This window comes from Mastigoproctus giganteus, chromosome 5, assembly GCF_048544385.1.
Source record: "Mastigoproctus giganteus isolate SK-2022 chromosome 5, ASM4854438v1, whole genome shotgun sequence".
Taxonomy (NCBI): Eukaryota; Metazoa; Arthropoda; class Arachnida; order Uropygi; family Thelyphonidae; genus Mastigoproctus; species Mastigoproctus giganteus.
Genome location: NC_143579.1, coordinates 200207878 through 200339593, shown reverse-complemented (window position 1 = coordinate 200339593; position 131716 = coordinate 200207878). Strand labels below are relative to the sequence as shown.

General features: G+C 36.8%; 1 protein-coding gene across 1 annotated transcript; it reads right to left on the bottom strand.

Annotated features, from left to right (window-relative positions):
- Window positions 1-33140: 33140 nt before the first annotated feature.
- On the bottom strand, window positions 33141-130492 carry LOC150086001 (somatomedin-B and thrombospondin type-1 domain-containing protein-like). The gene is made up of 4 exons (XM_090373645.1): window positions 130090-130492; window positions 64814-65008; window positions 47184-47304; window positions 33141-33599 (listed from the first exon to the last, which is right to left on the bottom strand). Exons 1-4 carry the CDS (start codon window positions 130343-130345, stop codon window positions 33314-33316), a joined length of 858 nt encoding a protein of 285 aa, XP_090229771.1. The 5' UTR covers window positions 130346-130492; the 3' UTR covers window positions 33141-33313.
- Window positions 130493-131716: the final 1224 nt, after the last annotated feature.

Sequence of the window (131716 nt, the reverse complement as noted above, 5' to 3'; positions counted from 1 at the left end):
ACACACACACACACACACACACACACCTGTAAGTATATTGTTCCCACACACCATTTTAACATTCTTATAACATGGCTTTTAAGTTTCTCAGCACATTAAAATATCATGACAGTTGTGTCTTAATATTCAATTTTACAACTTAAATGGTTTTTATACTGATTTCCCATAACACTCTTCAAAAGCTTATAACACTGCTACTATTGAATATTTTCTGAAAGGAATATAAGTTTTCTTTTTTCCAGGTTTACTAATATTATAATTATTTTTAAAGTAATTGTGTTCATAGTTGTAAAGTTTTAAAAAAATTTTAAAAAGTAGGTTTTTGGTATCTAATCGGTATAATTTTTTTTGCACTCTTCTGTTAATTTCCTAAAATAGCAAATTTCAAATAAAATAGCCAACCCATAGATTACCTCTAACAAAATCAAAAGTAAAAGAAACTTTGCTGGCAAGTTTATGAGTGCTTCACTGCCATAAGCAGTTATGAAACCCCTATGATTTTATTGGAATTTCATCACTGCAGACAGTCCATGTTGGTACCACAAGCAGCATGCCTCACTGTAGATTTAATGGAGGAAGCAGAGCTAAGCCTCTTTATATAAAAAAAGTTAAATGATTTAAAGCTGTAGAGAACTACCATGAGACCATTCTGGCTATGGTTCTGGCCACAGTCACTGGACTTAATGGAGTTTATTGCCACTTACCCATTCTTCAGAATATCCTTGAAAGGTACCTGAAGAGTGTAATAGGATCACATTCCCCTCTGAAATATTATTTTGTGTGTATGTATTCTGGGAATTTATTTCATTCCCACACCATTTCTGTTGGATTAAGTATATTCTTGTAAATGTCAAGCAATTTTTTTTAAAATACAAGACATTTAATGTTTATTTAGGTATAAATGTTAAATGTCAAGTATTGTAAAATGCATATTAGCACAAGTATGTGCATAAATGTAAACGAAGAGCTTTCATTCAGTACACTTAACTATCCAGCTATCATTAGAAATTTGCTTACACATGTATAAAAATATACATGCAAATAAAAAACAAGGAGTTTATTTTATAATCGTATAGCATAAATTTATATGATTACACAGGACTCTCACATAACCAGCATAAACACATCCTTGGGATAGGTCAGTTAATCAGAAAGCTGTTTAATCTAGAATTATATTTTTGGCTAGGAGAAACAATCAGTACATAATGTATAGAGCAAAAAGTCATAATTATATGTTAATCAGGCATAAAAAAAACAATGATTTATTAGATATATATACTAGATATACTAGACATTTCTCTCAAGTCCCATTATTAGGAAAGGCAGCCTGTACTGAATAAGAATGATCACAAAAGTCCAGAGTAGTAAAATTTCATAACATCTAACTCTTAACACTTATTGGAAACAAAATTATCTATAGACAGAAATTATAAGTAATCAGGCAGAGACTTTTTTATTGTACAGGGATCAAAAAAGCCCTAGGAATGTACAGAAGACTAATAAAATTACTATTAAGTAGTTACATTTAACTACTATTATTAAATTAAGAATAAAACTATTTTTAATAACCACTTAATATTAAGCATAAGGTGTTACATGGATATTCTGATAGAGAGTATTTTTGAAATTGCTGAGCCCATATAGTTGGACAGATCTCTATTTACACTTGCAGAGGGGAAACACACAATTTGATTGACATGTAGACCTGTTATATAAAGTATTTTTGATATATAAATATCAAGTTGATGTGTATACCTGTTATGTAAAGTGTATTAAGAGATGTTTGAAGTGTCCCCACAATTCTGTGCTAATCATGCTCAACCTGGTGACATGTTTTGGCAGTGAAGTGAAGCAAGTACTGAGGAATATCGATAGTTAACTCAGTGGTGTCCTTTAGTTGTTCATTTTAGTACAGATTGTTCGCAAGTGCCTATTCTAAGATTTACATTACCTGGTAGTGTGTTTCTGAAATTACAGCAGGCCCGATGTAGTTGAGAGACAGAACTCCTGAATTAAAGTTTCGTCCATACAGGATTTTCATTATTTGCAAACTGAAAGAACCAGACAAAGAAAAGCATAGTGCATGCTGGTCTTTTGATAATATTTTAAATGATTTGTTCAGACTCTGTTGTATTTCTGCTGCTATTCTTGGATATCTGCAATCATGGCATTTGACATTTTAGGCCTGCTGCTATGCAGAATATCAGTTAAGTCTCATAAAATTTTTCAATCAACTCCTATATGGTGGACTTATTTCGTAATTTGTGTGCCTTGAAGTATTGTGTATATATATCTGTCGAACCTCTGCAAAGGAATTGATTTTGAAATACTCCATAATAAAACATATCTGTTGTAGATTTAATGCCATGGCTTACTCAATAAGTGAGTTGCATTGCTATGTGAGTGACTTTGCACACCCATTTGTCACTAAGCTTTTGATGTACTTATGAACAAAGCTATACATTGTTGCTGCAAATATAACTGAAGGTATGTGCAATTTTATGGGTTTGGCAAATTTAAAAACACTCTGTATAGTACTAATTAAAATTAAGACATTTCACTGCATATGTATGCAAATTTATGGAGTTTAACAATTTTGGTGCCAATTAGGGATGCCATTTAAAGTAATGGAAGAGGCAGCTGATCTGATTGACAGATAAACTAAAACCTTTTTTTAGTTTATGTTGTTTACTACTTTTTAATTTATGTTTCAATATGTTAAACAATGTTTCGTTTTCCTCTGATAAACATGCAATGTGTATTCTATAGGTTTTGTAACATTCTCTAGTTCACATAACAAATCTGTTGAATAGATGTGATATGTTTTGCTTCTTTTGCGCATAGCAGTGTTTAATTCAAAAGGGAAAAGGGATTGCTTCCTATTTTTATAATTCTTCTTTAATTATTTGTGCATTTAAACTAGTTTGAAAATTTTCTTCTTGTTTTCATGGTTGTTTATGATACTTTCAAAATTTGTTTAGTTTCTCTTGAAATATAATTTCTCATGCATTCATATTATTTCTATTAAAATAATATGAAGGCAAGAAGCTGGCACTCTGAAATATACTGAATATTCCAAAATCAGAAACCAAAGGCACATGTTTGATGTTTGAGCCTTCCTGCAAATATTACAAAGGCATTACCTCTTAACAGTATTAGATTGATTATGTTCTTTGCTCTCCTTTAGTTTGAATGGTGGAAACACAAAACAAATAAGGAAGGTATTGCAAATTATGTACAATCAAGTATATGTGAAAATTTATGATTTATATATCTTCAGTCAATTCATCAGTTAATAAATATTTTAAATAAATATATAAATAAAAATCAGAAATTTACTATACATACATATAGATATATGTTCTCCATAATTGCAACTAGCAGTGGTACTTTTTGCAGCAACTGGAATTTCTGCCTTTAATTCCATAACTATGTATAGGTTATTGCCGAACACTATCTCAAAAAAGTCCCAGAGATTAAGAAGAAGGATGTAATATAAACTCCTTAGTAATGGATATTCTGTAATACCAATTAAATGATGTTATATAATATATATATTACTTTTGGTTTTACAAAATACCTTTCAAAAAAACTAGTAAAACTAGTTCCATTTTTTATTTGTTTCTTCAATCTTATGTATATATTTTACATTTTACAGGCAGTTATATGTAGTATGTTTTCCATTCTCTTGAATAACATTTCTGGTAGCTTGCAGGCTGCATTTTATATATATATGTGTATTATTAAAATTATGAGGGAATATTGCATTTACATTCCTTTTTTTTTTTTTTTTTTTTTTGGGTAAAAATATAGCTTGCATTCAGTTAGAATTCATGTGTTTGTTTTTTTATTTAATTATGTTATAATTCACCTAATTCATATGTCCAAAATATCTTAAACTCATCTTTAGTGTTTTCATGAGTTAAAATGACTTTTCTAAGTTAGATTTTATGATCATTTTTGGTCTATAAGCTTATCACCTAATTAAGTTCCACTTACTTGCTAATACCATTTTATTTTTTGTTTGACCTCTTTTTATTGTAAATGCTATTTCAGCACTGGTTTTGTTGAAATTTTTGCTTTTATAATGTTTTATGTGCCAAATATACTTTACAAACAATTTACTATTTATTATAATTCATTATGTTAAGCTGACAGAACACACACACACACACGCGCGCGCACACACACACACATAGTATAAATATCCAAAACTAAAAATTTGAGTATATATATGAATTTAAGAGTTGTTGCATATTACCTGATAACCAACAAGAAGTGGTCCATATATGGCCGTTATTATTACTTGAATAAGATCTCAGCATTGCTTACTTAATTTTGTTGATTTGATCGAACTAGTAATGATAAGTTACAGCTAATGCTCAAGAAGTAATTATTGTATGAACCAAAAAAGAGTGGATTCAGATTTTCACATATATATATATATTATTTATTTATGTTATTTATATTTATATTATTTATTTGTTATTTATATTTATATTATTTATTTGTTATTTATATTTATCCTAATTTGTTATTTATATTTATCCTAATTTATATTTATTTATGTTATTTATATTATTATTTATATTATTTATATTTATCCTAACATTACAAAGAATAAATTCTGCATTTGTTATTTATATTTATCCTAACATTACAAAGAATAAATTCTGCATTTACATTCCTTTTTTTGAGTAAAAACATAAATTTCATTCAGTTAAAGTAAAGTAATATTATTCTTTGCATTGAGTGATTGCTATCTTTCTGTTTTGTTTATTTTCATACAAAATACATCCAATGCTCAGTTAACGTATGCACTGCATTCTTGGAAAACCATATGTTAAACAAATGTATGCTAACCGAACATTAGCTTTCCACATAAACCCATGTAATTTGCCAAGATGCATTACCAAGATTTGTAAATGATTTGATTTTTTTGTTAAATGAAATATGAATAAATACAATTAGTGTACATACCTAATAAACTAGTTCTGTTTGAAAAATTCATTCAAAGAAAACTAATGAGTTGCCTTCTTTTCATCATAAAGAATCTTATAGCAAACAGTAACATCACAAGGGCTTCTGACACCCAGATGTACAGCTCTTTCAGTATTAGGATTGGAATCCTCTGTGACCCCTATTATCTTTTCCACCTTTATTATATTTCTCTTAAACATTTAAGGCTCTTTGAAGGGATACTGAAGATTTCATCATCATTCTCATCCCTTTCTTCAATTTGCATTCGTGTCTGCAACTCGGTCAAATCGTCAGTCACGGGGTCTTCTCTGTGAGACTTCGGCAAATCATTTGTCTTTTGTATCCACTTCCAGATTAAGACATGACAAAACACTTCTCTGTTTTTTCATGTCTAAAATTTCTTTTGTGACATTTTATTGAATTTTTTTGGAAATCTTCATAGTCATGGACAAACTGTTGACAAAGTTTTCTCCAGCAACCATTCATAAGGGATTGTGTGATATATCTTTCCAGCTTGCAACAACATTTCTCACTGCCACAGGAATATACCCCCTTCCAATGCACAACAGTTGTTGCTTCCTTCTCTTTGGTAACAGCAATAGTCTGAATAGTAACGATTTTTTCTCAGCAATAGTCTGAGCCATGGTTCTTCTCAAAAATACTACTTAAAGGTGAAAATGACCCCTTTATTCATAGACTTTTCTTTTTCACCCCAGTTCCATGGATTCTCACTTTGTTTTATCCTTTCACTCATCTGATCCACACGATATGGTTCCACTCAAACTAAGAATGCTTAAGTGTGAATGCTTGAAACTGCTGAAACAATACCCAAAGTGAAACTAAAACCTTGGTTTCAGTTTTACTTTCACATTTATAAAGTACATTAGCTTCTAATTTCATAAATAAATAAATAAATTTTCTACTCATACTCCAGATGCTCATAAGAATTGGGAGTGTACAATTATTGTACACCAAAGGCATAAAACTACATGTATATCACACAGATGGTATCTGTATGGAATGCACATATCATGAGATGTACAGTAGCCGGATGTACGGTAACTGAGCATTAGGTGTACACAAGATAATGGTTTGCATAATAATGTGTTGAATTTTAATATACAAATAATGATACCTCCTACGTACAAAGTGGATTTGTGTGTGTGTGTATTTCTTAGAAATTAATCATTTTCATTCACAAAATATTCATGTTTAGAATAATTAATATTGTAGCTGACTTTGCTTTGATGCATCAGAGTTACTACTGTAAACTTAATTTATTGTTATGAATCATAAAAGTATTTAATGTGTGGTATCTTTATTTGTTTAAAAATTATAATACAATTTTGATGTATTAAAATGAATAATTGTATTCATTTTAAAATTGCCATACAATTTTTAAATGAATAAAGATACTACACATTAAAAACGTTTAAATGCTTTCTCAACCTTGTTGCACAGCCACCTACTACGAAAGTTACAAAAACCAAATTTTATCATAGTAATTGTCACAAAATTAAAACTATGCTGCAAATTAAGTTTCTTAACTTTGATGGTAGTGGGAGGAAGATTGCAAGAGCAGATATGCAACCTACACTTTTGAACCACTGATATGTATGTATGTATGTGCTTAAGTTGATATTGTATGAACTGGCTGTGCTTTCAAGCCCTATTATGCTTCTTATAATTTATTATCACATTTTCCAAAGGAAATCAGGCCAAACCTGAAATTTGCATGTATTTTATTATTTGACTAGTTGAAAAATATAAGGATGTTGCAAAAATATAATTCTATTCCCTAACAAATTTTATTTGAGCGCTTTCCATTATCTTTCTCATATGGGCATGTTGCATTGAAGAAAATAATAGTAACAATTTTTTCATCATTGCAGTTGGCGATTTAGCTGTAACTACAATCTCCCATACTGCAGACAAGCAAAATGCTGAGTATTTAATACCTAAATATTAGAGAATATATAATAAAATTTAAACATTAAAAAATAAAGGTTAGCACTTCTCTTTTTATTATTAAATTGTATTAGTAAATTAATAAGAGGAGTTTACCTCAATATAGTACGTGGAACACTTCCGTATGATACCCTCCAGAAATTAAAACGGAAAAAACGAAAAAAATCGACAACTTACCGGTCCATTAAAGTAAAATATAAATAATTAAAGTAAAATATAAATAATTAAATAATCAATTTAACACAATTCAAAATCAATTCAAAACAATTAAAATTAAAATTAACGCAATTAAAAGAATAACGAAAATATTCAAAACGATCTTTTGAAGATCGTTTTGAATATTTTCGTTATTCTTTTAATTGCGTTAATTTTAATTTTAATTGTTTTGAATTGATTTTGAATTGTGTTAAATTGATTATTTAATTATTTATATTTTACTTTAATTATTTATATTTTACTTTAATGGACCGGTAAGTTGTCGATTTTTTTTCATTTTTTCCGTTTTAATTTCTGGAGGGTATCATACGGAAGTGTTCCACGTACTATATTGAGGTAAACTCCTCTTATTAATTTACTAATATTATTATCAACGTAGAACATATTGAGTATTACAGCTCTGATTCATACTATCTAATATTATTAAATTGTGAATATAGATGGCCTATATCTGTCTAGAAATTACTGAAGAGAGAGAAATATTATAATGAAAAGATAGATTATTGAAATAATATTGAAATAATATAGATTATTGAAATAATCATACAATACAGTGGATCCCTGCTTTATGATTGGTTCACTGTGCTATCAAATCACTTTACGATGGACTTTATTATAAAATACCGTTCACTATATGAAATGTGGTAAGTGCAGCCTTTGTGATCACATTTACGAATTGAATTTTAATTCTATTAAATGGCGATTCTAATAAGTGAAAATAGGAGGAATATTATCCACAGGCTATAAAAGTAAAGATATAAAGCACAAATGTACACTTAATTTTGTTAATAATTAAATAATTATTAATAATTATTTAATTGAAAATCAGAAGAATATATATTTTCCACAGGTTAGCAAAATAAAAATAAATTTACGCTTATGTACATAACTTAATTAATACTGTAATATGTACATACTAACTAATTGATATTTCTGTTCACTGACTTTTTTTTTGGATTGTAAAATTTAAAACAGTAAAAAAGATAATCATTTAATAGTGAAGAACATGGTGTGCACAAATTGCAACTAACACGATACGCACAAGTGAAATACAGAGTAACAAGTTTACGAAACACATTTCACCATAATAATGTAAAAACCCACAGAATTCCAGCTATCACTATTATTGCAAATGTTTATAAAATACTACCTGTTTATAATAGATTGCACTAACAGAAAAGCTCAGTAAACTGGAACTGGAAATTGATTGTTTTTATGGTAGTGACCTCCAGAAATGTGCTTTAGAAAAATATCACAAAGGCATTCAAAATTGATTCTTATAACAGAACATATGATAACAATGAAGGTGTAGTGCATTTTAATGATTTGAATTGGTTTCTTGAAATTTGATTCTATAAACCTGCTGATTCTATTAACCAGTGATCATGTTAACTGCTGCCTACTTATTTCAGCTTACAATTGTCTCTGACCAGGCCATGTGGTCCTTCCTCTCAGCCAATAGCAATGTTTGTAAAAGCGTTGGTTGCATGTTTTGTTTTTGCATCCTTTAGTTGAAGTGATTTTTTTGTGTTGTGCTTTAATTAATATATTAGTTTTAATCAGTTTTTTAATTAATATGTACAATTTCCATTATCACCTTTTAGAGATAAATAGCTTAGTATATAGCGAAATTTTCAACATTCGATGTCTTGGAACAAGTTATCAAAAAACTGTTATTAGGTTCCCATTACAATATTTTCACAATACAGTGGTGTCTCTGGAATAGATTAATATCGTAAAGCAGGGGTCCATTGTATATTAATACAAAAAAAGTATTAGGCTCAATAAAAAAAATAAACAAAAGAATCTCATTCTTGTGCTCGTGTACATAAAATCATAAAAAAATATTTTTGGTCCTTATATATACTGTATGTAAAAGAAAAAATGAATTTGTTTGCAACATTAAGATTATGAGTTGATATATGGCATTGAAAGTTTGAGTATATTTTAATTGTTATCCATTAGCTTACTGATCAGTATGATCTTACTGGATTGATTGAACTCCGAATTTGGACTTTTTTTTTTATAAATGTATTTTATTTTGAAGAACGTAGACAAACGAGCAGTCTTAAACTGAATGGCTGTGACCATTATCACTCTTTGTCTTAGTTATTGTGATGGTAATCTGGTTCATTAAAGCAAACCGAACTACAATGTTATGGTAGATAATACTGCATCTTAGAAATTTTTAAAATACTGTTTAAATCTTTTGATAAGCTTACTCTATTTTCCAAAGTTCATTCATCTCCAACTGCTCAATTGTCAACTATTGTCTATTTATTCCTTGTCATGTTAGCCTAAAGATCTAGTATCAATTATAGAATTAAAATTTACGGAATGGACTCTCCTTTTATGAGCAGCTGCATTTTATTGAACAACGTACACTTATTGTGGATTTTTTTTTTTTTTTTTTTTTTTTTTTTACAAACTTATCTGAGATTGAATGGTATACAGTATTTTGGTAATTTATAAATAGTTTTATTTTTATGTTTCTTTTGTAATATATATATATAAAATGTTTACCTACAATATAATTCAATTTTGTTCACTGTTTAGCATATAGCAGCCAAATTTTATACTAAGTGGATGTATAATATTTGATCTGTCTGTATATAGTCAGATTTATATATATATATACACGCAGATTTACACACACACCACACACACACACACACACACCACACACACACACACACACACACACTCCATACATATTGTCATAGAATAATCATAGAATTGAATAGTTTTATATTTTTATTTATAGCGTAATTTTATATATATATAGGTATATACATTTTGTCCTGCATTGTTCATTTATAAAGTTCTTAGTTGTGCTAATCCACTGTTTTGTTATTTTCCCAACTCTTTAAATTGAGTAATCTGTTGGACGTGTTTTCGTAATAGTAAAGATAGTGTTTTACTTTTTACCTCTGGTAAAACTTTTTATCAGAAAAGATTAAGATGGTTTTTCACGCTATTCCACTCTAGTGTAAGCCAAAAATCTCATAAGCTCAGCCGAATAAAGTTAAGCCATAGATTGTTCTCTGGAGATTTTCTTCAGTTTCAAAGTAATTTACAGGTGAGAAACTGAATAAAACATTATTCCTATAAAGTTTAAGAACATACACACATATATATATATTTAAAAAATTGTTAAATTAGATCTTTATATATAATTACATATAGTGATTCATAATTCCTGTTGCATCGACTTTTATCCTAACTATGCATTGTCACTGGTGTGAGAGGACACCAGTGACACCATCTACTGCATCAGAGTAAAGGTTGTATGGTTATACTTAAATGCAGTGTATCCAACACAGCTCTATATTAGGGGTTAAATATACATATAATTTTCATTACATGTTTATTGTAAAATTTTTCTTCTATATAACACTTGGCTTCAGACTTGATACATTACACACTGATCAGCATAAGCTTGCTAATAGAAGCCACCCATCATTTAACGAGAGACCAGCAAGTCACAAAAGAGCTATCATAGTACTGCCTTGAATATTAAATGAAGAGCAGAGTTCCTTGTTTTGGTGAGGCTGTTCAATTTAAAATGATATTACTACAGTAATTTTAGATCATCTTGTGAATAGTGGTGTCACCTCTAGAGTGAGCATCAGCCCAAGCCTTGTAGCTGCGCCTGAATGAGTCGGATTGCCCCCAAGACAGAAAAATAGAATATAGAGATGCATACTATTATATTTCAATGTTCATATTGAAATGTAATCCTACAACCTTTATTACTTTGCAGGCAAGGGTAATTATTTTCAAATAATTTTACAATCCCAGCTCTCTATGTGCTGATCAAAACCATTAGCATTAGTAGAGGCACATGATGCAAGAAAGCAAGCTTATACAGCATCAGCCCAAAAAAAAAAAACACCCTTCCCATTTCACTGATCCATTTGTTCCAAATGTTTGTCTAGTTCTGCCTTAAATTTATTTAAACTATCAGCTTCCACAACAACAGATGGAAGTTTGTTCTAGCAATCAGCCACCCGCTGGCTAAAGGCAAACTTTCACACATCTATTCTACAACTGTCTTTCCTCAGGTTTGTAATCTGAGCAAGAGGAAGAATTCCATCAGCATTGAGTCTGCTCAATCCATTCAAGGCCATATCAAATTACCTCTAACGATGTAATAAATTCTTCATTGCAACTATGACAACACTTTCAAATGTGCATCATTTGATTATCAGAGTCAAGATCTGATGATCAGAACCCACATTTACTAACCTTGTTACACAATGCTAATATAATTATTATTCATGCCAGTTCTTTAGCTGGTTATTGGCTTTACCATCTAACCTTTCAAGAACAGTAAGATTTTTGCTGTTGTTGAATTCCTGATTTTCTACAAATAATCTTCGTTATTTTCTACTGACAAGACGTAATAACAAAACAACTGTTTTGAAGCTACAGTGTGCTACCAGTTTTAATTGAATATACTCAATATTATTAAAATCTTTGAGATAGAAGAATGGATATCACAAATGGCACAGTACATTCATTAAATTTTAAAGTGAAAAGGAATACGCATAAGTCTTTTTCTTGTTTGAATATATTCTTTTTGATAGTTGGTTCTTAGGAATGAATAACTTGAATATAAGATATGAAGTGTTGAGGCTGGTGACAGGCTTCCATAGCTTACTGCTTGATGTGAATTGTCAGCCATGAAATTTGAATTGCTAACTTTACTAATTAATTGAACCTGTCTAACTCAGTTATGAAGCTAGAAGGTTAATTAACTGTTATAATGAAACAGATAAATATACATAATGTGATCACATTTGTAAATTGAATTTTGATTCTAATAAAAACAGCAATTATAATAGGCAAAAATTGGAGGAATAGTGACAGCTGGATTGTCACTATTGCAACAACAACAGGGTACCTGCCCACTCACCGATGAGTAAGCCAACAAGCTTCGAAATGGTGCCGTCTGGGTAGTGGTATCCACTGAGAATAAGTAACATTAGTCTTCTCCACTGGCGAAGCATTACTTATTCAAAGCAGTGCAATACCTCGACCACTTGTGAAGGTATCCAAATATGAGATACAATTAAAACGATATCAATTATCAACTTGGACAGTTCACTACGAACAAAACATGGTGCAAAGGCACTAACCCGTTCAATGGTGAATCTTGAGCATAGTCCCATGCTTCGTGCAAAATAATTGCCATAGCTTAATTAATATACGTACTAACTAAACATGATTATAATTTAAAATAATCACTTATTTTTGATTACTTTGAATTATCACTATAAAGTCTATAAGTCTATTTATAGTTTTTTCAATATTGTTTAACAGTCTACGTTCACAGTCACTTGCACCAGTTTCTTCCAATGCTCTCCTCAGGATGGCTATATCTTCGCAAGTTTGCCAGATGAATTTTTCCGGGTTCATCTTCATTTTCCTTGGCAAAATTATCAGTAACAGACTGGGCAATTCCTTCATCTGTTAAAGCTGTAGTAACTTGTAGATCACCATCGATGTCCACCCAATCATTAATAATTTGATGTTTTGAAAGCCAACTTTGGATGAGATGGGCAGTTTTCCAAAACCAGTGCAATTTTTGTTTTTCCTACCCAAATGCAAATTCCATTTATGAAAATAATCTTCAAATAAAGAAGCTGTCATCTAAGCATTAGCATTATTGGCATATTCAAAAGTTAGCCATTTTACTCCTTTAAAACATTTACTCTTGCCTTCCTTTTGATTGTTCCTGTCATGCTGCATGTTAAAAGAACTGTAATCCTGTCTTTGATCTTTGCTGCAGATGCAGAGGCATTTTTAAAAATTGTGCAGCAGTTTGGAGTAGCCCTGTATTATTCTCTGTGAAATTTTTTGTAAACAATACCATGCCTCTCTGTCAGCCATTCATCCATTTCCTTAAACTCTATGTAGTTTTTCAGCAAAATCCGTAGCTTTTTTTGTAGAAGATTGCTACGATTGATTGGCATATTAAATGAGCTGGCCTTTTTAAACCAAACAACAGAGCATCATCTCCTGTTTGGCATTTCCTTTTTCTGATCTTAGTAATCACATTAGTGTTTAATATGTGATATGATATTGATAATTTTGATAAAGATGACTGAGGCCCTCTTCATTTTACTGCTGCTTCCCTTTGACACATATTGCTTAAGTTTAATTGGTCATATGTTTCTATAAGTTGCAACTTATCTTTTACACTCATTCACTCTCTTTCTGTTCACTGACTTTTTTTTTTTTTTTTTATTGTATCAGTATCAATAACAAAGAAAAGAAACAGCATGCACAAATTCCAACTAACATGACATGTGCAAGTGTGGGATATTGAACAGTAAAAAGTTTAGATATAGGAATGAAGAGAAGATTCTGAAAATTTCTTTATAGTTGAGGTGCATGATTAAACATTTCATGGACGGTAAGCACATTTCACCATAATAACATAAAAACCCACAGAATTACGGGTACTGGCATTATTGTAAATGCAATAAGATCGAGTTTACTACCTGTTTACGAACAAAAAAAGCCCAAGAAATTAGAAACTGCAAATTGTTTTATCATCATTGTTTAAATTTATGACCTACAAAAATGTACTTTAGAAAAAATATTAAAAATATCAAAATTCAGCTCAAACATGTGTCAGTACTACACACATTTAAATTGACCATGGTTCAGGCTCATATGACTGCTAAATATGATGATGTTCTTGTATTCTCTTTATTTTTTGAACTCCTTTACCATTTTATGGTTATCTCAGAGGATTAATAGGAAATATATTTGCTAATGAATGCTATGCTCCATTCCAGTGAAATTTATTTAGCGCTATTAATTAAATTCAATACATTCAGTAAAATAATTACTGAAAACCATTTTCAGATTTCATGCTGAACTCAGTTTTAACATTTCATGCAGGCATAAAAAGAAAACAGTTTTTCCTGTTATACCTTTCACTAAACTTGCATTAATTGTGATAACAACATAATCACCTATGTTATTATATTGTTATCAACATATAAATGATTGGATGACTGTCCCTTTCTGTATAAATTATCACTAAATACATTGTATTACCTTCCGAATCACTTTTTTGCTCTCATAATCTTTCTTATCACAAAGGATTTCTTGTTATAACTGACTAAATACAGGTATGAAATAAAAGTTCAGTAAATAATGTATAGGTATAAAAGCCTTAAAATACAAATCAGTAGATTCAAATACAAAAAAAAAAAAAAAAAAACCATCAAGTAGCTTTTGAGGCAGAGAGCTCCTTTTCAACTTAGAAAAGTGACTGGCTTTCAGAAACTAAAACTGTAAAATATGACACACAAAGATCATAAAACAAGTATGGCTGGGTACAATAGTGTTAAAAAAAACTGATCAGACTCATTGATGTGAGACATTGCATGTGAGGAAGATGTTGGCATTCATGAATCAAAATGCACTGGTTAAAGTCATGAGAATGGTCAGTTACTTTAACTTTAACCCCCCCACACCCTCCCTTCATGCTCCAAAATACAGTCCTTCAGTCTGCCTGGTCTCATCAATATAACATAACCCACAATCCAAACAATTAATGCAATATTACATGTCTAAATTATAGTTATTTTACACTGGTGACCCAGCCAGAAGATTGGAAGACCACATCTTTGAATATGAGGAGGATCTGTCCTCACCACTAATTTTGATCACTGCTCTTGCTGAGCATTTTTGTAGTGAGCAGCACAACTCTGACTACCATGATGTTATGATGTATGATCAATCATACTCATGCTTTAAGCTAGTGCCCACAGCTTGAAGCACTTCACATTTCTATGGTGGATCCCATTATGAATCATAATAAAGGGACTTTCATTCATCCAATTATGAAGCCTGCAATTTTACAATGTGATGAGTGCTGGCATGTCCCTTACACACCTCACCTCATGTCACCTGAACCTGACTTTTTTGAACACTATTGCCCTCTAGCTATACCTATGGCATATGGGTAGAAGTAACCCCAGAGAAACGTACCAACTGTGTGGTACTACACTTAATGTGGTAGAAAATGAAAAAGACCTGGGAGTAATTGTGCAGGCAGATATGAAGTTTACTGAGCAATGCAGACAGGCTGCCAGGGCAAGTCATGGGGTTTTGTCAATGATATATAGGAATTTTGCTAGCAGGGAAAAGGAGGTGATTATCCCTCTGTATAAGGCAATGGTCAGGCCACGCCTTGAGTACTGCGTACAGGTCTGGAGGCCTCATTTTAGGAAGGATGTAGATTTACTTGAGCATGTACAGAAAAGGGCAACAAGATTGGTGAGGGGAATGAAGGGATCCTCTTATCAAGAGAGGCTTAAGTTCTGCAAATTGCAGTGGCTGGAGACTAGGCACCTGCGCGGTGATCTGATTGAGGTGTATAAGGCCTTGAATGGGTTCAGCACGCTGAATTCTGATGGGATCCTTCCACTTGTTCAGATTACGAACCTAAGGGGGCATAAATTCAAATTAAGAAAAGACAGATGTAGATTGGATGTGCGGAAATTTGCCTTTAGCCAGCGGGTGGTTAATTGCTGGAACAAACTTCCATCTGTCGTTGTGGAAGTTGATAGGTTGAATGAATTTAAAGAGGAACTGGACAGGCATTTGGAGGGAATGGTGTGATTTTTTTTTTTTTTTTTTTTTTTTTTTTTTGGCTGATGCTGCATAAGCTCATACATTTGCTTTCTTGCATCACATGCCACTACTACTACTACTACTATCTTAAAACAGCCATATGTTACCGAACATTCTGCCATTTAAGTTTTTGTATGCCATTTCCTTTTCTAAGTTGAAAAGGGGCTGTCTGCCTTGTAAATTAGTTGTAGTATTTTTTATTTTAGCACTTTTATCTACTGATTTTATCAAGGTTTATTTTATTCCTGTATTTACTGTTGTCCCAAGAAATCTATGCCATTATTTTTCTGATGCTCAAGGCCTTTTTCTCTAATGCTTTTTTTTTATATTTTATTTTTTTTAAGTCATCAGAGCCGTGACTCCAATACAGTTAGAAAAAAAAAATTGAAAAGGAACAAAATATGTACACCCAGGTAACTATATAAAAAACAAGGTGTGCTAAGATACAAGGTATCTAATATTTTAAAAAAATAATTGAAGCAACGAGCCATCTTGGTTCACACCAGTTATAAAATAAGAGATCTAGAAAGAAAGATATCTGTACCCATTTAATCCAAATGGGAGGATAAAATATTCAAAATACACAAAAAAGTTTTTGAACATAAAAAGCTAGATTTGCCATTTAATTACAGTAAATGATATATATCAGTTGCACATTCAGAAGTACAGTGGGGAAAAAAAAAAAAAGAAAAGGCCATTCCTCCTCTTTTACATTATAAGTTATGGATGCCTTGGTTTTCTGTTTTACATGATGTCAAATGTTTAGCTTGCTCAAAATTCTCAGTACCAAATATTCTGTTAGTTATGCACTGCATTGACATTTTTAGTGAAACAAGAATAATAAAATGGATCACAAAGATACTTGTCTGCTTAAAAAAAAAAAAAAAAAAAAAAAAGGGGAAAAAACTATCGTAGACAAGTGAAGCTACAAATTCTGCCCCCCAGCTAGATTCTCAAACAAATCCCTTACCCATACTCTTTAACTACACTACCAAACTGACCGTTGGGCCTCTTCATCGTAGTAGGTGGTGTGGTAGTTTTGCCATTACATAGAACATCCCATTTTAGCATTGAAATATCATGTTTGGCATATGATTACATTTGAGTATTGGTTAAGGTACCTTCCTTTACCTACTTAACTTGTACTTCTGAATATAATATATGTTTAGTATTTTGAGTCACAAAGAAAATTTTTATAAGTAGAACAATCATATTTCACTGCCACATTAAGATAATTTCATATCAGATATATTTTTAACTGGTCATTCACCTTGCTGTCAAATGTTTAGCTTGCTGTTAAGTAATGTGAGGGTTGCTTTTAACCCATGCAACTACTTAATATTGTTATTTATTTTTCTCTTACAATATTCAACATGTTCTGGCATTAGATAAGGTTGTTTAACCAAATCTTATGAACTTACTTATAAAATCAGTTTAAAATGAATTCAAGCAGAGAATCTTTCACCCAAAAAAATCTTTCTCTTCTGCATATTCATGTAAATACCATGTAACAGCATTTTATAAAATTTTAATAATTATCTAGTATGTTGTATAATTAATTACAAAGTCTTTGCTGGGATTATACATTAATATAATAATGGCAGTTAATAGCATTTAATACCCCAGTGTCCCTATATATCTATAATATAACAGGCATTATGAATCACTCTAATTTTTTTAATATTCTTATCTAACTCATCAATCTCATTCTTCAGAGAGAGAAAAAAAATAATAAAATAACTCTCCTTACAAGTAATGTGAACAGCTTGTTTGTTCAGTCCTTATATCATTAACAAAAAAAATTCCTTAACTATTATTTCTACTAATTTTACATGAAAATAACTCAAGGTCTGGGTTAATATTTGACTCATAACTAGCAGAAATTTTGAAAAACGGCTACTTTACTGCAAATGTTTATTCAGTGAGGTTACAGCTTGTAGATCATTCAGTTAGGTTAAAACTAGTAAATAATTTAATAAATTTTAATTTACCTATTTACTTATAAAATGTTTTTATATTACATCAGAGACCATAAAAGCAAGTTTTCTTCTGGATTTTGATTTGTTCTGTATTTTACCTGTACACACAGGACGTTACACTTAATGTACACTTATCTTTTAATTCACTTAGTTTTGATTTTAGGATATTTTATGCAGAGACTCTTCATGCTATATTTTTCCTCTACTTTGAAGATATCTAGTTAGCATTAATATAAAGTTTTTTGTTATTAATCATTGTTATTGTCACTCAATGTTTATTTTCCCGCATTTGTTTAGTCTAAAAACATATTATACTTTCAAATTTTCCCTTAAACCTGATTTATCCAGCAAAAATAAGTGCATTTCCTTAGCTCGACATCGTGTGTGTGGGTGTGCGTGCGCGAAAAGATGCCCTTAAGGAGTAATCATAATAATAAGAATCTAGAAGTTGCTGGTAGATCTTAAAAAATTAAAAATATGTTTTTTTATTATTCTATTATATTAAAGTTAGAGGTAGTAATAATTATAGAAAACAGTTGATCAAATATGCACATAAGCAACCTAATAATAAAATAGCATGTAAATAATGAAATGCTATACACATGTATTTTCACCCTAATTCAATGATAAAACAAGTACAAAATATGTATATGTTATTGCATTTTGGGAAAATGCATTTTTAATATTAACCAATGTTTAAAAGATACAAAATAACAGTTATTATTAACATACTGCATAACTAATGAATGTTTTTTGACTAAATCTTCAAGGTAAGACAATGAAATTGCTGTGAAAGCAATTAACACTGAAGTATAGTAAAAGTATTTCAATATTGAAAACCAACAAATCTAATATAATGTTGCGAGTGTTGCCTGTCACAGGCAACACTCAGAACTTTCAAAAATGTAGTTAATATCATAATTAATTCAAATTATGATACTGATTTTGTTATACTACTTTGTTTTGAACTAGGTTTTGATTCTTTCTATTTTTAAATGTGATGACTTTAATTTTAAAATAACAAAAAGCTTAATTTACAGTACTCACCTCATATGATCCTCCATTTTGGTGTGATGAAAATTAAAGAAGAAACATGGTTGTGCAAATTAGAAACTTAAATAATATGAATGGAACATGGCTGTTGCATGGTTGTGATTATGATTATAGTTTAAAAGAATCAAGATACTTGCTCAAAAAAGGGGGAAAGTGCACATCCCGTTTCTTGATTGTCATATATAAGACCTGTGTGTTAACACTGATAAGGTAAGTAGTTGATGAAAAAAGCTAATAGTCATAAACAGGCGACTTTCGAACTTTTCGTCTTCAGTTAGCACTGGGTGGTAGAGAACACAAAATATTTAAAGGAAGTTTATTTCCCATGATGCAGTTCAGTACGTGCCGAAATTTCATGTGTGTTAAGTTCCAAATAGGGGACAAGTTTATGGGGAGTTTAGTGTTTAACACATTTAATGAAGTGTATTGCCAAAACCAATTGATAACGAGAGCTTCGTGTTGAAGGATTTTGTAATTGGAATTCAATTTAATAACTGTAATTGCCGAATCAATTAACGGATCGTGGTTACAGGAATGGACATGTGTAAGATCTATATGTGTTTGGTTGGTTTTGAAACTGGAAATGATAATACACACATGTACTTGGAAGTGCCGAATTTTGCTGTAGTACTTCCTATGTAACACGCTGTACAGTTGGATTGGCATCTTATCAAATATATGATGTTATTAAAGTCTCACATCGAATACTTGTGTCTCTTTATATGAGTTGAACTTAGAACCCAGTTTGTTGTATGATGAAAACATCAGCATTATATCTGTGTTCATCAAAAAATGGAGTCGGTTAGCATATTGATTATGAAAGGGAAGGACAACGTGAATTTCTAGTTTCTTATCACGGTTTAAATTATTTGGGTTTTATTTTTTGTTTCAATTTATTGTTTTAAATTGTTAATTCTATATTCAGCTTTGGAGATGGTTTCTCTAATTAATTGTGGTGGATATTTCCTGGCTCTGCGAGATATTGTAACTCAATGGATAAATCTCCATGTGTGGAACTGTATTTAATGGCATTATAAATTTGATTGTAGAGAACTGCTCTTTTGATGTTCAATGGATGGTGTGAATAAAAATGTAAATATTTACCCATATGTGTACTTTTCCTATAGATTTTAGTGGCTAACCTTGTTCTTGTTTTGTATATGGTAAGGTTAAGAAAGTTGATTTTATTCTCTGTTTCCACTTCGAAGGTGTATTTAAGCCTCTCATTTATGGTATTGAATGTATTAAGAAGTGTATCAATGGTTGACTTGTTGCCTATCAGTAACATGTCATCAGCATATCTCATGTATAACTTGATGTTTGAGGGGAAACAGTTGGAGTACTTTTTGCTCAATTGAGGCTAGATAGATCTCAGACAAAGGGGCCAAGATAACCAGGCCCATGGGGAGGCCGTATATATCTGTTCATTTTCAAAACAAAATTTATGAACAGATATACGGCCTCCCCATGGGCCTTGGGGAGGCCACCTTGGCCCCTTTGTCTGAGATCTATCTAGCATCAATTGAGCAAAAAGTACTCCAACTGTTGTTGGAGTACTTTTGATTCTTTTTTTCTTGATTCTGTTAAATTGTAATCATAATTACAACCACACACCAGCCATGTTCCATTCATATTATTTAAATTTCTAATTCACACAACCATGAATCTTTAATTTTCATCATACCAAAATGGATCATATGAGGTGAGTACTGTAAATTAAGCTTTTTGCTATTTTAAAATTAAGTCTTCAAATTATGGTACATAAGGATTTCCTAAATTCACCATAATCTGATGACTTTTTCATGAATTATATACAAATATCTTCAAAAATATTCAAAATCTCTACTATACTAGCATCACCATGATAAGCTCCTAAAATACATTCTGTGCATTCTGTGATGAGTATGGCTGTTTGAAAATATTCACAAACCTGGAAGTGCTTATTAATAAAAACCACTTGCTTCTGATTGGAGACCAGTGATCAACAGCCATGGCAGATTTACCTGTTGGTGAAATGCCATTTGTATAAAATGATAGCATTGTAGGTCAGTATAAAATGTTGATAATATTATGATAATGGCATGCAATGTGAGCATAAGCTGAGTCAGCCACTGTCACTAAAGGGGAACCAAAGCCAGAAATTGAATATAGAGATGCATACATTTTTCAAATTAATACTTGTTAGTGACAGATGCACAGCAAAGATCTAAAATTTTTAAATCAAAATTTACCCACAGATGAGAGATTTAGGTATAAATGTTGTGCATTAAGTAAATTAGATTAAGTTAGTTCTGTTATTTTAAAAAGTGAAACTCTTAGTGAAGCATGTTGCTGTAACCTCAAGTAAATAAATATTTGGACGTAAACAGTTGTTTTTTCAAAATTCAACTGTTTGTGTCAGACTCATATTACAATATATATTATAACTCATTCTTTTCTAAAATACTTCTATTCAAAATCCTTTATTTTAAAACTAAGGAATTCATACTGAATTCATGGTTTATGCTAGTTATGATTGTTGCTTTTACACATTAATATCCATAAAGGTAATTTTATTATAAAATTAGCCCTATCATGAAGTCTATTTATATGCTCATTTAAAAATGTAATGCTGTACTTTTACTGAGTATTTTATAATACAAAGCTGTATTATTTAACCACTTAGTTCTTCTAATTGATATAACTTAAAATTGTTTATATTATTTAATTCAATGTTATTTAATTTTCTGAACTAGCATTGAAATAACAAACCATAAAATATCTTATTCTGTATGTTTTAGTTTTAATTCATAATACTACTTTACTTTAAAAGTGAAGATCAACATTATTTATGCCTTCAATGAAATAAGAATTGAGAATATCGGTTTATTTGCTTTCTGAAGAAGTATTTAAATAAGTTTAAAATAAAATATAAAATATCTTATCCTGTATGGTTTTAATTAACAACACTACTTTTAAAACAAAAGTTCAGTATTAATTAGTCTTCGGAAAAATAACAACAGATTTAAATTTTGTTTGCTCCATTTTGCAAAGCTAAATGAATTTTTTTTCTCTATGGTACTGATTTTTAGTTTTATGTGAAAAGCAAAAAATTATGTCCACTCAGATGACTGTATGTATTTTTCAGTGATCCAGTGTAATAGATGTGCTCATGGCTTTTATCTAGTCACTTTGTATCGATTGTATTACATTATGTTGTCTATGTATCGTAAGGAAAAAATTATTTATCAAAATTAGTCATTTTGTAATGCAACTTTTTGTAATCGCACAAAATAAATATGTTTTTTAAAACTTTAGTCTTTTTTTTTAATACAAAATACAATTTTTAACCATATGAAAATTGTTTAATCCCTCAAATCAAGATTTGTACACATTACCTACATTCAATCAAATGCAAGTAAACATATACAAATTTTGATTGTATTTCAACTACTGCTTTGAAATACCACTGCAATGTTATAATATTGTTTGATCTCCCTCTTTTTCTTTTTAAATATCTCTCATGTTTTAAAATTTACTTCATTTGCCTCATCTTAGCTGAAATTTACAGTACCTTTTAATAAAATATTTTGGCCCAGCTTTCTTCAGAATTCAAGAAATTTCTGTTGAATTTTGTTTACATTGTAAAAATGCTTATGGACCTATGCAAGTGCCAATAGGTTAAATACCTTCTTATACCTGCTTATGCCAATAGGTTTAAATACCTTATACCTGCTTATGCAAGTGCCAATAGGTTAAATATCTTCCAAGAATTTGCTAGTTTCTCAGTACCTATTAATAATACAGATCTTATATTATTTTTCTTTTTCTATCCTTTTCCATGAAATTTGCCTTTGAATTCAAAAAGTTACAGCCATTTGAAAGCTGTTGAGTTGTAGATACAGACAATGTTGTACTTTCAATATGGCTGTAAGGGTGGAAACACACTATTATCACTTCATGAGACTTCACTTGTATACATGTCTAGCGTCAAATGTGGGGGGAGCTATATTTAACAATTAGTGTATTGCTAATCACAATGGAGAGCACCGTTGTGATTGGCTGTATTTACAAGATAACACGTTGGCCTTCAAGGCCGAATGACATTGTCAGGGAGTCAGATTTTTCTGTTCAAACAGAAATTTCGTTAGGCGTGACAAGAGGAAAATGGAGGAAATGCTAATAGAAAATTAAATTAGAAGTAAATAATCTTTTGAGCACACAAGTAAGAATATCTGAAATCAAATAACAACAACATCAAGGACGTTACACCTGTGCCTATTCCGAACACCCTCAACTTCGACCAGCTACTCGGCATACTTACTGCAAATGTCCAGTCACAGGGACGCTCAAAAATGGCCAAAGGAGGAAAAGAGATCAACAGAATTCCAATTGTCAAATTGAGAGGACGAATAAGTTGATCATTTCAATTTGAACAACTCATACATAACAATTTCTTACAAGTTCAATTTTTAGGGTTGAGAAGAAGTTTTTCGTTGTAATTAAATTTCATTAAAAATTTTTTTGTATTTTGACAGAATAAATCCTTATTCAAAATTAAACTTGCAGTATTTCAACTTTCCTTAAACATACAACTAATTTTTCCTTAGTGCTGATTGAATTTCGAAATTGCGTATTTTGCCCTTGAATATCATCCTTAATTAGATTATATAGGAAATTAAATTCTTCTTTATTCATCCATAAGTACATCTTGAAACGATTTTCATCTTCTTCTAAGTCCTGCAGTAAATGATGGAAATCGCCCTTTTCTGTTTTCTTCCAGTTTATGTTGTGTATCCATTGCATACTCTTTTGTTTTCTCAGATATAGGAAAAGCGCATACATTTTCAAAATCTGAAGAGGAGGATGAACTGTAGCAATTAATTTCGCTTCAGCTTTCCTCAAAGAGAATGACACATATACAACATTACAGGTTGCCAGATGTGTTACCCCCTTTTGGAATTATAATAAAATTTCCAAGATACACCTCACCTTTTTTAACATTTGAAATGGGGAATTTGAAAAAAGCAGAAATCATAAAACAACCTGTTGAGATGATTATTTAAGAAGAAAGAATTAACTGATGATAAAGTTTTTGTTGAAATGTGCCCTTAAAGACTCAAAAAAACAACATTTTATCCTATTTACAAAGGGGGTTACAGAATGTTTATATTATGCTTACTTTGTAACCTTTTACATTCTTTTCTTTTTTATTTCTTGATTTCTTTTTTATTTCATTGTAAGGGTTTAAGGCTCAGGCAACAACTTTTTTTTTAATTTAAAATTCCCAATATCAATATCGGTTTGCTGTATGAAGGATATGTTCTGTTGAAATCATTCCAGAGAAATATTGCGACAAAAGACCTCAAAAATACCAGATGGTTGGATAAAAATTTTAAATGCGTACAAAGCACGTATTACAGAAAAAAATATTTTGTTTTTGCTTTGCCTCAAATGCAATCAGTGAGCGCGTATTTAGCTCAATGTTTAACGCGTAGAAAAAGGATAGAAATAAGAATGTTGAAGGAGAACTGTTGCCGAAAACCAATGGCAATATCTTGCAAAGAATTTTACACAAATGAACTAAAAAAATGAAAAACTGTTAAAGAAAATTCGCTCAAAAGAAAAGTATTGCAAGATAAATATTTTCTTTTCGATAAAATAAATCAGGTGTATTGAATGTGTATTATAAACAATTATGTAAAACATTTGATGTTAATATTTATAAAAAGTTTCCTTTAGCGTTTATAACTCTTGCAATAAAATTTTCCAAATTAAATTGCAGGCTATGCTTCGGTTTGTTTTATTAAAATTTGATTAATTTTGCATTCCACGAACTTGTAAAATTCAACAAAATATAGAAATAAAATGGTTGTTATTTAAAATTGTTCGGTTTTCTTTTAAGATATAATGCGAGTAACCCTAAACAAGGAATGAATACCCCAAACATAAGCATGAGTACCTCGAGATCAAATTTTTAATGTGGCCACCGTACGTTACAGTGACATTTCTTCTCTGACCGACTTCGTAGTTTACAGGGACCACAGAGTACTACTCTGTGAGAGGGACATGACGAGATTCACGTGACGTGATAATAGTGTGTTTCTGCCCTTAGTCACATGAGCATTAAGTTTTAACATGACAACTTCATTTGTGGTAGGCTGTAATGGTATTTTATTTTTTTTTTTTCCACTTCTTTTTCTTCCTCCTTTTAAAAAAAAAGATTGAATTGACATTTATTATAATTTTATAGCTGCCTACTGTCTTACTACTCTAATATTAAAAATAGCAATGGCTTCTTTCTTTCTTTCTTTTTTTTTTTTTTTTTTTTTTGTAGTGAGGTGAATTACCTAAAAGTCTGTTTGATTGATGTTTTTAATATTAGAAAACAGGATTTTGAGAGAATCAAAACATGAGTGTTGACTGTATACTGACTTGGACTAACTCTAAATTACAAAATTTCTATGTGCCACTGCTACATGAGACAAAATTAATAATAATAGCATATTATTCTCAAATTAAATTGAATTTAAATGAAAATCATGCCCCAGAGTAGAGCAGCAAGGCATCAGGCTCAAAATAGTGGGATGGCTGTGGCTTGAGGTAGAACTGAAGGAGTGATTCTCCTAAAAATCATGGCTTAACAAAATGTGCTACTTATGCAATGTTTGCAGACTATCTGGAATGGGACATGATACAGCTAAGAGGGACGTGTGTGTGTGTGTGTGTTCAATGCAAGGGGTATGCAGAAGTTAGGTATAAACTCAGCATTCTGATAGGCATTCATAAGAGCTTGAACAGGGTGGATGCCCTTGAAGGAATTAAAATGGAGGTCCCATCAAGCTGTCAGTTTAATGTCAGAGTCCTCACTTGTGTATCAGCCAAACACAGTGGCAAGCCCCAAGGCAGAATGGACTAGACTAACCCAGGAGGTAGTTACTGTCAGTGACTAGTGTCAGGGTTGCATATTGTGCAAAAGGGATAGGTATGTTGGCCAAGCCCATGTCAATTTTTTGGTGAAAGACAATTTGTGGCTACAAATATTCATTAAGTATAACAATTGGGTGTATGCATGAGAATTCGGTGTAACACACAGAAAACCAAAAAAAAAGGGGGAAAGGTTTAGGAAATTTTGGAAATGTAGAAAGAGGAATGCATTAATTTAGAAAAAAGATATATTTTTTATCATACCTATCCATTTATTTTGTATAAAAGGAGCCACATAATCCTTCTCATAAGCATGTCAGAAAGTGAGTACATGCCTATTTCAGCATGGCTCCATCCATATTAGCATTAGTAGAGGCATATGATGCAAGAAAGCAAGCTTATACAGCATCAGCCACAAAAAAAAAAAAAAAAACCCTTCCCATTTCACACATCCATTCGCTCCAAAAGTTTGTGCAGTTCATCCTTGAATTTATTTAAGCTATCAACTTCCACAACGACAGATGGAAGTTTGTTCCAGTAATGAACTACCCACTGGCTAAAAGCAAATTTCTGCACATCTATTCGACAACTGTCTTTCCTCAATTTCAATTTATGCCCCCTCAGGTTTGTAATCTGAGCAAGAGGAAGAATCTCATCAGCACTGAGTATGCTCAATCCATCCAAGGCCTTATACCCCTCAATCAGATCCTCGCAGGTGCCTAGTCTCCAGACGCTGAAATTTTCAGAACTTAAGTTTTTCTTTGTACAAGCACCCCTTTGTTCTCCTCAAAAATATTGTAACACCTTTAATCCAGATATGATTATTTATTAATTTTTTTAACATACCTACTCATTTGAATCCTGTGCTTTTCCAGAACCACGAATTGGTTGACAGTTGTGAAGCTAGAAGAAAATTATGGGCACAGAAACCGTGCAAGAGGAACAGAAAATAAGATTATAATTGTGAAACCAAAAGAAATCATTTGCACAGGAAAGGAAAGTTAATGAAAGTAGGTTCCTTTTATGGAGCCCTCTGAAGCCTGCTCAATTCTAGCAATGTGGATTTGTGAGGGTTTAGAAGTTGCGAGAAATGTATTGACCGACACAGAAAAAAAAAAAAAAAAATCAGGCTGCTATTTTATTTATTTATTTGAGGCTGATGGAGCCTCAAATAAATAATCAATGATCTCTATTTTTGGTTTCTGGAATAACCATTCCCCCATGTGTATTTCCTTAAAAATGCAACTTACAGAAGTGAAAGTAAAGTGCAAACTAAATTCTCTTATATCCCAATCTTTAACCTGTCAGTGGCACTTTTTTAATAGGATCTCCTAAGAAAAGGTAGAATGTGCATTAAAAAACGAAGGTGGAAAATACACTCCAAAGATATAAAAACTGTCTTAGCCACCAATTGTTCGCCAAATTGTCATAAACATTGACATGACCATATCTGCTCGGGGAAAAAGTAAATGATAGAGCAGATATCTTTTAAGGGTACAAAAAGTGTACACTTCTACTCTTAATGATATTAAGAGACGATCTGAGGACCAACATAAGTTGGGAATCAATGATAGGAAAAAGTCGTGAGTTAGGATTAAATTTGAAAAGTGTCTGCAGTCCTGCCCAGACACAAGGAGTACATGTTGACAGCCTTGTCAATCAATTCGACCCTGAAGGGTGTGCAAGGCTTGTAGGGTAGAATTTTTCTCAGCATGGTCTGTGCTTGTTAGCAGGAGAAACTTTTTACAGGAATGGGATACACTTAAATAAAAGGGGTGCAAGAATATTTGCTGATGCTATTGAGGGTAGTGTTAGAAGGGTCAGAAAACTGATAGCTGTGGGAATACACAGACATACATTAACTAGAGCTGCAATTAGAGGTGGAAAGTGATTCTTGATTGCTTCTGTTGAAACATACAGCAGCCTAGACAGCAAGGTGTCGGGGATTTCAAATACATCGGCTGTGTTAGGGTAAATAAAAATAAGAACAGGTGCATATATACTTGCATGCACACTAATGTTAGGAGCATAGTAAATAAATTTGACGAAATTAAAGTACTGATTAAGTCATAGAGTAGGCCAGTAAATCAAAGTCTTGTAATGGAGGATTTTAACTTTCCAGATATGGATTGCTTTTGTGGATTGTTCACTTGCACACAAGCAAGTCTTTTGTAGATTTATTGGATGATTGTTTTCCACAGCAGCACATTAGAGAGGCAACAAGAGGAAGCAGTACTCTTGATATGGTAGTAGTAGTAGTGGCATGTGATGCAAGAAAGCAAGTGTATGGGCTTATGCAACATCAATCAAAAAAAAAAAAAAAAAATTTTACAAAACAAATCCCTCTAAATGTTTGTCCAGTTCCTCCTTAAATTTATTTAACCTATCAACTTCCACGACAGATGGAAGTTTGTTCCAGCAATTAACCACCTGCTGGCTAAAGGCAAATTTCCACACATCTGTCTTTCCTTAATTTGAATTTATGCCCCCTTAGGTTTGTAATCTGAACAAGTGGAAGAATCTCATCAGAATTCAGCGTGCTCAACTCATTCAAGGCCTTATACACCTCAATCAGATCACCTCACAGGTGCCTAGTCACCAGCCACTGCAATTTGCAGAACTTAAGCCTCTCTTGGTAAGAGAATCCCTTCATTCCTCTCACCAATCGTGTTGCCCTTCTCTGTACACGCTCAAGCAAATCTACATCCTTCCTAAAATGAGGCCTCCAGACCTGTACACAGTACTCAAGGTGTGGTCTGACCATTGCCTTATACAGAGGGACAATCACCTCCTTTTCCCTGCTAGCAAAATTCATAAATATCATTGACAAAACCCCATGACCTGCCCTGGCAACCTGTCTGCATTCCTCAGAAAACATATGTGACTGCACAATTACTCCCAGATTTTTTTCATTTTCTACCACCTTAAGTGTAGTACCACACAGTTGATACTACACAAGTGATTCTTCATGCAATCTACAGGTAAAAGATCGACTGGATAGCAGTGATAACTGCTAGTGTGGAATTCAATTAAAGACATAACTACTGTCAAGGGTAAAGGGAGGGTACTTTTGCTTTTGTAAGGGAGACTACAGTGGTCTCACAAAGTTTTTAAATTCTATGCAGTAGTACTAACTGATGATGTTACCAACGGCAAATTCTAAATGGGAAGCATTCGGGGAAGTAATCAAAGAAGATACTATATTTTTCATGCAAACGAAGAAATGCTGTTCAAGGCTTAGACCTAAATGGATGTCAGATGATCCATTAAGACGTGGCAGGGGAGAAAAGTGCACGGGATGCATATAAATTATCAGGTGATACAAGAGCCTGTGGTAGAAATAAACTAGTCTGTTACCAAATCACAAAGGGGATTAGAAAAATGAAGGCAGATTACGAGAAATCTGGTGAAGGATGCAAAGAAAAACAGCAAAGAGTTCTTTACTTATGTAAACACTAGAAGGAGGGGGATGAATCAAATTGGTCCACTTGATATTGATGGTTCAACTGTTGATGGTCCTGCTCAGGTTGCTTAAAACTGAATGAGTGTGTTTTATCATCTACATTCATGCATAAGGAGTTTTTTAAGGAGGGGAAAAATCTAACAGACAGCAAAATGCCAGTTAAAAATCTAACAGATAGCAAAATGATTTCATGATAACCGAGAGGAAAATGGAAGAGAAATTGTTTGATTTTAACATAAAAAAGCACATGGAATGGAATAGGATCTATCCAATGTAGATCCTGTTCCATTCCAATGTATGTAGCAGGTAAGACTACTACACACAAAATCCAAGGAATTACAGCCAGTCAACATGGCTGGACAGTGCAGTGCTGAGTCAGTTTGATGTGACATAAACACTGGGAAAGCAAAATTGAGAGTAGAAGTGTGTTATAGACCTGACTCCTCTGATGAGTATAATAAACAACTGTACAGAGAAATAGAGTGGGCCAGTAAATCAGAGTGTCTTATAATGAGGAATTTTAATTTCCCAGAGATTGACTGGAATTTGTGGGTTGGTCACTCACACACTAGCAAGGCTTTTGTGGATGATTGTTTTCTACAGCAGTATGTTTGGGAGGCAACTAGAGGGAGTAATACTCTTGATCTGATTATCAGTAGTGATTCTTTGTGCATTAAGAATCTGCAGATAAAGGAACCACAAGGTGGCAATGATCACAGTGTGCAGAAGTGGGATTTACTCAAAGAGGTAACTACCATCAGGGGTAAAGGGAAGGGTTTTTGCTTTGATAAAGGTGACTACGGTGGTCAGAGACAGTATTTAAATTCTATATGGTGGGACTAACTGATGATGTTTATCAGAAAATTCAAAATGGGAAGCATTCAAAGAATTAACTTTCGAAGCTACTAGGGCTTTTCATACCAACTAAGAAATATTGTTCAAGATTTAGGCCTAAATTGTTGTCAGATGAACTAATTAGACATGTGGCAGAGAAGAAAAATTGCATGGGATACATATAAATTAACAGGTGACATGGAAGCCTCTGATAGATATAAACTGGTCTGTAACCAAGTCACAAAGGAGGTTATGCAGGCAAAGGCAGATTACGAGAAATCTTTGGCAAAGGACGCAAAGAATTCTTTACTTATGTAAACTCTAGAAGGAAGGATGATGAATCGGATTGGTCCACTGGATATCGATGGTTCAACTGTTGATGATCCTGCTCAGGTAGCTAACAAACTAAATGAATATTTTGCATCTACATTCACACGTGAGGAGTTATTCAGGGAGGGGGAATGCCAGAGGTGTATTAAACTCAGGCAATAAGCTAGATAATCTTGTAATAACTGAGAATAAAGTGGAGGAGAAATTGTTGAAGATAAACATAAGAAAGGCACCTGGGGTGGATGGAATCTATTCAGTTATATTAAAAGAGGCAGCAAAGGAAGTAAGCAAACCCTTAGCCAAAATTATGAGCTTCCTTGGACCCAAGGGATGTGCAAATGTGACCCCAATCCACAAAGGAGAATCAAAGGGAGACACAGGTAATTAGAGACCTGTTAGTTTAACTTCTGTTCCAAGGAAATTAATGGAGGCACTGGTTAAAAAAGCATTGCAGAATCATCTAGAAAGAATTCAGTTATAGCTGGGACACAGCATGGGTTTCTTAAGGGTAAGTCTTGTCTGGCCAATTTGATTGGATACTATGATGTGGTCACAAATCATATATTTGGATCTTAGAAAGGCTTTTGATTCTGTTGCACGTGGAAGACTGCTGCACAATTTGGAGCAGTGTGGCATTGGAGGCAAATGCTGCTATGGATAAAGGGATGATTGAGTGGGAGAAGACAGTGGTAATCAATGGATGCTGCTCTTTGTGGACTAATGTTATTTGAATTTATGCCTAGAGGACAAATTCAAGTTGAGGAAAGACAGTTGTAGGATAGTTGTGCAGAAGTTTGCCTTTAGCCAGCCAAGGCAGAACTAGACAGACATTTGGAGCGAGTTAATGAGAAGGGTGTGTGTGTGTTTTTTTTTTTTTTTTCTTTTAGCTGATGCTATATAAGCTTGCTTTCTTGCATCATGTGCCTTTGCTAATGCTGTTTCACCCAATGTTTCCTTGCAAAGAAATTGCTCTTTACAGTTTTTATTTAAAATGTATTTACAATGATCAGACTGAACCAAGAACATTTTGCTATGACAAACAATGTGAAATGTCACTGTGGGTCTGATAGAATTCCTTTGGGAGCCAAGTCAAGTCTATTATTCACCAATTTGTTATCAAAAACTTAGATTATTTCAGCATTTGAGCTACAGAATTTTATTAATATACACTGTTACTATTAATATATACTGTTCTCTTATTGACTTGGCACATTATAGCCTTAGATGCTAATGTGCCATAAAATCCTTAAACAACCAACCATTCTCTTAACACACTATTAAAACCTAGCTATCTAGGCTTAAATAATGTATTAAGAGAAATGTGCATTACTAAATACTAACTCAAATTTATATATGATATTTTTGGTATTAATCGAAAAATTATTAAAAAAGCATGTCTTTATAAAAAGTTTAATTTCCACAAAAAAAAAAAAAAAAAAATTGCATATACAATAAAATATACAAATCCAATTTTCTGAACATACTCTGATCAGACCTGTTCATTCTTAGTCCTGAAGATTAAGAGTTCAAAATAAGCACCAGCTCAATATAATAAACATTTCTACATTGAGTAATTAAAAAAAAAATAATAACCTTTCCAACAATTTTCAGTACCACTGGTTTAAATTCTAATATCATGAAATCCAGTAAATAAAATACATAAAAATACAACTACAAAAAATAATAATAATAGTGTATAACAACACAGGAAAAAAATATATATAAAATAGCAGCCAAATAGGGCAGTTTCTTTCACTTCAGTGACTTAGATCTTACACAATCTTAATGAATTTTATTTACTCTTAACTATGATAATTAACAGACATTTAACACATACACAACCACTATGTCATCATCGCCCATGCGCTGTTTGAAACAGTGCATGGGTGATAATGAACACTCAGAAATACTTTTTATTTACAACTTTCATTATATTAATGCTAATAAAGGCTTCAGATTTTTTACAGAGAAAAAATATTAATTTATTCTGAAAAACAAATTCTGGTATATGTATTGATGGGCATAACTGAATGCAAAAAGTAAAGTTGATAAAAAAAAAAAGTGCACTGCTCAGCACAGATGAAGGGAATATTACCATGTTTAATGCAAAAATATTAACTACATCACTGAGCTTACAATTAACAAGGAAGAATACATTTTTGAATTTATTCTTCTTTATTAATTTAAAGTTACAACAAGTAACTTTAAATAAATTTATAATAAGACAGAAATGCCATATTTTTAAAAAAAATATGAAGCTGTAGGCTTGAAAAACAAAATTGAGAAATAAATTGATTAAGGATTCATGCAATGATTTTTAACCAACACAACAAAGCAAATCATCTGAATTTAATAATGCAAACAATTTCATATCTAATAGCTTAACTGCAAAATTTCTAGGAATCATTAAATAATAGAAAAATTAATTCAGCACAACTTCAAAAAAATGAAAAAATTCTTCCATTTTCACACATTTAAGTTGGGTTCCATGAGATTTTTTGAATCTCTCACTAACAGTTTCAGGAATTATCTTGTCATTTGCTATGAAATTCTGCTTATTCTTTTTATAACACGAATCTTAAAAATCCATAAGTAGATTAATAAAGGAAACAGTAAAACTAGTTATAAAAATTTGATCTCTCTCTCTCTCTCTCTCATTATATGATAAATTCAGCCTATATACACAACTCTCTCTATAATGAGAAATGATATCAGAGATTTACTTGCTCAAATTGGCATGGGAAATAAAAATGATATTCCATATAATAGTTTTGTTTGATTTTATCAAAATTGGACACCTTACTTTACATCAAGGACAACAAATTATGCATTAAAAAATGGGAATTATATTGTAAATATATTTAAATTTTGACACTAACAATATACATTTGTGACAGATTTTTTTTCACTGAAATCATGCAGGAGGTCACACAAAAATAAAGTCTGCTTTGCCATCAGGATGACAAGGACAAATGTCAGTTTTTTCTTTTCTGATCCATCGCCCATGGCAACGAGGAGAAGCCAGGAATGTCCATCGTGTTTGCTTGCTGTCCACTCCATGACCATTACAGCGGTAATTTAAATGCTTCCTCATAGCAGCACTCTCACAGCTAACACATATTTCACCACCTTTTGTCAACAGTTTTGTAATCTCCTCACTTACACTCTCACATGCCTTCCGTACTTTGCTTACTTCAAATACAATACAGTACCTACAAAAAAAAAAAAAAAAAAAGTATTGTGCATTTTATATATATATTAAAAAAAAATTAACAACTGGTCTAAAATGAGCACAGCTATCCCTGCCAGCAGTAAATGGAACTGGTCATGACAGAAATATTAAGTTTGCAAGTACATTTTAGCCCAAAACATAAACTAAGGCATTTCAGGAATAATTTAAGCAGAAAGCAAGTTGTTTTGTTGGTGCTTAGTGACTTATTGATAAATACAAATTTAAAGTTTTTATTTTGATATGTCATTAAATCATACAACTAGCTTTGAGTTTATGGGTTATCTTTAAATCAAAATTAGCCCATTTTTGTATAAAAAAATATTCCTTGAACCACCAGAACCAACTAAATAATCCTAGGGGTTATTCTTCCTTAAACTTTTTTTTCTCCCTTCAATGTAAATTGCTGGAACCAGATTTCTTAACTGCCAATCTGTTATTTAGCAATCTTCTAGGTGGTTAAAATTAAAGATTAAAAAAGTATATAAGAAGGATGAACATACTGAAATAAACCGATCTGTAATGAGAAAACAGGCTCAAACTACAACTTCATATTCACCTTCATCTCCTTTTGTCCTTTAGTCTCTAGAAAAAAGCTCTGACAATCCCATCTCTTCCATTATGAAGTGTGAGTGATATCTTTTGTGGTTATGATGAGATCCAATATTCCATACTTTGAAGATACAGCTCTAAAACAGTTTTTGCACAACAGCCACTAGATAGTCCATCAGACTGAACCAACTGGTAACTCTAAGATGCATATGGATCAGCTAGTGTATAATCCACCTCTATTCCACCAGCTAGTGATTGGAGGAAGTCCAAATAGTATGTATATGTGCAGGGAGAGGGGATTATCTGGGCCACATTATGTGTAGAAGCTAGGTATATTCTTATGTATATGCCATATCCAAAAATTTTATTTCTTCATACACATCCCCCCCCCTACTTTTAGTTTATCTACTAAAAGTGTCATAAATAGTCAACTGATAGAACAAGCTTATCTGTAAAAGATCTGGGCCTCTCAAAAACATCATTCATTTCACAATTATATTAGGTCTTAGTTCCAATCTCAGCGATGTCCATATCTACCTACAGTCTATCAAGTGCCACTTACATTTTTGGTCAAAATCCTACGTTGTTTCAACTTATCTCAGTTTCCCTAATTATTCACTTTATGATTCCTTTTAATTCAAAGCCTGTACTTATCTTCACTCTGATATTCCTTGTTAGACTTCTATTTGGAATCTCCTCTTTTTGAACTTCTCTGGCTTAAAGTATCTCTATCACATTCAGCTGTTGTCTATCATTCTCCCAGCTCCACTAGTCACTTGGAACTCTTCCTTTCTTTGAAACCATTTTCTCCAATCTGGAGATGGGCAAATGTATCCCCAATTCAAAAAGCGATATCAAAGGGTGACATGAATAATTACAGACCTGTTAAATCAACTTCTGTACCAGGGAACATAATAGGTTAAAGAAGTAATACAGAATCATCTAGACAGGAATGAATTTATACTGCAGTCACTGTGTGGATTTGTTATATTGGGCAATCTTGTCTGACCAATTTGACTTTATACAGTGATGCAGTAACAAAGCAACTGGATGCAAAAAATAATAATTTTGAATTTTGATCATTTTTATATACTTGGATTTCAGGAAAGCTTTTGATACAGTTACACATAAAAGACTGCTATAAAATTCAAACAGTGTGACAATAAGAGCAAGTTACTGCTCTGTATAAAGAAATGGTTGAGTAGGAGAAGACAGTAGTTATTAATGGACACTGCTCTTCGTGGACTAATGTTTTTAATGAGGTTCCCAAGCATTCAGTGCTGGGCCCATTGTTGTTTATTTTTTTATTAATGATATTGATGAAAGTATATCAGGCTTATTGTTTAAGTTTTCAGATGATACAAAGGTTGGCAGGATGGTTAATAAATCTAAGCTACTGAAACAAAATCTAAAAAAAATTAGGCACATGGGCTGAGAAATGGCAGTTGAAGTTTAACATTGACAAATGCAAAATATTGCACATGGGTAGCAGTAATCCAAGATTACTGTACCAACTGTGTGATACTATACTCAAGTAGTGGCAAATAAAGACCTAGGGGTAACTGAGCAATCAAAATTTCAGTTCCCTGAGCAATGCAGACAACTTATGGGGATTTGTCTATGATACACAGGAAATTTTCCAGCAAAGATAAAGAAGTGATTATCCCCATTGGATAAGGCAATGTTTAGGCCACATCGTGAAAACTGCATGCGGCTTCCAACAGAACTATATCCTTTCTTTCATTTTAGGAAAGAGTGCAGTGAAAGGCAACAAGATCGGGGAAAGCAAAAAAGGTGGCCTTACCAAAACAGACTTCAGTTCTGCAAATCGCAGCAATGGAGACTAAGCACCTGAAAGGTGATCTGATTGAGGTGTTTAATGCTTTGAATGGATTGAGAAAGCTCAGTGTTGATGGCATTCTTCCTCAGACTACACAAATGCACACAAGGGGGCAAATATTCAAATTGATGAAGGATGGTTGCAGCATAGATGTGTGGAAGTTTGCTTAGATGTGTGGTGGTTGATTGTTGGAACAAATTTCCATCTGTTCTTGTGGAAGTGTATAGTTTAAATAAGTTGCAAGGATGAACTAGATATTACTTATCCTCTTAGAAACCTCAAGAGCACAACTTGGTTATGGTCTCTTCTCCAGTAGAGCCTCTCTCGTGGCCATTCTCATCCACCTGTTGTTTGGGGGCACCTCCATAGCCAGGTGGGCAGGAGCAGCAGTGCATGGCACACACTTCTTTATTAGATCGGAGTTCGATCCCGTGACCACCAAATATGGAGGATGTGGAAAGGTCAGGGAATGACCACCGCATATCCCCAGAGCAATATGGCCTTAGTTGCTAATGCTCCTAAAAACCAAATAACAACCTGTTGTTTGGCATTACGAGAATGCCAAAAATCGGATGATCTGCAAACATTTTATTCTTTGTTTCCATTACTGTTTTAAATCTTCTGATCCAACATTTGGTTAGATCATGACAGTGAATTTATTGTTGTAGGGATGAAATCCTTTATTCCACATTCTACCTCAAAAACCTCATCCTTCATCTAAACCTTGGTTTTCCAATAAATGCACTACAGCTGTCCAATATAAAAATGGTTGTATATCAATTCGGCTTGCATCCAGATCTCCAGCTTCATTTTCTGCCTACACACTAAAGCTTGTAATAATTGCAAAATAGTTATTATTAAATCCAAACTTGATTTTGAACAGGCTAAGTGTAGAAAACTTGTTTCTTGATGTCTAGTCTCTTTCCAAACCCATTTACTGTAACTTCTGTTAAAACCTCATGGTTCTATTGCATCTCAGCTAAAGATAAAGCCAACTTACTAGCATCCCTGCTTTTCTTCTAACCCTTGTATTGATGATCGCAGCAATGCCTTCCATCAGTTACAAAAATTCTGAACAATCCTGATGGCATTTCTCTACTTATTCTAAATAACTGATAATTACATTTCTGAGAGCTTGCTCCCCTGTGCTTTGTCACCTTTTTACTCTTTCTTATTCCACTGCTGTTCTTCCTTCTGCTTGGAAAGGTCAAAAATCTCTCCCACCCAATTACATTTACATCTGCTCTTTCAAAACTAAAGGAGAAATCCATCAACTGGCAACTCTTTAAATTATATTGAAACTTTCCATTTGATCAATGATTGCCAATATGAATTCTCTCAGAGTCAATCCACTAGTAATCTACTGGCTTATGTTACTTTCTTTGGACAAATTTTATGCAAAAACTTGAGAAGATGATCTTGACATTTCTAAAGCTCTTGATCATGTTTGGCATAAAGGCCTTCTAAACACACTCCCATCTTATGGGCTGTCAGCTTTTTTTTTTTTTTTTTTTTGTAACTGGGTCTCCAGTTTTCTCTCTGACTGTTTCCTATCTAGTTTCACTAACACCAGCATTCCTCAAGGTTCAGTTCTCTCACCTACTCTAAAACTCAGTCCTGTCTTATTTCTCACAAAAAAAGAGTCTACTGCTCCTCTGCTCATTTTTAATGATAATAAAATTTCTAGACTATCACATATCACATAGAAGTCAGGATTATCCTGACTTCTACTCTCTCTTGGCATAAACACATCAGTGCTTCTTCTGCATCTAGAAAAACTGGGGTTTCACTTTCACTCTTGGCATTACTTTTCTCCTAAATAGCTACTCATCTCAAATTCACCCTACCATGGAATACTGTTCCCACATCTGGGATGGTGCCCCCAAAACCTTTCTCAGTCTTCTAGACTGTTCAAAAGAGGGCAATCAAGTAAGTTCCATTCCATCTCATAGACATTCAGTTTCTGCTGCATGCCTTTTTTATTGGTACTTCCATGGGCACTGTTCTTCTGAATTAGCATCTGTAATTCCCTCACTCTCTTCCTAACCAGTCAGCATCCATTCAGCGTTCAACTCCAAACTCACAGAACCAACTTTTTCTCATTCTCCCTTCTGTTTTGTGGAACATCCTAAAAAGCAGGCCTAGACTTCTCATTCATTAAAATGTGACAGTTAGTTTCATGAAATTTAAAGTGTAGCTCAGTGCTATAAATGCAAATCAGGCTGCTATAATTAATAACATAGGCAGCAATTTTCTACTGATATAGCGCAGATCAACACAAGTCAAGACCCGCCCATGCACACCTTTATGTAAGGTAATAAATACATGTAAACAATTTTTCTGTGTGAAGTAAGCAGTGCAACAGACTTGAAATAAAGAATTATTAATTACACAACAGTTTATACAAAACACTTTCAGAAAATACTGATTGCTATTTCCATAAAACAGCATGGCAGAAGTAGCAAAACACACACACACCTTTTTAATGCATTCTCCTTGCATTTCAGTTGAATTTTACATAGAGTAATCTTCCAATTTATAAACACTATGCATTTCCCAGAAGCAGGGCCTGCCCCAAAATTTTTGGGGCCCTGTTCAAGAATTACTTGTGGGCCCTAGGGTCCTGTGCAAAAATAAATATGGAGTATTTTTGTAATAGTGATTATTTTTTTTTAAATTTTACAGTATTCAAATTTTTTAAATTTTACAGCTCTTGGGGCGATGCAGATGATATTATTATTTAGACCATTTGAGCATGGGGCCCTGTTCGACAGAACTGGTGTAACATGCTTGTGGCTGGCCCTACCCAGTAGTTCATAAAGCTCATACATATATTGATACAAGATTATTGATATGTTTGTTCTTTATTTATTGCATTTGTTGTTGTTTAGTATAGTACACACCTTGATGTGAAGTCTATAATAATATAGCAAAGGAAACATCAGCTTCGACATTAAGCTCTTATTTTCTGTGTAGTATAGTATTTGCCATATATTTTAAGGCAGGGGTGGTTTTTTATTATTATTATTATTATGAATAACACCAAACACAAAAGGTGTTAAAACCTATAGTACTTAGTACCATGCATGGGTTGAAGGAAATGGGGAGGGAGGGGATACTGGAAACTTGGCTCTGGAGACTATACATGGGGTTTCACCACTTAAAGCCTCCAATAAGCAAAGTAGTGGTATTGCACCAGTTGATGAGATTCATCTACCACCTACTGTTAGTATTGATACTAACAAGTATTATAGTATTGTATTATTAGTGTTATTTTATATTAGTAGTGGTACTAGTTAGTATTAGTACTACCGTGCATAGTTGAAGGAGATGGGGGGGTGAAGCAGGAGGTGCTACCAATTTGTTAATAGTGGGTTGCTTTCTCAAGAAGAATTTCAGCTAAGAGTTATCCTAGTTAAAACAGTCTATTAGATTTTATTAAATTAATTTTTTTTTAACAAGGAGCTTGGATAATCCCCAAAAATTTTAACAGCCCCCCAAACCCCCATCCAACACACTCCTGTGGCAAGGAAGTCTTATGCTGTGCTGGAAAAAAAAAAATCCTTATTACATGTGCAACTTCTCCCTGACATCTTGGGAAATTCCTCCCTGACAGCTTGCGAAATTCAAAGGTCAGCAGATCACAGTACAGCTGATCTTTGAATTTCCCAAGATGATATTATGTTAGCTTCAACTACCAATGAGGATATGCATTTTATTTCTGTGACTACTTCTTTAAAAAGAAATTCCATAGTTCCCCCTGGATTTGCTCTTGTGCTGCCTGTCCAGTTAATGGAGGCCATAGAGCATCTGTCAATCCCTTTTCCTTAAATTAAAACCTATACCTTTAACAACTGATCTCTCTCTTCCCCCACTACGGGCCCATTGTACTGTCAGTTCTATGATCATCAGCTCTAGAATACTGCTGCCTGTAACATGCTAATGTAGATAACAATCATCTAGTTCATTTAAAAATTTTGTCCCTCATGACAAATTCTCCTCCCACTCAATCTCTTGTCTCTATCTCCCACAACCTTTCCTATGTTTCCAATCTTTCCTAAATACTCATCGTCCCTTATTCCTGGAGGACACACTTTCCATTATCTCTATTTGTCAGCATTAGTTTTTCTAACCAAGAGTTCAAAATCACTCATTTTACTGATAGCACTCCTGGCACAATTTAAACTTCTGTACCCTGGGTGGCAACCTAAAATTACAAGAGTTTACTCGACAGAATACAAGAGCATTGTTGCATTTTCTGGTTTCAAAAACACAATAACCTTCCTGCCTTCATATTATGTGGATAACCTGGATTCAGTTCTCCTTACAGATTTAGAAATACTTCCCACTGAGATGCACAAAACTTTCATGTTGTTTTTTCTTTTTTTGCACTGGTCAATTAAGTAAGTCTCATGAATGACTACCTAACATAGAAGAATATATGCAATTTTCAAATATGATACTGAAGTTTCATGGTCCTAGTTGCCTCAGCAAAATTTAAAAACTCCAGTTTGGAATAAGAACAAAGTGTAGCATGCTATGCAGTGATAAACAAGATGCCTGACTGTATATTGGTATAGCTGGTTGCAGCTGTCTAGTAAATCTATATTCAATGGTATTCCGTAGTCCAGTCATATGAAATCATCAAGAGTTATACAATTTAGTTAGGTTGCAGAGATGTTTGCTGTAACTGTAGTAATGTCAAGAGCTAACAGATCCCACTGCAAGGTGCATAGTGCTGAAACAGACTTCCATCTTTTGTTGTGGAAGTTGATAACTGGATGGGTGAAGTGGGAAGGTTTTTTTTTTTGGCTGATGCTCTGTAAGCTTGCTTTCTTACATCATATGCCTCAACTATGCTAATGCCCGAGTCTTTGTATATGCATTTGATTGATTGATTGTTTATTTGTTTGTTATTTGGTTTTTAGGAGCATTAGCAACTAAGGCCATATTGCTCCGGGAATATGCGGTGGTCATTCCCTGACCTTTCCGCATCCTCCGTATTTGGTGGTGACGGGATTGAACCCCGGTCTAATCAAGAAGCGTGTGTTTCGCACTGCTGCTCCTTCCCACCTGGCTACGGAGGCACCTATGCATTTGAATACATGTATGTATGTGATGTGAAAATTAAAAAGCAACAAATCAATTCTAACATATAATAAATCACAAGATTAAAAAAAATTAACAAATTGAAAACATTTTATTAATTTCAGCTGTATAGAATTTTTTGCCAGTTATTAAAAATAAACTTAATTACTTAAATGTATTATTAAGGTCTCAAAGCCAGGCCCTTAATAATCCTCCCTTCCCCTTCGTTAGTCCTGCATAGCTGTTTTGCAAGTTATTTTGTAGGTTATGGCCTGTTAGCACTGATTTATTTGGTCTTATGCACTCCATTTTGGAAAACAGCTACTCATATTTATTGATAAACTATCACATTGGGGCAATCACTCTTGGGGAAGATTACATGGGAGAATATGATTCCACACCCTATTCAGAGAAATGATGGAGGGGAGAAGGAGAGTCTGCACATGCCGTGTGATTTGCAGAAGATAAAAATATTTTGTAAAATAAGAAATGAAGGCTTAAGACCAATATGACTTCATGAGTTCCACACATGAGCAAATCAAATTTCTGTTTAACAGCATCAGAGCTGTCACCAAAGCCAATTTTTGGTGTTCTAGTCACTAGGTACTCTTCATTATGAGACTTCAAAACCTTATACCAAACATATTACATCTTAATTTTTTTTTAAGAAATTAGAAAGTGTTGTTTCTATAAATTGGTATTTAAATTATTTGCACAACAGATTCCAACACAAACTTACTTGCAATATGACCTTTTATGACATTGTTAATAATTTTGCTAATAGAAAAATTCAAAGAACGAATTTGTCATAGATCTTTATTTTAAAAATAGTTTATAGAATTTTATCGTTGAAATAAAATTGAATTCATTCCATTTGAAATTTTTTTGAGCCCCTATTTTTTCATAGGCCCTAAAACCTTTGTAGGCCAGAGGCACATTGTCTAATGGAAAGGACAGTCCTGGCTGTGCCACTCATCCATAAGTGTGTTTTTTTTTTTTTTTTTTGTCTGTAGAAGTGTTCATTGGCTGATTTGCATGTTGAGCTAGCTGAAAAACCTGAAATGACAAGGGCAACCCTATTCCCTCTGCCTGAGATTGGCTAATTACAGCCTTTATCAATGAGGACTTTAAAAATTCCTCCAATTCTTGAAGGGAATCAAACCTAAACTTCTCAAATCAAGTAGCAACGTCAAAGTATTGCGCCAACTAAGCTGCACACATGGACCACATAGGCCAAACAGATGTGTACCACACATACATCTGCCCTTAGGGTTTTAGGGAAGATGCTAACTGCATGTTCCCTTATGCCACTTCTGGTTGTACATACAACAGGTTCTCATTACCATAATATGGAACAAAAAGGATCACTGAACAGAATTTTAATATAAGTAACTTTGGAGAAAGTTCAAGATAGAAAATTTGTGCAATTTTTATTTAAAACTAAGTAATACACATTTTTTCTAGCAGACATTTGAATATTTTTATTAACATTTCATGACTGAAATCTTCAGCCACTTTTCATGGAAAACAAATTGCATCTTAAACCTGATTTAAAATTAAAGAAGATTACTCTAATGCTCCAAAGTTATTTAATTAAGCAAGCTTTTATATCACAATAAAGAGTTTCAACTGTGTGTATTGCATGAAACATAGTAACTATTTTTATTTTAAAGTGAATTTCATTCATTTAACTTAAAAGTTTTTTGGTCCTTGAGGTTGTCACAAACATTCTCTCAGATATGCCAGACAAGCTGTTCTTGCTACCTGGGAATCTAAAACGCTGATGGAATTGATATTCGGGTGACACTCAAGTCAAGTGGACCCAATTTCGGCGAAGTCCGGACGGTCTGTGACAGCCAAATCCTCTGCTTGCACCTTCACGATGGTGGGACTGTTAGTAATCCTAGGTATAACCTTCATGCACAAGTACATAGTGGGTGACCACCCAGGTGTGAACCAACGTAAGCAGGGGTCGAGGTGTGGCGCCCACACCACATGGAGGAACGCCGCCCCTCTATGTTACCAGGCAGTACTAGGTGGTAGATGACTCTCATCAACTGGTGAAATACCACCACTTTGCTTATTGGAGGCTTGAAGTGGTGGAACCCATGTTTAGTCTCTAGAGCTAAGTTCCGACCAACCAACCCTTCCCTATCTCTTCCATCATGCAGTATGATTGATGATTTTTGAGGTTATGATGAATGTCGTGGCGAGATCCAATATTCCTTACATTTCGAGGGTACAGCTCTAAAACGGTGTTTGCAGGCCGGCCGCTAGATAGTACACCGGACCGAACCTATTGGTAACTCTAGAAGGCTTCCGGATCAGCTAGTGTATAATCTTGCTACCTCTGCTCTGCCAGATAGTGACTCGAGGGAGTCCGAGTAGTGTGTATGCAGGGAGCATTGTCGAGGCCACGTTATGTCAAGGATCTGGGTATATTCTTACCACATGTATGCCATATCCAAAAATTTCATTACTTCATACAGCATGTCCCACCCACTTTTTCTTACTATTGAATACACCATGAATTGTCAAAATAATAGAGCAAGCTTATCTGCGAAAAGATCTAAACCTCCCAAGGACATCCTAATTCATTTCACAAATATACGTGGTCTCAATTCTAATCTCAACGATGTCCATTTCCACTTGCAGTCTTCCAAACCCCATGTACTTTTTCTGACTGAATCTCAGTTATCAGTTGATTCAACTACTGCTCATCTCAGATGTCCAAATTATTTGCTGTATGATTCCTTTCGCCTCAAAGGTGGTACTTGTGCATATGTCCGTTCTGATATTCCCTGTCAGAGACTTGGCAATTTGGAATCTCCTCTCTTTGATCTTCTCTGGCTTAAAATCTCTCTACCTCATTGTGTCAAATTCATCTGTTGTCTCTACCGTTCTCCCAACTCCACTAATCACTTGGAGCTCTTTGACTTCCTCTCTTTGCAACTTGACTTTCTCCAGTCCAACTTTCCTAACAGTGAGGTAATTTTCCTTGATGATTTTAACATTCACAACTCCAGCTGGCTTCCGTTTTCTAGTCACACCGACCCAGCAGGTCGAGATGCTGAGGCTTTTGCAATTACTAATGACCTAGCACAGATTGTTCATTTACCTACAAGAATACCAGACAATCCTAATCATACAGCCAATACGCTTGATCTTTTTCTCACAAACAACCCTTCTAAGTACAAGGTTGAAGTGAGAGGTCCTTTAGGCACTTCAGATCACAACTTGGTGATTGTCTCTTCTCCAATGGAACCTTTATCTCATGGCTATTCCCAACCTCGTATTGTTTGGCATTACAAGAATGCAAAATGGGATGACCTGCGAGACTTCTTTTCTTCTTTTCCTTGGTCTGATTACTGTTTCAAAACTTCTGATGTCAACGTTTGCTCAGATCGTGTCAGTGAAATTATTCTTGCAGGAATAGAATCCTTTATCCCACACTCAACTTTAAAATCTCGTCCTTTATCTAAACCTTGGTTTTCCAATAAATGTGCTAGGGCTGTCCAAGAGAAGAATGTTGCATATCGTAATTGGCTTGTTTCTAATTCTTCAGTTTCATTTTCTGCCTACACCAAAGCTCACAACAATTGTAAAGCAGTTATTCATCAGTCCAAACTAGAGTTTGAACAGGCTAAGAGTAGAAAACTTGCTTCTTGCTCTAATGGTAGCCGAGCATTCTGGTCTCTTGCCAAAGCTATTGGCCGCAACTTTTGCCCATCTCTGCTCCCACCTCTGTCCAAACCAGATGGTTCTGTTGTCACTTCAGCCAAGGATAAAGCTGACCTGCTAGCATCCCATTTTTCTTCCAGCTCATGTATTAATGACCTTGGTAAAACACCTCCCACCATTCCTAACACGCTCCATTCAATGCCTCCTGTGGTTTTCCGTCAAAAGGATATCAGAAGGATTTTGATGAATCTTGATGCTACGAAAGCTCCAGGTCCTGATGGTATTTCTCCACTTGTTTTCAAATCCTGTGCTCCTGAACTTACTCCTATTCTTTGCCGCCTTTTTTCACTTTCTTATTCCAAAGGTGTTTTTCCTTCTGCTTGGAAATTTGCTCATATTCAGCCAGTTCCTAAAAAGGGTGACAAATCCCTCCCATCCAATTACCGTCCCATTGCAATTACTTCTACTCTTTCTAAAGTAATGGAGAAATCAATTAACCGCCAACTTTTAAACTACCTAGAAACCTTCCATCTGATCAACGATCGCCAGTATGGATTCCGTCAGTGTCGATCCACTGGTGATATTCTGGCTTATGTTACCCATTTATGGACTAATTCAATGGAAAGGTTCGGTGAAACACAAGTAGTTGCTCTAGACATCTCAAAGGCTTTTGATCGTGTTTGGCATAAAGGTCTTCTAAACAAGCTTCCATCTTATGGTTTGCCAACTGATTTTAGTAATTGGTTATCCAGTTTTCTCTCTGATCGCTCACTGAGGGTGATGGTAGATGGCTCTCTGTCTTCTAACTTCTCCACTAATGCCGGTGTCCCCCAAGGTTCAGTTCTTTCCCCCACTCTTTTCCTCTTGTATATCAATGACCTTCTTCCATTGACTGGAAATCCTATCCATAGTTTTGCCGATGATAGCACATTGCATTCAGCTTTCCATTTTGAGAAACCTTGTCCAGCTCAATCAGCTTCAACTTCTCGAAATTCTGCTGCCAATTCCTTAAATGCCGATCTTCAGGTAATTCTCCAGTGAGGCAAAGACAACTTAGTTGATTTCAACCCTTCTAAAACTCAATCTTGTCTTATATCTCGCAAAAAGGATTCTTCTGCTCCTATGCTTATCCTTAGTGACACTCCGATTTCTAGGCAAAATGATATATCTCTTTTGGGGATTACCCTGACTTTTAATCTCTCTTGGCACAAGCACATTACAAATATTGCTTCCTCTGCATCTAAAAAACTTGGTTTTCTCTTTCGCTCTCGCCGTTACTTTTCTTCCAAACAGCTGCTCACTCTGTATAAATCGCAAATCCGCCCTGCCATGGAATATTGTTCCCACATCTGGGGTGGTGCCCCCAAAACCTCTCTCAGTCTTCTTGATTCCATTCAGAAGAGGGCAGTTAGGTTAATTAATGATTCATCTCTAACAGAGTCTCTCCACTCGCTTTGCCATAGACGTACTGTTTCTGCTGCATGCTTCTTCTACAGATACTTCCATGGGCACTGTTCTTCTGAATTGGCTTCTATAATTCCCGCTCTCTCTTTCAAAACAGTCCGAACACGTGCTGCCACCAGCCAACATCCATTTACTGTCCAACTTCAAACCCACAGAACCAACTTTTCATCTTCCTCATTTATTCATTCAACTGCCGTTTTCTGGAACAACCTTCCTTCATACATATTTCCTGAAAATTACAATCTACAGAAGTTCAAGTCCAATATCAACAAATATCTTCTTTCGTCTTCTCAACCTCCAACCCAAGCACGGTACTAAGTACTATAGGTTCTAATACCTCTTGTGTTTGGGGTTCTCATAAAAAAAAATTTAAAAAAAGTTAAATCGTTTTCTCTGTGTCTGTGTGTGTGTGTGCGCGCGCACACACACGCACACACACAAGAAAGCTACTCTGATGTTCCACAAACTTAAGAATTTACGACTTGGTAGTAAAAACATCAAGAACCCCTATGCTAATAGGTCAGAGACAGGAAAAAAAAAAAAAAAAAAGTCCTGGTTCCTTTGGTTTAGGTCTCTGGTCTATTGTATAATAATTTTTGAATAACATATATACCTGAAAATCCTTTATTTTATTTTAAGTATGCCATTTATAAATGGCATAGCTTAAAGTACATTAACTGCACACGAAACAGACAAGTATAAATAAATATCAGGTGTAAAATAGTTATGGCATAATCGTATGTAGCATGGAAGTACAGAAGACTGGATTTCATTCTTATCAAACAGTGTTAATTTCAACACTAATTTCTAATATTAATAAAATAAAAAATCACTAAAAGAATATCAGGTTGAGGATCAGAGTTGCTCACACCAGGAAGCACTCTGCATAAAGAGCTTATCAAGATATAATACTGATTTTGCAGAATATTAAAAAGTACCTACTCTTTACTACTCTCTTTTGCAGGATCTTTGGGATACCTCAACCGGAGATTTTTTCGAATATCATGGGTGGAATTCATTGTGCGGATTTGAGAAAATTTAGCTGGCAATATGAGTGCCATCTCTGAAAGGAATATAAGAAAAATATCATCGTTATTAGTCCAGTAATTGTAGCTGGCAATACAATTAAGAAGCATAATAGCAGCTGTTAATGCAAAAATACTAAAATTTGATAGCCTGCATCTGCTTCAAATCAATTAGGCTTTCCTTTGCACTTCATGAAGTGATGTTGACAGGTTACTCTTAAAACACACATAAGGGCTGAAGGTATTGACCACTTATCTATAGTAATGAAGGCAAGAGCATACTTGACTTTTGTCCTTGTCCTTTGGTGTGTAAAATATGGTCTTTGACAAATTAATCTGTAAAATCATGACGATGTTGCTATGCCCAGTAAAACACAAAACGACGTTTGATTGGTTCCACTCTCCCTCCATATCACAGACACAGGAAAGATGTCCAGTTGAGCTCACACTACATTCTAAAATAGCAGTAATTTCTGCTGACTCTGACTGCAGTGCTTGAAGAACAATCACTCTCATTTCATGTTTACTTCTAGTAGATGGCAGCACCAGCACCCATCTCATAACATCAATCTTATTTTTCAATTGCTGCACTGTGTATGTGTGTGCAAACAGACATAGGCATTCATTAATGCCTGTAGGTAAATTTGGAATTTTAGAGCATAAAGGATGACATCAATTCTTTATTTTTGCTTTATTTAAAATTTTATCCTTGGTATTTTTATATGTATTTCTTCTTCCTCAATTTGTACGTATTTCTTCTTCCTCAATTTGTATTTATTCTGTATGATTGAAGTTTAAAGAAAAAATAACTGTGATATTCATCATGAATTTTAATGCTTTAACATATATTATTTACACTTTTTGGCCAATATTGTAATGGTTTTATGCAGATCTACATATTCTATTTAATAAAATAGAATTTAAGCAAATGCAGTATCCATGCCTTCCGATCAGACCTCCTGATCGGAAAGCAGTGCTGATCCTAGAGTTTGAGAAACCTGGGTATGAGAATTAATGTGGGGGGGGGGGGGGGAGATACCAATCATCCTTGCTGGAACTGAGGGGAGGGCTTCTTTACGTGGATTTGGGCTCTTTTCGATCAGAAGCTGAGGTGCGTTGCACCCACTTCTCTCCTCTTCCCCTTTCGACCCTGTCGAAAACTATTATTGGTGAACGCCTATCTTTGAAAATTCATTCACGGACACTGCTTCGTGAATGCTGTCTAACATGTTGCTGCATGTCCAGGAAAGTTTGCAGCTTATTAAATTGCTACAACTTACTGCAATCAGCATTTGAAGGCAGTGTATGAGGTATTTCCACATATGTGTATTAAATGGTGGTGATAATGGAAAAATGACTAAAAGTTAGAAACATGCAACTAGCATTAGGAGATACAATAAGATATGTACAACTTTTTAGTGGTTTCACCTAAGTGAACATCCGCAGAAAGCAAAGTGAATCTCGACCACCTGTCAGCCAGTTAATATGATGAATCAGAAGCTGGAGTACGTGACTTAGTGAGAAATGCCATTTCGTGAATAATCAATACTTGTGAAATGGCCGAAGAGGAAGCATTTATGAAACCTCGGACCTGCTGATTTGGGGAAAAAGGCAGTACACTTGCTTAATCTCCCCAGTGTGTATAGTGGAGTTTAGCAAAACACATATTCCACAAATGAAATATCTATTCCCTTTACTTGTCAGATATGTTTCCTTCAAGTGACATTTTTATTTTTTTGTAAATCAGAATTTCTCATTTTTATTATGCAGCCCATCTAAACCATAAAAAAAAATAATAATAAATAATTAGTATAAAATAAAATGCGATCATCATTTTTAAAAATTGTACAGAATTCATCATCTCTTTCATATACAAAATATAATTTAAAAAAGCCGACCGGGCTAGCCGGGTAGGTAAAGTGCCTGCATCGCAACCCAAAGGTCGCGGGTTCGATTCCCGCCTCGGGCTGGATATCACGATGGTGCCGAACCAACCGGTTGGTTGGATATCCCGGCCACGATACACGAAGGAAGCAAGAAAAAACTGGTTCCTTCGTGTATTGATCACATCATACGAAATAAATAAATAAATTAAAAAAAAGTATTTAATTGTGTATCATAAGTAATATATATATATTTCATAACATGGAAATATTTTGCAAATATAATCATTAAAAAAAAAAGTATTAAACTCAATTGATATTTAATCAAAATTTTTCGAATTCATCCAGATTTTAATAGCTCGCCAATAGATGGCGACCCACGGGTTGGGGAAAATTACTCTGAAAATTGAGTTAGAAAGATGCTTTTATGCAGTGTATTCCATTATATTATGGATCAAGTGGACAAAGGAAGTCTATTTAATTTCATCTCCTAGTAAGGACTTTGTTGGCAAGAGTGAATGTTTCCAGAGTAATGCATACTGATAGTATGTTGTGGGGCGGGGGGCTAATCTAGAAACTTAAATGAAATCTTGAGAGATTTCTTGCAAGAGGGATATAGACACCAGGCCTGTATCTCTAGGTTCCAGGGATTTCTGTTCTGGGGTGGTTCAGAGCTATACTTTTCTCATCTGCTTGTATTCCTGCTCTAATTCCATTTTAAGTTACCACTGACTATCAAATTTTTTATAAATTGCTTAACTCACTTGCTTCATGCATCCTTACATTTTTTTGGCATGAAGTAAAGTTTTGAAATGCATTGATCATTTTAGAATATTCTGTACAAGTTTTTTTTGCCTTAATTGTCAAGAAGCAGGGCACAACGTATCCAAGTGGTCAAGGGCATGTAGTTATACGCGTTTGAGTAGAGTGGTTTAAGCTGCTTGTGGTGTGACTGCTAAATAGGGTAATGATTCATTGTCGAAATACTGTAATTAATTGAAAACCCCTCTAACATAATAGTCACGTCAAGAACTCACACTTTCCCTCATAACTGATACTGTATTTGCAGTAGAACTCACATCATGTCCTCCAAGATTTTAATTTTCAGTTTAAAATTCCCTGGCTTCAGTCAGCATTACCCCTCTACCTCGGTTTATTATTTATTATTTATTTTTTTTGAAGTTTAGCTCACATTAAACATCACAACTTATAAAACTGCTTTTAATCTTTAGTGTATCAGAATAAGTTTTATTTTCGGGCCATAATATAAAACACTAATTTGAAATCCCATACATTAAAGGCGTACTGCTTGTACACAGTACCATGATTGAGATATCTGCTACTAGTCACTGAACGTAATGCATGAGTATCACTTAGCTAAAGTACTTCTATATCCTATTACATTCTCTAAAACAGTGATTCAGACATGAATTCCATCACCATTTCCACCAACTTAGCTCAATGAAAACTGACACATTGCCTTCATGTAAATAAAGCTGTAACCAAGCTGCCCGCAATATTTTGTTTTCAATATGTCCCCTGCCGCTGTCACATATTCTACTCTACTTCAACTTACCGGGTTAACGAGACGGCTTCATCATCATTTAAGGAGGCACTACAAATCCGAGGTCATATACACCCATTGAAAGAGTCACTTATTCTTCATAATAATAAGGAAAAAAAGAAAGAAAGAAAAAAAATATATATATCAACAGCTGTGTCGTTGTTAATGTCCTCCAATGAGGCCAAGGCCTTCGTGAATTTAACACGTCACGAATGCGGCAGTGACATTTCCACGGGAATGGAACTATAGTCGTTCTGTTTTCGAATTCTTGAAGTTTGAGAAAAAATTCATTAATGCCCGGCTGCGTGCCTAACATTACTTTTACTTACACACCCCACCCCAATTTTATGGTATATATAGATGCGTGTATATATATATATAATTTTTTTTTTGTTTTGTTTTCCTCTATACACAACAATGTGCCGCCAACCAATTGACAACGGATTCGTCAAATAACTAACTGCTCGATTACATAACTGTCTTAACAACCGGGTCGACAAAATACAGTAGATTCTGGCATGTCTCTGGACATACGCAGATGATTATTGTAAAATTGTTTACCAATGAACTTATATTAGTATATTATGAGTAATTTGACTAACCTTCACAAGTGTATTTTCATATACCATTCCTTGTTACTGCAGTTCAACTTCTTGTGAGACGCAAGTTCACCTACCCCCTTCCGTTTTAGATCATTTTATCGCGCTCACTCTCCCTCTCTCGTGAATATTGCGGTAAGCGATATCCGACACCCCTGATGAAAGGGTAAAAGTTGACACGAGCAGGTGTTACGGAGCATACGTGCCTCCGACATAACCATGCGATGATCTTTCTGATTTCAAGCTTCGGTAAACGGTATTCGGGACGAGGCCATCGTCGGGTAGACGCGCCTTTATTTGTAGCGTCGTCCTTGTAGCGATCACTCACACCCGAAAGTTTGCCAACACTCTCTCTCCCGTCAACACCCCCCCCCCCCCCCCAAGGAGATAAATCCTTTGTGGTTGGTATGGCGTAATTTGGTAACACTTTACTGTATATACAACTGTGCTGCCTTGGAGAAAGAAATCTCACAATAAATGAAAAAAATGAGCAGTTTATCTGGTGAATCTGTTTTCTTATGAATTCGGTTATCCAATAAATAACATACCGAAGCTTTATTTATTTATTTGTTTGTTTTGTTTTTTTTTTTTTTTTTTCGCGAAACGGAAAAAAAAAAAATCATTTAGTAAGAAATGCTTATACAGTATAAAAAATATTAAAAATTTGCTTTTTATATTTCGGAGCGACCGCATAAGGTCAGAGGAGTTCACAAAACTGAGATACAGAAACTCTGTTTATGGTATTGGTTCAAAAAATTTAACCCAGGGACTCACATCTGGTGAGTATGGGCTCACCAGATGTGAGTCCCTGGGTTAAATTTTTAACCCAGCTCGGCACACCTAGGGTCCCGAGCTGGATATCATCATTCTTCTCTTTCTTGGTGATTCCCTTCTACTTTTCTTTCTTTCTTTCTTTCTTTCTTTCTCTCTCTCTCTCTCTCTCTCTCTCTCACTCTCAGGGTAACTCGGGAATTTTTATTTTATTTATTTTTATTTTTTGGCTGGTGCAGCATAAGCCTCAGGCTTCCTTGCACCATATAGCTAATAATAATAATAAATACCGTATTTAGTAGAAATGCTGCCTGAACCACCATTCAACAAAGTGCGGGAGCGAATCAATTAAAATATCCTGTTTTAAGGCTCTCACAGTTTCTCTACATCTAACATTTTCTCTTGTTGATCTGAAACACTGCACTAGTGGCGTATCCAGGTATCATCTTAAGTGAGCATGGCAACCAGGTCCAGGTAACATCATAAGGGGGGGGACATGGCGAACAGGCTTTTGGGATTTTTTTTTAGAACGCCTCCTGCGTTCTGTTTCTTTAATTTCAAAATTGTGGTGGGGGGGGGGGGGCATATGCCCTCTTTGCCCACTCTTGAATACGCCCCTGCACTGCACAAAGCAAAACATGCACATTGTTTGCTGGCCCTAACTATACTCGGTATTCAAAAACCAGATGACGCTTCACGCCCCAATTTCTGTCTTCTACGTTGGATGATAACAGCTTCTACTGCCATCTGGGCTAAGTGGCTAGTCACTAAACCCCAACAACAGAACCCAATATTATACTCTGATTCATATACATCATGGATATGGCCGCCATTATCAGTATGGTATCGGCACAAATACACAGCGGAGTTGCTATAGCTTGGTCAGGGCCACACAACACAATAATATGTACCAATCATTCCTGTGGAACCCAAATCATTTTGAAGGAAAACTTTCCTGGTCTAAACATGTTGAAAGAAAAGAAGATCTGCTGGTTAAAAAGCAACACAATTTTTGGGCATTACAGTTTACACAAGGCATTTAAAAAGGCAGAAGGATTTTCTACTACAATATGAAGAGTAAAGACATGTTGTATTTGATATACAGGGTGTCTCAAAAATATTGGTGCAAACGTTTAGGGGAGGTTGGTAACATCTAAAGCAGGGGTGGGCAACTTTTTTCGTCAGCGGGCCGAATGAAATTTTCGTATCATGATGCGGGCCGAATGAAATTTTCGCATCATGATGCAGGCCGGAATAGATTGAACGATTTAATAAAAAAAAAAAAAAAATCAGAACCTAATGTTATTACTTGAATTACCAAATTATTAATGTATTTTTTAAAAAAATATCTGAATGTCCAATTATCATTGAAAATGCGGCATTCGGCATCAATTTTTCTTTTTTTTTTAATTGGCTCATTTTATGGGCTATAAATTATATTAAATTAAAAATTGTAATAATTAGAAAAGGCATAAAACATAAAATATCTCGCACCAATATTATTTTTTTCAATAAGAAGTCAAACCCAAAGGAACTTCGTTCGATCGATGCTACAATAATAATTAGGAAATAACTCTTTGACGCTGCGTAGAATCACTTGGTTACTGTTGTACTGGCCGCGATTCCCGATTGAACCGAATTAAGCCGAACGTTTACGGCGAGTGTAGTCAGGTATGGATTTTCTATATTTATGCATTTACCGAGGGGGCCGGATTCAATATCGTCGCGGCCAGGATGTGGCCCACCCCTGATCTAAAGGAATGTGAATCGCATAGGAACCCATAACCGGAAACGACCGTAAGTCTGTACACGGTGTTCATCACTTCGCGAGAGGGAAAATTTCTGGTTTACTCATTCAAGCAGTAGTCGCCACACGAAGAGCAGGCATCGATATACGAACTGTGAGCTGGCAGACATGCACCTAGTGTATGGATTAGCAGAGGGCAATGGACGAGCCGCTCAACGAATTTATGGAGAACGCTTCCCAGACAGACATGTACCGGACCACCGTTTGTTTGCGCGTGTGCATCAAAATATGTGCGATTATGGGTCCTTTAGAGGTAACAGGAGTAGTGCGGGCAGACCACGTTCGACGAGAACTCCCGCCATGGAAGAAAGTGTGTTGAATGCCGTCCAGAATAATCCTACTACCAGCACACGTGCCGTTGCCTCAGGAGTGTCTCGTTGCAGTATACAGCGTGTCTGGCACGACGATTCCGTACACCTCTTTCATCTCCAAAGGGTTCAATTACTGCACCCCCAAGATCATCCTGCACGTGTGGCTTTTGCGCAGTGGTTTCTCCAAGAAAGTGTTCAAGACTTAATTTTACAGACTATGTTCTGCTCACGGATGAGGCTTATTTCACTCGGGAAGGCTTATTCAATCAGCACAATGCTCATGTGTGGGCTCACGACAACCCACACGGTGTGCGCCCCCATGCGGCACAACATCGCTTCGCAATAAATGTGTGGGCAGGTTTGGTCGGTGACTGCTTAGTCGGCCCATAGCTGTTACCATCCCGCATGAACTCCGCTAAATATCGGATCTTTCTTGAACAAGTTCTACCAGGGTTACTTGACGATGTTCCAGCAAATGTGAAACGCAACATTTGGTTTCAACATGAAGGGGCGCCTGCCCATTATGGAAGGTGTGTTCATCACCATTTGAACAGGTGTTTTGGGCGTCGATGGACTGGCCGTGGTGGACCCGTTGTCTGGCTCCCACGCTCACTTGATTTATTGAGCCTTGATTTCTTTCTGTGGGGGGACCCCCAAATCTATCGTGTATGAATCGCCTGTGGAGACGGAAATGGATCTCGTAGCGAGACTCGTATGCGCTGCTGCTACTGTCAAAGAAACTCCAGGTGTGTTCGACCGTGTCCGCCAATCCATGCTGCGTCGGTGTCACGCATGCACTCATGGTGGAACCTTCGAGCATCTGTTGTAACATCATGAAACCTCGTACTCCACTGTTAATGTTATGTCAAATAAATGTCTGCCACTAATTACTGTCTTGTGTCATTTCTGCTTCTTGTGCCTCTGCTACTACTTTCCCGTGACGTTTCCGGTTATGGGTTCCTATGCGATTCACATTCCTTTAGATGTTACCTACCTCCCCTAAACGTTTGTACCAATATTTTTGAGACACCCTGTATATAAGGAAGCTGTAGCCGAGTGGTCATCGCCAGGGTACGAAAGATGCTACACGATCACTCCGTCAAAGTTGTTGTTATTTAGTTTTTAGGAGCATTAGCAACTAAGGCCATATTGCTCCGGGGATATGCGGTGGTCATTCCCTGACCTTTCCGCATCCTCCGTATTTGGTGGCTCACGGGCTCGAACCCCGGTCTAATCAAGAAGTGTGTGCTACGCACTGCTGCTCCTGTTCACCTGGCTACTTCTGCTCACCTGGCTACGGAGGCGCCACTCCGTCAGAGACCAACTGCAGTACATACATCAAAGCAAAGAGGGCATACCAACTGACGACCTATTATGGATAAATACTCCTTCACAGGAAATCCTTCAAGCGTTTAAATTTATGTATATAAATGCCCAGTAAGCCGGGGCTGTGGTTGACCAAATTAAACTTAAATCTCAAGAAGAGAACATCGAACATCTCAAGAAGAGAACTCTCATTTCAAGAGAAGCAGTGCAAGAATCACTTCCACCTCTGCCAGTGGCTACTGTTAATCTATTAGTCCTTGTATCCCCCCCAACTAGCAGTTTTCCGACCCACCTAACACTGCCTCGACAGCATCAGCAAAAATTCTTGCACCCTTTCTATTTAAGTGTATCCCATCCCTGTAGAAGCAATCTCTCTCCTGTTAACAAGTACAGTCCAGGCTGAAAAAAATTCTACCCCTTGAGCCTTGCACAATCCCTCCAGGGCCGAATTGATCGACAAGGCTCTCATCATATACTCCCTCCTTTCGTGTCTGGGCAGAATTGCAGACACTTTCAAATTCAACCCTAATTCACGGCTTTTTTTCAACAGTGACTTGTATTTGTTATGTAATTCTGTCGGTCTGCTACTCTTAATATCATTAGTGCCAACGTATACAAAATATCACCTTTTGTGCCCTTAAAAGATGATATCTGCTCTACAATCTACAATGTCATCAATCTTTGCCCCCTGCAGACATACTCTGGTCCTGTTCCACCTATCCTTTTTGCATAATATGTTCCCCGTTTCCCTTACAATAGAGCCACTGACAACTACTAGTTCCTGTGGAACTAGCGCACTCTGCCTTGGGGGTTGACGCTGTGTTGCGTGATGTTCAAGTGCAAGCTCTGGCGTTGATATGGGCAGCTGAGAGCTTGATGGGCCCTCGATTTAGATCTTTCGGGGGCATCCACCCTGTCCTTCAATCTCTCATATAGGACCATAACAACTCTGAGTTGTCGCCTGATTTCCTCACACTCCTTACATCGTGCACACAAAGACATTCCCCATGGCAATATTATGTCCCGTCCCTGTTGTCCACAAACATCAAACAAGCAGTACATTTTAAAAGGTTGTGATTCAGAGGACAGCTGCCCCCCCCCCCCCCCCTCAGTTCTCCCCTGAGCCACAGAACTCCTATTAGCTTGAGCCTTTTGCTTTGCTGCTCTGGTCTGAGTCATGATTCCGATTCAATTTCAAATTAAAATTTCAATACAAAATTATAACCGTAAACTTATATCCCAATGCAGTTATAATACGATATATATATATATATAATTCCCTCCCCACCTAGTATCGAGTATTATCTCCGAGTTTCGTTATTATTGAATAAAATTTAATATCACAATTAAGTCAATAAAACGGCTAAAATAAATAAAAACTTGCGTTCGCCGGAGCTGCAAAAACTTGCAAAACTCGTAGATTGGATACCCGTACCGATACTCCGAATTGTTGATGTGTCCAGCCTTGGTTTTTAGGAACATTAGCAACTAAGGCCATATTGCTCCGGGGATATGCGGTGGTCATTTCCTGACCTTTCCGCATCCTCATATTTGGTGGTCACGGGCTTGAACCACGGTCTAATTAAGAAGCGTGTGCTACGCACTGATGCTCATGCCCACCTGGCTACAGAGGCGCCTGTCCAGCCACTAGTAAATACAGTCTTTCGTTTGATACAATAAAGCAATTTGTTGGAAGAAAAAAGTCGAGAATTTGACTTTTCGAAAATTCTTAACCACATTAATGTTAATATGTCGGCGGTATCATCGATACCGCCGACATATTTTTAGAGCCACGGTTAACTCGCGTTTTTCACCGCTGCCGAGTTTGCACCCTACGCAAGGCAGAGAGAAGCGAAATTCGATTATTTCGCCACTCTATCTTTCTCATATAAAACTTAATGGGAATAGACGAGAACAAATAAATCTATTTGTCTCCATGAACCATTTACATCTTTTTGTGCTGTCCTGTCAATTGCTTCCTGTGCCTGGACGCCAGTCGAACCACCCTTGCTACTGTCTGCGTATGTCTAATTTGAATTTTATGAACATGATTTTATACTGGAATTACTTTACGACACTTAAATTTATTTTCTAGTGAGCTTTGTTAATGCTGAATGGTGTCGGAGAAAAATTAAGAATTTTTATAAGTAATACGACTATTAAAAGTTTCACGATGGATGTTAATTGGATAAAAGGAAGGAAACTTGAAGGAGTCACATTTAGAAAGCTCTCCTCTATGCCAATGCCACCAGCTTCACTACTGATTTAGAAAGCAGAGCGCCAGAGAGAGAGAGAGAGAGAGAGAGATCAACAATTTTAATAATTTTTTTCTTTTATTCTGAACTTCCTGTAGATAAGACGTATTTTGGATGCAAGATATTTATTGCCGGTGTAAATTACGGTCACTGTCCTCCTAAGCTATTCACAGACCCAAGTAGCATGTGTACGTAAGTTATTACCCTGCTTGTTTATATCTCAGCTTGAACGCCTGGTTCGTTAATTAACCGCCGACGTGTGGGACAGGCTTATAACATCGAGAAGGAAAGGTTTCGAAAATTATTCTACAAACTGAAGCTAAGCCGTGCCACATGAAAATATATTTACATGCACACACGCGAGAATTTCCTTTTGTTTCATTCGCTCCCATGATTACTGATAAGTTACTTGCCAGTGAAAAGTTCTTACTTGTTAGGCCAGTGACTAACCAAAAATGGTTTCATTACTATATTTACATAAGTTACATTATACAGGGTGTATCATAACATGTCCAGCTTCATGTTGAGGGATCCACTTCAGAGGTAGATTTAGGACCTAAAAACAATCAAAAAAAGTTTATATAAATGTAGGTCTAATTTAGTCTTATTTCCAAGTTATGGCCATCTTTGTGGTCCAGCAACTCCTTCCACAAAATGAATTAGCATATTCAACTGTTTACAAACAATGCTCATTATCTCATAGAGGGCCTAGCTGCAGTTATATAAACAAGATCCCGTAGTGTTCTTTGAATGATTTCAGTTAGTTCTGACAAGGGCACTACATTTGTAGCTTGTCATTAACATTTTCATACTGTGCATTTGCTGTGATAATGGAGTCTTATTTAAATCGAGAGATGGCAGATATGCACCTGACGTATGGGCTTGCTAGATGCAATGCAGCCGAGGCAAGACGGCTGTATGCAGCAAACTTCCCTAATCGTCATGTGCCAAATAAGACCTTTCAGAGAATGCACAAGTACTTTGTGGAAACTGATTCATTTAGAAATCTAGTTTCAGGTGGTGGTGGTGGTAGATACATCAACACTAGGACTGTTGGTTTAGAAGAACGGATCCTCACTTAGTTGAAGAAAATGATGGTGATAGCAGCCGAAGAATAGCAACAGCAGAGAACGTGGGATATGTGAGAGTGTGGAGAATTTTACGGGCCCAACGGTTTTATCCAAATCATCTTCAGAAAGTACAACTACTTACTGAAGTTTTTTTTTACTTGGTTTCTGCAAATGTGTGCTCGTGATTATTGTTTACTGATGAAGCCAGACTTACTAGGGATGGTATGGTCAATTTTCACAATACTTGTCGATGGGCCGAAGAAAATCCCCATGCCATTTGTTCAATCAAGACACCAGCAACAATTCAGCATGACCATATGGGCAGGAAGAACTGGCGACTATTTAATTGGACCTATTGTTCTGCTTAGGAACATTTATATTTAAGAATAGATTTAAATTAGTTGTTGGAAGAAGTTACACTGTATGTAATCCTTCATTTCATGTGGTTTGTGCACGATAGTGCTCCACCTCAATTCAGCCGTGTTACTAGAAACATTTTTGGATGAGCGATTCCCTAATAAATGGATAGGTCATGCAGGACCCATCGACTGGCCTGCACGCAACTCGACCTGAATCCACTCGATTTTTACTTGTGGGGACCATCTGAAAGCCATTGTTTATTCCACACTAATTGATAAACTGAAATGCTCCGAGAGGCTGCCAGCAAATCCGACAGACACCTTGAACTTTTGAGCGGGTGAGGAGGTCTATGATGAAGCGTTTGCAGGCTTCTATTCAGGCGCACGGTGGACATTGAGCATGTCCTGTAAACGTAATTGCTGGAACACATAAATGGCTGTAACTCGGAAAGCCTTGTTTCCGAATTACAGCCATTTATTTGTTCAGACCTATGTTTACATGAACTTTTTTTTATTGGTTTTCGTAAATTAATTAAAATTAATTATAATAATTTATTTAATTATTATTACATTAGTGCGTACCAATACCGTGATATGCAAAAACGTGGTATTCGTGTAGAAAGTGTTTGCTATATAAAAATAGCAAATTGTGGATATTATATAGGTCCGAGGCAGATAAAGCATAACATCGTTGGTGTCTCCAACTTTTACAGTGCATACGAGGCCTATTTTGGAATGCTTATGGGTGATCAACACATGTTGCGGGCGCCTCATATTTGCTGTGATAGTTGCAGGTCAACATCAGATACCGGATTATACAGAAAGCCCACAAAACTATCAAGATGGCTGCTATTTTTGTTTGGCGGATATATCAAATTTTTTAAAGAGTAGGCGAATTTTAAAGCTGTAGTATATCCTGACGTACGATCCTCTATTACTCTGGTGGCACATAATGAAGACCTGCCAATTCCAAATCTATTTTCCAGAGAAGTCTTCAGAATTGGACGATGAATCTTGTGAACAGATTCACACTATGGGAGAAGGGTTTTAGAATGGTATGTGGGAAATTCTCTTTTAGCCAGTTACTTTTGATTATGGAACAAGTTACTTCTACGTAGAGTTGAGGCTGATAGCTTGGAGAATTCAAAGGTCAACTGGATAGTTAAGTACATGAGGAGAGAATATCCAATTTTTATATTTTCAATCTACTTATTTATACAGGGTGATTCACTACCAGTGCGACAAACTTGCAGGAGGTGTAGGGGGCACAAAGACGAATCGGAATCACATAGCATTGCAGGGTCCGAAATGCCTTCGTCATGCGGTAGAGGACGTTGAACGGGAGGTCGCGTGAACAGCGATCCCGCTGGAAGTCAGCATTTGCGAACCGTTTCTGTTGAAGAAACCAAGTAGCAAAAGTCCTCCGGAGTGGATAATCCGCAGGCTCCAATGATTGGACGCGTTGCAGATGGTATGAACTCATTTGGTTTGTTGACAGTATCTTCCATACACTGGATTGAGAAATACCCAATCGTTGGCCTATCGCTCGAGTACTCGTACTCGGATTGCCTTCTGCAAGACGTAGGACATTCTCCTCATTGTCTGGCGTCCTCGTCGTTCGCTCTCGATTCATGGTACCTCTCGTGAAACAACCAGTCTCACGTAACCTTCTGTGCACACGTGCGAAAATCGTATGATGAGGAGCACGCCTGTGCGGGAAACGTTCCTGGTACAAGCGCAGAGCGGGGCGCCCGTTACAGTCCGCAGCTCCATACGAGAGGTGCATGTCGGCCAGTTCAACGTTTGAATACTCGTCCATCCTACTGCCTCGGGAACCGGTTCGCAAATGCTGACTTCCAGCGGGATCGCTGTTCACGCGTCCTCCCGTTCAACGTCCTCTACCGCATGACGAGGGCATTTCGGACCTTGCAATGCTATGTGATTCCGATTCGTCTTTGTGCCCCCTACACCTGCAAGTTTGTCGCACTGGTAGTGAATCACCCTGTATATTTCTTTTAGTTTTTATTGTTTTTTTTTATTTTTTTATTATTATTTTATTACTATTGTGTTTATTTTTATTTATTCTGTTATTGTTTTATTTTTTCTTTTATTATTTTAATTTATTATTTTATTTATTTTTGTGGCTAGTACAGCAAAAGACTGTCACTGCCTTGCATTATATGACTAATACTATCAGAGTAATCGGATTACACCTCAGAAATTCTTGAAGTAAAACATCACATTTCCCTAACCGGCAAGAACTGGATGACTTAATGAGGGATTTGGGTTTTAACCAAATGCAATGTAGAGCTCCTGACACTCGTTTAGAAGAGTGTAATCTACCGGATCACAGCTACAAGACTTCCAGATAAAAAAAAAAAAAAAAAGGCGTCACTGTTGCACGCTTTTACATCACTGCAGAATCGTTTGCAACTGGTTTGATTTGGCTGAACTTCCTGAAGAAATTGGTATTAGTCGTAGACAGTTCAAGTAAAAGTTTGAATGCAGTGCTGCTTCACAATAGAAATATATACCCATCCATCTTGTTGCGCACTCGCTTCATATTAAAGAATTCGGAAATGTGAACATATCTTAGAGAACATCAAGTGTGACCTGTCTTCTGAACTCCCTGGCAAAAATTCTTGACACAATCATTCACAGCCGATTAATTGAATATTTTCAGCACGTCATCTGTGACAGCCAACATGGCTTTACCAGGGGGCCGCTCTACTACCACCAATCCCCTCACTATATGGCAGCAGGTTCTAGATATGGGAGGTCAGGTTGACATGATCTACACCGGTCTAACTTTTGACAGTGTTCCACACTATCATTTTGCTAAAAAACTAAGCCAGTATGGAATATATCCTCTACTTTCCTGGCTGTTAAGTTATATTTCGAATAGAAAACATCGAATTATCATCGGACAGGAAATATCAAGGGAATTTATTTCATCTAAAGGAGTACCTCAAGGATCATCTCTTGGGCCTCTTTTATTCACCATCTTTGTCAATGACCTACCGCAGTTTGTAGAGGAAGGTGGTGTTAAGATCTTAATGTTTGCTGATAATGAGAAACTTTACTCACAGATCAATAGTCAAGTCGATGCAGATAACCTTCAAGCTGCTCTCAACTCTTTTGCTAACTAGGTTGATTTAAACGGCTTAGAGGTTAATCCTAGGAAATGTAGTTCAATTTCATTTGTTAGTTAATTTTAGTAAACCAGTACTACATCAAGGTTATTGCGATTACCAGAGTTGCCGAAGTTAAAGATCTGGGAGTTACTTTAACAGCTGGATGTGGGTTTGATAAACATATTAGAAATAAATTATATCAAGCGAAAAAGCAAATTGGCTTCATCGAAAGGCAGACTTACAGACTTAGAGATCCTCAGTTCTCTGTGCTCCTAATCAAAGCAACAATACTTGCTCATATTTCTATCTGTTCCCCCCTTCCTCAGTCTTCACCCCTACTCTAACTAAATATGCATTTTATTTATTTATTTATTTTATTATTTTTTATTCATTTAATTTATTATTTATTTTTAATTTTTTTTTTTTAGGCCCTTGCCACTGAAATCTTAGGAAATTAGGTGGCAATTCTAATGCGATCCCTCTATGCCTGACCTGCCTCCTCGGGTCTAAGTGTGGGCAACGGGGGTCCCACTAGGGGCCCAACAGCTAAAAGGTCAGAGGAACAACACAGCATGACACTACACAACATAAACATGTACCTTACACTTTTTAGAATCTCTGGCCTTCACAGTGTTCTGTGTTTCACAAACAGAGTACACAACACGGAGATGGGGGAAACCCCTAGGGCCGTTAGACAATGAACACTTTACACTTTTACTCCCTATACTGAAGTTCGCTGCTCTATATGGAACCCGCAACTACACATATTTGATACAGCAAATTGAATCCCTGCAAATGAAATTCATCCACTATCTTTCCGGACGAAATCCCATGTTTTACCACTGAATTTTCTACCCAAATCCCTGTTCTTACTTCAAGCTTTGGAAACTCGACAACAGTTCTGGATCTAAAGCAATTTTATCACATCTTCACTGGTTCAACCTACCTGCCTGATCTTCTATGTCACATTCATCTTCATGTTCTACTGGTGGTTATTAGACAGAGGACTACTTTCTACATCAGCAACTCTAGACAGATTTCGAAGAGCTCCTTCTTAAAGAACTATGGCACTCATGAAAAATATGACATGGATATGACTATGCACAAGGAGTTTCACAGAACTATCTGGAGCAGGTTGGTTGACGGATGTGTACAAAGTGGAAGTCGTTCTTTTAATTTTGTGTGTGGTGATGTCTCCTGCTACTGCTTGCTTTCTGCAATTCTCTTCAGGATACTGGACTAATGATGTCATGAATTCCTTTGATTTCCTTGAATTGGACTTTCCAGTCTGAATTGAACTATCATTGTACTTGTGTGTTATTCTTATTTTTATTGATTTGTTTATGTACAACCTTTGTAGCGTCATGAATTTTATTCCTCTGTTATACATTTTAATTGTGCGCTTGCCTACTGTGTATATTTTATGTTAATAAATAAATAAAAGGAATGTTCATAGGAACTTCAAATGCTGAGATTCCCTCTGGGTTTGCAAGGTGGTTTCATTAAGTTCTCTTACTTTCTCTGTCTCTGGTACAGTAGGGAAACAGATCAGCAGTCGGAGAAGAGAATTGTCTGCCAGAACCAGAATTTAGCAACCAAACCCTTGCACCGTGAGCATTTGATTTGACTAATCTTCCTGAAGAAACTGGTATTAGTCATAGTCCAGAACAGTGGTATTTATTCATAGACAATTCATATAGAAGTTTGAAAGCCGTGTTTCTTCATAATGTAAATACGTATACACCCATCCATCCTGTTGCGCACTCGCTTTATACTTTCTAATTGTTTGCCCAGAAATGCCTGCAGTCGTTACGCCTTATAGTGAATTTCTTTCTTGGTAGCATTAAGGGTAAAAATTAAAAAGATAGTTGACAAGTTGATTGAAAATTACGATAAAATGGGATGCAGAATTTCAATCAAGCTCCACACCTGGATTTTTTCAGACCAAATCTAGGCAACGTTAGTGAAAAGCATGGAAAGAAATTCCAACAGGATATACAATCAATGGAGAATATGATCATCCCAAAGCAAAAAATCAGGCATTATAGCTTCGTCCCACCAAAAAATGGGATGAAACTATGATGAGCGACTATCTGGTTTTTAGTTCGGGATGGCACCAATCACAAAAAGACAGACATTCAAATGCACATTTTTAAGGAAAATTTTCCGATTAACCTAAGGAGGATTTGCACTTTTTAAGTCGTGATTTTTAGCTTGCTTTTTAATTTTAGCAAAAATAAATACGCTATCCGTACTAAAGTTAAACACTTTTAATAATAAATCTAATAAGAGGATTACTGCAGAATTTACTCCTTTTTTCAATCACCTTTGAGCAAACCATTGGATGTTATGCAAAAACTAAGGTCATATTCGGAATCAGAATTCCCAAATCCATAAAGAAACAACAAGGAAAACAGACAAACAGAACTTTTTTTTCCATTATATTTAATTTTAAAGTTTCAACTTACCACGCCTGGCTTTGGCGACGGATTTTACTTCACAGCGTGTTCCATAACAGCTTCTCCTCTGCAACAGCTCTGGACAATGGTGACCTCCGTTTCGGGATTCTTTGATGACTAATCGTTCGCGAGTCATGATTCCAGTACCACAGTCAGCACTACACTGCGACCACGGACCCCAGTCAGATACATCACAATTGGTTACTGAAAATGACATGAAAGTAAATTAATGAATCAAATAACTGAATTGATATAAACTAGTGGCTTATCACCCTATGGTGCAGCTACATCAGGGCGCTGGCGCAAGGTGGGCAGGGAGATGAGAAAAATGACTGTGTTAATAATGAAACGTTGCACTATGGCGCAATCTCGTGATGATATCACAATGTTATAAACTATAAGAACACGCATAAATACACTGAACATAAATATGACTGCAGGTAGAACACAAATAAAATAATTGCATGCGACCGTCCGGTATCACCGCAAATCGCAGTTCTCATAGCTTGATTTTAAACTTTGCAGGAACGCTGATCTAAGGTAGGGATGAGCAAGCTACGCCCCTCAAATTGACTTGCCAAAAAAAAAGGAAGCAGCGAACACTGCTTCCCGAAAAGTACTGGGAAGGCTGCTTCCCAGTACCTGTCCACGCCACCAGGAGGCTGGCCACAACTGTACACGTAATATCCCAAATGGACTATATCCAGCACCCAATACTTTTTTTTTGTTTTTTTTTTTTTTTACCTATCTCCATTGAATGTGGAGTTCAATTGACAGTACATGATAGTAGGAGATTGTTGGCATCCATAGGACTTGTGCTATTTCCTATGGGTGCTGGATATGAGGTATGTTGAGGGTCTAACGGCTCCTGGGATTTCTCCCATCCCAGGAGCCTTAGACCCTCAACATACCTCATATTCAGCACCCATAGGAAATAGCACAAGTCCTATGTATGCCAACAATCTCCTACTATCATGTAGTGTGGTCAAAACAACAATGAATCCCGCATTAACTGGAGATAGGTTAAAAAAAAAAAAAAGCATATTCACTTGAATTAATTCAATTCATTTAACCTAATATTAATTAAATACATGTAAAGGCTCCTCCAAGACAGTATAGTGGTTTCGCCACTTATCACCCATTTCGTAGAGGTCTGGGTTCGATCCAGTCGACAATTGGAGGAATTTATAAAGTCTTCTCAATATAGACTATTGAGATATTCCGGCTTTCAGTCCACACAACATGCAAGCACACACTTCTACAGGCATAATGCACTTATACGGATATAACTTATGTTGGGAGCTATTAAAATAACAGTTATTAATAACATGTAAAGATCAAGTCAGGTTACATAATCTAACTGTTAGATTATGACATAACATATAGATACACAATGTTACGTTACGTTAGTTTAGGCAACTGCTGTATCTGCTGTATCGAGATGATTCACCTAAGTAATACGGAAGCCACTTACATTATCAAACATAAGTTATTTTTGGGATTTCAGTGGAACACTTTGGGATTTCCGTTATTTGAATAATAAACTAAAACATATTCTGAGGGTTTTTCTTTTTAAGGCGCGTTAGCATATATATATATATTTTAAAAGTTTAAAAAATTTTCTCGTTTTTTTTTAATGGAAAAACTTTTCTCAAGAAACAAAATAAAACAAAGATAAATTTCGTCAAGATTAATCCGCTTTTTTCCCACATTTGTTAGTTGATCATTCAGTTAAAGACTTCACTCTAAGTCCTGAACCATTACGTTTCCTAACGCGCCTAAAATATAAAGCACTGCTTTTGTCATTTGTCTTATAATTGCACCCAAAATTTAACATCAGAAACTAAACCTAACAGGAGGTGGGGGGAAGTATGGCGGAAGGAGTCGAGACAAAATTCGATGAAATTATTCTCATGCAATGAGAAGTGGTGTGTTGAAAGGATTATCTATAGCATCAATTCAAGCTGTCCTTTGTCACCAGTTATGAATTTCATTCGTTACTCGTAGATTGGAAAGGAAACTTGTGAAAGGAAATATCGATACACTTCGCCTTGTCAGATATTATGTGATAAGGAAATATCAATATATTTTACAATACACTTAATCTAACCGTTCATTAGGCAACGAGGCTGGCTACTTTATTTCGTCTTCAAATTATATTCTGGAATTCAAGTAACTTGACCTTTTATTATGTGTGGTACTGTTTGAACAGTTTAGCAAACGTACTAATTTGTAGAAAATATAATTTTTTGAAATAGCCTAACCCATTCTTTCAATAGGTGTGGTAAGGGATTTAGGGTTGGGCTGCTTTATGTTCAGAAAAGACAACACAAAAGTCCTCCGTAATAGTGTAGTAGCTTTGCTACTTTTCATTCGTTCGGAGAAGTCTAGGTTCGATTCTGGTTGTCGACTGGAGGAATTTCTACAGTTCTTTTCCATCAACGCTGTAGTTAGCCTGTTAAGGCGGAAGCAACAGGATTTTCCCGGTGAGTTATTTCGGATTATTCCGCCGGCACAACATGCAAACCGGCCTGTAAACATACAGTTGTGCAATATGGTCTATGTTGTCTAAATCCAACAACAAAGAACACAAAAATGCAACTCTGCAAAGTACGATCGTAGCCAACTACCAATGAAATTCATGATGAGTGATTGCAAACTTTTTAGTGAATAAAGACATGACAAGACACACCAACACTCTGCTCCTGATAACATGAGTCCGTAATACCTCAAGTTTTCTTAAATGTCCTTGCTTTATGGTATCCTTGACACGGGTTTAAAAAGTACTGGAGGGGGGGGGACAGAAAGAGAGAGAGCACTTTGTTCAGGGCCTTCTGAGCTTTAACTTTTGCCATGATGCCCTAACAGTGTTTTATTCCCCAGCTGTTTTTAGCCAGCCATTGGTCTCCTTACAACCGGAATATACCAGTATTTCACTGAACTATGGAGCATTCCATAAATAAATTCTACATAAATAAGTAGCATTTCTTCAGAAAACTAAACGCCATGATAGAAATGCCATTACACAAACTTACCACAATGAAATGGCAAAACCGTTCCTAAGAAAGAGACACAAAGATGAATGATAACGCAAAGATGAATTTGATCAAGATTAATTGTTTTTATTCACATTTTTCAATTTTTCCTTTTGACTTTTGTATAAAATATAATTTTTAAAGAATGGAATGACAAGCTAACAAATTTTCTGTAGAAACGATGCCTAGAGAACGAGACTAAATTGCACTACAAGCATTTCGCTTCTTAAATTATTGCAAATCTTACATTATACAGCTTCTATTACAAGGGTTCGTTTTTTTCCCAAGGAAAAACGTCGGATAAAGAACTTGCCCCCCACCCCCTTCTTTTTTAACTCCCTATTTTAGCCGACTTTACGAATCAATCATCCCAGTGTGGAAGCTTTCAAGCTTGAATGTTCTGTTCATCCATAAATTCTCAGAATTTATCGTCTCTAGGGTAGGTAAAGACAAAGGAACAGGTGTGTATCAGGTGCAAAATTGAAAGCTAGGCTCGCAATAACTGGCTTCCTATGGCAAACACAAATATTCACCTCCTAGTAAATTTGCCCTTCATTGAGGAGACTACGGCTGCTTTATTGTTAATGAGGGGGAAAGGAATGAGATATGGAGATCTATGACCTCGAGACGGTAGGATACAGCCATCACATGGCAAGTTCTTGGCTGTGTGCCAGAGAAGTCGTCCAACCCGCTGTAGTTTACAGCAGGGAGGACTACGGACAATACAATGAACGTTAGAAGAACAGCACTAGCATCTGCTGTAATTCCACTCTTACAGCTTCCTTCATTCACGTGATCGGCATTAACTTTCCTAAAAAGTAAAAAAAAAAAAAAAAAAAAAAAGGAATATGTTTAACCAATGGGAAGAATTCCAAGGTTAAAATAGAACTTAAAAAATAATAATAATAAAAAAAATAATAAAATTGCACAATAACCCAATGAACTTACCGTTCATTGGGTTATTGTGTAATTTTATTTTTTATTTTTTTTTTGCAAGTAAACAATATCTTTCCAGTCTACCAACGAATGCTAAACATGAAAGGAAGACATTCGGTGGACACTGATTCAAAATGAAGAGACAGGATAGCAGGGTGCTATGTTAAATATAAAATATCTCTCAACTGAGCAGGCTTGGATTTATGCATAGGAACAATAAGCTACGGCACCAAATAAGCCAGCGATCGTGTAATGTGTTCTAAATGTTCTGATTTGTTTTCTATGATTTTATAAAATGCTATTCTAAATTTGTAAGAAAAGATGGAAATGATAATTTATTTATTTATATACACGTTTCTCACACACAGGGCACACAGACCCTAAATAAAAGGTGAGAACGCTAGGAATTACATAAAATAAAAAACAGTAGTAATCAATATAGAACTATAATTAAAATACAGTATATACAAAATTTACATTAAGAAAAGGGAATAAGGAGCAAATTCTTATAGATCGATGGATTAAAAGTAAAATCAATATTGTACTTATTTATTACCTGAAGAAAACGAAATAGAGGACTACCAAGTAAGTGATGAGTACGAGGAACAGGCAGTGAGAAATTAATTTTATAACGAGAATTCAAACAGGGTATAGCGAAAGGTATTTGTTCAAGAAGAGATGGAGAATCGATAACAGAGTTTATGATATTGTAAACAAAAAGAGACCCATGGAGTTGTCGTCTAGAGCAGGGGTCCCCAACCTACGGCCCGCGGGCCGGATCGGGTTGCCAGATGATTTCATCCGGCCCGAAAGACTATTTCATCCGCCTCGTCGAAATTTATTCTATAGAAATCTTTTTTGGTTGCTACATATCGTATGTAAGGATATTTTTAATCAAAATTTAATGTAAATGCGTCTAAAAATATAATTTTGCAACATTGTTGCAACTCTGTGCGCTTCCAATTGGCAGCAGTGTTTCTTGCAATGTCGGAAATCCCAACAGTGCGAGTGCCCAAGGCCATAAAAGTTTATAGCCTCGAGTATATAAGTGCCTGTTAAAACAACTGCTAAACACTAATCTACATATTAATCAAGTATTAGTGAAAGAATTGTATGCAATGCGTTCTTTGCAGTTTGCAATGTAAAGATGAGTACGCGTATTAATCTTTCTCCTGGTCAGCTGTTCTCATTCAGACCGTAGTCGTCGGGCCGCTGCACCGATTATCATGCGCAACAATTTATTAGTGCTATTTATATAAATGCATATTATTTTTAATTTTATTTAACTTTGAATTTTTAATTTTAATTTTAGCGAATCAAGATGTCAAGGAAAAGAAAAAATTGATTCCGAATGTCGTGTCTTCAATGAACTTTAGTCGATTAATTATTTTTTTTATAAGGGACAATAACCGATGTACCTGCCTTATATGTAAGAAAGCAGTTTCTGTGTTGAAAGAATATAATTTGAAACGGCATTATACGACAAAACATGCCTCAACTTACGATAAACTTCAAGGAGAGTTGCGAAACAAGAAATTACAAGAGCTGAGCTTTGATTTCAAGAGGCAACAACAACAGATGACATGTTTCACTAATCAGAATTTAAATTTAATTAGAGCTAATTTGCGAGCATCTCAAATCATTGCTGAAGAAGGGAGGGCTTTTACTGATGGCGAGTTTGTGAAAAGAGTGTGCCTATCAATTACAGAAGAAATATGCCCTGATCAAGTTAAGCACTTCGCTGCTATAAGTTTATCAGCGTCAACTTTAGCAAGAAGAATCGAAGGCTTGTCTGGTAATGTTAAAGATCAGTTGAAACAAAAAGTTACATATTTTATAAATTTTTCGATTGCAATTGATGAAAGTGAAGATATTACCAACACGGCACAGCTACTCATTTACATACGCGGTATAAATCAAAATTTTGAAGTCACAGAAGAACTGGCTGCACTTGAATGCTTGAAGAATAGAACCTCTGGTGAAAACATTTTATAGCGTATCAAAAGTGTTTGAAGACCTGCAGCTTGCTTGGGAATTGTTGACAGCAATTACGACCGATGGTGCAAAGACTATGGTTGGAAAAAAATATTGGTTTCATCGGCCATATTAATAAATATTTTAATTCCAAAAACATCGAAAGGCTTATACAGTTTCATTGTGTTATGCACCAGCAATCGTTGTGGGTTAAATTTTTGTCTTCGAACTCAATCATGCCGACTATAATTAGTCTTGTGAATTTTATACGCAAAAATGGCCTGAACCATCGTCAGTTTAAAATTTTCTTGGAGGAAATCGAAAGCGAATATGGCGATTTGTTGTATCATACGGAGTAATGTGTTAAAAAGATTTTTTCAACTCAGAACCGAAATAGACATATTCATGAACGAAAAATTAAAACCAGTCCCAGAATTAACAGACTCTAAATGGTTATGGGAACTAGCATTTTTAGCAGATATTTGTGAACATTTGAATACATTGAATAAAAAACTCCAAAGTCGCTATCTACTTGTAAATGACTTGTTCTACAATATTAAAGCATTTCAGACAAAATTAGAATTATTTAAAAATCAAATTGAACAAAATAATTTTTCCCATTTTTTGTGTTGTGAAAATTTATATAATAATAATATGCCCAATTGTGATTTTTCTACCGACAATTTTGTCCGAAATCTTGAATGGAAGCATTTGTTGATCGATTTGTTGATTTCGAAAACAATAGAAAATTATTTACATTATTTCAGAATCCATTTGATGTAAATGTTTCGCAAATAGATAAAGATCTACAATTAGAAATCATAGATTTTCAAAGTAACGATAGCCTGAAAACATTATTGAAAAATGAAACATTAATTAACTTTTATAAAAATTTGACAGAAAATGAATTTCCAGAATTAAAAAAATTAGCAAGAAGAATAATTTCTATTTTTGGTAGCACTTACCTATGTGAACAAACATATTCAAAAATAAAATATATAAAATCCAAACATCGATCAAGAATGACATTTGCAAGCCTTTTTTGAACATTTGCAAGACTTTTTAAGATTGGGAACTTCTACTATTAAACCTAACATTTCAATTATTGCTAAATCAAAACTACTACTCATTGATTTACTATTTCTGTAATATCAAATGTGATTATAATAATAAAAATTGTGATTTTTAATATGACTATAGCTTTTTTTTTTTTTACAACAAAAATCCAATGCATATAATTTTTTATAGTTTTTTTTTGTAATAACAAATGTGATTATAACAATAAAAATTGTGATTTTTGATATGACTATGGCTTTATTTACAATAAACATCCCTTTTATAATTTTTTTTATATAGTTTTTCTATCTTGTACACCCCGCTTGACCTGGTGAAGTCGCTAAAATTGCATTTTTGGTTTACGGTATTTTTAGTCGTCAAAATTGCACCGACTCTGGCCCGCCATTTGTTATGAATTTTCTATGCGGCCCTCCGATGAAAAAGGTTGGGGACCACTGGTCTAGAGTAAAGAGGAATGATTCTGAAGCGATCATAAAGAGCTCCATAATATCGACGGTGAAAGGCAATGCGATTTCAATAGCATAAGAATTTAATTTGAATTCTCTCAAGTCTGAGAATTGAGAATTACAATATATATGTTGAATAAATCATCTATATTGCAATATACGATGATATATTGCAAATAAAATCGTTATCGTATATATAATTTACAATAGATTTTAGTGGGAAATAAGACTTCTGCTCTACTGGAAGTGATTAAGTTAAAAAAAAAAAAGAAAAAGAAAAGGGAGACAGGGTTTATATCTTCCCATCTGTATACTGTATAGGTGAAAGTTTCCAGTTGCACTCTTCAACCCACCGTCTTATGTTTTGAATGTTATTGTATTTAAAAACTAAATGCACAAGCCATAATTCCATATGGGTTTAAATTAACTATATAATATCGGTGTAGATACACCATAGTTACCACTAACGTAACCTGTTATCTCGTTGTGAAGGTGGCCACAATGAGATATGATTAAAACGATTCTATAGTTAATTTAAAGCCATATGGAATTATTCCTTGTGCATTTAGTTTTTAAATACAGTATCATTCTGTTCATCATTTGGCATCTCTCATATTGTGGAATTAACTTCACAACTGTGATGGAATGTTTGCATTACCAAGGTACCTGTCTACCCACCATTGATAGGCCAGTAAACTTGGAATAGTGCTACTTCGTTATTGGGTGATATTTCGAAATAAATTTAAGGGAAGTGTTTCTGGATAGGGTAAGTTTTAATATTAATTCTTTTTTGCTGACCCTGGTAAAGCTCCCAGGGTGGGATCAAGTGTTTGGTTTTTTTTAATGAGCTTCTTCATACGTGAGAGGACTTGGGAGTTCACTCTAGACAGAGTGTGAACCAAGACAGGTGATTGAAGGATTGGCAAAATGTGTGAATTTATCGAAATTGCAGGGGTTTACTCTCTTGGCTATGAGGAAATACCAAGTAGTATGTACGGATTGCGTGACTAGAGATACATTGTTGAGAGGTTTTCCTTTTGAAAACAAAATGGTACACCCCCATTTGGTGGGGAGTATCAGAAAGTATATAACTATATCCAATTGAAATGCCGAATATGTATTTGAAAAATTCACTGGAAGAATGCGGTAAAGTTATGAGAATAGATATGAATGCGTGGGAAGGTTTCCCATAGCTATATACGGGAAAAGTTACGGTGCAAATGGAAAAGCCGGTTCCTAATTTTATTTATGTAATGGGAAACCGACTACTTCTGAACTATATAGAGGGGTAGAGAAAAAAAATGTTTGAAATGTGGTAGCTCGGACCATTTAGGTATACATTGCACGAAAGGGCGGTGTTTTAATTGTAAGGAAATTTGGAACGTTAGTAGCGCCCCTCGACGTGGGCACCTGTACGTGGTGAGGGGGACCTCCCAGCGATGCTGCTGGTTTTCCAGATTAGCATCACTGGGATCCAACGCGCATACATTGGTTCCAGGGTTACATCGTTGGAATCCGGCGTGTGCAACTGTGCGCCGCGACCCATGGAATTCGGAAAGGGGGGATCCTGGTGGTTGAGGGGCCCAGCCTTAATACACCACTTTGGCCCTGCTTCGACAAGACGGGTGGTCCCGGACCGGCCCGACTGGGATCAATCGGCGGGTGGTTCTTACTGCTAGGGTCAACTGTGTTCTAAAAAGTATTCCAACCTTTGGTCCTGGGACGGGATCAAGGCTTATTGGAAACGTGAGTATGGTGCTCCTAAGCGAACTTGGCGTCCCATTCGTGTACGCAGTACCTGCTAGGTCACGACTGGGCGTCCCCTCATAGGGCTTCGTGGTGGGTGAGGTACTTAGGGCATCGGAAATTATCTTACTCATATGAGTAATTTAAATTCTATTTCTTCTGGGGCCCCAACAAGGCCCCTATCTAATCGAGATGAAACCACAGAAAACACCTCTGCAAAAAGAGCGAGAACTGAGGATACACCACAATCAGTGACACCGCTTTTCCTCATTCTCCATTCCACCGGAGAGCAGTCAATTGGAAAGATGTCACCCTTCTTTATCCAGAAAAGATTAGAAGGGTTGGCAGATCACTCAAATCTGTAAAACGACTGCGTTCTGGCGACCTTTTGGTCGAAGCTATAAATATAAAACAGGCGGAAAAAATCCTGAAAGCCACATCAATAGGGGGAATACCTATCACCGTAACCCCCCACAAAACTTTGAACTCTTCACGAGGTGTCATTTCAGAGTGGGACCTTCTTCATGTCTCTGAAGAAGAGATCTGCTCTGAATTGAAAGAATAAGGAGTGCCGGCTGTCAAAAGAATATCAATGCGAAAGGGTGGGAATCTCGTCCCTACCCGAGTTCTCATCCTAACATTTAATACCCCACGGCCTCCAAGTTCCATCAAGGCAGGGTACTTAAACTGCCCAGTGAGGATTTATATTCCAAACCCACTGAGGTGTTTCAAATGCCAAAATTACGGCCACTCACAAACAGCTTGTCGTGGTAACCCTGCCTGTGCTCGATGTGGTGCGAAAGACCACGAGAGCAAGGAATGTTCAGCTTCCAAACCGATCTGTGTAAATTGCCAACAAGAGTATCCTGCCTACTCCAGAGCTTGCCAGCGGTGGAAGGATGAAAAAGAGATTCAAAAACTGAAAGCAGAGCTGAATATCTCCTCCCAGAGGCTAGAAAACGCATACAACCAATAAATAGCGGGAAGCCTTCATATGCTCAGAAGGTTTCTGCGAAGTGCACTATCGGTACACAAACAGAGATAACTGTACCACCAAGAGAGTCATTCACTCCGATTGCACGCTATTTATTGAGTTCACAAAAGCCCACAAAAAAAAAAAACAGTCAGCTGCCACTCCTATATCCGTACCTCCTAGTGCTCCACCACTACCAAAACCAAGTGGTAAAAAAGAGCAACCAATAATAACAGAAACAATGGATGTAGAGGACAAGGAGATACCGGACGAATCAGCCTTGGAACTCTTTGTGGAGGAAGAAATGGACACCGGACAGCGTCCATACTTCCCCAAAAGAGATAAACCCAAGACTGATAAAAGTAAGCCCTCAGCAACTCGGAAGCCGCCCGATGGACCCACCAAACCAAAATAATGGCTAAATTCCTACAATGGAATTGTCGTGGATTCCGGCGAAATACTGATAACATCAAGGCCCTCCTGCAAAAACACGAGCCAGTTTGCTTTTGCTTGCAGGAGACTTACCTAAAGGCAAATGATGATCCCACCATGAGTAACATCTCAATTTTTCGTAAGGATAGAATTGCAGATGGTCCTGCTCATGGAGGAGTCGCTATCCTTGTGGGCAACCAGACCCCCAGTTCAGCTCTTGCTAATTACAACCAGAAGAGAGGCTGTTGCAATTCGCCTTACAGTGGGATTTTTATTAACCATGTGCTCTATTTATTTGCTACCTGGGACTGACATTTCCCAGGAAGACCTTGATGATCTTGTAATGCAGTTGCCTTCCCCTTTCTTACTTCTCGGGGATTTCAATGGACATAATACCCCACAGGGGACGAGTCATAGAGCGTATGCTAAATGACAATGATCTCTCCCTTCTAAATATTGGAACAAACATTTCTTCCACATGCCGACCCGTACGTTTTCTGCCATTGATCTATCTATCTGCTCCCCTTCTCTTCTCCCTTTACTCACTTGGGAAGTGGAGGAGAACACATATGGAAGTGATCACTTCCTTGTGATAACCTGCTTAAACACTGAGAGACCATGTTTGCCTTTTAGGTTACCACGGTGGAAGTTTGATCAGGCTGACTGGAGTGCCTTTCAACACCTGGCAAATTTTGACATCTCTGCAGTCAGTCAGGAGCCTATCAATGATGCAGTCACATACATAACAGAAAATATTGTCTATTCAGCTGCAACTACAATTCCAAAAACGTCCACCCGGTTTCCTCCGTTTCCAAAACCATGGTGGAATCCAAAATGCACAGCAGCCAAAAAGGCTCAAAAAAAAAAAGCTTGGGGGATATTTCGACGATATCCTACCACGGTCAATCTATTAGCCTTTAAACGTGCACAAGCTAATGTTGTTGTTGTTGTTGTTGTTAAATTTGTTGGTGCATCAGCAACTTAGGCTATAATGCACTGGTTACTGTCTAATATCTTCTTAGTTTGTCTTACACATGATATGGTTCATATATTGTGATATTTATTTATCAATTTTAGAAAGAGAAAAATGTCATTCATGTCCTCACGATCTCCTAGAACATTCTGTAATGATAACCGGCTGGAGTTATGAAAATGAGAGAAGAAAGCAGATTTCCGTTCTTGCAGATATAGCGGGCATTCCAGGATGATATGTTTTACTGTTAGTGAACATAAGCAGTTGCTGCATTGTGGAGGATCATCGTTTGTTAGTAGGTAGCTATGTGTGAGGAATGTATGACCAATGCGTAATCTGGCTAGGATGGTTTCTTCTTTTCTGTTTCGTCTCAGACTGGATTGCCATTGCTTGGGTTCTCTCTTGATTTCAAGAAGTTTATTATTTGCTTGACCTTGCCACATGCGTGTCCACTGTTGTTTATACATCTGTTTGATAATGGATTTATGGTCAATATAAGGAGTCCTGAAATTAGATGGTACCACATTTGTAGCACATTTAGCAGCTAGATCTGCCTGCTCGTTTCCTAGTATTCCAGCGTGTCCAGGGATCCAACAAAATATTACTAGCTGTCCATGTCCGTGAAGTTCTAGTAGCTGTGCCCAAATTTTTTGTACCAGCGGATGACTAGGGAAGAATTGACGCTGTAGAGAATTAACAGCACTCAATGAGTCCGTATATATGATGGATTTGGTACACGACTCTTCTTTGATATTCTCTAGAGCTAGAACAATGCCGTATAGTTCTGAGGTATAAGTACTGCATTCAGACGGAAGCTGTCTGGAGATGGTGATATTTGGTAATACTACAGCGGTACCAACTTTACTACCAATTTTGGATCCATCTGTATATATTTGAATGAAAGTGCTAAACTCAGAGGAGTGGGTCTTATGAATTTGTCTAATGTTGGAATCTGGAAGGTTATTCTTTCCCCATTGCTGAAAGTGTCTATCAATATGTATCGGGGGCATTTGCCATGGCTGGGTTTCCATGCTAGTGTCCTGAAGAATGTTAGTAAAATTCAGGCCCCAGCTTGTGATAAGAGCTTGAAGCCTAATGCCAGATGGTTTATTGAGCCGTGGTTTACTTTCATAAAGTTTACTCCATTTGGGTATAAAGAGATATTGCCATATGGGATGATGTGGAAGACTGCTGATTTTGGCTGCGTAATTTAGTAACAGAACTTGTCGTCGAAGATGTAGCGGTGGCTCATAGGCTTCGGTATATAGACTTAAGATTGGTGAAGTACGAAAAGCCCCCAGTGCAATTCGTAGGGCACTATGATGTACAGGATCGAGCCATTTAAGTGCACTCGGTCTGGCCGAGTCATATGCAGGAGACCCGTAGTCTAACCTGGATCTAATCAGCGATCGATATAGCTGTAGCAACATGTAGCGATCTGCGCCCCATGACATGGAGGAAACTACTCTCAGAAGATTTAGTTTTCTAAGACAACTTGTACGGATATGTTTTATATGCTCCAGGAAGTTTAATTTTTTATCATAAATTACACCAAGGAATCTAATACTAGGCTGGAAAGTAATACGATGAGAATCTAACTGTAGGTCTGGATCAGGATGTAAAGAACGTTTGCGACAGAAGTGTACTGCTGTTGTTTTTGGTTTAGAAAGTCGATATCCGTTGTTTTTGGCCCAAGAGACTATTTTGTTAATAGTACCTTGTAGTTGTCTTTCAATTAGTCGCATATTTTGAGAGTGACATGAGATGGCAAGATCGTCAGCATATAGGTATGCATCAACTGTATTAGGTATACACTTGGTTATGGCATCAATCCTAATGGCAAAGAGTGTAGCGCTCAACACTGAACCTTGGGGAACTCCCTCTTCTTGTACATATGCTCGAGACAATGATGAATGGAATCGGACTTGAAATGATCTATTGCCTAGAAAGTTTTTAATGAATATCGGCAGATGACCCCGAAGTCCACATTTATGTAAGTCCTGAAGAATCCCATATCGCCAAGTTGTATCGAAGGCTTTCTCTATGTCAACGCATATCATGACTAGGTGCTCGTTTCTGAGGAAAGCGTTCCGGATATTTGTTTCTGCTTTGATAATGAGATCAAGTGTAGATCTTCTTCTCCGGAAGCCATGTTGGTTTGGACTTAGAATGTTTTCCGTTTCTAGAAACCACGTCAATCTAGCATTAACTATTTTTTCTAATGTTTTTCCCAGACAACTGGTTAGAGAAATAGGGCGGTAGTTTCTGGGATCTGTGTGGTCTTTTCCTGGTTTCGGGAAAGCTAGCACATAAGAATGGCACCAGCTAGCAGGGTAATACTCCTCTAGAAAAATTCTGTTATACAGTTGTAATAGGGCAGTTAATGAATCCTCACTTAAATGAAAGATCATGGTGTAAAAAATTCCATCGGGGCCTGGAGCACTATTCTTTAATTGGGAAAGTGCACTGCGCAATTCAATCATGGTCAGAGGTAGGTTATACGAATATGGGACGGCAGTATTAAATTTTAGTTTGTATTTTTCTGTCCGGGATTTTAACAATTGAAATGCTGGTTCATATGTGGCAACAGCTGAAAGTGTTTCAAATGAATTACCTAAGATATTGGCAATCTCCAGAGGTTCAGAAATTTCCTTCCCTCTTACGAGTAGAATAGGAGAAATTGTTTGTGTGTATTTGCCATTAATTCGTTTGATCTTTTTCCATATTTTAGAAGTATCTGTGGATCTGTTTATGGTGGAAGCGAAACGTGCCCATGCTTCTTTTTTACTCTCTCGTCTTATATGACGAGCTTTAGCTCTGGCTCTCTTAAACTGTAGGAGGTTGGCTGTAGTTGGATATTTTCGAAACAGATTCCAGTACTTATTTCTTTCTTTTTTAGCATTGTTACATGCTTCATTCCACCACATTTTTGGATGAAGCCTGATTTTGGATGAAGATTTTGGAATAGCAGCCTCCGATGCTTTCATTATTTTTTGTGTAGTATACCTGACTGCAGAATCAATTGTGAGGGTTGTTATGACGGCAGTATCTATTCGAGCTATTTCCTGGTATTTAGTCCAGTTAGCCTTTTCAAATTTCCAGCTTGTCCTAATTTCTCTCTGGGGAGGAGAACTTGAGCTAAAAGTACAGATGATAGGAAAGTGATCGCTACCACAAGGGTTGTCAGTAACAGTCCAGTCTATGATAGGAAATATTGTTGGGGAGCATATTGAAAGATCAATAGCTGAACTTGAACCAGATGGAGAGTGTATGTATGTGTGATCACCAGTGTTTAGAATAGTTAGATTATGTTTATCTAAAAATTTTTCTATTATCTGTCCTCTAGAGTCAAGATGTTGGGAACCCCATAGGGGGTGATGGCCATTCCAGTCACCCATAATACAAAAGGGAACAGGTATTTGCTTAACTATATCATCTAAATCATCAAGGCTGTATGAATGGTTTGGCGATAGATACAACGAAACTAATGTTACTGTTATACCAATGGTGACACGAACTGCAACTGCCTCTAAAGATGTTTGCATGGGGATAGGTCTACAGGGAACTACAGAGTTCACTATGACTGCTACTCCTCCATGAGCTGAGTTAGAGGAACTTCTATCTTTTCTATATATAGTATAATGTTTAATTGTCATAGACACTGTATTTGTGAGATTGGTTTCTTGAAGGCACACTGCAACAGGCTTATATTTACTTAATAGATCGTAAAAGTCATCTACGTTACCACGGAGCCCACGGCAATTCCACTGAATAACTGTACTCATTGTTTGGTTTTAACTGGTGTCTGCTAACATCCGTGAAGTAGTCTGCTTACGCCTGTCTAGTTTCCCCTTTTCCTTCTTTGAGAATACTGGTCTGCCTGTGTCGATGTCATCTTCTGGATGAATTTCAAGAATTGTATCGTCATCGCCTGCTTTTTCATCGATGTCCATGGTATCAGATCTGAGTTTGTATTTATCACTTCTTTCAGAGCTCTTGATTTGTTCTTTCTGTTGCTGTTTTGGATTCTTATCTGGAGGAACTGTTACTGGTGTATTTACTTCTTTTGTTACATATCTGGAGGGAGAGTGTTCCTTTGATGAAGAAAGTACTGATTTAGCCCAACCAGATATAGAAATATTTGGAGGGACTGAGCAGTCAGTTTGAGTTGATATTGAGCGTAGTCGTTGAGTAATTGATGCATACGTAGATGATTTGACAGGAGTTGTAAATTGTTTTTTTGCCTCTTGATATGACACCTTATGCTCTATTTTATATTTCTGAATATTCTTCTCTCGTTTCCATTGATCGCAGTCCTTAGAGAAGGCAGAATGATTTCCATGGCAATTAGGACAGTTTTGAGTTTCCTTGTTACAATCGGTATGTGTGTGTTCTTTAGAACCGCAAGCAGCACAAGTGACTACACCTCTGCATACCGTTTGTGAATGACCAAATTTTTGGCACTTGAAGCACCGTACCGGATTGGGAATGTATGGTCTAACATGACATCTGAGGTATCCAGCCTTTATAGTTGTGGGGAGAATTGGTGTTTTAAAAGTCAGTATAACTGTCCGAGTAGGGACAAGCTCTCCATCTCTTTTGATCAAAATTCTTTTGGCGTGGATTACATTTTGGTTGTTTAATTCCTGGACAAGTTCATCTTCCGATACATTTAGGAGATCCCATTCTGATATTACCCCTTTAGAGGAGTTCAAGGTGGCATGTGGGGTAACCTTTGTGGGAATTCCACCAAAGGTAGAAATTTTCAGGAGTCTCTCTGCATGTCTATGTTCGTTCATCTCCACTAATAAATCTCCAGATCTTAATCGACGAACCATTTTTGGAGGGCCAGCCACATTTTCGAGACATTTCTGAATCAAAAATGGAGATAACTTACTCAGTGGTTGGTCTGTGGAGGAATGCAATATTAAAAAGAGAGGAGCAGAATAATCTGTCCCTTCTTTTTTTTGTCTCTTGGCATGGGATGGGTTTAAGTCATGATCTAGGTCATGCCTATCTACATCTGGATCAGTAGATCCATGGCTAGACTGTTTTGTGTTTTCCATTACTGCTCCTTTTAGCCCTGGGAGAGTGGTTTTCTTCTCCCAGACTTCCAGCCCCGCCACGTGGAGGCAGGAGCGGTGCCACCAGTGACCAAGCGATAAAGAGATTAGTTGTTAGTGTGTTAATAAGTTATTCCTATATACAAAAAGAAAGGTGTCTTGCCTTTCTGTCAAGTGCGCTAACTTCTTTACTTCAGAAGCGCAAAATTAAATAAGCTCAGAAAAATAACACTATTCTATAATCAACCGCTCTTTTAAGTAAATCGCTTTCAAAATCGCTTAGGAATCGCTATAGTCACTCGCTTGGCACTCGGGGCCGTGCACAAGCTAAAGCACGCTACATACGCCGTCAGAGTCAGAAGGAATCGTGGATCCGTTTTACGTCATCGATTACCCAGTCTACCAGTGCTAAGGTGGTCTGGGAAAAAATCCAGAAAATGAAGGGAAAATACACAGCACACCCCTCATCGGTCCTGGAATATAATGGATGTACTATTGCAAACTCTACTGCAATAGCTAATGCTCTTGAGGAAACATTTTCTAACATCTCTGCAACATCATCTTACTCCAAAAGAGTTTCTGGTCTTAAAGCACAACAGTGAAAAACAGGCCCTTAAGTTCACATCGAAGAGTTCCAACCCATATAATGGGCCATTTACTATCCACGAGCTGAAAACAGCACTTGCCCGTACAAAGGCTACCGCTGTTGGACCAGACAACATCCATTATGAAATGATCAAACATCTTTCATTAGAATCCATGGACCGTCTGCTCTTCCATCCGAGATGCTTTCCTAAAAAGAGAACACTTGGTGTCCATCTTCTTTGACATGGAAAAAGCGTACGACACAACTTGGAGATTTGGTATTTTAAAAGACCTTTACAATTTCGGTCTAAGAGGTCACCTTCCCGTTTTTATTAAAAAATGTTTATCCTGCCATTATTTCCAAGTTGGTGTAGGATCCTCCCTTTCGCGGCCCTTTTGCCAAGAGGAGGGGGTACCACAAGGATCTGTCTTAAGTGTCGCTTTTTGCCATTAAAATAAATTCTATTTCTGAACAACTTCCTCCAACTATAAACGGTGCACTCTACGTCGATGACTTCAGCATATTTTCTCAATTAGGCAATATGAGGGTTATTGAGAGACAACTGCAACAAGCTATTGATCGTCTTAACTCCTGGACCACGGCCAATGGTTTCAGGTTCTCACCAGAGAAGACCGTTTGCGTCCATTTTTGTCGCAAACATAACCTCCACCCTGAGCCTGAATTACGACTTGGACAAAGCACCATTTCAGTTATATCAGAGATGAAATTCTTGGGACTCATTTTTGACAAAAAGCTTTCATTTGTCCAACACATTCGTCAGCTACTCACGCACTAAGTGAGTAGCTGACGAACATCACCTGTTCAAAGTCTGCATGTCGAAGCAAATGAACCACCCCTGTTGCTTTGACAAAGGCAGTTGTCTCTACAATATGCCTTCAAGCTGAAATCATGGCCAGACCACCCCACGTGGACATCAGTTTTTGAGCCACGATGCGAAAATCTTTATAACACACGACGCACTGCCAATCGCCCATTCGGCATTCGTGTTCAAGAGCTACTCAATGAGCTTAACATCTCGGTAGACAAGGTTGCTCGATCACCAAAAGAGCCCCTTCCACCCTGGCATGCACAAACACCAGCATGTCACTTCTCGCTCAAAATTGCGATGAAGTCTAATACTTCGTCTTCTGTCTACCTTCAGCTATATTCACAACACCGTGCAGAACATTCTGACTTCTTGCCAGTTTACACAGACGGCTCGAAGTCAGAATCGTATGTGGGATCTGCTGCTGTTTTTCCAAATAATACCATATCAGAGTAGATACCCCTTGACTGCAGCATTTACACTGCAGAGCTGCATTCTATAGAGTTAACTCTAGATCACATAAGAAAACATCGATACCAACGGTGTATTATATATGCCGATTCAGTAAGTGCACTTTCAGGCTTTATCAGCGGTGTCACGCACTAATCATCCAACCCTGTCCCGAATTCAGCAGATAATATACATCCTCTATGTAGGTGGATTCGATATCCGCTTCTGCTGGATCCCCAGTCATATCGGGATTAGAGGAAATGATTTGGCTGACATTCCAGCCAAATCGGCAGCCCTGACGGATAATCCTGACCTGTTAGTCCCCTATGCAGACTACAGGCACGTGATCCGTAGTAACTTACAATCTCAGTGGCAAGATTCGTGGCATCGCCTGGTTACTACAAACTATGTCGAATTAAGCCTGTGATCCATCCTTGGCGGTCCAGCTTACGCAGGGATCGCAAAGAGGAAGTTGTTTTTGCTCGGCTCCGCATAGGACACTGTCATCTGACACACTCCTTTTTGCTGAGGGCTGATGACCCTCCTATGTGCGAGCAATGTGACACCATTTTATCCGTTCAACATATTTTATGCTACCAGTTTTAGAAATGCTCGTTTTACCGCTTTTACCCATCTGACTGAGCCATATACACTCAGTCAGATTTTAAATGACAATGACAATGTGTCAGCAGTTTTTAAATTTTTAAAATCAATTAATAAATATACATTCATATGAAATAAACAATTTGCTTTTATTATTGTACTGATTTTATTTATTGATATGTCTGTATATATATGCACTTTTCGACGAAGTAACCTTTTTAAAAGTTTTTAACTTCAATTTAATTTTAACCTTTTCATGGCGTACTTGCTGTTTATAACCTTGCTGTTTTTGCGCCACAAAAATAAATAAATAAATAAATAATAAAAAAAAACATTAGTAGCGACTGCCCAAAAGCATGCAGCAAATGTGGTGAAACAAGCCACAAAGGGGACAGCTGCTCAGCTCGATCATATGCAGATGCCATTAGAGGAGGAGAGGAAAAAGGAAATGATGAAAGTCTGAAAGAGGGAAATAACATGGTCATTCTAAAGCCACAGAGAAGAGGGAAAAAAAGATATCTTCAGTAGAACCAGGATTTAATAACAGGAATAGAGGAGGGGAAAGGGTCTCTAGATACGAGACAAGACATCAGAAGAGTGGGGAAAACGGAGGAAGGGAAATGTCGCCATTAGGGAGGGGAAGAGAAGTTGCTGGTGGGTAGAGCATTTATAGAAATATGTACCACCGGGACAGGAAAAGCTGAGTGAAAAACTAATAGAATGGGAGCAACGTCTGGGCAAACCCAGAATAATATTAGAACAAGCCTGAGAAGGGAGGATAGGAAAAACTCATGAGGAGGGATATTTGTTTTGGTAATCTAGTGGGGCAAACGTTATTAGGAATTACACAACAATTAAGCAACTCCCGAAGCACATGGATCGCGGGCAAAAGCAGGAGTTTGGCAAGACTTTGTATGGTTTTAGTGTACCCCAAACGAAATAGGTAGAACCTCCTGTGGGTTCGTGCTCGGTACGCATGGCAACTATTGGTACCTTGAATGATCGGGGGTTTTCCCAGGGATACACACAACATCATGTCTGGAGAATTACATTATTGATGGTTGATGGGAATCAGAATTCTGTTTATTCAAGAAAGTCACTTTTTTACAACGTATTACAAATACGAAAATTTCAAAACAGATTTAAAAGCTTAAGTTTTTGGAGTTTCGGTGAGAGAAATGCCAGCGGGTACGGTTAATTAATAGCCTATGTCCATTTATGATGGGTACCCGCTGAATCGTTCTTGGGGGCGATTGGCATTGCGTCTTAGCCCCAGTCAAAGATAAGACGGGCACGGGTGATTCTGCAGGAGGTGCTCTGGAGTTGAATGACATGGCTGAAGTACGATCTTATAGATGTATGGCTGTGGCAAAACCCTACACTACATAGCGCAACTTGGTCTAGGCACAATAGAAACATGTATTGATCGCATTTATGCACCGAGAAGTATGGAAAATAAAGTAACCAGGGTTAGACATGTCAGTATTTCTGGATCAAGTCCCGTTACAGATCACAAATTCGTAATGATGAACCTCCCGCTATGCACAACAACTGATTATGGTAGAGGTGCCTGGCGCCTAAACTCGGCTCTCTTGTAGAATGATTTGTGTAATATTGAGAGTTTAACGGAGTTGGTGCAGTCTAAGCGTTGGGCATGGGAAGAATGGATAAATTTTAAGCAGGCAGCAAAAACAGCGTTCTAAAAATTAGCGAAGAAAAGAGGGGTGAAAAGTAGGAAAGTGCTAAGGCACTTTCCTATATGAAGTAAGACGACTATTAAAGTACTGTTATGATGAAATGAGAGTACAAGAGGCGCAAAAAGAAAAACAATCACATCTGGAAATGCTGGCAGAAAACAAAGCTGTCCAAATGTGATTTCGGTATAAGCTTGCGGACAAGGGGGCAGGGTTTATTTTTGATCAATATAACAGGACGCAAATAAGCATTTGCCCCATACAGCAGATTCAAGTGGGATCACGCCAATATTATACCACCAAGAACATCATGGAGTGTTTTAATGAAGCTTACAAACGTGTGTATGCAGCATTTCAATTGCCAGCATTACCAGTACGTTGGGAGATGTCTTGGTCCTCCGCAGCTCATCAGCAGGAACATGACCAGCCAATCTCTCTCTCTCTCTCTCTCTCTCTCTCTCTCTCTCTGAAGGAAATGTCCCTAGCCTTGCGGGAAATGAAGGGGGGGGGGGGGTAAAGGCCCGGATGGACCACTACAACTACCAGTAGGCGTCTTTCTCAGTGGAGCCCATCACCATTCTGGGGGCACCCTTGGCAAAACGGCCAGTAATAACAGCCCGACAAATATTAGGCTCCTGGGAAGAAACCATTGCCCAGTGGAACCTAGGACTATTATCATTTTCTAGAAGAGTATTAATCATGTGGATGGTTCTCATCCCAATAGTGATGAATATTGGGTCAGTAACCACTTATATCGCACGCAGAAAAAGTTGCATAAGAAATTATTTAAGTTTTTTTTTTTTTGGAATAATAGGCAACAAGAGGTGACGCAACAAAGATTGCATTGTAGAAAGGCTTTTGGAGGTTATGCAGTGCCACAATTAAAGTAGTTATGGTGGGCGTATACAATAAAGTACATTCGATCGGCCCTGTGGGATACGCATGCAGCTTCCGCCCTAATAAAATACCACATGGGGAGGTTCACTAAGTTGTTAAGAGTTGAGTATACAGGTCTTATAGTAGAAACAATACCACCCTTTTATAAACTGGTTATCAAATATCTTCAGCGACTATCGGTAGGTGGTCTAGATATGGGAAGAAAACTAAAAGTTTCAGAAATATATACTGGAAATTATTTGACATATACACACCACCACCAGTACAGAATCCTCGAGCATGGCACAGTTTAGATGTAACCCAGATGTTTAGCAATCCTCACAAAATACTGTATAGGGTATGCGTCAAGAAGCGACTTAGCTTGGAGGGTGATTTACGGGCATTTGCCGGTAGAGGTAAATAAAGCTAAGTTCCGGGGATACTCAAATACTGTGTCAATATTGTAAAGCGCGTGAAACAGTAGAACATGCTTTTTTTTTTCCCTGTCCTGCTGTTCAACGTATCTGGGACAGGGTTCATAAAATTATGAGAGTACCGCGATTAACAGGGGATCAGGTGCTATTTTTGCAGTTTCCGGCGTCTGTCTCCAGAGCCACACACATTGATGTTCCTAATAAATGAAGGAAAATACTAAGCATGGAAAATTAGAAAGAGAAAAGTAGAAGGAACCTGTATGAATGTGTATGAATATGTTATTAAATCTATGCATGCTGCAATTAAAAGATTTTTGGTGTTAGAACTACAACTGGCGGAAGAAGGATTTCTATACCAGTGGTGTAACCCCGTACCACTGTGTCGGTTAGTAGATAATAAGATTTATGTGCAGTTTAGGTGGTAAAATCTAGTATAAGTTAGGGATTAGGGGTGCAATAACTAGTTTAGTCTAAAAGGGATAGGGACCAAGCCGGCTGCAGGCAAATGGTCTCTCTCTCTCTCTCTCTCTCTCTCTACCGAAATTGCGGCGGCTTGCGTTTAAATAAAGCTGTGTGTAAAGAAGGGAGAGTGAAAGAAGTGGAGGACCTGAGAACTCATGTAGAGCAAGCCAACTCCAGGTGGCGGTTGAGTAGGCAGTCATATGGACTGGGCGCTCCACGGAGTGTTTCTGAGCAAGATGAAAATAAGTGGCTATTGGGTTATAAGATTACTGTAATGAGTAAAAGTGTGACTAGTAGTGGAAACTGCCTCTTTTCTGTTTCCGACGGCAGGTTTTCTTTCTTCTTTTTTGCTATCCCCCCCCCCTTTTTTTTCTTATCTTTCTTCTTTCTTCAATCTAATAGGGACAGTAAAGTATGGAAGAGGATTGTTTGTTCCTTACCCATATACAAACGGTGCCGTCTGAGTGGTGCCCACTGAGAATAAGTAACAATAGCCTTCTCTACTAAGAAGCATTACTTATTCAAAGTAGGGCAATACCTGGTATCTCGTTATGAAGGTAGCCACAATATGAGATATAATTAAAACGATGCCTTTATACTAGGTACGTAGTTTAATTTTATGGGTTAACTATGGTGTATCTACACCGATATTATATGGTTTTGAATGTTATATACAAAAGGTATAAAGGCAATAAAACAAAAGGAGCATTCCAATCAGCAAATAAATTTTCTTATTTGTAATGACTTTTGTAGTCTACAAATATAAAAAAACAGTAATATTTAGTATTGTTGACATTCTGTCGCCAATTAAAGGACACAGACACCTAGGTATTATTAACTTGCTATATATATTCTTAGCAGTTCGAGCTGCGGGAGCAGTCACCAGAAAGATTAGGTTTCCTGTCGATGACAACCGTAAATTACGAGCTGATTTTTCAAGATGCAGGGGGTAAAAAACCATAGTTCCGAAAACGCGGAGGGGAGGGCCCTGCTGTCCCTGCCAAAAGTCAGAAAATGGACTCCTGGAGTTATCGCCACATTGCCCAAGGAGATACCCCATCACCAGGACACAGGAACAGTGGGGGAGCTGCATCCCTGGGTGAGAGTTGGGAGGAACGGCCACCCTTCCAGCGTCGTGCCATAGAAAACCGGAGACGAGATATGGTAACAACGCTTCCTTCGCGAAAATTTCTTTATACCTTCTCTTCAAGGAAAAAAAAATAATAATAAATAAATAAAATAAATAACAAGAAATGAGAAAAGCAAAAATTAATTCACCAGATCAGACTGCTGCAGTATGCTTATGTCTTGTGCATAAAGCCTGGGAGGATCCGGGCTTCGACTTTTTTTCTCTCCGTCCCAGTGGATTCTGAGGGATTTTTAGTTAGAGAGACGGTTGTCTAGACTTACAATACCCATCCTATCCAGCGATGGCCAAGTAGGAGCAACTCTAGCGAATATTAGCGAATATGCCAAACTCTCACTGTTCAAAGTCTGAAAAATCTAATCCTGGAAATCAAGTTCGCTCGCGTACTGGGCAAGAGTTACGTCGCTATGAGTTCCAATCACCAACCTGCTCGATTCCCACAGAACTTCAGGAGGACAACTCCAACAAGAATTTTTATATTAAGATGGAAGAACCCAGTACCAATGTAAGAGCAACGGATTGGCAACTTCGTGCACAATGGTACTGGATTCTCCTATCTTAATATACAATCAACTGCCCAGTCTAACATACTCTCACTAGGCAATATACGAGGGATATCAAAGTTAAGCTTGTCAACATCTAAGCCATTAGTTAGCTGACCTTCCCAACATGGTTGAAAGTGGAGAGATTCGTTAATTCGTTCATGATTATCACTAAAACTATGCATCATTTGGCAACTACAGAATCGATTTCGCCCGCCAAATATAAAGAACGGAGATTAATTGCTGCAATTAATATTTTTGGCATTGCTTATATGCGAGTTGAACTACGACAAGAACTATGATGGAAAGAGAATAGTAGTTTCGAATGAACGAGACTTTTTAAATTAGGATCGCTTAGTATTTAAAAATTTAGTATTTATGATCGAAAATAATAATGTAGAGCTTTAGCAAAATACAAAAATTACTCTGTCGTTTAGCTTATTTTAACCGTCGAGCATTTTTTTTTTTTTTTTTTTTTTTTTTGAACTGTTTATTTCCTCGGTAAATTCTCAGTGAATTACGGTGCCAGAATAAAATTAACTGTTGCAATTTTATAGCGAAATAGTTTTCATTTCAACATATTTTATTTGTACACCATGTTTTTGCAAATTTTGACGTTTAGATATTGAGTCTACTAAATTTTGGAGCATGGCTTCACTTAAGTTCTCCAGATTTGCGCGAGTAGTTGCTTGAAATCATCCGCGTTCAATGGTCGAGAACAATCATGTGCATGGCTCATGGTCCATGTTCCCCCAGGCGTAATCCCGGCGTTTTTTTATCGGGCAAACACGTTAAACCGACTATAAAATACAACACAATTTACAGATATGATACTGAAGTCACATTGCCTCAGCGCAAATTCTAAACAAACCAACTCAGATGTACTCTATTCTGCATGATCCATTTAAAACCACTTTTCCTGCTTCTGCTCAGGAAGAGTGAGAGAACTTGAGTTTCTATAACACTCCGTAGATACATAACTCTTCTAACATGTTCGTACAATCGTATGGTATCCTACCTGACCGGAAGTTCATTTTATTCTGATCCGAACACAGTATAGTAAACTACTTGAGAAGCGTGTCTGTATTACAATGGTACAGAGTCAAATGACCTCACAGTCAATTATAAAAGAAAGTAACGAGGCTAGTGAAATATTCGTTGCAGCTAACATGAACTTTCTCTAATGAGCTGCTTTCAGGAAGTCATGAAAAAAAAAATAATACCAGTTATCTAAAGAACGCACACACACCCTGCTACAGTTTTTTTGGTGCACCTCATATCATTAAACCTAGTAATTGGGCTCGGTAGTTACAGAACTAATGAGTACTCAACCAGATTTAGGCGTTCACTTTCTGCTAATTAATATATCTAAGCGATAGTTAGCTACTTTTAGAAATTTATAGACCATAAGAAATAGTTTAGTGCCTTCTAAAATTAAGTATTAATATCTTACTAGTATTAAATTTGATTTGCTCATTTACTCATCAAAATCAACACTTTACAGTTTATTTTTTTTAATTAAAATTTTCATAAAAATACAGGGTGAAAAAAAAAGCAAGGAAGTAAACTGAATAGATACTGAAGAACGAGTTCTTAAGGATAAGATTTCTTTCCCTCGTTTATTTTTTACGTTTATTTCAGACGTGGAACTATCCTGACCTGACGGACGTGGTTGTATTACTTAACGTCCATCGTATGTAAATGAATTCTCGATTAATGATCAAGAATGTAAAATGGCAATAAACACTGCCATTTTTCAGGCACAATTCTTCGGTTCGCCTGCCTGCCTGCCTGTCCGTTCTCACTCATAATAATAGGTACGCTCCTCACAAGATGTTTTCATGGGACTCTTTCGAAGTTCAAAGTAGTATACTAATTTTTGGACCATTTTATTTGAAGGTACTGGCACAGTGTATTTCGTACAACACTTTTTACGAGCAGACAGTAAGCAATATGTACGAGTATATTGAGCAACATCAACGATAGTAAGTATAAAGCAAAGGCCCTTTCTTTCAAGCATATGTGTCTTTATTTTTATTTATTTATTTACTTTTTTTTTTTTATGGCTCTCCCCGCGTTCAAGGGCTGGTTACACACGATTCTTTAATTCGGAAACGAATGTGGGAACGCGCTTTATCGATTGGGTTTTAAACTCTACTCGGACTTTTATTTCTCGCCTATGCAATTTTCATAACCAAGTAGTAGTTGTTGATTTATTTCAATCAAAGTACACGCCAACAGTTGACCCATTTACTGAGTAAAATGTTGGTTCTTTGGATCTAAACTGTGGTGAGAAGTGACATACAGGTTCCTAAAAGGTTTTGACTAATATTTAAGGCGCGTTATGACGTCCAATCCGATTGAGATAAGTAAATATTTTGGCTGCATCCGGTGTATCTGTTAACAGTGTGAGAGGCATACTTATGGTAGAAAAAAGCAAAAAGATAGCCTGTCTGTCTCTGTTGTGTGGTACAGTCTATAAGTAGATGTTGAACATTGAGCTGTGTATCTAGCTTGGACATTCTGGAGGGTTGGCGGCTTTAAGTAGATACAGATGAGTTAGGTCAGGTGGTAGATGACTTTCATCAACCGGTGAAATACCACCACTTTGCTTATTGGAGGCTTGAAGTGGCGAAACCCATGTTTAGTCTTTAGAGCAAAGTTTCCGGCATCCCCCCCCCCCATACTTCTCCTTCAACCCATGCACGGTACTAAGTAGTATAGGTTTTGATACCTTTCGTGTTTGGAGTTTTCATTAAAAAAAAAAAAAGGTTGGTGTGACCTATCCGTAGTCTAGCGAGTATAACTTATTGTCTGTTATCTCTGATGCAGGATTTCCATGCTTTCACGTCTTTATTTATACGGAATAACGGGTTGCTGGTTTGGTTTACTCAGATTTGTTACTTTTTTTTTTTTTTTTTTTTAACATCGCTGTTTGATAAACTTTTAATCTGGGAATAGTACATTGAAGGAAATCAATAGCGTTGCTTGCAGTTTTGGCAGCTAAATGCTTCAAAACTCATGTTTTCCAAACAAAATGAATCAAGTATTCAAAGTATTCTTTGTAGTTATTGGTGGCCCCCAGCGTTTCCTCTATAACCACCGTATATTAGGCGTACGCCAAAAGCCGGCAGGAAAAAAAAAAGAGAGAGATAAAGACAGAAGAAATGTTTTTATTAAGTGTGTGTATTTGATGTTTCTGTTGTGTGTGTGTGCCGGCACCTGGCATTTAGCAGCAGGGAGCCGAGGCAAAGTGCCCACAATGCCCGACTCCCCGCTCCCGTACCTAGCCACGAGGAGGCAGCCAGGAACTACTATATAGCAAAAAAGTAAGGGGGAAACCAGAAAGACTGGTAACCCAAGAAGGAAGATGATTAACTAGTTGGAATACAAAATTTAGAAGTAATTCTTTAGTAAATGAATCAGTTAACAGAAACAACACTCAATTCACCGCCCAATCAGCAGAATTAGATATTTTGACCTCTCACAATCCCGCTGAATTTGAATGTCGCCCAAATACTCAGGGGGCCCAATCACCTTTCAGATGAACCTCAATTCCCTAATCAGCGAAGTCCCGGTCATGAATTCATGTCATGCAGCTGAACAGATGTGCGATACAGAAGTGGTGGCCCACCAAATTAGCATCCTACCTCCAAAATTGACCTCAGTTTTACCATCTGTGCTGCCATCTGAAAGCAGCAAAACCTCTACCGTCATAGACAAAAATCCACAGAACGACCTCATTCGAAAAATATAGGCAGCCATCGCTGACCTGTCATGAACAAACAATCGTAGGCTGAAATCGCTGCTACCCGTTCTGTTTCATCTTCTCAATTGACAGCTAATCAGAATTCTCATTTCTCCAGTCACCCTCTCAAATTAAGAGTCATCCTGCCAATATCAAGGAAAAGTGTCAGATTAGGATTGGTACCTCCACGTCCTCTATCCTGAGGAAGTGGAGGCACCTTCCATCACAGAAGCCTTTTTATTTCCCGACTGGGGCCACTGACAACTGTTGAGGATATTGAGGTGGCAATGAGTAAAGAACTGCATACCAAAGCATCGGCAAATTTACTCAAGAAAACGCCGAATTACTCATCCTTTAAAGTAGTTTGCGAAAGTCGAGCATTCAGATCTGTTGCATCCTCTTCGTCAATAATTCCAACCTGAAATTTGTACTTCACGTCTAGCAACTCCTTATTTTATGAAGCAATACTTGTGACTGTGAAGTTTAATGGCTGTTTAATCGATTTAGCGGCAAACTACATACCACAGTTCCAGATATTGCAACAGTTGACGATTCTACCGGCTGGATAATGAGTAAGGTACACCCTTCTGCTACTCATTCTCTGCGGCGATTTTAACCTTCCACCACATATGAGCCCTCTCCTTCAACGACTAATGAACAATCTCTGTCCATTAAATTTTATGATTATCAATGAGGAGTCAACGAGAGGCACTAATCGTTTCGACCTGATTCTATGTCCCGGCATTTGCAGAGTCGACATTCCACCAGAAACGACGTTCAAATCAGAATACGACCAATTGCATTACTTCTTGTTCTGCCTATGCCCAGCTTCAATTGCCATAATACTGTGGAAAAGAAAAATCATTTTCTTCGACTTTTCGACAGTGTATTCCATGGCATGTGCTTGATGGATGTGACCCAATCCTCGCAGTTGATCTAATCACAAGATGGATAAATACAGTACCCTCTATGCGTCAGCCAAAACCCTACGCATTTCTCCAAGAGCTTGGTGGACAAAGATCTAGCGCGCAGTTTCCACAATAAGCAGTACCTTCACAGGCAATGGAAAATCTCTGGCACAACCCAAGATCGGATCCTATATTCCAGAGCAAGGGCTATTTTCAACCGACTCAAGGCATCTAAAGGAAAAGCGCCACACTCATCCAGACGCTGTCGTTAATTCAAATCTTGATCTAGATAACTGAATGGACTACATTGCAAGATTCATAGCCAATGCTGCTTCTGCAGAAATTCCTCTCCAAAATTCTCAATTTGCTCCTCCTGATGACCTCTCCATAATTTCCATCACAAGACAGCAAATGATAAATGCTGTTAACTCCCTGCGTCCAACTAGTACAGCAGGCCGAGATAAGGTACCTCATTTCATAATTAAATGCTTTAGCACCTACATCCTAGATGCATTAATCTCAATCTACAACTTGGGAAAATTGGTACGGTGTGCACCAACTGCAAGTTGGCGCACACCGTACCAGTTCCTTTTATTTACAATCTGTCGCGGACCGGTACTTTTGTAAAATACAATCGTCGCGGACCGGTACTTTTGTAAAATACAATCGTCGCGGACCGGCACCGGTTCGTGGACCATACTTCGAGTAGCACTGCTATAAACCATAGAGCTATACCGTAGTCGTTACCGTATTAGCGCATGGTACAGATGCAGCAATGTAAATCGGTCGGCTCCCCATTTTGTGGCAGATAGCATTCTTAAGGTGGCGTTGACTATAGTCACGGCAGCTTACGCGCCATTAAACACACATACTTGTAACTGTCTTTCATATTGGAGGAATGGCAGAAAATTGATACTGAGGTCATCTGCATACAGAGTGGTAGATACTGTTTTTGGTAGGTTCGGCATTATTGAGTTTGTTTATTTATTACTATTTTATGATAAATAAAGTGGCACTAAATACTGAGCCCTGTGGGAACCCCTTTCTCTTGAATAAATTTAAGAGATAAATGGTTATTGAGTCGAACCTGAAAAGTCCGTTCGTGCAGGAAGTTGCTGATGAACAATGGGAGATTTCCTCGCAATCTTAAGTCATATAGGTCCTGTGACACGCCATATCTCCATGCAGTGTCAAAGACTTTTCTATGTCAAACAGAATCATAACATGTTCTTTTCTTACAAAATATCGCGGATATTTATTTCTGACTGATCCAGTAGATCAAGGGTGGATCTGCCTTCACGAAAACTACATTGCATGGGTTGAAGAGGTCATATTGTATTGGAAAAAAATAATCAATGCTCGATTGATTTCTTTCCATGACTTTATTCATACAGCTAGTCAGAGCAAAAAGGCCGGTAGTTCTGTGGATTGGTAGGATCTTTTTCAGGTTTCGGAAAGGCCAGAATATAAGCGTGGCGCAATTTGTCTAGGAAAGCATGTTCCGTAAGTACTCTAACAATAACAGGTGTCTTGAGACTTGGTTCAATAAGCTGAAAGATCATTATGTGGTGAGTTCCACCGAATCAAACTAATTGTCTATGATCGAAACTGCGGATTTTGCATTGGGATACTCCAATGCTTCTTCATTAAGTGGCGTGACAGAAATAAAAAGACATGAAAATCGACAAGGTACGCAACTACCACAAAAATCACATTAATATACCCAAGATGCTACCATGAATATATATGTCTCAACTTTCACAATGGAACAAGAAGGGTCTCACTATTCATCAGCTGGCTATTTGCCAATTTCAGCAGCTCATATATTTGACGCTCATGGTAGTCATTTCACATGTGGCATTCAGATTATCTCAAGTTTGTATCCTTTTAATTGCTGTTGATTTATAGGAGTTGAACTTTTATCATTGCTTCGAGGATGTTCCATGCTTATTTACCCAGATAAGAATCAACGCAAAGGAGAATCTAAATCTAAAGCTTTAGGTTGGTTATCTGTGATGGAAAGAACTTTCAGTATTCAAATACAGTACTTCCGAATCTTAAAAAAGTCATAATACTGCTTCAGAAGGCGACAAATAGCTGTAGCTGAGACAAATTGCATTTTTCTCCTTATAGCCCTTTATCAGAGAAAAAGACAGATATATCACGTTCATATATCAGCTTTATACTACACTCCATGTGCAAGTTAAAGTACAGGCAAGTCTGGACGAGAGCCAAGTTTTAAAAAAAACTATTTATTTATTTATTTACATACTTCTCTCACACAGGATACGCAGACCCCAAACTTTGGTGAGAAAGCTGAACATTGTAGAGAATAAACACAAAGCAGTTGTTATTAAAACATATGCAAAATTATAATTAACGAAATAGAGTAATTTCTCAAACATAGATTGGTTAAGCGTATAATTGAAGTAGTGATTTACTTAATACCTGAAGGAAACAGAACAGGGACTAGCAAGTAAAAGTTGAGAAGAGGGAAGGCAGTGAGAAATCAGTTTTATAACGGGAATACATGCAGGATATATTGAAAGCTATTTGTTCTAGAAGAGACGGAGAATCAATAACAGAGTTTATGATATTATAAAAAGAAAGGAAGGAAGGAAGAAAGAGAGAGAGAGATCAGTGGAGTTATCGTCTGGAGAGAAGCGAAAAGATTCTAAAACGATGGCAAAGTGCTACATGGTTTCGACGGTGAACGGCAAGACGATTTCGAAAGCAGAAGAATTTAATGAATTTGATTTGCATTAAGTTTGTTATTATATTTAATACCACGTGAAATTAATAATATAGTTTATTAAGCTATTCGCTTAAAGTACTATAGGCATACATTAAGCATGGTCTGATACCTGAAACACCACCTTAATCTATAGTAGTTTAGGAGAATAGGTTAAAAATTATATTAATTTCACGTGGTATAAGAGTGGTATTAAATATAGTAATAATCTTAATGGAAAACAATCACGTAACGTCCTTCCCCAAATATTTTAGAATTTGATTTGAATTTTCTCGAGTCTATAAGGAAAGCTGTCCTCGTGAGAACTATAAAATATCATTATAATCGGAAAACAGGAAGTATAATCTGCTTACAGAGAAGAATGATAACTTTGTCACTCTTAAGAGTCGAGCAGTTTGGGAGTCAGATGTTGTGAAATCGATATGGCAAGAGATGAAGATCAGATCGGAATAAGCCACCCAGGTTCATAAATGCGTCAGTGAAGAACGGCTAATATACTTTTATAGGCGGAAAGAACATACATCCAGTATAGGTATTGCTTTTATATACATATATGTATGATTAGTGAAGCACTGGGAAACCGCCGCATGTTTTTCCAATTTAAAGATGACTATTTCAAAAATAAGTTAATAATCTTAAATGTTTTAATTGAACAACCCTCGTACAGGGTTGTTCAGTGGAGTTACAGTGAAGTACAACAGAAATTTATTAGATCATAAACAAGGTTATGTAATACAAAGCTTACGTGACATTACAGCGGTTTAAAAAGGTCTCAGTCTTCTATATGGGACCATTATGCTAATACAGTATTAACTATGTGTTTAATTAATTGCCTGTGAAAACCGACCCCATTTCTTTCCTGGAAAATTTGTCGGCAAAACCACTCCGAGAACCACCGAAAACTTAGACAACTGAGTTAAATTTATGGCGACGAACTGCCATACTTTACCTCCTTCCCCCCCGACCATTTTCCTGGTAAATAGAAAATTAAATTGCACTTGACCTTGAAACAGAAAGCCCACGTGCTGTCTATGTCAAATGTCGTGTGAAGAGCGTTACTGAAAAGGTACGAAGTAGTAAAATTCGAAAGCGAAAATACAACGTCAAGGTCGAGATGAGAGCATAAAGTTATAAAGTTAAAAAGCTATAAAGTTATAAAGGATTTAAAAAGGTACAGTCTCATATGACTGTTTATGAATAAATAGTTATATAGATGAAATAGTTTGTTTATATTTGTACCCGAAATGGAAAAGCTTTACCTGCCCCCCCCCCCCCCACCACCACCACCATTCGAACTCGCTGACCTAACAGCTGCGCTCAAGCTTCCCCAGCTAAATTTCTCATTCATGTTATTCTTTCGCGCTGCAGATGGCAGCCGGACGAATCTTAAACCCCAAAATTTAGAATATGTTAGTCTGGAGGGCCCTCCCCTGCTCCCTTTGCCCTTTTAGCTGTGCGGTCGTGTAGAACGGTTTCAAATGGTGCATTACAAGTAGTATCAGGAAAAGAACCAATTGATTTGGTTGTGATCAAACGAGTAATGGAGTATGCAATCAAGAAAAATAAGAGGATAGAAATATTGGGATTAAATCTTGTATTGAGGAAAATAAGGTATATGGGAAGCAGGATTTAAAGAGAGAGAAAAAACGATTGCAACAAGAAATAGATTGTATTTGGCAAGGAAGGTGGAACCGTTCTGACAAGGGCCGGATCACATATGCCTTTCTTCCTGGAGTGAAGGTAGTAAGAGAAATGGATGGATGACCGGACTTGGGTCTGATGGCTACAATGATAGTAACTGGGCATGGAATGAGGAAAAGGTTGGTGGAGCTGGGAGTAGAAAATGATCCGCGGTGTGTATGTGAACATATCGAAAATACGGATCATGTGTTGAAAAACAGTACGAGGTACTGTACACAGAACAAAGAGAAATATTTTTCTCTAAGATTGGCTCTGACTCGTACATCCGCAATGACTTATTTAAGAACAGGGGTTGGTTATGAATCTTTTTTGGATTATGTTAAGGGAGTTAATGAAATAAGAAAAACAAGATTGACATTTACATTTTTTATTTTTATTTGAGCTATTTTATTTTTATTTAAGTTATTTTATTTATATTTAGAGCTATTTATATCAAAGCTACTTTGCACTGATGAGTTTTTATTTATATTAGCAATTACTGAGTTAGAAGTTCAAAGTTTTATGTGAGTTTACAGTTAGTAAGGAAGGAAAAAGAAAAAAATAGAAGAAAAAAAAAGGGAAGGGAAAAAGGGAAGAAAAAAAAGAAAATTATGAAAGAATTGTAAAATTAGAAAATACAAAAATATTTTTAGTTGCGTTTGCTAACAAGAATCACAATCGTTTCCAGTTAAATGCTTTTACGTTTGCCATTAAACAAGAGTTTACTGACAGCTAGTAGAGATGAGCCTCCCCAGAACTTGTCTTGTCAGGCACGGCAAAGGATCAATTAAGGATAAAATTATAGATTACAGATTTTAAGCGCGGATGAGCTGTTGCTCAGGTGGTGCATTATACAAGTAGTGTAGGTGTCAGCGATGATGACGACACTAACTATTCGCACCTGAATACCTTCGAGTTAGTCGGGTGCCGCTGATAAAATTAGAAGACTACCTACGATGAAATTAAACTTCACTCCCATACGACTGTACACAGAGGCTAAATACTTTAGGTATTTACATTGACTCGGGTCTTACTTTCCATAACCACCTGAAATATCTAGCCACCAAAATCGGGAAGTATGCCGCCATGATCAGGAGGGTGAGCAGAGCCGACTGGGGCCTGAAGCACAAAGCTCTGACCATCATATACGAAGCAGTATATGTCCCGATAGTTTGCTACGGTGCCTCCACCTGGTACAGACAAGCTACACTAGCAAAAAACAAACAGAAGCTGGATACAATTCAAAAGGTTCACGCTGCTATCAATTAGTAGGGCGTGCCGCAATGTTAGCACCCCTGCCTTGCAAGTTCTAACAGGTTGTCAGCCACTCTACCTAGAAGTAGTCAGGCGAGGCCTATATTACCACCTTAGGAAAGGAACACCAGCTGAAATAGTAAATCTCCAGCTGGATCTTGCAAATGACCCCAAGATAGAGAAGAGGAGATTCATCCAACACCTACAAGCGATATGGCAACAGAGCTGGGAAACCACGCAGAAAGGAGACATCACGAGGCGATTCCTCCCAACTATAAACCATACTCACCCAGAGCCCCCTCCCTGGTTCTCGCCTGGTCTGCATATAACGTTTATTATCACTGGACACGGCCCCTTCCGTCAGAAACTTACAGCTATGGGGATTGAAAGAGACCCGCGGTGCCATTGTGGAGAAGAAGAGTTCTGGGGGCATCTCATGTATGAGTGCCCTGCCTATGAGAACAGTAGAATCAAATTTGTTACCGCAATTCAAAGGAATCCACGTAATCAAGAGTCCTCGCTGCTGCTCGATGAAAACACATACAGGGCACTGCGCAGGAAATCTTCGCACTGATTGCTGAAATGAGAAAAACATTGGATCATGCTGCCCAAGGCGTGGGTTAGCTCCTTCTCTGCTAGAGGACACTGCCCTGGCAACTTGCTAATCCTTTAAGGGTAGGAACACCGCTGGCACCATTCTAGTGCGGGACTGCTGGATACTGCTGCAAACCCCTTATAGGGTAGGATCAGCCGCCACCGTTCTGGTGCGGGATTGCTGGCACTCTGGAGAACTTCTAAGTGCCGGATACAGAGTCCACTGGTCTCTGGTGATCATGCAGGGGCACCTGTCCTCTGCTACTTTAACTCCCACACCCCTATTTTCACCTCACAAAGAGCGGACTGCTCCTCAACTTTAGTCCGTCCTCCTTTTCCCTCTTTCTGTTCCTTCTAACCCTGTTCTATGTTTCCTCCCCCCTTATTTTTTTCACTTGATCTTTGTCAGGAAGCTCAGGCAACCCTGGCAAAGGCCAGCCAGAGTATAATGGGCAGCCTGGCTCACCTCCCAGTGGTGGTGGCGGGCAACGTGGGGTCCCATTAGGGGCTCTGCGGCCAAGCAGCCAGAGACACAACAAAACAAAACATAACATTACTCTGACAGAAACCAGACATTACACTTTTTCTGGCTTTTACAGAGATTCTGTACTTCTTCACAAAGTACCATGGTGTAGATGTGGGAAACCACAGGTGGCGCCTTTCACAAAACACTATGCCACTATGATATCTAGCTTGTAAGATGTGGGATGCCAACATGGAGCTCTCCTTTGCAGACCTCCCTTGTTCTGCAAACCGTCTTCCTTTCCCTGGCAATGGGTGGGCTTCCAATGCCAGGGGTGATTCCCACTTCTCCTCGCCCACCTCTTTGCTGCGCAGGAGGATGCCTTCTTTCCTCATTCTCCTCCTTGTTCCCACTTTGATTCTACCCTGGTATTATCTTCTTCATTCATTCTCGCCTCTCTTTTTTTTTCTTCGTCAGGAAGCTCAGGTTACCCCTGACGGAGAGCAGCCAGAGTACTGTTAACAGCCTGGCTCATCTCCCAGTGGTTGTGGCAAGGTGGAGCCCCACTAGGGGCTCTGCAGCTAAGCAGCCAGAACATAACAGAACCCAACACAGCACTTTTCACAAACAACACACTACACTTTTTTTGGCTTTTACAGAGGTTCTGTATTAGTAAATTAATAAGAGGAGTATACCTCAATATAGTACGTGGAACACTTCCGTATGATACCCTCCAGAAATTAAAACGGAAAAAACTAAAAAATCGACAACTTACCGGTACATTAAAGTAAAATATAAATAATTAAATAATCAATTTAACACAATTCAAAATCAATTCAAAACAATTAAAATTCAAATTAACGCAATTAAAAGAATCTAACGAAAATATTCAAAACGATTTTCCTTCCTGAAGCTGACAATGCTGCCTGTGATCACGACAGTCGGTCGAATAGCATTGTCAGCTTCAGGAAGGAAAATCGTTTTGAATATTTTCGTTAGATTCTTTTAATTGCGTTAATTTGAATTTTAATTGTTTTGAATTGATTTTGAATTATGTTAAATTGATTATTTAATTATTTATATTTTACTTTAATTATTTATATTTTACTTTAATGTACCGGTAAGTTGTCGATTTTTTCGTTTTTTCCGTTTTAATTTCTGGAGGGTATCATACGGAAGTGTTCCACGTACTATATTGAGGTATACTCCTCTTATTAATTTACTAATATTATTATCAACGTAGAACATATTGAGTATTACAGCTCTGATTCATACTATCTAATTAATTAGAGGTTCTGTATACATCACAAGAGTGCCATGGCGCAGATGTGGGAAACCGCCGGTGGCGCCTTACCCAAACGCTGTGCCACTATATTCTGCATATAGTGAATGTTAATGAATCGGAAAGGAAAAAAACGGACAGCGCAACAGTGCAAAAAGAGAAGCAATTATAATTTCCTGCTTCATTCACTTTTCCGATTTTTAAACAAGGGCATAAGGAAGATATATATCGACTGTCTCCGCAAGGTTTTCTGGGTAACATATTCACTATATTCAGAGAGATTAATATTACAGTACTTCAGTCATATTGGAAAAGAATTCGCAAAGGCGAATTCAAACGGGCTTGGACTAATGCGAACTGTTAAATGATAAAACAATTTAGACCAAAGATTTAAATCTTTGTCAAATGACACTATATATAGACGACTCGTATGACACAACCCAATCCCTCGGATTTTAGTCCACATTTCTGTTTACATTAATTCATACTTTTTACTAAGTGGACACTATCATAACGTACATTCTCCCCCCCCCCCCCCAACCTCCACCAAGAAAAATTTAGGCGAGATTCGCCCAAATAGCATTCAACAAATTCACCATGTGTATTCAATTGATGCAGGTCCAATCGACGGAACCACAGAACTAAGCACCGAATTACATCCATTTTTAGAAATATTATTTATTAGAACTAGTACAATAAATTTTTATTATCTAAATATTTCTGTCGAAACAAGTTGACTAAATAAACTTATATGGAAAAGCAGAAAAAGAAACTAAAATAAAATTACGGCGAAAAAAAATTCTCCCAAACTTGAAATACCAGAAATGACACCGGTCATTAACAATCTCATATAACATACTGCATCTCTTCCGAAGTAAGCCTTTCACGAATGTAATCTTCTCATTCATGAAATGTGAATGCAAATGAGTAATAAGTGCTAGTAAGACCGCCCACATGTAACAACTCGCCTCAATGAATGGACTTTCCTTAATTTTTTTTTTTTTTTATTTCGCCCATTTAGAAACATTTGTCGAACCATTCCAATTTTTACTGAAATAGGAAAAACAAATCGATTTTTGTTTTATTCGTATCACAGGTTATATTCAATTTAAATTGAATACAGCCTGAGATATATTTAAAATTCAAACGCCCCTAAAATGCAAAAGCAATGTTAAAACTAAAATTTTTAAAGCTGAACAAGAAAAAAATTTCAGCCTCCTAATTTGTATCTATATATTCTTAAGCAGAATCCTAAACTATATAACTGTTGGGGAAACCCTTTGTTAAACGAACTGCAAAATTCCAGACGGAATCATGATTACACAGCATATGAACTAGTGATAAATGCACCCAGCAGAGGACATTCCGAGAAACTTGTCCTTCGTGCAAAAAGTACGGAGGGGAGATATTTAAGCGAAACCAAAGCAAGCTATCAGTTTACTCAGGATTTCCGGTGACGATGAGAAGTACCAAGTATGGACGATGTATTTTGGTTTGTCATAAATCCCCTAAATTGCTTAATATATTATAACCTTAACTGCTCTGTTGCTTTTAGCAAAGGGTTATTAACAGTGTGCACGAAGGCGGATTAGATGCATTACGTGATACAGAACAAGATTCTTTGCGAGTCTCTAACACAGAACTGTTCCCATTCAACAAGAAGGAAACGAAGCCCGAGAGGCAATGAGTAACTGCATAGATACAACAGTATAAAGGACTTTTATTCTGTTAAGCGGGATGAACAAACTTCTCTTTAGAAGCCATTCTTAGATCGTCCTTTATGAAAAAGATAATCTCTTACATATAAGAGTAAATTCTTTTGAAATCAGACAACGTCAGGGGCTGAGAGATGCCGGATTCAGAGATGTATAGAATGGTTGAGCAGATTTGGAAAAGTACATTTCAGTGAATACTAAGCATATTTCAGTAATACTAACTGAAATAATTTACATCTGTAAAATTTTAATATTTATTAAAAGATGGTATTAGCAGGGCCGGTGCTATCATTAGGCCAAATAGGTAGCCGCCTAGCAGACCTCAGAAGGGGGCACAGTTTTATACAGATTAGTTTTTTTTTTAACCCAAGTAAAAAATGCAACTGACAATTTGCATTTTTTATTTTAAGGTAAATACCAGAACGGTGCTGATATAATTATAGTCTTATAAAAAATATCTATACTCTATCCTTTATGTTGTTCTATTTTTCTTTTTGAAATTTAGTGATATTTTTGGCTAAGAAAAAAATCTTATTCTTCTTAGTTGGCAACATGTGTTGTTTACAGCTGGATAAGTTATGTCATGTTGTCATCGAGCGAGTAACAGCATGTTTGTGTAATTTCCGCGTAATTTTTGTTATATCTTATAAATTTCTGATAATATTTACTTTTATTTTATATTTTGAAGAATTTTATCATTGTTGAAGGTAAATATTAATTGAACATGCCCAAGCTTCAGCACTTGACATGAAGGAATTGGTGACAAAATTTGCAAAGGAAAACGCACGCAAAGTGAGATTGATTTGCCTGAAATTGAAACTTTTAAGAGACTTAAATTTAGCGCAGAAAATTATTTGTGCAAACAAAACTTTAGCGCACAAAATGATTTGTGCGCTAAAGCATTTTCTTTTGTATTTGAGAAAGATAATCAAAGATTGTTGTATTGCTTATTCTTGCAATTTAAAATAAATTTAGCAGTTTCAAGTTTTCCGATTTTCATTTTTTCTACAAGACATCTGTTTTTGAAAATTTAAGTTGGCATTTGGGGGGGGGGTTGCAAGTAGTTAGCCTTGCCCAAGGCGCAAAATAGCCTGGCACTGGGTTTAGTAGTTAAAATATAAATAACAGTTCAATTCGTTAAACATGAACATATTCAACGCATTAATGTCAAATATAGCATCAAAAGAAAATAAAAAGGCAGCAAGAAAATTACAATAAACAGTCACAGCAAATTCGTTAAAATATCAATAGGCTACAGAGGAAAAAAAATTCACAAAAAAATGGAGAATAAAAAAAAAAAATTAACTACTCGTCTTGAGAAATAATTATCATAACGCGGCAATCTTTATCAGTTTACACAGCATTTTACTTTTAACAATGTACTATGGAGAAATTGAATCAATTTCCAGCACCATTATAACAAAGATCGCAGTTTCGTTTTTCTGCCATTATAACAAAAGTAGGTAGGTTCGGCCTTCTCTTCCATTAGCATTACGGATTGGATAGGCAAACCTGGTGTGCAGCGCTCTCTCTCTCTCTCTCGAGCTAGCACACAGAACACAACTGTACTGTAATTTGCAAGAGCACTTCGCACTAAATTAAAGTTTACTGAATAAGAATGGCACTAAAAGAGATAAACTCAAGTTCTAATATAGCCATGGTTTTTTCGGCCAGCAGAATTTAAACTATATTGATAACGGAATGGTATTAATCCTCAGAGCAGAATAAACTTGCCTTTGTAACCAGCTGTCCTGGTATTTCTCTATTTTCAAACAGATGCACTGCCAAAAGTTTAATTGACTATTTGTTTGAAAGATGAACTGTTATGACAGTATTTCAGAACTAACAGGTCCCTCATTAGCTAGCAGATGAACTCTAGTGACAACATTCAAATAAAAACAGATACCTTTAGCTACAAGGGTTGGACAAAATAATGGAAACACCTGCGATAAGAGTTACAATTACACCATATTAGGTTTCCACTAATATGGTGTTGGACTACAGTTTGCTTTTAAAGAGGCTTGTATTCTACGTGGAATAGTTTCAAATAAACCTTGAAGTGTCTTAAGAGGAATACTGGACCATTCTTCATAGAGGAACGTTCCAAGCTCCTTGAGTGATGAAGGTGGAGGAAATCTGCTTCTGACTCTCCTCTCCAAATATGCCTACAGTCGCTCAATAATATTTAGTCTGATGATTGTGCAGGCCACTGAAGATGCTTAGCCTCAGCTGCATGCTCCTCAAACCAAGAATGCACACATCTGGTTGCGTATTGGAGCATTATCATCCTAAAACATAGGACCATTCGTTGAGAAAAAAATGTTTGCCCCATGGGATGAATCTAGTCACTGAGAATATCAAGGTAAACGGCAGTAATCTGCCCATTCAGGTTGACGATAGGACCTAACGAATACCAAGATTTCGCTGCCCTCCATGTTTGACCGTTGGCACGAGACAATCAGGATGATACACTTCCTTGAAGTGTCTTAAGAGGAATACTGGACCATTCTTCGTGGAGGAACGTTCCAAGCTCCTTGAGTGATGAAGGTGGAGGAAATCTGCTTCTGACTCTCCTCTCCAAATATGCCTACAGTCACCAACCGTAAAAACTCTCCCTGGCTCAGTGAAGGTGTGAATGATGATTAGTCTCAAAATACGTTTCCAATCATTAAGTACCCAGTTTCGTGCTCCTAAACCACTACATCCTCCTTGTAGAATTACTATCAGTAACGTGACTTGGCAATAGCGGCTATGCCATAGATTTCACCTTATAAAGTTCCAACCGAACTGCTTTGCTAGAAACTGGATTGCCGAGACTCATTAAGTTCGGCAGTTATTTCTGAGGCAGAAATCGTATGTTTTCTGATTATATTGATAACGGAATTTCAGTCAGCTTCGATTTTCTGCCAAGTCGTCTTATGATATTTTAGGTTTTTGCTCACTTGGTGAACGCAGATATCACTTTCGATACAGTTGCTCTGGATACATTAAACAAATCAGCAATTTTAGTCACCGATGCCCCTGCTAAAAGTGCACCAACAATTTGATCTGTTTGCAATTCAGACATGTCTGTCATTTTCTTCATCTACCATTTTATATATCGGCTTTTATCGCCTTTCCTTCACGGTACTACTTGCAGGAAACAAAAATAAAACCTGCATGTTCATAAATACACCATATAGCCATTACAAAAGCTACTTTTATATCAAATGTTCCAATTATTTTGTCCACCCCTATATATTACAACTTTTAAAACTTAGTTTTCGTACACCGCATGACATCGAACAACTTTACGAGTTTTTTTTTGTTTTTTTTTTTCCTGCGTTTTACCACTACAGACCGTCTATTGTCTGAGGAGGGACCAGATAGCCTTAAAAAAAGGCTGGTGTAGCAGTCTCATCTTTTAAAGAAATGGCCAATTAAGCTTCTATTTGAAAATAGTGCAATACCAGGGCAACTCGTTGCAAAGTCAGGTTTGTTCTACCGTAAGAATTAAGACAGAAAAACACAGATTAAACTGCATTATCCACACAGATTAAACTGCATTATCCACGCAGTTTAATCTGTATTTGCAGCCAGAAAAAAATTAAAGGACAGGTCTTCAATTCGTATAAAGAGAGAAAGTCGCTTTTTTGCATGGGTTCTTAAAGACAAATGAGATCACTGTTACGAGTTCGGGATTGGTTTCTTAATATTTCCGGATTTTAAAATATTATTTTGTAAAATGTGCCGGATTTTAAGGAATTCTGTAAAGTGCTAAATTTTACAGATTAACTGTATAAAGGCTTGAATGATATTTCCTTTGACTCTTTTTTTTTTTTTACAATAATATAAAAATGAAAATGCCAACCTTATCTGCAAACGTTTCACTCACTGAGAATCAAAAGAAGGCAGATACATTGTACAGGATAGTTTAGCACTGTTGAAAAGGATGGAAGACCCCTTGGTTCTCAAAAAATGGAAAAGGCAGAAGGTGAAATTAAAACAAAAAAACTGTGGTCTGAATTTCCTGTATCATTCTTCCTATGTGCTTATTTATTTGTGACGACTAAGGAGAAGCCGTACAACTTAGTGACCCCAAAAAGTCACGGTTAGTCCTCGTAAAATATCTGCAACTAATAATATGTCATGTGGCTCTGACAAAAACTGCGAAGTTAATGATCGTCGCTGTCGTACATTGACCCCAACCAACATATGCAATTTTTATTTTTAAGGTGTGAGGATGTTTCGGTATTTCTCTAAAAATATCTCCTCCACATCTAGTTTTCACAGTTACATAATAGAATTGAATGGAAGCTTCGACGTTAAGCAGAATGAACAACGAAAAGTGTACAAAAATACATATATTGATTTGTACTTTATTCCCAACGTTGCACTCTTTCAGTACACAGAATCAGAAGCAGCAATCGTTTTATTTGAATCGTTTGTTCACGATCCAGCATGGGCTCGCAGAAGGTTAGCGGTAAACAGTCTCACTTGCCCCCCCCCCCGTTTTTAATGGAAGCACTGCCATTTTGATCTTTATTTTCTCGTAGCTCCAACAAATATGAAGTGTGAATTAACGAAATAAAAATTAATCCAAAAGCATTACTGAATTCATAGTAGCTTTTTGTCATCATATATTTACCCAATAAATGGATACTAAAATATATAATTACTAATGTGTGGGTCTGCCAAACTGACATCAAAAAGGGAGCCCTCATTCTCAAAGGTTGGCAATCGCTGCCATAGACCATGCATATATATATATATATATATATATATAATGCATTTTTAGCTGTTTCTGCCATTAATTGGCCGGCCCCAACCATGTGTAAATTCATTTAATTTTCCGAATTTCCAGAGACCAATTATAACGGTCATTTTTGTGTCAAAAAAGAATGCTAACAGCATTCGATGGAATACTAGTGCAGCCACTGGGTACAATAACTTTATCAACAAGAAAATTTCACATGTTTTAACCTTAAAAATCCTGGCCATTTCGCAAAGCTGGAGTCTGCTCAAAAATCGTTGTATTTTCCTGACGGCGATACTTTTAGCCTCTTAACAAATATCCTGATCGTGACTGCTCCAGACACGACTGCTGAGCATTCATTTTGTGATCTAATGAAGGATATGCGATACTGTACACATAATAAGATAAAAAAAATAAATAAATAAGCTTTAATTTTAGGACCTTTTAACGACGGCAATCCGGTTTTTAAAGATGCCTGAGAACCGAGCACCTTGTTTGGTTTCCTTTCAGGCCTCATAAACGTCACCTGTACAAACATTGCCAGAAAAATAAAATTAAGCATTCATTGTAAACAATGCCGGATGAACTTCTCCAGATCGCAACAGCAGTCTGATGTATTCCAAACATGTTGATGATTCAACAAAGTGATCGTGGCTAGCGAGATCATCCTTATGGCATTAAAAAAAAAAAAAACCACATTACTGAGTTTCAATTGCAGAAAATACAGCAGCTTTTTTAAAATAAGAAATTCTCTAAAACCTTTTCAAAACTGAAAAACTGTAGTTTCCTTTTGTTTTTTAACAGTCAATTATACAGTACTCTTATTTTTGGCGGTTTTTATCTGACGTGGTTGGTGTACCCATTTTTCTCGATGAAAAACCAGGATTTCTGAGTGGGAGAGAGGGCTTGCTATCCGCGCATGTAGCATAGTGGTATGCTCCCTACACCGGGTGGAAAGGCCTGGGTTCAAATCCCGTTAGTAGCGAGGAACTTTTATTGGATTTTTTCACTCAGTGGCTGAGTTAGTCGGTTTCAAGCGTAGATAGCAAGGTTCTTTCCCCCTCCCAAAAACTCGGATTTTTCGTCCAGAAAAACAGGTAAATCGACTAGAGAACACTTAAGGCATGACAAGGCAGATGAATTAATAGCCGGGTGGCTTAATATGACAATTTTTTTTAATCCTTGCCTGAGACCATTAATTCTGCCAAGCAGTTTAAAAAAATAATAATAAGAAGAAAAACCTGTCCATAGAAGTTCCCCGCGTCATTGACGCGATTTGAACCCAGGTCTTTTCCACCCGATGTCGGGAGGACTGTGTTATAATCACTGTCTCTCTCTACAAGTACACAACGTTCTCCTGATAAGACAAGCTCCTACAAGAGGGTGCTATCTAGAATATACAATGGTTTATTTCAGTGCTCTACTTTCTTTTGATTTTTAGGCATTTATTCATGTAGGTACTGATTCAAATTGACACAGCAGAGAGCCGCCTCTTGATCCTGTCCAATAACGGAATTGAGAGTGTTATTGAAATGCTATGTATTTTCCCTTTCGTTCAGCCAGGATTTGTAGAACCTGATGGGATGGAACCACAGCAAAAGGAATGCTGCTTTATATTTGGAGGAGGCGTATGGCTATAATTCTTTAAGTTACCGTCCTTTTTATTATTAAGAAATTTAACTTCGAATTCTTTACTAAGTCCCAACTGGATATGTAAAATGAATGAGGAATTATTAGCGAGGGGAGAAGGCATGTTCTCACTAGTAGGTGAGACGAGAACCAGGAGACACAGAATATCGGACAGAGTATTGTAGGACACCAAAATGAGTTACCTCCCATCGTGACCGAAAGCGAGGAGTTTAGCAAAGTTCAAGTCGGAAATCTTCTAATCACCATGAAAGTAGATTGTTACTTTCATGGTGATTAGAAGAGCGAGTGATTGGGAAAGTATCGTGTTTATTAAGTAACTTGAAGAGGAGAAAAGGTTTATCTCCGCAAGTTCGTGGAATATTACGTTAGTATTTCTCTATTTTGAATTTATTTTATTTTATTTTACAAATTCTCGTACCCTTCGAATGCCTAGCCGACAAAAGATACAATCTCAGAAAATATACAGCACCTTTCCATTGATGCCTTCCAAAATCCTTTTTAAAACTATATGCAGTGTAGTGTGAAAACGAATAAAGCAGATACTAACATCAAGTTATCTGAAGATAACTAGAAATTCGTATGAAGGGCCTGTCTCGGAAGTTTAACAAAATATGTACATAGTCAACTTAATAAGTCAGCGGAACGTTATAGCTTTATTTTAATCGGCATCGAGTTTTAATTACTAAAGAATGAAAATTGAGTGGTTTAAAACAATCCTCCTGGAAATGGACATTACTTTAAAGGATAGATGCATGGTGATTCCTCAGATTGGAATTTGCTTAGTAAACCTTTCTGAAGAAAGATGTATGGTTAACAATTTGATGCTTTTATGTTCTTAATAATCATCATTATCAACACATGTTCTGTACATCATGAGTAGTCCATGACAGCCAGAAGTCAGTCAACGATACCTATCAAATCATCCAATATTTGAATTCTTTCGAGCTCTTGTTTATCACCTTAACCTATAGTGACTCAAACTTATTGAGAGCTCCGTGCTCTGTAAACTTCAGGAACATTTTCTTAATAGTGGTTGGTATAGTGGATGACATCCGTTTTCCGGTACGGTGACTGAAATCCTAAAATAGCTTTTAATCATGCGAACATCATGGTACTTTTTGTATCGATTTACACTGCACCAAACAGAGTTGTTGGTGTAAAGCAATGCGTTGTAAAAAAAAAAAAAAAAGTCCTCTCTTTAAATCGGGCATTCCTTGCGATCTGTTTGGTTCTCATAGACCACAATGAATCTGATTTGAATAGAGAGTTGTTCTACCTGTGATCACGTAGGCGATAATTAACAGGTAGAACCTCTCCTCCCCAACAAGTCACTACCACCCGTTACCTGGCAATCAAAATATATTGTAAACTACACGGTGTAACTGAATAGAGAGTGGATCAGTCACTCTTATACAGTTAACCAGTCCACCGACGCAGTCTAGCGAAATAGCCCCCATCCACCTCAGAGATCGAAATGGAAAATTTTACGGAAAAGAAACCCTCCTTAATAAAATCTTATTCTTAATAATCTAGTATGTACATTATATTACCGATTCTCGGTAGAATTGCATTATGGTGTGCTACAGAATTGCATTGTGGTTGTGGTGTGCTACAGTCCATTCTGACCCATAATCCCCCTATGACTGAGTAGTATATTACAGTCACGAGCAGCTGCAATATCGTACAGAAATTTTCTCCAAAACATTCAAACCTCTGTAATCAGAAAGCATCGACTCTGGGCCATAATAAAATCTCATTTATGGATACCTTCCTTTGTCAATTCGGACATATAACCAGACACAGGTTGCTTAATGCACCTCAATAATTGTGCTGAAAATGGACAACAGAAGTTATTCAGTTTTATCATTTAATTAAATAGGACTGAAAATAAATAAAAAACACCATTTCAGAAAATATGTCGTTTTCTTGGTACATCCATCGTATACGTAACATCATTGCCAAACCCCTTAACTTAGGATGATACGCTTTAATAGGGTGTGTGTGTTTTAAATTACTATATATATATTTATTATTATTTATTATTTTATTTATTTTTTTTTTTTTTTCACATTTTCTGACATCCGTTTCTAGACCCTCCTTCCCTTCCACCCACTCGGAATGTTAAGCTTGCGCTCAATCCCGGAGCGGCGTTCTCCCCACGAGACACGAAGGTCAAGCGAAAGTTAACTGCACTCCTAATGGTATTTGTTTACAGAGGAATCTACTGGCGGCTGAGGACACTGACCGGCCTCTTAACCTTCGACTCTGCGCCAGAGAGCGAACGGAAGGGGTGTGACAGGTGGGTCTGTAGCTGGAAAAAGATAATTTGCATCTTAGGAAAAGATGCGTGTATGTGATGGGACTCTTCGAATGACAGGTGGTCGCTACATCTGAAATGCATTTTTTGGTAGCATACGGTACTCACTGCTTACCATTGCCTTCCCCTGCTAATCAACAAGCATCAAATTATGTTTGTCAATGTGTAATTCTCTACAGATTATAAAACTGTTTACAACGAAAAACTTAATTCTTTCACAAACCTTTTCTATTCCTTAGTTATCTAGGAATTCTAATGTACAAATACCTAGTTCGCACTGCAGTAACTAGGAATAGGGAATGCAACATAGAACAGAAATTTGGAGAGAGGAGAGGCGCAAGAGAAGTACTCTATCTTCATGCGAGTCGAAGCATTTTGCATTGAATGATCGCTAATATGTATAGCGATTTATTTACTACTACGGGCTCCGCTACCTATAGGTTTAACATTATAAATTCAGTTAATATTAGTGGGCTTTCCTATATAATAATAATTAATTTTCTCTCACATAGGGAAGGGGAAACATTTGTAACTACTTGTAGGGCCAGATCATCAAAAGATACGATGAAGGAATTTATGCAAGATCATTTCAAAGAGATCGTGATCATCCAGATACCCAGTGCCTAATATCCTCGAATTTAGGTATTTTTTTCTAAAAATTCCGTGTACCATAAAAAATAATAATAAATAAAATCCCAAAAGCAAACAACTGAAAGTGAACACTGAAACAGTAAACTCTTACACATGTCTCTTGTAACATAAGAGGATTGCTGAGCGTTCTACATATTCTGAATTTATTCAGAATACGTAGAACGCTCTACGTATTTTGATTTTTTCTGAAGTTTTTCGTAGAATAGAATATTTTCATCAATGGCTTAAAACAAACGAAGGTTACCAAATCGATTTATGTCAGTTGTATAGTAATGCCAGCAAATTAGAGGTGTGACAATGTAAATAAGAATATTCCTCGAAGTGACGGGCGTTTCTTCTTATCTGAATTTCTAATTCAGATAGAGAGAGATTTATTCTATCCACACGCCCCTAATGACTTCTGTTTATGCAGAGACCATTAAGATGGTATGTAAACAAATGACGATGGTGTTCTGGCTGGAGAGGATGAGGAACAGGTTAAGGGCAACAAAAAAGTTGAAGGTTTTCATTACAGTCAGATTAATGAAGCGTCTGAGAAAGAAGCCTATTAGTCGTCTGCCCTCTCGGAAACACCAAGGCCCTTTCCACTTTGATAAACCATCACTAATTCTCCCACGAGGAAACCGAACATCTGCCGCAAGCTCATACATGTGAGGGAATGGGCGGCTGACTCAGACAGTTGTTTTCAGATGAATATCTGGAGGATAAATTAAGAAATTAGACGAATGTTAAGTCGTTCTGAACATCGCAGGAAGCAACGTGATGAGAGATGTATGTTTAATCTCCAAATGCTTGTGGGTTAAAATATGCATATCCATAAAACAGACGTAAATCTTGACATTCTGAACTCCGCGCAAAATACTTCACTTTAGGGCTAACGAACGCCACTTTTTTTTTTTTTTTTTTTTCACAATTTGATGAATCATTTTACATTCCAATGTATAGATGAAGATCACGAGGTCTCTGCTCTGCCGTGATCCCTTATCTTACTAATAACACGCTTTAGAACATCATTAACTCTTGAGGTTTTAGCTTGACATTTCACCGCTAACGTAGCATCGATTACTTATGGGTAATTGCGCACCCGTGACAACAACAAAAAAAAAAAGAAAAAAAAAAAAAAGAGATTACTTTCAGACCTCTGTATGTCAGAAATTTTATCTGGGTAAAAGCAAAAGCATAACTAATATCAATAATTTAATGAATTCATTTAAATATTCTAACCGCGAGGTATATTTATTGAAGTTTAGCTGTCTGACATGGTTCAGGGAAAAAAAAATAATAGATGTATGTTTAGTCTCCAAATGCTTATGGATTAAAATATGCATTTCCATAAAACACACGTAAATCTTTACATTCTGAACTCCGCGAAAAATACTGCACATTAGCGCTAACGAACACCTATTTTCATATTTAGGATTTAATTCTGTTGTTTCCCTTTTATATGCATCTTTTAACGACAGTTTTTCGAAAAAAAAAAAAAAGCTCATGTTTGAGTTATATGACACTGTTCTAACTGAATGAAAACGTACGGGTTACCACGGCTGTACTCATAAAAAAGAAGTAAAGAAAAGAGAAGGGATATATATAAAAAAATATAATAATAAAAAAAAATCAGGGGGTATATCGTAAAAAAAAATAAAACACCGAAGCGAACGTCAAAAGGCGAGGATACAGTGGGTTAGTTTAAACAGCAGAGAATATACGATATATACGGTGGCGGACAAAAAAACTGCAAGACCTAAAAAAAGTAACATTTGTAGTGAAACGTATTTTAATTACAGTCATTTTGTTTGTCGCAAATCAAAGGTATTGCGTCAGATAACGCTTCTATTGCATCAAACATTAATTGCAAGGTATTGCATCAGCCGTTTCTTTAAATACGGTTGGAAGGGTATACATGCTCATTAGTATCTTGTTTTGCGGAGGTGTAAGCATGGCTTCATATGTTCAGTTGACACTAAGTAAAAGTGTAGCTGTTGCTCTGTCCCAGGAAGGGCGTTTTACGCGTGCTATCGCTGATAAAATAGGCTGTCAACAGTATCCCGAGTGCTGAAATTAAAGCGTGAAACCGGTGATGTGAAGAGAAGCCCTGGATCAGGCCGTAAGAGAGTGACTACGCCTTCCCAAGATCGATATTTGAAATGGCTAAGCCTTCGTAATCGCCATGTTAGTGCTCCTGATCTAAAATTGGACTTTGAGATGGCTTCTAGTGTTGAAACAGTGCACGAACTATCCAAAGACTGCTTTCAGAATGCGGTCTGCATGCCTATCGGCCCAAGAAGAAGAAGAAGAAGAAGAAGCCTTTGTTGACCCAACAAATGACGAAGAAGCGACTTGCTTGGGCTAAAACGCATGTTTCATGGACAAAAGAGCAATGGGACACCGTTATCTTTTCTGACGAATCGAAATTCAACCTGCATGGCTTCATATGTCACAAGATGAAAATCGGAAGCACGCCATCATCCTGACTGCATAACACCGACTGTAAAGTTCCCCACCAGTCAGATGGTCTGGGGATGCATAACAAGCAAAGGGATGGGGCGAATTAAGTTTATTAACGGAACGGTGCATGCAGAAACCTACACTGCTATCTTGGAGGAGTGCCTGAAACCAGTTATTAGGGATCACCACACAGATGTCCAAAACTGCATTTTTAAACAGGACTCAGCACTTTCCACAGCAAAACTGTTAAGTTTTCTGCTATTTAGATTTAATGATGAGTTTGTTTTCTTGTCTCACAAGGCTTAAAACATACTTACACAAATGTTTTCCCTCGTTTTTGCCAGCATTTCCTCAGAAATGCTGGCATTACAATGTTGGAGTAGCCCAGCAACAGTGCAGATTTGAACCCTATTGGAAGATGGTACATAATGTCGTCTAAAATTGCTCAAAAGAAGCCAACAAGTAAGATTCAGCTGTAGGAGAGCATTGTAAGGATGTGGTAGCGCGAAATTGAGTAACCGTATATCCAGAAGTTTACTTACTCTATGCCAAATCGTTGCAAGGCTGTAATTGCAGCTCGAGGAGGAACAACAAAATATTGAGGACTTCTTTTGCTAATTGACCGTACATAATACTATTACGTTGACTTGTCATTTCAGCTTGTACACCTAAATTAATAATAATAATAATAAAATGCAGGTCTGGTTGTCATGATTGCCATTTGCATGATTTATCATATTTCCATTAATTACGTATTTTACCCTTTGGGAAGATACTTATGGCCATTAGGTATATCAGATGGGGTCTTTTTATTGGATTTCATTCACAGAGATATATATCCCATCTAACAAATACATTTCAAAAAATTTTGTAACCCGCAATGCAGCGCAAAACACATTATTTGCAAAATTCACAAGTGATGCAGTTTTTTTTGTCCACCACTGTATCTCCACTACAATCCTGCTGATTAACTGTTCATGCGTGGAAAGCTCATAGGGGAAATGCAGATTAAAGTGTCCTTTTATGTAATCAAGTGGCTAAATGCTATTGAGGCGACGACCTTGAACAAATATAAATAAGTAAAGTAGAAAAATAGGTCAAGAAAATGATAAAGCACCAGTAAAATACCAGTAGCGCAAAATATAAACAAAAAAAAAAAAAAAAAAAGAGGTAAACGGAGTGTAAATATTTACTCAGTAAAAGACTCCAAGGTGACCTTTAATTTCTGTAAACTCTTAAAACAATGTTTTAGCAGTTTCCAAAACAGAAAAATAATTATTACACAGCTACTTCACAAAACGAAATCTATGAATCGGCAGTTCTGAATTTACGTCCGGTTTTATAATTTGGAATTCTTCAGATTAATACAATTTTGAGATGTTTATCTTATCTATTTTTTTTTTCTTGTTTTCCTGTTCTTATCCTTTGGAATCTTTGGCGCATCGGCTACTCAGACCACAGTATGCCAGTTTCCTTATGGCACTATACATCATATGGTTTTGCTGTGCATTATGTCAGAACAAATGTGTATTCATGGACCTAGCTGCATGTTGTGCGGGATGAAAACTAGTTCCTCGGCACGAGATCAACTCCGATTGAAGAGGTCTTTAATACGTTTAACTGCAGTAAAGTTAAAGAAAAATATTGATACGTGGTCCACCAAATTTTTTTATGGTGTCTAATCTGGGTACTTAACTACTCATAAAAGATATGGAACAATAATTCTTACGTTTTTTTTTTTTTTTTTTTTGAGGCACAGTTTGGAGAGGGGAAAATAGTCACTTCTGGCCATGAAATACGTACTGTGTTTTTTAATGCTCGTTTATTTCTTCAGTTAATGAGTTTGTGAAGTTGCATGATGTATAAATAATAATTATAGTACAGTACTGTAGAACTACATGGAAATATTTCAACGCAATAGTTGAAATCAAATATTCAATGGGAGCAGAACGATCCATATAATCGCAAATCGGAGCAGTAGAGTACCAATTTTGTTTGATAGTAATTATGTTTACTATGAAGTAAAGACAACGTAATTGCAGCGAGAGAAAATATTCGAGCTTCCCAAGTCGCCTGTTCGAAACGTCCATATCACACAACGGCCAGTGAAAGTAAGTCAGATCTCAGACCACAAACCGACAAAATAGCAAATGAAATGTTTTATGTGACGGCTTCTGCAATAAATATTAACCAAAAAAAAAAAAAAAGAAAAAAGTAATGTGACAGTTTTAACAAAAAACTTTAAAAACCTTCAGTGTAAAAGTTTTCATGAATACAACAATAACATTAAAAAATACGAATACTTTTGAGAGCATATATTCATAAATTAAAAATTTCAAAGTTGTTTTTTTTTTTTTTTGTCAATTTGAAAAATTACACTTTATTATACATTTTCATTACCGTATTTTCCAGTACTGTCATATAACTCTCCCTCTAGAATATAACCTAAAAAAAGAGCATTCGGTAGACCAGCCAAATTATCTTTAGACAGTTTCACAGTTTAATTGCATGGTTAAATCATATTCACTTTCCCCAGGTCACCTACTTGAAAAGTCTGTAGGGTACAATACACAATGAGAAATTTCTAACGACTTGCGTGTTGTTGTATGATTTGTTGGTACTTTAATAGCTAGGGTTATGTATAAACTGGCAGGGATTTCAAAGTATGTCGAACTGCTAAGGGTGAAACCCGACTGTCAGGTCTCACTAAAGTTAGTTTTAAAAAAATTATTCCAATCTTTGACGGGACTGGAACTAAGGATCTGCCAAAATAATGAAATCACTAACCTGTCACAGAAGAAGTTTTGTTTTTCATATTTTTGGATATACGAAATCCAATCAAAAGCTTGGTGGTTTTTTTTTTTTTTTTTTTTTTTTTGGGCTATAGGATGTCTTAAGTGCTGCACAGTATACTTTTATAATGGCTAGTGCGCGAACAAACAGGAACAATGCGCTGAACGGATTTAAGCTAGTACAAGTAAAAGAAACATGCTAAAAAAAGTGCAGAACAAGAAACTAATACATGTAACGTGGCTTCACAGTTAAGCATTTATCGGAGTATTTTATCATTATTTTATCAGAATCAGTATGATTTCTCGGGGAGGGGTGAATCTGTTGATTACCAAACTTGCTGTCTTCTATGAAGATCTGAAATGCAACTGATGAAGGAAGAACTTAATGATGCCTCTGTCCTTCAAAATGCTATTAACTTATGTTGAATAGTCAAACTGTAACAGACTAAGAATTAATCCCAGGAAATGTAAGACCATTGATTACCTTTGCTAATCCCATAAAAAAAGTCTTATTAATTAAATTAAAGAATGGGAAAGAAAGTACTATGATCATGGTAGCGTAACAATTTTAGTTATAATGCGATATTAAGAAATATACACAGCACAGTTAGCTCAACTCAAATTTAACATCAGCCACGATGTATCCCATATCTCAGCCTGTTCAGGCTGAGATATGGGATATATCGTAATAAAAAAGTATAGGTAGCATATAACCATGAAACGTAGCTGAGTGTTAAATTTTAGTGTTGTTCTCTTCTTTAGTGAACTCAATAAAATTAAAATTTTAAACTACATATCTCGATGTCGTCCCACTCTTCGATTAAAAAGCCGCATCAGTTTTATCCTTTAAACAAAACATAAAATCAAATCCTTTTATCTCATCGATTAAATACAGACTGAAATAATTCACATAAAAGACCTTGATATTACCTTCACTAAATCATGCAACTTTGATCAAATGTTGAAAATATGGAGGTTTTTTTTTTTTTTTTTAATATGCTCAAAGTTGCATTATTTAGATATGGTAATACCAGTTTCAGATTTTTAAAAACCACTAAGTCAGATCTTAGTACTGCTATATTATGATCTAAACTTCAGAAACGAATGACGAATAAAACTAATTAAAATGTTTTTCACTCAAGATTCCTTGACGAACAAGATGAATATTTATTAGAACAAATCATCGTAACAAAACAGTTCGCATCTCAGATGACGCATTGTTTAGTTTTAGTATAGTAAAATGGAATGAGAGTACGATATAATTATATTTATATGGTCCCACTGGCAACTAGTTTCCCGGTTGAAAGGTGGCATGTTTCTTTTAACTTTCGTGTGTGCGCGCGCGCGCTTAATAAATTTCAATGTACACATACTGATGACAAATTCTGACATGATATCATGTAATGTGTAAGGACAGAACCAGAAGAACTTCATTCTAACTGTTTTATTGTAGCCGATATACCACCCAATTGGCAGCGAATTTTTTAGTGGCCCAACGTATGGGCTCGATCTCCCAAAATGTGTGCGAGTACGTTTTCCACATATATTATCAAGGATCGCAGTTTACACGCAGTCACCGTTTTATATGAAATATACTTGATTACTACCAACAAAATTTGGAGTGCGTAAAGGTTTCAGACAGAAATAACAGCACAGAAAATTTCAGCAAGCAAGATGCTTTCTAAAAATTCTTGAAAAAAAATTATGTCACTAGCAATCACCAATCAACTCATGCCTGACAAGTCAGAAAATATGCACTAGAGATTAAGAATAGATCGACCACCACAAATCTACCTGCAGTTACCAACATCCTGGCTGGCTTCGATGAGTATGCTGAATTAGCGATAACATAATTGGACATTCAAGCTACCTTTGATACAGGCTGATACAGGCTAATGAACCATTCTGCTTCGTCTGTGCGAAGAAATTACGCATTTCCCCCATAATCAGGATGCCTTCTGGTTCTTAACATCTCTCCAAGAAAGGAAGAATGCTTCTTCCTCAAATAATCCGAAGGTAAAAGCAACACAGGTGTTAACCTGAGAGTTTCTCAAGGAGGAGAATTTCTCATGAATCATCTACACGGCTGGGCTGGTGCCATTCGCCTCTGACAGAAAAGGCATTCTATGCTATGCGGATAACATGTGACACCTATCAGTTGATTAAATTGCATTAAACTGCTGACACCTATCAGTAGCCGTGACAACACCTAACATGTTATTGATAAAATAAATCAAACATCCCGACGGCAGAGTACCCCGCCCAATTCAGACTAAAAGTCAAGCTATCCAGATAATTTTTGGTGGTACACTCTCAAGAATAAAGCTCTGCACGGAAAACGCCCATTCCACATGGAACTCGAATCATCCCATTCGAAAATGGACCTGGGAGTAAGCTTTGACCCAAAGCTCGGTTTCACAGCCACATGAAAGGTCTGTGTCGAGTTATGTCGTATGAGGTAACAGATGAAACATCTATAAATTCCCACTATTGCAGATACCAAGAATTATATTAATCGATTAATGTGTTAAAAATTCTCTATGGCGTCGAAATCTGGTAATTGGAAATCCCCCACTGCCTTGAAGCGTCTTTTATGATTGACTTCTGAGGTGGATGGCATATAAACTTCGATACCACAATCCCCATCTCAGGAAACTGGGAGGAACGAGGAGGAGAAATTGTTGAGGATAAACATAAAAAAGGCACTTGGGGTGGATGGGATCTATCCAGTTATATTAAAGGAGGCAGCAAAGGAAGTAAGCAAACCCTTAGCCATAATTATGAGAGCTTCTTTGGACTCAGGGGGAGGTACCCATAGACTGGAGATGTGCAAATGTGACCCCAATTCACAAAGGAGGATCAAAACCTGACACAAGTTAATTATAGACCTGTGAGTTTAACTTCTGTTACAGGAAAATTAATGGAGGCACTGGTTAAAGAAGCACTGCAGGATCATCTAGACAAGACTTCAGTTATGGTTCGGACACAGCATGGTTTTGTTAAGGAAAGTCTTGCCTGACCAATTTGATTGGATACTATGATGCAGTCACAAAAGAACTGGATGCAGGGAATAACTTTGATATTTTATATTTGGATCTTGGAAAGGCTTTTGATAATGTTACACATAGAAGACTGCTGCACAAATTGGAGAATGTGGCATTGGAGGCAAATTGCTGCCATGGATAAAAGGATGGTTGAGGGGGAGAAGACAGAGGGTGGTAATCAATGGACACTGCTCATCGTGGACTAATGTTATTAGTGGAGTCCCTCAGGGTTCAGTGTTGTTTTCTGTATTTATAAATGATATTGATGATGGTATATCAAGCTTAATGTCCAAGTTTGCAGACGATACAAAGGTGACAGGGTTGTTAAGGACACTACTGACGCTATGCTGCTGAAACAGGATCTGGAAAGGTTGAGCAGATGGGCTGAGAGGTGGCAAATGAAGTTTCACATTGACAAATGTAAAGTACTACATATGGGAAACAGCAATCAACTCTGTGGTACTACACTGACAGTGGTAGAGAATGAAAAGGACCTGGAGGTAATTGTGCAGGCAGATATGAAGTTCTCTGAGCAGTGCAGACGGGCTGCAAGAGTAGCTCATGGTGTCTTGTCAATGATATACAGAAATTTTTCTAGCAGGGATAAAGAGGTGATTATTCCCTTGTATAAGGCAATGGTCAGGCCACAACTTGAGTACTGTATACAGGTCTGGAGGCCTCATTTCAAGAAGGATGTAGAGATGCTGGAACGAGTACAGAGAAGAGCAACAAGATTAGCGAATGGAACAAAGGGTTGCTCTTAAGAAGAAAGGCTTAAGTTTTGCAAATTACAGTTTCTGGACACTAGGCACCGGCGAGGTGATCTGATAGAGGTGTATAAAGCCTTGAATGGTTTGAGCATGCTCAATGCCAATGGGATTCTTCCTCTTGCTCAGAATAATCATCTGAGAAGGCATAAATTCAGATTGAGGAAAGACAGATGTAAGATAGATGTGCGGAAATTTGCCTTTAGCCAGCGGGTAATTGGTTGGTGGAACAGACTTCCATTCCTTGTTGTGGAAATTTATAGCCTAAATAAATTTAAGGCTCAGATAGACAGGTATTTCGAACGAACGGAGGGGTGAAATGGAAGTGGTTTTTTTTTTTGGCTGATGCTGCATAAGCTTGCTTTCTTGCATCATATGCCTCTACTAATGCTAATGCTAATTAGGTGGCAGGACCTGCCAGAGTGAACCATATACTAGCGGGCACCTGGTCTGCCTCCACTGGGCGAAGGTGGGGGAAACGTCGGGCCACACTAGAGGTCTGGCAGCTAAACGACCAGAAGAACAACGGCACAAGGCATCACACATATAGAAAGTCCATACACTTTTAAATCTCTGGCTTTTTCAGCCAACTGGTTCACCCACAATGTAAACTACGCGGAGATGGGGGAAATCCCTGGTGCCGTTTGACCCTAAACACACTTTACACTTTACCACAATCCCCATAGCACCTGAAAACACACTTCATATACAGAGACTTCACTATGGTAATTAGCCTGATGCAGTACATCAGGCTAATTACCACAGTGAAGATGATCGCTTGGCTCATTTCTGCGCTGAATTTATGGAATAAATGTGGTTGGCCCATCACTTTGAGCAATGAAAACAAGTCTTCACCGAGCAGACAGGTTTCTACCAAATCAGCAACTGTAAAGAGCACAGGCTGTCAACGCGGCCTATGAAAAATTTGCCATCGATACGAATTATAAACAACATACGCCAAGAGAAATAAGCCCATAATATATCTATGTCTGCCCAATATGTTTATATCATTTCTGTAATATGTATAGCATAGAAATGTCGCTCTCTGCATGAATAGAAAAATCATTCTTTTTGAAATGACGCATTTGTATACACAGCTCTTTACTTTTTTTAGGATACTGCACTTTTTTTTTTTTTTTTTTATCAATAGTAAAACTGTTGTTGTTTTAGGGATTTATTAGGCGCATCGGCAACTATGGCCATAGTGCGCCAGTAATATATAGTTTATTAATAAATTTATTTTATTAGTTTATTAATACTGCTTTTCATAACTGAACCTTGCGCACACCATAATTCTGCAAATATGTAACTGGTACTTACTTTATTTTATGTAGTGCGATTTCTACGCAATTATTTGCATGTACTGTAATTCTAAAATTCGGTTGTTAATACGAGCAGTGTAATAATTTTTTTTGCGATGATTCCTTGAAGTACTACTAGTGTAACGTGGTAAGTTAACTACGAATATGCAACACGTATCCACTGTCATATTCACTGTTGCAAAATCCTGGAATATGTTCGCCGGAATGGATAATATTGCATGAAGCCTTCAAAACATAAAGATTTTTCAAAATAAAAAAATTACTGGTATATAGGAAGTATGTCCCAAAAGTTCCAAGACAGTTTTTTTTTTTTCTCTCATCGGTAGCTATTCATGCACTTCTTTTATGTATAAATGAAGCAGGCTCAATTCCATACTTCCATTCGAATTATTGCACGTTCATTACCGTCACGGCATACTTTGCCGTTGATGATTTCGCACCGGCTTCTTTTCATTATTAGTCTGGAGTTTCATGGAGATAGACGAGCAACTAGTGGACATTAAATTCTGTTCAAAACTGGGCAAAACTTGCTGGTGCTTCCAATATGACCCTTCAACGAAGGTACAGAGTGAAGAGCGAAGGGGGAACCACATCACCCCGCCCCACAAAAAATTCGTATATTCAGAAATCGAAAGTGAAATCCATATTAATCGCATTTTTTTAATGCCAAAGGGATTGCGCATATGGAGCCTTGTCAGGAGCAACTATTAATCATGACCTTTGCAAGTGTTTTTCCACTGCTCAGTCACGAATATTCGTTGCTACTGAACTGAGACGTGAATCAGGAAATTAGTTTCTCTTTCATAATTAAAGTACATCCATACAGCACCATCCATCCAACAGGTTTGGTCAAAAGACAAGTAGCTGTCATATGTCATCCACCGTATTCGCTGGATTTCTCACCAACGGGTTTCTGTTCTCATGGCTCAAAAGAATCATCCTATGAGAACATTCAACACATTCAAGCAATTGTGATTGTTTGTTTGTTTGAGAATTTTTTAGGCGCATGGGCGTCTATGGCCATAGTGCGCCAAAGTAATTGTGACAGTGGATGAACAGTATTCCCGAAAATTACTTCCACAGTTGTTTCAGCACCTTCAGTGACATTGACAAAGTGGAATTAGTACAGAAGGAGGCTACTTAGAAGGAGAAAGGCGACGTTACTAAGTATCTACCATGATTTCTTATCTGTCCTGAATGCCCTCGTGGGTAGGCACAGTTGGTAGGATTGCCGTCCTCCCCACACCGGGTGGAAAAGACCTGAGTGCGAATCCCGTCGATGACGAGAGGAATTTTTATTGTTCTTTTCACAACGTGGCTGAGTTAGTCGGTCTCAGGAGAGGGTAGCATGGTTTTTCGCCCGGAAACTCTGGTTTTTTATCCAGCAAACAGAAAATTGACCTCAGAACACACGCAATTTACAGACAATATACACGGAGCAACATGACCCTAGTCGACGATGCTCCTAAAAACCCAACAGCAACTGTCCTGGATCTTTTGGGACAAAGGGCGCACAGTGCTTAAAAAATAAAAATATAAAACTACTTGAATAATAAAGTTTTACCGGGTCTGATATACAAATTAACAGCCTTTCACACGGTCAGCTCCGTACCACACCAGGGCACATGCAGTATATAGGAAACAATGGATGTTTTTAGAAGATCTATTGTTAGATAAAAAGTAAGCGGTGTGACTGTCAGTCTGTTTCCTGTGCACCTCAGGCCGTGTGGTGCAATAGGAAACAATAACTTAATTCACTGCTGTCAGCAAGGATTTCACAAAGTTGCTTCGCCATATAATACAGAATACCTACGAATTACGTGATTAAGGCAAAATCGCGCATAAAGAGGAAATCTTATCTGGGAAATAATTTTCTCATGGGATATAACGTAAAAAAAACTGGGTTCCATTCTGGATAAGACCAATGGAATTTTTCCCCCCTACATCAAGATTTACTTCGTATTAATGACTTAGAAGCGCTTAAATTAGAATAAAAACGATTTTAACCGCATACAAATTCATTTGACATTAAACTCAAATATCAATTAAGAGGTAAAAGCTTCGAGCGTTAAGAACTATAAAACATTGAAGTGGCAAAAGCTTCTTTTTTTTTTTTGCAAGTAGCAAAATGTAAACAAAGTTTTCCATAAAACGCACGAGACACCTCATATTGTAAAGCAAAATCATTACGCGTTGCTTCAGTCTTATACTACAACTAAGCAGTAGTTGGCACGCATTGAAAATAAACCAAAATACACTCCACCTTAGGGAGATAAAGAGACATTGCAGATAAAGAGACACGCTCTTTATCTGCAATGTAAGAATGAGGTAAATTGTGGTGATGTGCTTCACAACATGCACTTTTCATGAAACTGTTTAATTTTGACTACGTTCAGAGATGAGGTTTACTTCATCCATGGGCGCCGGCAGGATATTTTGCAAGGTGATGCATGTGGGAATAAATTTTTTGTTCACTAAATTTTCGAATACATGCAATATCTTATATTTCAATAAAAGAATGAAAATATTAAAAATTGTGTATTACTTCGAAATCCAAAGGTGGTGCATTGCACCACCTTGCCCCATGCTGCCGGCGCCCATGACTCCATCTCATATATGATGATCAATGAGTCTGGAGTCATGCTTCTTGCAAAGTTAATTACTTCTGCAACCAATTCACCAAACCTAGCCAACATAACAGGAGTTTACCCTACTATCTGGAACACATATTATGTTTCTCTCGTTCCAAAAAAGTCTAACCCAAAATCGCCTAATGACTACAGACCAATTTCCGTAGGATGCACTTTCCTCAAAAACTTGGAAAAAGCCATACTTCCTGCTCTCACCCATCCCATGTTCGGCCACAAACCTCCTTACCTCCATAGTGTACTACCTGGACGTTCCACGATCACCAACCTCTTGGACACACTGTTCAGAATTTAAAGTACCTTAAGCAACAAAGAGCAACTGGATATTGTGTTCCTCGACATTAAGGCGGCCTTTGACAATCTGTCCACCCATGCATTATGTACCATACTGTGTAACTACTTCAAAATCTCTGGCAACATCCTAGTTCTCCTTAGGAAACTCCTTCAGTCCAGGACCCTACGGATCAGAAATCAAAACCATAATCACCACATTCTTTGCTCCAGAGGGCTCCCCCAAGGGGACGTTCTCTCTCTCTCTCTCTGCCACCCTCTTCGCCGCATCTTTAGAACCCTTCCTATCAAACCGTACTAATTTTACCACCTACGCAGATGATATTAAGTTCTTCATCATCACAAAATTCCCCCAGTCTCTCCAGTCTATTACTGTGAGCTCCAACCGACAACTACATGAACTGGAAAACTACCTTCATGCGATTGGGCTCTCCATTAATAAAGAGAAAACTGCACAACTCTCTATCACCAAGCAGAAAAATACCAACGATATGAACATCATTATAGCGAACTCTCCAGTTAAAAGTCACCCAACATAAAGATTTGGGTATCATCTGGGACAAAGACCTTACCTTCTTGCCTCACTTTAATGCCATTCGAACGAAAACATTCGGCTTTATGGGCAGTAAAACAAGAGATCTCCAACTTCCATAACCCGGACCTTATCATCAAATACATTCTTCGTTGCATTTTCCCAATTCCATTATATGCCTCGACTATATGGTCCTCAGCACCCTCATCATACCAAGCCAGGTTCCTCTCCTTGGAATTCTGGATCTTGAAATGGCTAAATAGGGTTGCCGGGCTAACACCTACAATCTCAAAATCTGTTCTGGTCACCAATCTTAATACGCTTCCTTGGAGGTATCTCATCATCTCTAGAAACCTTCTTACCCTCTCTCAGCTTCTATCCGGATGATATCCCACATATCACCCGATATATGGGATATCATCGCCAGACCGTCCGACAGGAGAAGATGCCAGTCCAACACCTCCCCATACAGATCGAAGCTGCGTAGCATGTCCTCCCTGGACAACATGTTTCCACATAACTGCTTCCAAATATTTAATAGATTAGCCATAGACGCTGAGAAACTTTGCAAGGACAGAACCTACAGATCTTCCATTCTTGCAGACATGTATGCCTTAGTCATGCTGTAGGTGGACTCTCTGTGATGCCGCACTATCCACGCTCCAATGTATCCGTATGCACTTTTATTTGTTGTAACTTTTATGTTTTTGTATCTTCACCAGTGGCTGTTTAAGGCCGTATATTGGCTCTGTATACAATGCATTTGTCTGTATTTTATGTTTTATGTCTGTATGTAACTCATGTCCTCTAGCTGCATAGCTGTAAAGGGACATTTCTTCGGAAAATAAATTGATATTAATAATAATAATAGCTCATACCAACAGAGAAAACTCAAGAAACCAACAACAATTCAAATCCAAACTCTCCAGACTAAAACAAATGGACAGGATGTTCCCCAATGCATCCCTTCACCTCATAAATTATCACAACATTGATTGTAAGAAGTTGCTCAACTCTGAAGCCTACAGGAGTTTCATTTCCAAACAAATTATGAGAAATACAAACAACTGCCTGCCTGCAACCCAGTAACTACTTCCGAGAGCCAAATGTAATGTTCTGCAATTTACATTTTTGATCATTATAATTCATATTCGTTGTTAATATATATATATAGAATATGCTATGTATTTTTTATATATATATTTGTCTCCTTTGTACAGAATTTATGCCCCTAGCCTAGTTTGTTTGTTTGTTTGTTTGTTATTTGGTTTTTAGGAGCATTAGCAACTAAGGCCATATTGCTCCGGGATATGCGGTGGTCATTCCGCATCTTCCGTATTTGGTGTTGTAACTAAGCAACAAAGTCCATATTGCTCCGGGATATGCGGTAGTCATTCCCTGACCTTTCCGCATCCTCGGTATTTGGTGGTGACAGGCTCGAACCCCGGTCTAATCAAGAAGCGTGTGCTACGCACTGCTGCTCCTTCCCACCTGGCTACGGAGACGCCCCTAGCCTAGTGCTGTGATGGGCTTGCTGTAGTTGCAATAAATGAATATTTATTTATTTATGTCATAAGTACAGTGATCATGCAAAAGTAATAGTTGTTTCAACAAGAATGGGTTAGAACCATTAAAGCGCTTAAACTCGTAATTATTAGGAACTGTGCAATACAATGGGTTGAGCACGGTGAATTCTGATGGGATCCTTCCACTTGTTCAGATTACGAACCTAAGGGGGCATGAATTCAAATTAAGAAAGGACAGATGTAGATTAGATGTGCGGAAATTTGCCTTTAGCCAGCGGGTGGTTAATTGCTGGAACAAACTTCCATCTGTCGTTGTGGAAGTTGATAGGTTAAATAAATTTAAGGAGGAACTGGACAAACATTTAGAGGGGATTGTTTTGTATTTTTTTTTTTTTTTTTTTTTGGCTGATGCCGCATAAGCTCATACACTTGCTTTGTTGCATCACATGCCACTACAACTACAAATCAAATTAAAACGAACAAATTTCACAGTATGCATGCATGCACTACACAGGCAGTAGATTCTGCCTACCTTGCAGCGTACGGATCTAAACTAAATGATATAAAATTATTTATACATACACTTCCGAAAAGGTTTTATTTGATTGTGCACATTCAAATAAATTTCTGAAAAATTCCTTAAGTACTAAAAAGTGGGCGTGGTGGACTGTTTGTAGATTCGCGTTAACAGCATTCCACGTCAGTGTTTCTCTTTAAAATGAGCTGAACTGGAATATCGAACAAAGAAACTAAATGAAAGCATAAATAACTTAGACATGGACGTTATTGAGGAGAGAAAAGAAGCAAGAATAAAGACTGTCGATCAGCACTAGAGATGACAGATTATTTCCTTATCCTTCAAAAGACCTGTCCTGGACAAAAGTGCTTTGCTAAAAGTCATTTTTTTTTTTTAAATGAGGGAAGTGTTGGTATCAAATTATCCAATTTCGTTTTTGTTTCTTTTTTTTTTTTTTTAATGAGTGGATTGCGTTAGAATTACGAAGAAATCTGACTTCATTTCATAAGCCTGGTTGTTGAACGGGGAAAGTTACCTTCTGAATAGAGATTCAAGGAAACAAGTCATTATCACTGTCAAAAGCGGCACTGTGTGTGTGAGAGAGAGAGAGAGAGAGAGAGAGAGAGAGAGAGAGAGAGAGAGAGAGAGAGATATTCATTAGAACTCCTAATTGTAACTGTCTGTCATACTTCCCCCCTCCCCACTCGCAAAACAGGCTAACCACAGAATGCACAAAGTACAGACACAATACCATGATCACCCAATACCTAGTGATCATAGTTTCCTTGGCTCAAATTCTAAACAACTGAACTCAATTCATCACACGAAATAAAAATTAATCACTACTCAAACAATCCAGTACTCTTAACTCGACCTTTCCATCACAAAAGAGATTACTTAAATGAAAAATACAAATTTTTATGGAAGGATCTGAAACTTTATTTTAAGAAAAAGTTTCTTGTATGAAGAAATTTTTTTTTAAAGATAATTAGAATCATTCCAGCTCATTTGTAATATAAACTAGAATAGGCAACAACAAAAACCATATACAAAATAATTTAACCTAATTCGAGTCCTAATAACAGCGATGCAAAAGTAAGTTTGTCTCTAACTTGTCTTGAAACCCAAATTTCCAGTCCCCCCCCCCCCCACCACTCCAAACAAATAGTTGCAACTAAACTGCTATCCAGTTAGCAGTTTAGTTACAATCTAGTTAGGCTCATTTTATCTTTACACTGTTGAATATCAATGGTAAAGATAATGAATATACAAGTATCAAATATCAAGAATATAGTTTTATTACTTTAAAAAACAGACCATTAAAAAAGATTCAGATAAAATGAAAAATGCACCGTTTATACAACAGAAACTAGTTACCTCCACAAGCTTCTTTGAAGTCATGACAACAGTCTCCCACTTTGAGACATGCATGATCACAATAGCATGGTTTATCGCTGAGATCTTCAATAATAGCATTAATTGGAGTTTTCTGAACAACGCAGGAGCTGTCGCGCCCTGGACAACAGAGTTTGTTCTTCCGACATGAACCACGAGCCTGCAAACAAGGCACGTTTATCAAATACAAGCTTATTACTGCTAACAATAGAGGTAGGTAGTGAAGCCAACAATTCATTTTTCAAATCAAGCGCTGATTACAAGTCTGTTCCAAATAGATGCATGCACTAAGCGTGCAGCGTTTATTAAGCCACGCGTAGATCGTCAGAACGTCAAGCAGCTACAGTGGCTAGGTCAGGAATGAAGATGTGGAAAGCGCACGTGCTGTTGCGGACAGCAACAGCGTCAGTCCTAGTTTCCTTTATCCTTGTTCGCTAAGTTAGCAAAGTTGTCAAGGAGGGTTCCGAATGAACTTTTCCACTTTGCAAAAAGCGCCCCCTAAGTGACGAATAAGAAAGAGGGCGGGGATTATAAGACATTATGACAGGTTTGTTTGCATTTAATGAGCCACTAGTTGATTTTTGAACCACTGAAAACGAAATCGTCAAATAAACAAACGCAAAACTGAATGTCAGAACTTGTGGAAAAATATAAAACAGGGGTGCCAAAAAGGTTGATCAACAGTAAAAATTACAATTCGAACTTACAATATTCCAAATTGTACATATATTTAGAAATATTCCTGTATTATTCTGTTTATACTGGCTGTATATCTTCCGGGTATTTGATGTGTCACATATTAAGGAATAACTCAGTGCTCCGCCATTTTGGATGATTACTACCATTTGTTACCGATAGATTACTCATGACAAAAGAATATCGATTATCATTTGTTTTGCGAAATAGTGAAACGTTACAATTCCCTTAGCTATTCTTTCCATTAGGAGTCCGTTGACTATGTGAGAGTGTGCTTCAGTACGTCGTAACTAGCTTTTTCTTATATATTTATTAATTAATTTTACCGGAATGTATAATTTATATTAGAAATTATTTTTTATAGTGTGATCCCATGAATACCAAATTCATGGGATAAGACTATAATTTATCACTACCATGAAGAATGGGAAATGGAATACTTTTCTGTAATGATCGATAACAAATCGATCATAAAAAATAATAACAATACAAAAAATTACATCTGTTATCGACTTGATCGATAACAAAATGTTGTTTAATTGCAACGCTACCGTTTTTTTTTATTACAAAAAGAGGAAATCTGAAAAGACATTTTAAAACGATTCATAACGATATATGTAATTTTTTTAATATAGTTATATGCAATTTTTTTTTTCATTCTGCAGTTCTTTATTTTTACGATTAAAAATATATTGCTCAAAAATGCATTTAAAAAAAAGCAGAACGCGTTTAGGCATACATCAATAAAGCAGACCTATTTGTAACTATGAGCACACCTGACATAAAAGCTATTTTTGATGCTTTTTGAACTATGCTTCTTTATAGTGTTCGCCTTACCGTTTGCTCAATTGTACCCGTTATCCAACCATTCTGTTGTTGACTGATTAAGTTTTCTAAGTTTACTAACAAGTTA

Coding starts and splice junctions, on each gene's coding strand:
- LOC150086001 (XM_090373645.1), bottom strand. CDS start 130,345: ATGAATTGTTGGCTTCACTACCTACCTCTATTGTTAGCAGTAATAAGC. Junction 47,305..64,813: donor CGTCGCCAAAGCCAGGCGTG/GTAAGTTGAAAC, acceptor TATTCCTTTCAG/AGATGGCACTCATATTGCCA. Junction 33,600..47,183: donor GCAAAAGAGAGTAGTAAAGA/GTAGGTACTTTT, acceptor TTTTTTTTGTAG/GTACTGTATTGTATTTGAAG.